The 144,179-nt window shown below is 45.8% G+C and overlaps 1 non-coding gene across 1 annotated transcript; it reads right to left on the minus strand.

The window, feature by feature from the left end:
• Window positions 1-48,687: 48,687 nt before the first annotated feature.
• LOC122691063 lies at window positions 48,688-48,788 on the minus strand. Its single transcript, XR_006340308.1, has one exon. It is a non-coding gene; the product is annotated as a U6 spliceosomal RNA (small nuclear RNA).
• Window positions 48,789-144,179: the final 95,391 nt, after the last annotated feature.

Raw genomic sequence — 144,179 nt, forward strand, 5'->3', positions numbered from 1 at the left:
AAATTTCCCATCATCACAGCCCCAAACCACGTCCTGGCCACTTTACAAGGAGCAAGAGGCAGCCAGTTGGCATCCTTAGCTGGAAGTGAATACCAGGCCTTTTCGTGAGACTGTAACCCCATTTTACTAATGTAACTTGGGGGTGGCCTGAAGCTTTGCTTTTTAGACCACGTCTGCGGGTTCCACTTCTCAGGGAACATCTTCATGTAGAGGCTTCTAAACTACGCTGGGGACTTCTCTGGTGGTCTCAGTGGTTAAGAATCCGCCGGCCCATGCAGGACACGTGGGCTCCCTCCCGGATCCAGGAAGATCCCACGTGCTGCAGGGCACCTAAGCCTGGTGTAGCAACTACTGAACCCGTACTCCGGAGCCCAAGTTCCACAACGAGAGAAGCCGCCACAGTGAGAAACCCACTCACCACCACGAGAGAAAGCTTACATGCACAGCCATAAATAAACATTATTTTTTTTTAATACTTGAAAAATAAAGTAAAATATGTTGCAAAAAAAAAAAAAAATCATGTATTTGAAGCCAGGTCTTACTCATCTCAATGGAAGTGAAACAGAAATACAGACAAGGATAGAACCTCAGTTCTATTTCCAACTCCAGGCAGGCGTTTCCGCTCTGCGTGCGTATTCACATCAACTATGGAGGCCTCAGGAAGTGGAGAGCCATCTCCCACAACCCTCCACCCCCCAGCACTGGGTGAGAATCTCTAAGCGTGTTGCCACACCAACATTTGTACAAACAACTCTAGCGGGCCATAACGTGCAACCAGGCTAAAGGAAAAATGACCGCAAGCAACTACGGTATTGAGACACTACACGTGGTGCGACATGCTGTCGAATGAATATGGAGATTTTCTGGCCATGTTTTATCACACCTGTAACTCTGCTGCTGCTGCTGCTAAGTCGCTTCAGTCGTGTCCGACTCCATGCGACGACCCCAGAGACGGCAGCCCACCAGGCTCCCCCATCTCTGGGATTCTCCAGGCACACTCGCAGTGACGAAAATGCCTCATTCTTCCTCTCTGCTGAAAGCTCTCCCTAACGCATAATTTCTTGTCTTTAACATGCCACATGCTCCATAAATGTTCTCACAGGTATTACTAAATCTGACTCTAAAATTACTCTTGAAATTGATTCACAATCATAAAATAGGTATCCTGGGCCTATTTATGAATTGTAAGACTGGACTTTCCTAAGATTCTGTTCAGTTCAGTCGCTCAGTCGTGTCCAACTCTGCGACCCCGTGGACTGCATCACGTGAGGCCTCCCTGTCCATCACCAGCTCCCAGAACGTGCTCAAATTCATGTCTATCGAGTGGATGATGCCACCCAACCATCTCATCCTCTGTCGTCCCCTTCTCCTCCCGCCTTCAGTCTTTCCCAGCATCAGGGTCTTTTCCGATGAGTCGGCTCTTGGCGTCAGGTGGCCAAAGGATTGGAGCTTCGTCTCCAAGAAGCTTCCTATTCTTCCTAAGAATAGCCAGGCAGAAATCAGGCACACAAATTAAAGCTGCTACAGCTGAACTGTGTTGCAATGGTTTCAAAATACTTTTCATTCCAGGCTTCCCTGGTGGCTCAGTGGTAAGGAATCCGCCGGCCAGTGTAGGCGACTCAGGTTCAATCCCTGATCCTGGAAGACCCCACACGCCATGGAGACAGCAAGTCCAAGCCTCAGAAGTACTGAGCCTGTGCTATAAGGTCCGGGGGCCACAACCTCCGAAGCCTGAGCTCCGTAGAGCCCCTCCCTACTCAGCAACAGGAGAAGCCACTGCAATGAGAAGCCCCAGCTCACCACATCTAGAGAAAGGCCCACACAGCCACAAAGACTCAACACCTCCAAAGACAAATAAATATTTAAAAAAAGAATTTCTCTCCTAAAAAAAACAAATATTTCATTCCATCTAAAGATTCATGAAACTGAATGGCTTTCTGGAAGCACTTTCCAAATCGACTGGCCTATCTTCTGCATAGACACAATCAAAAAGGTAACACAAGAAAGTATGGAGTTCCTTGGAACACCTTATGGAAAAAGCCAAATGAACTTTATGGCCAAGCCAACAAATTTCAAAATACACTGCTGTTGTTCAGTCACTAAGTCCTGTCCGACTCTGCGATCACATGGACGGCAGCACGCCAAAATACAGAACTGTGTAAAAATAGAGTTCATTCTCATTTTTATCCCAATTTTATTTTTTCCCTCTTTTTTTTTTTTTTTTTTTTAAACCGTATCTGTCCAAAAATCTAATTATTTTCTGAACTTTGGAACATTTTTCTTCATGGAAAATTCACCTTAAGTGCTGAATTATGTGGAAGTTCCAGCAGGCATTGCTTATTTAATTGGGTGACTTCCCCCAGCTCTCTCTCATCTTTCTCATCTTGGGAACAATTTCAAATTATCCATACTTTCAGACATCTGATGAGCTCCTGATCCTAGTCATACAGGTGCAATCGAATAAAGCGAGCACCCCACATCACCTGAAAAGATCAAAGGAGCCACTGCCGTTCCAGCGTATGTGTCTACTTTCTCCATTCCATCATCCACACTGGAAAGGATTCCTGAAAAGTTACTCTGCGAAATAATGCCATTTGCCGCAACACGGACGGACCTAGAGATTTTCATGCTGAGTGTAGTCAGTGAGACAGAGAAGGAGAAATATCAGATGACATTCGTTATATGTGGAATCTAAAGAGGAGAGATACAAATGAACGTATGTACAAATGAACATACACACTGCTGCATTTAACGTGGAGGACCAGCAAGGACCTGCTGGCCAGCACGGGGAACTCTGCTCAATACTCTGTAATAACCTTATGGTCACCAGGGGGAAGGATGGGGGAAGGGATAGTCAGGGAGTCTGGGATGGACATGGACACACTGCTGGATTTATCATGGAGAACCAGCAAGGACCTGCTGGACAGCACAGGGAACTCTGCTCAATACTCTGTAATAACCTGATGGTCACCAGGGGGGAAGGATGGGGGGAAGGGATAGTCAGGGAGTCTGGGATGGACATGGACACACTGCTGTATTTACCATGGAGAACCAACAAGGAGTTACTGTATAGCTAAAAAAAAAAACAGAAAAGTTATTCTGCAGTACATAGACATTTTTGAGTGAGTGACAGATGGAATGTCAGTGTGCCCCGTTCACATCCTCTTATCTAAGGATCGCTGGAGGAGATTCTTCTGAGGTTTACTAGCCAATCTTAATAGCATTCATGCTTCCATGCCTGAGATCGGGGTACTGACCAAGGATAGACTGGAGAGCGTTGAGAACATGGGGTTCGGCAACACTGTTCACGATATTCAAGTTACAAACCTTCCCTTGCAATTTCTGTGGCATCTTGTTTCTCTGCACGCAGCTTCCATTTCCATTTAACTCTTTCAACAGATGACACGAACGTGTATCCATCCAAAAGGGATTGTTAAAAAGGAAAAAAAAAAAAAAGAGCATTTTCTCAGCATCTTGAGGCAGACTATGTTTTCTCATTGGAAGTTAAGATCATAAATATTTTTGTACACATTTAGGTAGAAGGGGAAGATATATAATTATGCACTAGATTGCTGACCTGATTTTCTGCTTTCAGTTCAGTTCAGTCGCTCAGTCGTGTCTGACTTGATTTTCTGCTTTAGCTGACTACAAAGAACGAAAGTTTCTGTATTTTTGTAAAACAAAATGACTCCATGAAAAGGACACAGGGCGTTAACTATATTAGAATACAAAATATTCTCAGTTTGGGCCATGAAAAGGATTACAAGCTACACTTAATTATTCTAAGAGTAATTGCACATACTGTCTATGTGCAATGCTTTGTCTCTTATTCATGTCCAACTCTTTGCAACTTCATAGACTGTGGCCCGCCAGGCTCCTCTGTCCATGGGATTCTCCAGGCAAGAGTACTGGAGTGGGTTGTCATGTCCTAGTCCAGGGGATCTTCCCAACCCAGGGAGCGAACCCAGGTCTCCCACATTGCAGGCAGATTCTTTATCGTCTGAGCCACCAGGGAAACCTTATACTGTGTGTATACATTCTCCAGTTAAACGTATGAATTGCCTTATAGTCCCAGAAAAAAAAAATCTATCAAGTAACAACAACAATGGAAAACAATTACAACGCTTGTCCTTATGTTTATAAGACACTGATTCAACTAGCGGTTAATGTGGAAGTCATTTTTCTACTGCTCCCAGCAAGCACACACAACTATGACCACACAATTTAATAAACAAGTCCTTCGGTGAAAATTTACATGTACATAAAAGAGAGGACAGAACTTCATCTATGTATTAACAGACACAAATACTTGGACCACCTGATGGCGCAGAGCTGACTCACTGGAAAAGACCCTGATGCTGGGAAAGATTGAAGGCGGGAGGAGAAGGGGACGACAGAGGATGAGATGGTTGGACGGCATCACTGATATGACGGACATGAGTTTGAGCAAACTCTGGGAGTTGGTGATGGACAGGGAAGCCTGGCGTGCTGCGGTCCATGGGGTCACAAAGAGTCGGACACCACTGAGCGAGTGAACGGAACTGAAATGTAAAGAAGGCATGGATGATTTTCCAAGGATGAAGAGGCAGAGCACAGAGGATTTTCAGGGCAAACAACCCTTTGAGATTCTATAATGACAGATACATGATTATACATTTGTCCAGGCCCACTGAATGGACAACTTCAAGAATGAACCCCACGGTAAACAATGGAGTTTGAGTGATGATGATGATTTAATGAGTGATTATGAGTGATCTTTGATTTTTAAAAAATGCACCATTTTTTATTTAAAAAAAAAATAGTACCATTCCATGATGTCGATAATGGGAGAAGTCATACACATATCAAGGCAGGAAATAGATGGGAAACTTCTGTACCTCCCTCTCGATTTTGATGTAAACCTCACACTCCCAACACAAAATAGCGTCAAAAGAAAATAAACACCAGGTCACAATCCCACTCAAACTTCCACCACAGGGATTCTAAGGGCCAGTATTCGAGAGTCTGGAGATGACTGGAGATCTTCTCGTGGTGGGAGTGAGCTGGCCATGGCGACGCTGACTGTTCTAACAGTAACTGCTTCTAGCTGTAGTCCTCTATGTCATTGTTATTTCATTCCTGGAGCTTCCATGGACTTTGTTACTTTTTAAATCATTGTCTTAGCGCCTTGGAGAATTAAGGGAAATATGTGTGTCCCTGCTAGGAGAGAAACCACGGGGTCGCAAAGAGTCGGACACGACTGAGCGGCTGAACTGAACTGAGGACAGAAACTGGGGGCGCAGAGAGATGCTCTGGAGGAACCGGTTACAGAGGGCATGAGTGACCTGCTGGACGCCAACCGTGGTCGACATGATCAGGAGGACCGCTGTATACAATAGGGGAACGTGTGACAGGTCTGCGGGAGGGAAATCCAAAAGAAGAAGGGGTTTCTTGCAGCTTATGGAATGCAGCTTCATCGTGTTCATCATTTGGCTATTAAAGAAAATATGAAGTTAAGAAAACAAACAAACACACACCAGGGAGGCTATGACTCTGAGTTTAAGCAGCGTACAGTCACAGGTGGAAACGTCAGCATCGGCCACTGCGCTGAGAATCAGTGAAACTGGCTCCTTCACAAAACTGACCTGTGACTCATGAAATGGCCATGGCAAACAGCGGATCTCAGACTCTGGGGATGGATACAGCACAGTGTCTCCTCATCGTCACAGCGGCTCCAACTTTTTCCAAATACAGAGTGAGAATCTCTGAGCATCTCTTCAGAGTCTCTGGGTTGTTTTTTTTTCTTTTATTTACTGAATATTTATTAAACATTGATTCGGGGGTATTACTATGCCGGTAGTTGATTGGTTAGTTGGAAAAAGTCTACAAAAGTAATGGCTTACAAAACAGAAAATCAAAATAAAACTAAAAATGTATATAATATTCATTCTCCTGTATCTTGATGTATGTGTTTTTTTTTTAATGTATGTCTCTTCAATCCTAAAAGAAACCAATCCTGAATATTCATTGGAAGGGCTGATACTGAAGCTCTGATACTTTGGCCACCTGATGCAAAGAGCTGACTCACTGGAAAAGACCCTGATGCTGGGAAAGACTGAAGGCAGGAGGAGAAGGGGACGACAGAGGATGAATGGTCAGATGGCATTACCGACTCAATGGACTTGAATCGAGCAAACTCTGAGAGATAGGGAAGGACTGGGAAGCCTGGCATGCTGCAGTCCACCGGGTCACAAGGAGTCAGACATAAGTAAGCAACTAAACAATAGCTCTTAGCTTGAGCTTAGTAACTTTCTCTTTTCCATAAGCCACACCTCTAATTACTTGCTTCTTCTTCAAAGACACTGGTGAAGGAATTTAAACCCAGATTTCTGAGAGAGATTATAGTATTGTTAAATGTCCAAGCTTTTCTTTTTCCTAGATTGCAATATGTCTAGGATCAATATCATATGCTTACTTCTTATGTTTAGAGAAATGATATGTTACCTGGGGACTCTAATGGGCCTCTGAAGACTGAAAATTAGTCATTAAAATATTATCTAGTGTCAATCCATCAACAGGACAGACATGCTCCTTATGGATTACTTTTTTCTTTCCTTACATGATACCTACTGGATTAATTTAAGAAGGATAAAATCAGAGACAATTAGAGGCATCAAAATCAGAGCAAAGTTAATGTGTAGTTTGAGCTTCAATACATAAGCCAGGCGTTTTAGAAAGGAATGGACTAGAGGATTACAGGAATGGAAAATGCCACAACCCTTTAGGGAAGGAGTATTTCAAGACTCACAAAGAAATGTTCAACGTCATTAACAATGCACTTGCCGTATTATGCCACTTGACGGGGTGTTTTATTGATAAATTGCCTTAATAACAGTCGTGCTCAATTATGTGTGGCTACAGTCATTGGAACAAGGAGAAAGTGAACTCTGGAGGGCTATGTGAAATGCTGAGATCACACTACCAGAGGGATGGCGCAGACTCAGTGTGAGGCATTTCCTTACATATCCGCTCTTGGGTCTTGTATCACAAGATTTTACTCATGCTCCTGAAAGAGTCATCCCAGTAACCTCCCACCTAAACCTTTACTGAAAAGAAACTGCTAAGAGATCAAAAGTTGACTGCATGGAAATATTCATAACAGTCAAACCTGTGAAGCACCCACAGAAGGAAACAAGAAGTAAAGTTTGGTATATTGATCAAAAGACAAGAGTTAACTTACAATTTATAACTGCTAAATGCACTCGGAATTATAGAAAATGATGCTGATAAACTAGCAAATGAAAAAGCAGATCAAAACATTTTATGAAAACTACAATTTCTAATACCAGACCACCTTACCTGCTTCCTGAGAAATCTGTATGCAGGTTAAGAAGCAACAGTTACAACAAGACATGGGAACAACAGACTGGCTCCATATTGGAACAGGAGAACGTCAAGGCTGGATATTGTCACCCTGCTTATTGAACTTCTATGCAGAGTACATCGTGAGAAATGCTGGGCTGGAGGAAGCACAATCTGGAATCAAGGTTGCCTGGAGAAATATCAATCACCTCAGATATGCAGATGACACCACCCTTAAGGCAGAAAGTGAAGAAGAACAAAAAAGCCTCCTGATGAAAGTGAAAGAGGAGGGTGAAAAAGCTGGTTTAAAGCTCAACATTCAGAAAACAAAGATCATGGCATCTGATCCCGTCACTGCATGGCAAATAGATGGGGAGACAGTGGAAACAGGGACAGGCTATTTTTCTGGGTTCCAAAATCACTGCACATGGTGACTGCAGCCGTGAAATTAAAAGATGGTTTCTTCTTGGAAGAAAAGCTATTACAAACCTAGACAGCATATTAAGAAACAGAGACAATACTTTGATGACAAAGGTCCGTCTAGTCAAGGCTATGGTTTTTCCGGTGGTCATGTATGGATGTGAGAGTTGGACCATAAAGAAAGCTGAGTGCCGAAGAATTGATGCTTTTGAGCTGTGGTGTTGGAGAAGACTCCTGAGAGTCCCCTAGACTGCAAGGAGATCCAACCAGTCCATCCTAAAGGAAATCAGTCCTGAATATTCACTGAAAGGATTGATGGTGAAGCTCCAGTACTGTGGCCACCTGATGTGAAGAACTGACTCACTGGAAAAGACCCTGATGCTGGGAAAGATGGAAGGCGGGAGGAGAAGGGGACGACAGAGGATGAGATGGTTGGACGGCACCACCGACTTGATGGAAATGAGTCTGAGCAAGCTCCAGGAGTTGCTGATGGACAGGGAAGCCTGGCGTGCTGCAGTCTATGGGGTTGCAAAGAGTCAGACACAACTGAGCAACTGAACTGAATGATAATTTTTAATATCAGAAATATAACTTAAGCAACCTTTAAAAATCCTTAGACTGTGATTTTAGTATGTGAAAATTCTGATAATTTTCATTTTTGTTTTGGCAGGGATCAAACCATTTTATTGAGAGGCTTTGAGCTTTCGACACTGAAAATACTAGTTTTAGTTGTATGTAATTTGAATGTAATGAAAATCTCCAAAGAAACCCATTTAGATGTGATTAACAAAACAGAGACCCATTAAGTCTGGAGTCTTGTAGTAGAAAAAAAATAATAATGCCATTAATGTACCTTTTTGCCATTTAACAAGCCCCAGAGAAAGTGTGAAGTGTCTTTTTTGCTATAAGCGACCTTTACATTTTGGGAATTGTTGGTGTAACCTCTCTGAATAGGTTTCATTATCTGAAAAAGGGTAGGTTTGGAGTCAATCCTTAAATTGCCTTCATTGGTAATATTCTCTGAATTTTATAAATCCGAGGAAGAAAATATAAAAGAAGAAACAAATTTCACCAGCGTGGAAAAATATATAACAAAAGAACAGCTTTAGAGTAAGTGAGATAATCAAAAACATTGAACTGGGACCATTTCAGCTCAGGATAAATTACATAGGTCTGTATTGATGTATAGGAGGAAACATAATTCATTTTTCTATCGATGGATTCTTGGAAAGTTTCCAGTGTGGGGCTGGAAATCAAATATCCAAATGGAAAATCTACTTAACGTGGATTCAAATAGGTCCGTGTTGATGATGACCACTTAGGTCAAACTCCTGAGAAGCTGCAACTTTATCATCAAGCGTAGCCGTAGCTACAAGGCATTGTATTAGATGTCGCTTTCTATGTGAGTTGTGGCCTTCACAGCTGGGAAGAATATAAATAGAGTCAGTCATGTCTGACTCTATGCGACCCCATGGATGATACAGTCTGTGAAATTCTCCAGGCCAGAATGCTGGAGTGGGTAGCCTTTCCCTTCTCCTAGGGGATCTTCCCAACCCAGGGATCGAACCCAGACCTCTTAAGTTAACCCGAACAGACAATGGCCAAAAAAGCGGGGTAGGACGTGAAGGATGGAGTTACAGTCACGCGGAATGAATTTCTTAACACTCCCTTCGCTATCTTGAAACCTCTTTCTTGCCTGTATTTATACATTCAAACCCTTTGTAAGAGAGGTGGTCAAAAGCCAGTGCCACTCTGCTCAACAGTAACGAAGGACGCTCATTAATTCCAGGACGTTCAAACCAAGCGATGACACCACATGAAACGCTGAACTCACTGGTAAGCAGCCTTGTTGTCTTCCGAATACTTTTTTATATTCTTCCCAGCTGTGAAGGCCAGAACTCACATAGGAAGCGACATCTAATACAACGCCTTGTAGCCATAGACTACGCTTGATGATAAAGTCGCAGCTTCTCAGGAGTATGACTTCAGTGGTCATCGTCAACATGGACCTATTTGAATAATTACAGATACTCTTTCTGGTCTTGGATAAGAGTTAAGTCTTATTAGTTTACAAAGTGCCCAGGCCAGATGGCATCTACACTTCGCATCTAGTATTAGGAGGTTCTAAGTGAAAGTTCCTCAGTCGTGTCTGACTCTATGCGACCCCATGGACAATACAGTGCATGGAATTCTCCAGGCCAGAATATTGGAGTGGGTAGCCTCTTCCTTCTCCAAGGGGATCTTCCCAACCCAGGGATCAAACCCAGATCTCCCGCATTGCAGGCAGATTCTTTACCAGCTGGGCTACAAGAGAGGCCCAGGAGGTTCTAAGAAATGGTCCATAACAATCCTAGTATACTGACTGGATTTCTGGACTCTCATGAAAGAATGAACTTGACACATTCTTCCAGAGAAGCCAAGAAGGAAAGCAATTTCGAAATTCTGGGTTTGTGCAGTGGCCTAGACATGAATTTCTTTTAAAGCGATTGAATTTCATCTTGTCTCGAGAAACTAAAATAACAGGAAATCAGTAAGACCAAGAAATGAATTTAAAAGTGGGTGAGTTACAGAAATTTTACATAAACCGCTGGAACAGCACAGTATGATCTGTAAATGTCTCCAGTTTTATTGGAAAACCAAACAGGCATTGTATTTTTTCGTAGCTTCGACCCGAGACAAACAGGTCTGTGACAGCAAAGATCCTTAAGTCCAAACTCAGCCACCAGGGAAATTCTGAGCCAGCAGGGAAGTCCCTTGATTTTTCTTATTATCATCTTTAGAGTCTATTTTCTTAATGTGGTTCTCAACTGAGTAGCAGACAAAGGACTTCTTTTCCAAGTACTGGTCATTTTGTTGCTTGAATCTGAGAGGTCTCGAACTCTTTCAAATTTCAGAAAAATTTCACGACTGGGTGTTGGATTAATACTGACCCTCTTGCAACCATCATGAATTTTAAAAAACTTACATGAACTTACAACAAGCTCACGTACTTTATCGTCCAATGTATTTTGGCCTGAACACTGGAGCATCGAACCTGTGTCTCCTCAACTGACCGGCAGATGCGTTACCATCTGAGTGAACAGGGATCCGGAGGGCAAGACCCTCTTTCTCAGATGCCAGTATTCACATCTTAGAATCCAGTTTTATTTTTCAGGCACTTAGATGATGCCTCTTGAGGACCTGGAAGTTCTCCATTCCGGGAGGATTTACTTGGGTGCGGCTCCTTTTGACCTGAAGGCATGTGAACCAGAGATGAGTCACTTGCCTCTCCATTCCTGGAACTATTCACACACAGCTGGACGTACAAGCAGTGGAAATGGAACAGCAAGTTTCCAAACGGTGGCCAATTTTAGTCTACAAAATATTTGAAAAAGAAAAAAAAAAAATTCCATGGAATTCTCCAGGCCAGAATACTAGAGTGGGTAGCCGTTCCCTTCCCCAGGGGATCTTCCCGACCCAGGGGATCGAACCCAGGTCTCCCACATTGCAGGCGGATTCTTTATCAGCTGAGCTGCCAGGGAAGCCCAGAAAATATATCCAACGTCCCACCAAATGCTCGCCTAGTCAAAGGTTCTGTGAGTCTAAGGATCCGTGTTTTTGCCTGGTTTACATTTTAAATCCTCCTAGGGGAATAAAAGGTCTCACCTTTATTTTTAGGGAGCCAATACACACAGAACTGAGAGCTTAGGGGTTGACTCAATGTGCGGATGACATGTTACTGAGACGTCTCAGACCTTATGGACAAACCCGAGTGAACTTCTGTGGCCAACTCAATACAGGGTCTCGGGGCCTCCTCCTGGGAGTCCCCCTGCTTTCTCTCCAGCATGGAAGCTGGATTTCCTCCATGGGAGGCTCAGGGATTTTGCAGTGTCACAAACATGACATCTGTCACCCTCCCTGAGATGGAGGCATGGACAGGCCACTGGTGTGGCCACATTTCATGGGTGAAGTGAGGTCACAGGGAGCCCAGGTTCAGGAGGGAAGTGGCTACGTGAGGGCTTGCATACATGCTGTGGTTCATTGGAAGTCATCTCCGGGTGCGTACCCAATCAGTCACTCAGGTGTGTCCGACACTTTGCGACCCCATGGACTGTAGCCCCGCCAGGCTCCTCTGTCCATGGGATTTCCCAGGCAAGCATACTGGAGCGGGGTTGCCATCTCCTTCTCCAGGGGATCCTCCTGACCCAGGGATCAAACCCCCATCTCTTACACTGGCAGACAGATCCTCTATCACTGAACTACCAGGGAAGCCCATCTTTGGGACCAGCGACCTATATCAGGTTTCCAAATAACTCAGTTCTCTCCCAAGACCCCAAAGTCATGTCATTCCAGAGTCAAGGGTGGGGTGAAGTTACAAAAGTGCGTCTCCTAAGAACCTTCAGGTGCAGAAGGATTTACTTGGGTGCGGCTCCTTTTGATCTGAAGGCGTGTGAAGCAGAGATGAGGCACTTGCCTTTCAGGTGTAAACACACAACCATGAGACAGGCATAGAAGTAGGAGAATGGCCACAGACACATCAGTATGAACACTCAAGTTTCATACAGACTTTTCAGCTGTGTGAAAACTCTTGGGAACAACCGACGGTCCATGGTACCCTTCCGAGCATCCAGATTTTAGTTCTGATGCACCTTTTCCTCTTTCCAGAGGCCAGAGTTTCTTAGAGAAATGACTGGCTCTCATTCAGGGTCAAGGGATAAACAAGATGAGACCAGAACATCTGGACAAATCAAGAGAGATAACGATATGAAAGACAAGCAGGGTTAAGTCAGGAAGACTCAGTGGGCCAAGATGAAGGAGCTTGCATTTGCCGACGCTGAGCCAATTTGCGCTTCGGTAAGTAGCCAGAGATCTGTAACTGAGTGAGACCTCACAATTATATTTCAGTTCAGTCGCTCCGTTGTGTTCGACTCTTTGCGACCCCATGGACTGCAGCACGCCAGGCTTCCCTGTCCATCACCAACTCCCGGAGCTTGCTCAAACTCATGTCCATTGCGTCAGTGATGCCATCCAACCATCTCATCCTCTGTTGTCCCCTTCTCCTCCTGCCTTCAATCTTTCCCAGCATCAGGGTGCTTGCTAATGAGTCAGCTCTTTGTATCGAGTGGTCAAACTATTGGAGCTTCAACATCAGTCTTACCAATGAACACCCAGGACTGACTTCCTCTAGGACTGACTGGTTGGATCTCCTTGCAGTCCAAGGGACTCTCAAGAGTCTTCTCCAACACCACAGTTTAAAAGCATCAATTCTTCGGCGCTCAGCTTTCTTTATAATTCAACTCTCACATCCATATCTGACTACTGGGAAAACCATAGCCTTGACTAGACAGACCTTTGTTGGTAAAGTAACATCTCTGCTTTTTAATATGTTGTCTAGGTTGGCCATGACTTTTCTTCCAAGGAGCAAGGGTCTTTTAATTTCATGGCTGCAGTCACCATCTGCAGTGATTTTGGAGCCCCCCAAAATAAAGTCTCTCATTGTTTCCATTGTTTCCCCATCTATTTGCCATGAAGTGATGGGACCAGATGTGATGATCTTAGTTTTCTGAATGTTGAGTTTTAAGCCAACTTTTTCACTCTCCTCTTTCACTTTCAACAAGAGGCTCTTTAGTTCTTCTTCACTTTCTGTCATAAGGGTGGTGTCATCTGCATATCTGAGGTTATTGATATTTCTCCTGGAAATCTTGATTCCAGCTTGTGCTTCATCCAGTCTGCCATTTCTCATGATGTACTCTGCATATATGCTAAATAAGCAGGGTGACAATATACAGCCTTGACGTACTCCTTTCCCGATTTGGAACCAGTCTGTTGTTCCATGTCCAGTTCTAACTGTTGCTTCTTGACCTGCATACAGATTTCTATTTAGACCCATGAATGTATACATACATTTAAAAAATCTAACTAGTTGATCATACTGTGAAGATGAGAGATGTTGAGACGTGATACCATCACTATTTCACTTTCTGCGAGGGGGTGTGGAAACACGTCAGGTCAAACAGTCGGGTCTGGCCAGAAGGAGAACCAAGCTGATTGTGCAACGGAGGGAAAGGCTCCAAAGATTTCACATGAATTCAGAGAACAAACTCTAAGGGGCTTAGAGTAGCCCCTTCTGTGGGGGAGAAGTCATCCCTACAGAAAAGAGTAGAATTACGGCAGGCAAAGCATGATAAAATTATGCCAGGCAAAGCATGATAAAATTATGCCAGGCAAAGCACATCATGTCCCAGAAGACCACAGACACACCCTCCTCAAATTCAAGGTCTCAAGATAACTTAGTATTTATTAATAAAACCCATTCCATAGCAAAAAAAAAAAAAAAAAAAAAAAAACAGGGGAAGTGTGTTGACAAGCATTTGTTCACCTCCTATCAGTAAAAGTAGAACCTCTGGACAGGGCTACCCATGATAAACACGGTCAAAATGGAACGGTAAACCAAGAATCTCTGAGAATGTAGGAGGCTACACAGGTGTCGTGGAAACTGATCTAAGAGACTGAAAAAAATCGTGACCAGGTTTTGCAATCACCATGTATAGGTAGCAGTGTTGTCACTGGTAACTTTGGAAGACAGAAGATGTACCGAACCAATGGGTACTCTGAGACAGAGATCTAAACACAAATTAGTACAAGAGTCATCTGGTCCTTATTAACTGCATTTGAGAAGGTACTACAATAACGTGGAATAGATGCACAAAGAGCAGGCTAACGTGCAGACAGAATTTAGAGAAAAATCAAGATTCTGGGAACAGCAAAATAAGAAAACAAACATGTGTCTTAACACCACCCTGTTTAGTAAGAAAATGATTCCCCCTAAAAAAGTTAAAACCCTGTGATGGACAATCCAGCAAACGACCAGGAAGTTATAGCCTCGGGTTCACAGCAAAGCAAAGTGGGCTTCCCTGATAGCTCAGTTGGTAAAAAGTCCACCTGCAATGCAGGAGACCCCGCTTTGATCCCTGGGTGGGGAAGATCCCCTGGAGAAGGGATAGGCAACCCACTCCAGTATTCTGGCCTGGAGAATTCCATGGATTGTATAGTCCACGGGGTCGCAAAGAGTCGGACACAACTGAGCGACTTTCACTTTCATACACCAAAGCAGAAGTGCTGCAGTAAGACCTTGGTAAGACTTCAGAGGTGCTTAAGACAGGCCTAGAAGAACCTCCTGGCTGGGCAAAACAGCTACCAGGAACGTAAGGCGCTGTAATGTGTTTTAGCACTGCCTCACATGCTCGGGGCCGTGACTGAGTCCGAGAGAAAAGTGCCTCTCAAAAGGAAGTGCTAATGCCTTTTCAGCGCCAGCATAGAATCCAGTTCATAGGAGATCCTCCCAAATTTTGAGACAAGTGTATTGGTCAATGTGTTACCCATCTGGAATAGAAGAGAACGGCTTAGTTCGAAATGTAAATGTGTCCCTCAGCATTCACAGTGATGTACGGGCAGGAAGCGGGTTGAGAAATTTATTCACAGGCTGTGTTTTCTGGTTATTGAGCAGCTAAGGAACATGTGAGAAAGGAAAAGAACATTCCAGAAGATGGAGCCCAAAGTGCTGGAGAACAAGAGAATGCAGAGCAACTTCCAGAAAGCTGACTTGATCTAGGAATACTTCCCACTCCTGGAGACCGGCCCTTCAATAAATCCCAGCCACGGAAACAATGAGTTAAACTTGCATATGCCCATATGCACAACTTGCCAATTTATGTATTTCATCAACAGGAAAATAAAAAAGCTGTCACTTGTCATTTTCAATCTCTAGCGCTCTATGAATTTTTAAAGACGTGTCTCCTTTTTTAAGTCTAAGTGGCGTCATCTGGATGGTGATATTAGGAATCACTTTCTCTTTTCACTGTACTTCTATATGTTAAAAAATAAACTCATGTCACTGTTAAAAAAACATAACTCATGAAAGAGAAATTCTGAATCTAGGATCTTCTGTTCAAAGACTTCCAATATTGAAAGCTTATGAAAAATAGCTGCCATAACATGGCTAATTTTACAGGGGGAAAAATGAACAATTTTATGGCCCCAAAGTTGAAGACTGAATTTTTTTCAAAGAATATATACAAAAATTCTTCAGCCATTAAAATGATCTAGGTGTATTTTACTATCATCAACTCATGTTTCTAAATATCATACTAAGTGGTCAAAAAAGGATGATCTGTTAGGGAATGCAGCTACAATCCAGTTCTTCATTACATATTATATATATATTCAGTATTTGAATATACACATATATTCCAGTATTTGAATATATACACACACATATACATAAATACATACATATATATACATATAGACACCTTTCCACGCACGCAACAGTGTGAGTGTATTTCTAACTGAAATACATATACAAATAAATCAATGAGATAAAATGTCATAATATTAAAATATTTCACAAAGTTATAAACAAGTGATTAAATTTCAGTGCTGAGCTCTGCCCATTGTGAGCAGCCGACATGAATGTTAAACATTGAATCGATTAGAAACGGAAACAGCTCCCACATTAAATCTGCACAGAAGAAGCGAGCATCCCTCACTGAAGGTAAGGTGATGACTTCCAAATCTATGACCCGCCTCTCACTTCCCAGGCGAGCCCCACAACTGCTTTGCTGATGCTTCTGAGGCACCTCCACCAGGACATCCCGCAAACACCACGTGAAAAAAAATCCATTATTTTCGTCTCCCAAGCCTATCATTTGCATTCTCTAATATTTGTGCATTTTCCCAAGACTACTATCTGATAATCAGCATGGAGTGCTGTCATCATAGGCATATATATAATCATCAGTATATACGGTGAAGAACAGTTTTGGCCGGTACAATGAAAATGATATTTATCGCGGGAGTTGCGCAGAACATTTAAATGCAGTGCCTTTAACATGCCCCGAACAAGTCCTGAGGCAGCTGATCACTAAACGAACACTTTCCTTATTCTTCATGTCATATCTACGTATGTATAGCGGTTTTGCAACCGGCCACCTTATTTAACATACTTCCGTTATCATTAGTATTATGAATTTTTTTGCCTTTCCTATCTTTTTTTTTTTTTTTAAATGTGGACCGTTTTTAAAGTCTTTATTGAATTTCTGACAATATTGCTTCTGCTCCATGTTTTGCCTTTTGGCCATGATGCATGTGGGATCTTAACTCCCCCACACCCTCTTGCACTGGAAGGCAAAGTCTTAACCACCGGACCACCAGGGAAGCCCCTGGCTTTTCTGCCTTCCTAAAAGATGCTAATTTAGATTTCCAAAATTTTAAATCATTGAATTGGCTAGTACTCCCACACTGATGTTGTCAATAATAATAAAAATGACAGCAGGTGCCCTTGTTTCCTGTTCATTCTAGTGGAATGTTTCTTCCATCTTCAAGATATATTTAGGCATTTGGTTGTAGTCACTTTTATTTCTTTCATTTCTATTTCACCTAGACTTTTATCTGAAACACTGGCTGAATTTTTATCAAATTCTTCTTTGGCATTTATTGAAACAGCAACGTTTTTTTTTTTCATTTAACTTAATAACGTCATGAATTACATTAATACATCTCCTAATATTGAGTCATTTTGGTATTCCTAAAATAGCTATTATTTCATCATGGGGTATTACTTCTTAATATACTGCTGGATCAAATGTTCAGTTAAAGAGTTTCCATTAATATTTATATAATTCAGATGACACATATTATGCATGTAACTTTCTTACTCTCTGATCGCTGTCAGATTTTAATATCAGAGTTAAGCTACTTTTATGATATTTAATACAATGACTCCTTTTTATATGGCCTTGGTCAATTTTAGTGCCACAGGGATTAACTGATCCTTTAAAGTTCAATAGCATATTAATTTCACTTGCCTCGTATTATGGGGAAAAATACCTATGAAATAACCTTTATCTGTCACTTTATAAATGAGCAAAGAGAGTGGAGGAAGTCTTTGACCTTTTTCAGCTGGGACTGTGACTATTGGAATGTTTAAACTTTCCTAAATTTCAGCAAGAAGATGATGTACCTCCTAACTTACAAACATTCTATTGCTTTCCCTGTATATTCCAACTTTATATTCTCACTTATCATCTATATTTCTCTCTCCATCTCTCCCATGTCTATCTTTACCTCACTCAGACTAGCGTATGCAGGATTTTTTCCATAGGTTCTTCAGTGTGCACCATTCCTCAGGAAACTAGACTCTACAAGTAATGACCAAATTTGTCTCTAGAGTATAAACCAGCTCAAGGAGAGGACCACAAACATAAATCTGCAAGCTACTAATCCTTGTCTTATTGTGAGTTGCACAGAGAAAAGCCTGGTAACCAGCATGAAGCGACCACTTAAAGGGAACACGGTCACCTTGTCCTGCAATGAGACGATGAGAAGCCAGCTCCCCAGTGTAAGGACCAGAACCAAGAAAACAGCCAGGTTTTTTCCAGAACCACAGCTGCTGCAGTGGTCACTGCTGGTCTGTCGACTGGGGGATGATCTGAGCCTGGAATCTGCTCTGGAAATTCTCCGCGGCGTGGATCTGCAGTGGGTGCCCAGCTGCAGTCTGACCAAGACAGAAAGAGGCATTTGCATGTGTGGTCAGCCACCCCCCATCCCCACTAGAGCCCTAGACCATGACGGTGCCCAGGACGGACTAAGAACTACAGATATGGCCCTGGGTCCGTTGGCTTCTCCTGTCTACTGCACCTGATTAAGTAAGCCTGGGCAAGGAGTCTGCGTTTCTGAAAATACTCAGCAAGGTCAGCTCGGGTTGGAGAGCCAGACGAGCCACATTGGTACAAACTGGCCCTACGACTGCTGTAGTCAAGACTTTCTACATCCTTGGAACGGGACTCAGATTTGGTGAGAAGCCCCCCAGTATGGACCAGATGAAGCTATATTGAAAGTGAAAGTGAAGTCACTCAGTTGTGTTAGGCACAACTAATGCTGTAACCAGAGTGGATCCCGCCATTCCCAAGCTCTCAGAACCAGGCCAAATGCTTGCTAGGAGAAGTACCAACAACCTCAGACATGCAGATGACACCAGCCTTGTGGCAGAAAGTGAAAAGGAACTAAAGAGCCTCTGGATGAGCGTGAAAGAGGAGAGTGAAAAAGCTGCTTCAAACTCGACATTCAAAACACTAGAATCAACGCATCTGAGGGTCCCATCACTTCATGGCAAATAGATGGGGAAACAATGCAAGTAGTGACAGATTTTAATTTCCTGGGCTCCAAAATCACTGCAGAGGGTGACTGCAGCCGTGAAATTAAAAGATGCTTGCTCCTTGGAAGAAAAGCTATGACAAACCCAGACAGTGTATTAAAACGCACAGATATCACTTTGCTGACAAATGTTCATATAATCAGAGCTATAGTTTTTCCAGTAGTCACATATGGATGTGAGAGTTGGAAAATAAAGAAGGCTGAGCGCCAAAGAACTGATCTTTTGAACTGTGGTGCTGGAGCAGATTCTTAAGAGTCCCTTGGACCGCAAGGAGATCAAACCAGTCCATCCTAAAGGAAATCAACCCTGAATATTCATTGGAAGGACTGATGCTGAAGCTCCAATACTTTGGCCACCTGATGCAAAGAGCCGACTCATTGAGAAAGACCTTGATTGAGGGCAGCGGAGAAGGGGGCAGCAGAAGATGAGATGGTTAAACAGCATCAGTGACTCAGTGGACATGAACTTGAGCAATCTCCAGGACACAGTGGAGGACAGGGGAGCCTGGCACACTGTAGTCCCTAGGATCACAAAGAATCAGACACGAGTTAACAACTGACACAACTTATCACTTAAGCTGAGTCAAGTTCCACAACAGGTGGACAGCAGACAACCGCAGAGAATCATCTGAGTCCATCCCATAACCTCCCACAAAGACGCCCACACTTCCTTCTCTGCCCTTCTGTGATTTGTTTGCAACATCTGGAACCTTCTCTCTTAAAGAGGACTGGGGTCCACAGGAATAAGGATAGCACCGCCAGACGTAGACCGCATACACCTCACAATAGCTGAAAGAAACTGGTAGGGTATTCCTTTATAAATCCTACCTTCTTTTCCTAAGTCTTATTTTTTTTCTTATTAATTTCTCCCCAAAAAAAAAAAAAAATTTCTCCTTCCTCCTATTTTTCGGGCTATCCAGTCAAATTACTGTAAGGTTTATTTTATGGGATTACAAATGAAAACATTATATCCTTTGAATTTTCTTCAAAGGACATTTTGGACTGAACTGCCTGCCAACCACATGGGCAGCTGGCTCACTCTGATTTGTTTAAATGTTCGGGAATTTGGGGCGCAAGCGGGGGGGCCTGCTGTTCAACACTGTCATTATTAAAAATGAATGTATATAAACTTTCATTCAAGATTGTACTAAAGCCATACTAATAAATAGAAGCTGTCCTTCTCTCATCGTCTCCCTGCTTATTATGGCTAATTTGGGTATTCACATCTGTGGAGGAGGAAATGGCAAATCACCCCAGTATTCTTGCCTGGGAAACCCCATGGACAGAGGGATCCTGGTGAGCTAAGGTTCACCGGATCGCAAAGAGTCGGACACAAGTGAGCACACGGCACCCGTGGTGGGAAAGCTGCATGCTGGTGAACACCGTACATTTCTTCACATTTCCACGACAGATAACCCTCATCGGGAGCCTGAATGTCGGGGGTAGGGACATTTCCACCACAGAAACTGGCAAGGGCTATGAATCGGGACTTAGGTTAAACTTCTGTCGATTTCCTAGACTAAAGCATGTGAAAGTTGCTCAGTCACGTCTGACTCTTTGCGACCCCGTGGACTATATAACCCACCAGGCTCCTCTGTCCATGGGATTCTCCCGTCAATAATACTGGAGGGGGTTGCCATTTCCTCCTCCGGGGGATCTTTCCCGACCCAGGGATGCAACCCAGGTCTCCCGCATGGCAGGCGGATTTCTTTACCATCTGAGCCAGGAGGGAAGCTCAGACTAAAGGGAATGTTGGTTAAAATCATAACAGTTTAACACTGTTAATGGCAACAATAACCATTTTACAGCCAACACCCAGTGGACAGCCATTAAACTGTGATTAACCAACCCACAAAAAAAGCAGAAACTATCTCTAGGATCTGAAGCTCATTCACTACCCAACTCAGCAAAGAAAGTGCTCAGCTACTCACGTACCAGTCAAGTTGTGATGTACATGTTTCCTGTTTTATTTTTGTCTTACTCATGAATAACGAATGAATATGCCAACCCACTGATGCTTAAAACACGCCCACAAAAGCAGCTGCTAAATAGTTAAACAGATTCTTCATCATTGAAGCCACCAAGGAAGCCCTAAATAGTTACCAACCCACCACTAACCACGCCAGTGTGTTATTTCTCTGCCCAGAAGCGTTCGTTTTTAAATGGCTTGCAATTATATTTTAAACGTTCCCTTGTTTTATGTCCTTAATCTCTAAATGCCCTCTTAAATAACCCTCATTCCTTTGAGCGGTATGTCTAAAAGAACACACCCGCTTAGGGTTTCATTACACTGTTTTCTGATTAAGTTCTAATTTTATTCTTCCTCAGTCATAAAATGCGGCGTAGACTACTGCTCCCTTCATTGATTTATTAGGGGGTGTCCTCGCGGCCCAATATGAAGCCAAATGTGGAAATGTTCTGCGAGACCTGGAGAGGAAGGCTCAAGACTGCCTGGCTGGGCTTCGAGTAACACAGGTATTAAATAGACAGACATACACGCTACATCCCCCTCACTGCTGCATGTGCTTCTTTGGTTACAAGGCCCCTGGAGGTCTCAGCCTCGGCTTCTCCCTATATTTCTAACTGTTTTACCCATGATGACTAAGCGCATTCGTAGTTTATTTTCCCTAGGTCGGGAAGATTCCCCTGGAGAAGGGAGTGGCAACCCACTCCGGTATTCTTGCCTGGAGAATCCCATGAACAGAGGAGCCTGGCGGGCTACAGTCCATGGGGTCGCAAAGAGTCGGAAACGACCAAGCAGCTATCACTTTCACTTTCTTTCGTACTTGCAAAGCTCTTTTTCCCAAGTAACCAGTGAGAGCTATACCAGTAATAAAATAAGAGCCTTGATGAAGATGGGGCTTCCGTGGTAGATCAGATAGGAAACAATCTACCTGCAATGCAGGAGACCCGGGTTCAGTCCCTGAGTGGGGAAGATCCCCTGGAGAAGGGAATGGCAACCCACTCCAGTATTCTTGCCTGGAGAGTCCCATGAACAGAGGAGCCTGGAGGGCTACAGTCCACGGGGTCGCAAAGAGACGGACACGACTGAGCAACTAACAACTTCCATAGTTAATTTATACTTGTGGAAATTTTTCCTAAATATGTGGATGCATTTGATTTAGGTATGTCTCTGGTAGAGTCAGTCTATCACTTGACTTTAATTTGTAATGAGTACCTTTCTGTATTAACAGAGATTCTGTTTGCGTGCGTGCACGCTAAGTCATTCAGTCGTGTCCAACTCTTTGCGGCCCCGTGGACTGCAGCCTGCCAAGCTCCTCTGTCCACGGGATTCTCCAGGCAAGAATCCTGGAATGGGTTGCCACGCCCTTCTCCAGGCTTCAGACCAAGTTTCCACGCACGTGACGATATACTTTCAATTTGCCGTTCATCACTTTTGCGACATCTTTCACCGCGGACATCATCTCCTTAAAAAGTTCACAACTGGATCGAAAACATAGCTAAATTCATCAAAGCTATAAAAAACTAGAAATAAATCACTGACAAACTCAGAGGAAGGAAAAGCCAACAGATGAACAGGCAAACTCTCCACGAATTCCATTCTCTCTTTTTATTCCAAATATGGGTATATTTTATCATTTGTCAAGTGCAGATATACGGGTACACATGTACTTATGTCTGCTATATATACCATATGGGTATGAGGTGAGATAGACAGATCACAGTTTATATATATGATACATACTTCTATATCACACATGGAATCATTCTTATCACTTGAGGGTTATTCCTTAACTCACTGCTGAGACTTTAGTAACGAGAACATTAGAGGCTCCTGGGAACAGTAATCCAAAAGCTATGCTCCAGCTATTCAGAGCAGCAGAAAACCAAACATACCAAGAAAAAAACCCTGCAGATAACAGCAGTTACTATATGATTCTCAAGGACAGGGCGGACTCTGATACGGTACCAAGCGCGCACCCCTGTCTGTCTGACTCCGCACGGACGCAGATGTCTCTCTGGCCCACTTATCCTCAGGTGGACCCTGGTAGAGCTCAGTAGCGTCCTGGGTCCCTACGCGGTCTCCAAGCAGATGAGCGCCTACCCGGGGTCCCCAAGCAGGCAATTCCTGCTCACCAAGGGGCGCGGAGGGGAGAGCTTATGGCAGAGGACGAGCTGCAGAATTCAGTGAGCATGAGCCAGTTTCCTCGCCAGCCCCACGACGTTACCTGGAGGATGTGGGTCCAGCAGAGTCCTGGGGGGCAGCTTTCCCTTCCCTTCCTCCTCCGGGATCTGTCAGAACGCAGTCTCACGCTCGCCTCCAACTGCAGAGGGAGACGGGGACGACCTGTGCTGGCCTCAGGAGCAGCACGGTGGACGCTGGGCACAGCCCAGCTCCAGGACACAGGCGGCCTGGGTCCCCACAGAGGGAGGCACAGGCCTCCTCCCCACCACGGGGGGTGTGCGGGACCACGGGGAAGGGACCACGGGTCAGCAGGACACAGACCTCGCACTGGGCTTTTCAACATCAAGGATATGAGAAAAGGCGAATTCCTGCGATATATGATGTATGAAGCAGGCTTCCCAGGTGGCTCAGTGGTAAAAAAAAAAAAAGAAAAGAAAAAAATCCACCTTGCAATGCAGGACACATGGGTTCGTTCCCTGGGTCAGGAAGATGCCCTGGAGAAGGAAATGGCAACCCGCTCCAGTATTCCTGCCTGGGAAATGCCACGGACAGAGGAGCCTGGTGGGCTATACAGTCCACGGGGGTTGCAAAGAGTCGGACACGACTGAGCGGCCAAATGGCAACAACCACCACCCACACTAAAGCTGCTGCAACAGCGAACCCACACGCTCCTTTCCAAAGGAAAGACTCTTCTCGACACGTTCCCCTCTCTGCCTCCTAAACAGCTCTGGGGCATCTCCATGTCTGTCTGGCATCACACGGTATGACCCTATCCTTCAGCACTCTCGAGTAAGAAATGCTTTGGTGGCCGTTATCTCTTGATCCGGTGCTCTGACCACACTGGAATAATAAGGAAAGCCACATTTCAAGACACTGCCCCCCCCCCCTCCAGTCCTAACACTGGACAAGCACTGTAGGATCTCAGCGACATGAAAATGGGGGAAGATGAAGTTGAAGGAACCACAGCCAGTAAGACTTGAAGAAGTACGTGCAGCTGTCCCCTTAGCACAGAAGGAAACACAGGCTGAGACTGGGTTTCAAACGACGCGGGAGGGGCCGTGTCTGCTGGTCTGGCCAGCTGCTCAGATTCTGGGGAAAGCAAGATTGGGAGACTGTGATAAGGATGTCTGGAGGGGTGGTGTGAGGGTTGGGTCAGAACAGGCACAGAGTATATTCCTGCTCACCAAGGGGGAGGTTTATGGTAGAGGAGAAGCTCAAGAATTCAAGGAGTGTCAACCAGTCTCTTCCCCGGCCCCAGGAAGAAGACAAACATACACGGCCAACAAACACAGCAAAAGATGCTCAACATCACTGATTATTAGCGAAATGCAAATTAATGCTATAATGATGTATCACCTCACAGCTGGCGGAATCAGTTTAGTTCAGTCATTCATTCATGTCTGACTCTTTGCGACCCCATGGACTGCAGCACGCCAGGCCTCCCTGTCCATCACCAGCTCCCGGAGCTTGCTCAAACTCATGTCCATCGAGTCGGTGATGCCATCCAACCATCTCATCCTCTGTGGTCCCCTTCTCCTCCTGCCTTCAGTCTTTCCCCAGCATCAGGGTCTTTCCAAATGAGTCAGTTCTTTGCATCACGTGGCCAAAGGATTGGAGCTTCAGCTTCCGCATCAGTCCTTCCAATGAATATTCAGGACTAGAATGGCCATCACCAACCAGTCTACAAAGAATAAATGCTAGCGAGGGCGTGGAGAAGAGGGAGCCCTCCAGACCGCTGGAAGGAATGTAAATTCACGCAGCCACTACGGAGAACCACACGACCAGCAGCCCCACTCTGGGGGCATATATCCAGACGAAACTCCAACTCAAAGAGACACAGGCACTCCTATGTTCAGACCAGCACTAGTCACTACAGAGGAGGCGGGGAAAGTAGCTAAACGTCGGTCGGCAGAAGAATGGAGGAAGAGATGTGGGAGACGGAAACGATGGAATGCTACTCAGCCGTAAACACGGGTGGAATTACACCACAACACAAATGAACTCACGACAAGACAGAAACAGGCTCTCAGACACGGGGAACAGGCTTGTGGGCGTCAAGGGCAGTGAGGGTGGGGGATAGATGGACTGGGAGTTTGGGATTAGCGGATGCAAACTACTACATACAGAAGGGATTAAACAACAAGGACATGCTATACAGCACACGGAAGTATATGCAAGATCTTGTGATACACCATAAGGGAAAAGAATATGAAAAAGAAATGTACATATACATATATATATATATGCATAACTGAATCACTTTTCTGTAGAGCAGAAACTAACACAACACTGTAAATTAGCTATACTCCAATAAAATAAAAAAAATTTTTTTTAAATTATGAGTTTTTGTAAGCACAACACTTAGGTAATGGTTCATCACACATTTTTAAACCGTATTTTACCAAGCCCCTCAGAACACATTTTTCTTTAAAATCACAAATAAACCCCAAATTTTAATTTTCATTCCAGGACACATTTTGTACCATGTGGCCATTTTCCAGTCTAGAGAAACTGAATGATTTTCATTATTATTAAAGAAACAAATGAGTCCATTAACATGCAATGAAAGTGGATTTCTTTAGATGAAAAAAAAAAAAAAGAACTTGTTACACATAACAAATATATGAATATATGATCTGAAACTAAAACTGTTGTTGCAATCTGTCAGTGTTGGGTGAACTTCAGGAAAGCTGATAAAAGAAAAATATTCAGATGGCATTTAAATTCTACGTATTTAAAAACTTTTTGAAAAAAGTAGAGGTGGTAGAAAAATGAGTGGTTGCCGGGGGCTGGAAAGGAGGGAGGGGTGAACAGCGGGCTCTCGGGGCAGTGGAACGATTCTGGACGACACTGTCATCGTGCAGACGGGACGTGGTGTGGTGGGTAAAACCCACAGCACGCTCAGCACAGCAACTAAGCCCAAGAGTGAACTGGAGACTCCAGTTAACAATTATGTGTCAATAAGTGAAGTAAAGTGAGAGTCGCTCAGTCATGCCTGACGCTCTGCGACCCCATGGACTATACAGTCCCTGGAATTCTCCAGGCCAGAATACTGGAGTTGGGCAGGCTTTCCTTTCTCCAGGGGAATGTTCCCAACCCAGGGATGGAACCCAAGTCTCCCACCTTGCAGGCGGATTCTTTGCCAGCTGGGCCACCAGGGAAGCCCAAGAATCCTGGAGTGGGTAGCCTATCCCTTCTCCAGGGGATCTTCCCGACCCAGGAATCGAACCGTGTCTCCTGCATGACAGGCGGACTCTTTACCAACTGAGCCATCATCAATTCTAACAGAAGAGATGAAACTAAGGCAAGACATTAATGAAAGACTGACCAGAGTCAGAAACAAGGATATACTCAGGAAGTTTGTCCTTTCTGCTAATTTTTTCTGTAAACCTAAAAGTGCTCTGAGAAATAAAATATGCAACTTTTTAAGCAAAAAAAAAAAAAAAATAACCAAAAACAAAAAACCTCCGTCTGCAGAGCTCAGTAAATGAAATGTGTATGATGGTAGGACATTGACGTGACGTCTTCATCAGTAACTTGCAGAGGCATGGCATGACACGTCATAATATGTGAAATACAATTTGGAATTAAACAAACTTCCAAAAGGAAAAAGAAGCAAGTGATCCAAAGTCTAAAGACCAAATTTCCATATGGTTTGCTTCAAAGGCTACCTGAAGGGGTTACCCGAGGATTTCGAAGGGATTCCTGCACCCCACCCCCACCCCCGGCCCCTGCCCTGGCTGTCTAGACTCTTCCCCTTGCTTAGAGGCCCTTGTGTGACGAGGGCGTGGTGTTCACCAAGCCCTCCTGACTTGCAAAGGGGCACATGAATTGCAAATTACTGGGGACTTCATAAATTTGTTGGAGGGCTCTGTTCCCTGGCAGGCGGAAAATCGGGGCCAGGGTGACCTCGGCATGAAGGCAGCATGAAGCGCGGGGTGGGGGGCACAGTCCCCCGTTACCCACCTCGTGGCTGACCCCTGCATCTGATCAGGGGGTGGCGGGTGGTGGGGGGGAGCGGATTGCTTTATCACAGTCTATGAGGATGCGGCTTAGATCCTGGGCGGAGGCCCCTGAAAACACTGTCGACCTGTCTGCAGGCTGGTGAGCCGGCCCCGGGAATCTCAAACTGCGCCCTCGGCCACTGAAGACCGGGCGGCCAGGGGTGGGTGTGGGCCTCAGCTCCCAGGCCTTCCAACGGGCACCCACCCCACCACCACCACCCCCCGAAAGGCTCCTTCAAGCCCATTAACTTTGAATGCGGTCGCCACTGACAAGGCCGCCCATTGTTTTCACTGGCGGCCGAATTCCGTGAAATGCTGGGTTTTGAATGCGTTGAGTGAAAAAATTCCTTCCCGAGCTGTGAAACGCTGGCAAGGGCCTGATTCACGTGGCCGGAGCTGAAACAATGCTCTCCCCATGCAGCTCAGTCATCAGGGCAAAGCCTGCAAAACGAAGCAGAGGCTGAAACACAGCCGTCAGCCAGGGGCCCACGACGCCACAGCAAATTGGACAGGAGGCTGATCTCGTCTGGGGGAAGATGCCTACGGGTGCAGGGCGCGCCGGGACGCTCCGAAGATCAGACAGCCACGTCTTCGAAGGAGAAGGGAAGACAAACAGAACTCTGAATTTAGAGCCCCCGTTCCCTGAATCTCAGGGCTCATTATATCACTGGTTTTTACCACCATTAGAAAAAGGTGAGTCGACCCTACAGCTGAATTAAGACTACAGTTTCCCTGATGGCTCAGCAGTAGAGAATCTGCCTGCTAAGGGCTATAAGACGCGGGTTCAATCCCTGGGTGGGGAAGATCCCCTGGAGAAGGGAATGGCAACCCACTCCAGTATCCTTGCCTGGGAAATCCCACGGACAGAGGAGAAGCCTGGCGGGCTTTACAGTCCAGGGGGTCACAAAGAGTCTGAGCGACTAAGCGCACACACAGACTGCAGCAGCTACTTAGCGAATCTATGTTTGTGCTAAGCCGCTCAGTCGTGTCCGACTCTTTGCGACTGCATGGAGTGTAGCCCACCAGGCTCCTCTGTCCGTGGGATTCTCCAGGCAAGAATACCGGGGTGGGTTGCCTTCTCCAGGGCATCTTCCCAACCCAGGGGTCGAATTCACATCTCATGTCTCCTGCAGGACCTCTCAAAGAGCCATATTTCTTGACGAGATCATGCTGACATTTGGACATCAACTTTGACTTTTCAAAGTTGCCCCCGTCTGTTTTGCCCTCTATGCTGTGTCTCTCTCTCAAATGCTCTTGGAATCCCTTCGAACGGTCTGTCTTCAAAGCTCCCCCAAACCTATTCTCAACTGAAGACACCACCTTCTTACTTCCATGGCAAAACAGGAAGCCATCGGCCTCATCTACAGACCCATTTTAAGAATCTTATGGACACTTTCTGTAGCTGGACTCTATTCTGGATTCAAGAAGTTATTCCTTTTTTTTTTAATTAAAAAAAAATTATTTGCGTGGATTTTTTTTTTTTTTCAGAGATGTGAGTGAAGTTTTATTTGGGGGCAAAATGATGACTGCATCCTGGGAAACAGGACCTCAGATAGCTCTGAGAAACTGATGTAGACCTATTTTTTTTTTTTAAGTCTTTTATTTAATTTCTTACAATACTGCCTCTGTGTTTCTTGGGGTTTGTTATTTTTTTATATTTTGCCCAGGAGACATGTGGGATCTGAGGTCCCCAACCAGAGATCAAACCTACGCTCTATGGACTGGAAGGCAAAGTCTTCACCACTGGACCCCCCAGGGAAGTCCCAAGAAATATTTCTTGCTTACAGAATATAGGTACCAGGGCCAGCTTGCTCTCACGGTTTCTCTCCATCACTCACCTTCTCTGAGTTGGTTCGTTAGCCTTCCCAGGCCTCGGGAGTTACTAGTGGAACCTGCCTCCTAGGCTCGTTCTGACAAATGAACTCGACCCGCTGTGAGATGCCCTGCACGGTGGTATCTGACCTTAGCATCCCCTCACAAGCTCTCAGGAACAGCCAACTCTAAGAAGCTCCATGGATACGAACCATGTCACGTTAGCAACTCAGAGAAACCCAGTAACCCTTTTCTTACTTCCATTAGCATACACCGTTTCACACCCGGATGCTCGCTCAGTCATGTCTGACTCTCTGCGACCCTGCGGACTGTACCCCAACCAGGCTCCTCTGTCCATGGGATTCTCCAGGCCGGAATACTGGGGTGCGTTGCCATGCCCTCCTCCAGGGGAATCTTTCCAGCCCAGGGGTCAAACCCGGGTCTCCTGCATTGCAGACCAATTCTTTTACCGTCAGAGTCACCAGATAACATTTTAAATTGACCGCATGTAGAACAGTGTATTTTAGGTACATTGTGTTTAATACACTATAATGTTAAATTAATTTCAGCAGTTTCTCTTTTTTTATTTTTTAACTGAAGGATAACTGCCTTACAGAATTTTGTTGCTTTCTCCTCAAACCTCAACGTGGATCAGCCGTAGGTGTACATGCACCAGCTTCTTTTCTACCTTTTTAATGGGAGTACTAGAACTTTCAAAGTTACAGAGGCACTTCAGATTTTGGCTGATGTTTCTATTCCATGAGACAGAGATGATTAGGAAGAACCAGAGAAGACTTTCAAATACCATTTCAAGGATCATCTTAAATGTTGATAGAAAACTTCCAAGCATAATACACAAAATTTATCAGCATGCTAAGTATCTCTCTCTCTCTCTCTCTGTAATCAGTTCAGTTCAGTCCTACAGTCACGGCCATACAGAGAACAGAGCGGTGGTTACAAGAAGGCAAAGGGGCAGGGAGTGGGTGAAATCGGCGGCGTCAGGGGATTAAGTGCAGAGTGACGCGTGGAAACAATGTTGGTGGTGACCACACTGTAGTGTACGCAGAGAACAGATACAGCGCTGCACCCATGACACATATAATGTGATAGCCAGTTACCTCCATAAAAAATAAATTTAAAATGGAAACAAATTAAGTAAGATCTACATGGAAGTGAGAGTTGAGCCATGAAAAAAAGCTGAGCGCCTTAGAATTGATGCTTTGGAACTGTGGTGTTGGAGAAGACTCTTGAGAGTCCCTTGGACTGCAAGGAGATCCAACCAGTCCATCCTAAAGGAAATCAACCCTGAATATTCATTGGAAGGACTGATGCTGAGGCTGAAACTCCAATCCTTTGGCCAGCTGATGCGAAGAACTGACTCCTTGGAAAAGACCCTGATGCTGGGAGAGATTGAGGGCAGGAGGAGAAGGGGACAGCAGAGGATGAGATGGCTGGAGGGCATTACCGACTCGATGGACATGGGTTTGGGTGGACCCCGGGAGTTGTTGATGGACAGGGAGGCCTGGCACGCTGCAGTTCATGGGGTTGCAGAGAGTCAGACACGACTCAGCAACTAAACTGAAAATCTACAAGGTGAATAAAAATTAAAAAAAAAAAAAATGTGCATTCTCCTTCCAGGACAAACCCGGTCTTCATCTTGAAACGAGTATACCCTGCCTTGCAGACCACTGGACTGTCCCAACCAGTAACCCCCAAAGGCATGGCAAACCCCAAGGCTCCCCTAAATACCCAGCCTGGGTCCCCAAAGCTATGAGCGCCTGTGGACAAGAGGTCTGAGCCCGATAAGTACAGCGGCATTTTCTGCAGGCGCGTTCCAGGGAGGTCTGTCAGACACCCCGTGACCCTGTGCAGAACTGCCGTGCGGGTGCGGGTGGGGGGCTGCAGTGTCCCCCCCGACTCACCCCCACAGACAATCCCAGCATGCCCCTCAGCCTCTCACCCATCGATCTCAGCCGTCTGCCAGGGACAGAGAGGCCACGAGGCCCCCGGTCACAAAGACGTGGTCTCCACGTGAGAAACGGGGGCGCTCCAACCACTAGGAGACACTTAACAAAATTACTATTCATACTAGCTTTACCTGAGGGCAAACTTGAGCTTTCTACCATGATGTAGAGCTCTCAACCTCACTCCCCGTCGTGAGCCATTATTAGTTGGGGGGGAGTCGGCCATCTGACTAATTTTAAAGAAGTTCGTTATTCTTGGACTCAGCGTTTATTTACTCCAGCAAATAATGAGAAAAATGCTGCTCCTAATGAAACAATTGGCCTTTGCAGCAGTTATGACTTGCCTGTCCTCTGTATGTTTTTATAATATGTTCTCAGTTACATAATGGTTCACATTATCTGCTAAGTGCCAAGGTCACGCTAAGTTCAGGTTTTGAAAATACCTGTACAAATAGAGTGCTGTAAAATGAATTTCTTCCCCCCCTTGGGGTACATGGGGAGTTGCTTTCATTGTACCATTTTATCAGACAAACTGAAGCATTTGCTTCAACTGACTGAGCTCAAGCCATTCCTCAGCATCTTATAACTGCTGGGAGAAATGAATACCTGATAAAAGACGGTTATGAGATTAATTCTGAAGACACCCAAGAATTCAGAGCCCCAGAAACCTAATTCTGCACGTGGTACCGACCTCATGTAACCACAGCCTGCCGACAAAGGGTATATTCCATTGTTGGTAACATGCGTGCCTGCAACCAGTGGTTATTTCCAATTTTGCCATTTGAATCTGCAACGGGAACAGACTTCCTATTGCAGAAGGAAATGTGAAACTCAAAGTGTTAGCCACTCAGTCCTGTCTGACTCTTTGCGACCCCACGGGCTGTAGCCCGCCAGGCTCCTCTGTCCGTGGGACAGTATTCTGTCCAAGAATACTGGAGTGGGTTGCCATTCCCTTCTCCAGGGGAATCTTGCTGACCCAGGGATCAAACCTGGGTTCCTGCGTTGCAGGCAGATTCTTTACCGTCTGAGCCACCTAGAGTGGTGTAGTATAACAGGTGTATAATAATTTTCACACAAATAATACATTTAAAACAACAACAACACAGGGGCTTCTCCAGTGGTCAAGCGGCTAAGAATCTGCCTTGCAATGCCAGGGACATGGATTCAACCCCCTGGGTGGGGAAGATCCCACATGCCTCAGGGCAACCAAGCCCAAGAACCACAACTAGAGAAAGCCCGTGCAGAGCAATGAAGATCTTGTACAGCCAAAAATAAAATAAAATAAAATTTGGAAAAAGTTTTAGAAAAGCAAATACAAACCTGAGCAAACAAATATTAGTGTTACAATACAATGCCCTGAAAAATACAGGAAGACGGTACAACAGCTTCTTGTTTGACTTCTTCCGGACATCCTGGGCGTGAAATAAAGACGCTGTCTGCGGTACCCTACGCAGCAATGTACAGCAAGGTAGACAAAAAACGCAACCACTTGGAGAGGACAGAGGCACGTGACCACACACGTCGGGCCCGTGAACCAACTTAGGCGACCGGACGCGTGAATGCACGTTCGCATTTCTGAAAGTCTGCAGCTTGGAGGTGTGCGTGCAGGGGACTTGGAATGCCCAGCGCTTAGAACTCCACTGGTTGGGCGATATCACGAAACAGCCCATGCAGTCGCCTCTTTCGTCACGTGAATACTGTCTGCGTGTCCCCCCTTGCATTCTCCTTAAGATCATAAAATGTGTTCCATCGGTATTTTATCATCCTTGCCCAGAAACATGTCAAAAGGCAGATACCCAATTCAACTCAAAGGGAAAACTAATATGCAGCGATGTGTCAATCACAAAATGGAGTTTTATTAGAGGCTGGGGAGAAGACTTTTTTCTCAAACCCCCTTCGAAACAGATGACCTGGACTCTGTCCGGAAGGATCTCCCAGCAACCTCCATATCCTTGTCTTGTTAGCTACATTCACTGCTTTATTTTTATAAAGCGTTTTTAAACTGAAAGTGAAAGAAAGGGAAAGTCCCTCAGTCGTGTCCGACTCTTTGCGACCCTGTGGACTATATATAGTCCATGGAATTCTCCAGGCCAGAACACTGGAGTGGGTAGCCTTTCCCTTCTCCAGGGGATCTTCCCAACCCAGGGTTAGAACTGAGGTCTCCCGCATTTCAGGCAGATTCTTCACCAGCTGAGCCGCCGGGGAACCCCAAGAATACTGGAGTGGGTAGCCTATGCCTTCTCAAGCAGATTCCCGACCCAGTAATGAAACCGGGGTCTCCCGCATTGCAGGCGAATTCCTTTTTTTTTTTTTTTTGCAGGCGGATTCTTTACCAGCTGAGTCACCGAGGAAGCCCAAGAATACTGGAGTGGGTAGCCTATCCCTTCTTCAGTGGATCTTCCTGACCCAGGAATCAAAGTGGGGTCTCCTGCATTGCAGGTGGATTCTTTACCAACTGAGCTATCAGGGAAGCCCATTTTTTAAAATTAAATTAATTAAATAAAACAATAATTTGATCATGAATTATTTACTTGGCTGTGTCGGATCTTAGTTGTGGCAGGCATGATCTTTCGTTGCAGCTCTCCAGCTGGGGCACTCGGCCTTAGTAGCCACAAGGCGTGTGGGATTTTCCTTCCCCGACCAGGGATCGATCGAACCCAGGCCCTGTGCGCTGAAAGGCAGCTTCTTAACCACTCAACGGTCAGGAAAGCCCCGATCCGCTGGCTTAAATTACGCCGGTCGTGTTTCTGCAGTTACTTACTGATTGTGCCTGGTTTTTTTTGCACATTCATGGCTCTCCTGAGTCAAGCCTACCACACGCAGGGTGCTGCAGATCCCTGGAAGGTTTGCCGTGATAGTACATGACTGATTCATCACAAACTGATGTCCAAAGGAACAAGTGTCAGCCCCAACCTCAGCTCTCTGTCTGTCCAGCGCTAAACCTCCAGCTTCAATACAGAGATGCTCCTGCCTCCTCCCAGGATACTAATCTCAGAAAAAAAAAAAAAAATGTGCCAGGAGATTTCAGGGAACACAAGGCAAGCATTAAGACTTTATTCTCCAGATAACTAACCATAAACAGAGTTATCGAGCTTTGAGAAAGATCTGAAAATACATCTAGTGACATTTTACCTAGAAGTTCAATCTCTCCTGCCTAAATAGCTGTGAGATTAAATCTAAAACAAATAGCTCTTTGAACACATGAGCAGACATTTTTTACTTGAGTCTGAGAGTCTGAGGTACAGCAATTTTGGTCTCTGGCGATTAGCGCAGGGGCCCTGAAATTCATCTCTGCTCTTTTTGTGTGTGTGCGTGTGTGTTTATAGAAAATGATCTGTGTGTAACATGTGCTAATATAATCCTGTATCCAGGTAGAACAATTATGCTGTTATCCAACGAAGCTTAAGAAAACACTAGGGTTGTTTTCATACACATGTTAATAACTATGTGAGTTAAGAACGGTGGGGGTATTATGTTTCCTTATAAACTAAAAAAGATTTCTAGAAGACTTCAGGCAAACATAGGCATCAGGCTCCTTAAGCAGAAAAAAAATCTTAATTCCACGTTAATTGTGACCATCAAGCATTTTGTGGTATAAAAGTAAGATATTTTACCAAATAAAGTAGAAATTCTCAGTTTCACAGTAAGAAATGCCTCAGATGACTGAAAAAGTCCTACAAGATAGCAATTCGTCTGTATTAAAAATTATCCTTTCCAAAATATCCTTAAACAGCATGTGACATTTTAAGTCCAGTGTTAGTGAATGTTTATCAGCTAAATTATCAGCTAGGGAAGCTAATCCACCTGTAGTGCTGGAGGCCTGGGTTTGATCCCTGGGTTGGGAAGATTCCCCTGGAGAAGGGAGTGGCTACCTGCTCCGTTACTTTTGCCTGGAGAATCCCATGGACAGAGGAGCCTGGTGGGCTACAGTCCGTGGGGTCGCAAAGAGTCAGACACGACTGAGCGACTAACATGCTTCATCATCCCAAAGACGGCAGCGGTTTCTTCACTCACCTACTCCTTCCTCCTCACGAACATTTTCGTTCATGCCAGCGGCACGTAATTTGCGTACACAACCAGGCTGCTTTGGGGATGTCTGCATTCCAAGAGGACAGCTGGCTAATTGACGCTGCAAGAGGCGCTATCTAACCACAGCTATATTTTATGCAGAAATGAACATAGCACTGTGACCCAGATGGGCACCCGAGGAAGACTTCAGCCAGCATCTTGATCAGCCCATCCCTGACCTGCCCGCTGGTCTCCCCCCGAGTCCCGTTCCTCTTCCGTGTTCAACTGTCTCCCCGAGAGACACTTAACCCCGGACTCCACAGGGGAGTGGACAACCGCTGCCTCAAGCATGTTCAGTTCAGTTCAGTCGCTCAGTCGTGTCCGACCCTATGAGACCCCATGGACTGCAGCACGCCAGGCCTCCCTGTCCATCACCAGTTCCCGAGCTCACCCAAACCCATGTCCATCTAGTCGGTGATGCCATCCAACCACCTCATCCTCTGTCTGTGGGACATGCAAATGATTTTAACAAATGCAACATATGCAAATGATTTTAACAAGTGCAATATATTCCTTAATTCTCAAAGGTAAACATAAAACGCAAGTGACAGTGTGAGGCCCTCAGTCGTGTCTGAGTCTCTGGGACCCCGTGGACTTTCGCCCGCCAAGCTCCTCTGTCCATGGCATTCTCCAGGCAAGAAGACTGGAGTGGGTTGCGATGCCCTCCTCCAGGGGATCTTCCCGACCCAGGGATCGAACCCGAGTCTCTTGTGTCTCTAGCACTGGCAGTTGGGTTTTTTTTCCACTCAGTGCCCCCAGGGAAGTCCATATCAAACGCTAATCTGAACCATGAATATCTCAGACCGCACATGTCTATTAGATTCGCCTCCACAGGCTGAGCGTTGGGTTTTCAACCTCTGGACTTTTTGGTCTCAGCATCTTTCGCCGGCCCTTGTCTGTCCTTCACTGTTCTTGGTAACCCTGGTGAGGATATAGGAATCACTTCTTCCAGCACAGCACGGAGCTACTTTCTTCTCATTGAGATCACTATTTTCTCTAGTTCTGCTCTCTGTAGACTCCATGGAGGTGCCTGAAGGTCGACGCTGAGTGGGAGGGGGGCGTCAAATGTGTCTCTTCCTCTGTGTCACGTTCACGGGAAGAGGAGGTCTCATCTTAAGACATTGCTGCTGTTTGCGACCCCTTGGACTGTAGCCCGCCAGGCTCCTCTGTCCATGGGATTTCCCAGGCAAGACTACTGGAGTGGGTTGCCCTGTCCTCCTCCAGGGGATCTTCCCCAAACGGGCATCCAACATGCACCTCCTGCATTGGCAGGCCAGACCGCTGAGCCATCCCAGCGATGACGAGCAACCTACCAGTCCTCATTTCGCGCTCTGCGATCCCTGGGTTGGGTTGGGTTTTCCTTTCCCACCCACACCTTCCCGGGGCCACTGTTGCTCTGGCCAGCAGTCTCTCACTCACTGTTCTCCGCTCACAGGGGTGACCTTTCTCCATGCCTCTTATGCCTGTTTCACCCGCCTTGACTGTTTTGCCCAACACCGACATCTGCAACAGCAGGGATTCTCTGAGCGTGAAATGACTTTCTGGAGGGCGGGGCGTATCTCCCAGGCAGTGGAAGAAATCCACTCCCAGAAACGAGCTGCCGCCAAGCGACACATTTTAAAAGGTTGAGGTCATTGGATACACCCCATGCGAAAGTGTTCAATTAAAATTGGCCAAGTAACTGTAACAGAGAGAGGAAGAGAAAGCGTGAGTCAGCAAATTAGATCAGGCCCTAGACTCCTGGTTCATGACGCCCTCCAGAGTGTCCTTGGTGATGCTCTGAATAGCAAGCATCATAATAAGGCAGGAACCTACTAATAGTGACCTTGAGAAGAGTATCAGAAACAGAAATGGGAGGAATTCCTTAACCTGCGGCTGCTGCTGCTGCTAAGTCACGTCAGTCGTGTCCGACTCTGTGCGACCCCACAGACGGCAGCCCCACCAGGCTCCCCCATCTCTAGGATTCTCCAGGCAAGAACGCTGGAGTGGGTTGCCATTTCCTTCTCCAAGGCATGAAAGTGAAAAGTGAAAGTGAAGTCACTCAGTCATGTCTGACTCTTAGCGACCCCATGGACTGCAGCCTACCAGGCTCCCCCGTCGATGGGATTTTCCAGGCAAGAGTACTGGAGTGGGGTTCCACTGCCTTCTCCTTCACTTCAAACAGTCAAAATGTGTCTTGTATCATTCAGTATGTTGTACAAGCTTTCTTTTTCACTCTAACATCTTATACAGTTAGGCTAATACTATTACCCAGTAGCTATCTGGCTGCTACATTTATATTTAAGTGAAATTAAAGTTAAATGAGGGATTTTGCTGGTGGTCCAATGGTGATGGATCTGCCTGCCAACACAGGAAACATGGGTTCGATCCCTGGTCCGGGAAGATCCCAAATGCCACGGACCAACCAAGTCTGTGTGCTGGAACTAGCGGAGCCCACGCGCCCTAGAGCCTGTGGTCTGCAATTAAGATGAGCCACTGCAATGAGAAGCCTGCACATGGACACCAAGGATCAGCCCCCGCTCACCACCACAAAGGGCTTCCGTGGTGGCTCAGCTGGTAACGAATCCGCCTGCAAAGCAGGAGACCCTCGTTCAATCCCTGGGTTGGGAAGATCCCCTGGAGAAGGGAAAGGCTACCCACTCCAGTATTCTGGCCTGGAGAATCCCATGGACTGTGTAGTCCATGGGGTCGCAAAGAGTCAGATACGACTGAGTGACTTCCACTTCACAGCACAACAAAAGAAAGCATACACAGCAAGGAAGACCCAGCGCAGCCAAAAATAAAATAAAATAGAAAATACAGCTTCTCAGTCATCTTGGGCACATGTCAAGGGGTCAAAGTCACACGTGGCCAGTGGTCAGCATATTGGACAGCAGAGGTCCAGGAACTCTGGGTCAGCATGGGAAATTCCACTGGACGGCTCTGCCACAAGGATATCCTGTGTGGGAGGATCAATCTCAGGGCTCGTGTGTCTGCTCAGGGGGATGAGCCTTGACTATGCCCCCTCCAGTTACTGTGCGATCAAGTCAGCTATGGTTTTTCCAGCAGTCCTGTGTGGATATGAGAGTTGGACTACAAAGAAAGCTGAGCGCCTAAGAGTGGATCCTTTGGAACTGTGGTGCTGGAGAAGACTCTTGAGAGTCCCTTGGACTGCATGGAGATCCAAACAATCCATCCTAAAGGAGATCAGTCCTCAGTATTCACTGGAAGGCCTGCGACTAAAGCTGAAGCTCCAATCCTTTGGCCACCTGATGAGAAGAGCTGACTCATTGGAAAAGACCCAGATGCTGGGAAAAGCTGAAGGCAGGAGGAGAAGGGGGTGACAGAGGATGAGATGGCTGGGTGGCATCATCAAGTCGATGGACGTGAGTTTGAGTACGCTCCGGGAGTTGGTGATGGACAGGGAGGCCTGGCGTGCTGCAGTCCATGGGGTCGCAAAGAGTCAGACACGACTGAGCGACTGAACAAAGTTACTGTAAGTCTTTGTCAGCAGTGTGCAAACGCCTGTTCTCCAGTGATGCCATTCAACCTGCTTCTTCACCTCTAAGCCACCAGCGGTCCCTGTAACCCACCAATACTCCCTCCCCGGCACTCCAAGGACTCCCAGAGGTTCCCCAGTCCCCTGCCCCCAACACCAGTCCTGCGTCTTCACCCTCCAGTCACGCTGGGCTCTATTTGGGGAGACTGCTAAGTCTTTTCTATGTGTGAGACCCACAGAAACTCTGCTCTTTAACCATCTGCCTCAGGGTTTTCCTTCCAGCGGAGTCCACTGACCTGTTTTCCTACCGTCAGCTAGAGTCACTTTCCCCTGATGGGGACCCCTGAGTGACGAAACGCTCTCACTGTGGAACATATGCCTTATTCTTCCTGGCATCGCGGTGATGGGTAGATGGGCCTTGCAGGTGACATTACTGAGGACTTCTGCACGTCCCTGGGTCCCCTGTGCCAGCCTGCCTGTGCCTGACACGCATTAGGCACGGCATTCCATCAGTGCATTTCACTGCAGGCTGACTTTATAAATTCAAGTGATAACAATCAAGGACCCAGCTGACCCTCACTGCTGACACACAATCAAATTCAATTTGATCTTGAGGTGATCCAGAGAGCTTTGCACCTCCATGCTACATGCCACTGAGCTTTTATGTCCATCCACTGTGAGACATGGCTTTAGAGGGACTCATGAATCAGCGAGTCACTGCAGTCATTTCCGGGCTGGTCGCTGCCTTTGCCCTGCTAACAGGGGACACACACCCTTAGCACATACACCACCACGGTGTACTTTCTGACACATGACAATTGCCCTTGGGAAGTCAGACCCCAAGAGGACCCAGAAGGTATCAGGGTCTTTCCTCCTGACCCATCTGTAGGACACGAGTCTAGAGAAACGAGCTGCTCTGCATATTTCTCAGCTAGACTCTCCAAACACGCCTGCAGGGCCCAGCGGGACGACCCCGTCTCGCTCTAGACAGCCCCACAGTGTTGGAATGGGCAGAGTTTTGAAAGGAGAAAATGACTGACATTTGTGCTTGCAATGGGCTTCCCTGGTGTCTCAGATGGTAAAGAATCTGCCTGCAGTGCAGGTGACCCGGGTTCCGTCCCTGGGTTGGGAAGATCTCCTGGAGAAGGGAATGGCTACCCACTACCCATTCCACTATTTTTACCTGCAGAAGTTTAGCCTATGGAAAGAAGGTTTTAGCAGACACATGAGATTTTATGTTAAAATTATATATTTTGAAGACAGATTTTATGTGACAAGTCATTTATTAAGGCCAAATAAATCAGGGTGTGGTCCTCGATGGTGGCTCAGTGGTAAAGAATCTGCATAGAATGGAGGACACAGAGGAGACACAAGCTTGATCCCCGGGTCGGGAAGATCCCCTGGAGTAGGGAACGGCAACCCACTCTGGTATTCTCGCCTGGAGAATCCCACGGACAGAGGAGCCTGGTGGGCTGCAGTCCATGGGGTGGCAAAGAGTCAGACACGACTGAAGTGACTGAGTGTGCACAAAATTGGGGTGTGTGAGCTCACAGCCAGCAGACTCGGCAAGTAAAGACAGTGACTTCTCCATCAGTGAGTGTTGACCTAGACCCCAGCACCACCCACGCATAAATTGGGGTGTGTGAGCTCACAGCCAGCAGACTCGGCAAGGAAAGACAGTGACTTCTCCATCAGTGAGTGTTGACCTAGACCCCAGCACCACCCACGCATAAATTGGGGTGTGTGAGCTCACAGCCAGCAGACTCGGCAAGTAAAGACAGTGACTTCTCCATCAGTGAGTGTTGACCTAGACCCCAGCACCACCCACGCATAAATTGGGGTGTGTGAGCTCACAGCCAGCAGACTCGGCAAGTAAAGACAGTGACTTCTCCATCAGTGAGTGTTGACCTAGACCCCAGCACCACCCACGCATAAATTGGGGTGTGTGAGCTCACAGCCAGCAGACTCGGCAAGTAAAGACAGTGACTTCTCCATCAGTGAGTGTTGACCTAGACCCCAGCACCACCCACGCATAAATTGGGGTGTGTGAGCTCACAGCCAGCAGACTCGGCAAGTAAAGACAGTGACTTCTCCATCAGTGAGTGTTGACCTAGACCCCAGCACCACCCACGCATAAATTGGGGTGTGTGAGCTCACAGCCAGCAGACTCGGCAAGTAAAGACAGTGACTTCTCCATCAGTGAGTGTTGACCTAGACCCCAGCACCACCCACGCATAAATTGGGGTGTGTGAGCTCACAGCCAGCAGACTCGGCAAGTAAAGACAGTGACTTCTCCATCAGTGAGTGTTGACCTAGACCCCAGCACCACCCACGCATAAATTGGGGTGTGTGAGCTCACAGCCAGCAGACTCGGCAAGTAAAGACAGTGACTTCTCCATCAGTGAGTGTTGACCTAGACCCCAGCACCACCCACGCATAAATTGGGGTGTGTGAGCTCACAGCCAGCAGACTCGGCAAGTAAAGACAGTGACTTCTCCATCAGTGAGTGTTGACCTAGACCCCAGCACCACCCACGCATAAATTGGGGTGTGTGAGCTCACAGCCAGCAGACTCGGCAAGTAAAGACAGTGACTTCTCCATCAGTGAGTGTTGACCTAGACCCCAGCACCACCCACGCATAAATTGGGGTGTGTGAGCTCACAGCCAGCAGACTCGGCAAGTAAAGACAGTGACTTCTCCATCAGTGAGTGTTGACCTAGACCCCAGCACCACCCACGCATAAATTGGGGTGTGTGAGCTCACAGCCAGCAGACTCGGCAAGTAAAGACAGTGACTTCTCCATCAGTGAGTGTTGACCTAGACCCCAGCACCACCCACGCATAAATTGGGGTGTGTGAGCTCACAGCCAGCAGACTCGGCAAGTAAAGACAGTGACTTCTCCATCAGTGAGTGTTGACCTAGACCCCAGCACCACCCACGCATAAATTGGGGTGTGTGAGCTCACAGCCAGCAGACTCGGCAAGTAAAGACAGTGACTTCTCCATCAGTGAGTGTTGACCTAGACCCCAGCACCACCCACGCATAAATTGGGGTGTGTGAGCTCACAGCCAGCAGACTCGGCAAGTAAAGACAGTGACTTCTCCATCAGTGAGTGTTGACCTAGACCCCAGCACCACCCACGCATAAATTGGGGTGTGTGAGCTCACAGCCAGCAGACTCGGCAAGTAAAGACAGTGACTTCTCCATCAGTGAGTGTTGACCTAGACCCCAGCACCACCCACGCATAAATTGGGGTGTGTGAGCTCACAGCCAGCAGACTCGGCAAGTAAAGACAGTGACTTCTCCATCAGTGAGTGTTGACCTAGACCCCAGCACCACCCACGCATAAATTGGGGTGTGTGAGCTCACAGCCAGCAGACTCGGCAAGTAAAGACAGTGACTTCTCCATCAGTGAGTGTTGACCTAGACCCCAGCACCACCCACGCATAAATTGGGGTGTGTGAGCTCACAGCCAGCAGACTCGGCAAGTAAAGACAGTGACTTCTCCATCAGTGAGTGTTGACCTAGACCCCAGCACCACCCACGCATAAATTGGGGTGTGTGAGCTCACAGCCAGCAGACTCGGCAAGTAAAGACAGTGACTTCTCCATCAGTGAGTGTTGACCTAGACCCCAGCACCACCCACGCATAAATTGGGGTGTGTGAGCTCACAGCCAGCAGACTCGGCAAGTAAAGACAGTGACTTCTCCATCAGTGAGTGTTGACCTAGACCCCAGCACCACCCACGCATAAATTGGGGTGTGTGAGCTCACAGCCAGCAGACTCGGCAAGTAAAGACAGTGACTTCTCCATCAGTGAGTGTTGACCTAGACCCCAGCACCACCCACGCATAAATTGGGGTGTGTGAGCTCACAGCCAGCAGACTCGGCAAGTAAAGACAGTGACTTCTCCATCAGTGAGTGTTGACCTAGACCCCAGCACCACCCACGCATAAATTGGGGTGTGTGAGCTCACAGCCAGCAGACTCGGCAAGTAAAGACAGTGACTTCTCCATCAGTGAGTGTTGACCTAGACCCCAGCACCACCCACGCATAAATTGGGGTGTGTGAGCTCACAGCCAGCAGACTCGGCAAGTAAAGACAGTGACTTCTCCATCAGTGAGTGTTGACCTAGACCCCAGCACCACCCACGCATAAATTGGGGTGTGTGAGCTCACAGCCAGCAGACTCGGCAAGTAAAGACAGTGACTTCTCCATCAGTGAGTGTTGACCTAGACCCCAGCACCACCCACGCATAAATTGGGGTGTGTGAGCTCACAGCCAGCAGACTCGGCAAGTAAAGACAGTGACTTCTCCATCAGTGAGTGTTGACCTAGACCCCAGCACCACCCACGCATAAATTGGGGTGTGTGAGCTCACAGCCAGCAGACTCGGCAAGTAAAGACAGTGACTTCTCCATCAGTGAGTGTTGACCTAGACCCCAGCACCACCCACGCATAAATTGGGGTGTGTGAGCTCACAGCCAGCAGACTCGGCAAGTAAAGACAGTGACTTCTCCATCAGTGAGTGTTGACCTAGACCCCAGCACCACCCACGCATAAATTGGGGTGTGTGAGCTCACAGCCAGCAGACTCGGCAAGGAAAGACAGTGACTTCTCCATCAGTGAGTGTTGACCTAGACCCCAGCACCACCCACGCATAAATTGGGGTGTGTGAGCTCACAGCCAGCAGACTCGGCAAGTAAAGACAGTGACTTCTCCATCAGGGAGTGTTGACCTAGACCTCACCACCACCCACGCGTAAATTGGGGTGTGTGAGCTCACAGCCAGCAGACTCGGTAAGTAAAGACAGTGACTTCTCCATCAGTGAGTGTTGACCTAGACCCCACCACCATCCATGCTCTGTAGGTGACCACAGCTGAGACGTCACATGAGAAGTGGGCAAGCCACCATCACAATGGCAACCAGTGACTCATCTCTCCATGACTGTCCACCCTCTACGACATCTGCAGACCTGTTCACAGTCTACACTAAGAACGACTTTTCCTCCATTAGACAGAGGGTGATTCCAAATCAGGATTCAATGGGATGCCTGTGCTGAGCTCAAATAATTCACAAGACCTTTCACTGCCTCCAAGTGCCCACCCTTACCTCACCAGTTCAAATAATTTATCAGGGCTTTCACTGATTCTAAGCGCCCACGCTCACGGCCAGGTTGTATATAACGGCGTTGGGCTTTTCATTTTGCCTAAATAGATGTTAGAGGGAAAAAAAAAAAACAAATAGCAAAGAAAAAGATGTGCCGTGATAAATCACGCACCAGAGCCAAGCTGTGCAACTGCGGCTTCGGGCATCAACCCCGCCTCTCCAACCGCCATCCTGGCAAGCAAAGACACCACGTTCAGGTTTTTGGCCTAGTTCAAGGTGTGAGTCCCCAAGCATGAAGCCATCAACCCACAGCGAAAGAGCCCACTGCCAGCTTGCCAAAACTGAGCTCCTCTGGCATGTCATTTTTTTTTTTAAATTTTTAATTGGAGGATAATTCCTTTACTGATGTCATTTTTTTTTTTTTCTGGTTCATCTGTAGGTAGGTCCTAAGCAACGGACTCAGATGATGGCAGGTATTTGTGGGAACAGAACATGTACCCAGACACCCTGGGCCAGGAAAGCTGACAAGTAAAATTCATCATTGCTCGTCCCTAACCCGTCTTTCTCTTTGGAGATTCACAGCAGTGACCAAACGTCTCTCGATACTCATCCCCACCAAGGTTTCAAGGACACACCAAGTTCACCCACTCCAGACAGAACTCACATGCAGCATGAGCAGGACCGTGGTGACCGTAGCTGCCCGCCAGGTAAGATTCCTCACCTTCTTCCTGAGGCTGGGATCCGTCCAACATCCACTGATCCAACCACAGACCTGAGGTATGCTCTTCAGGAACCCCCTTGCCAACCTCCTCCCATGACTCAGCTACAGATCCAGACCTACGAAATTTCCAGATGTGTTCAGTCTCTACTTAGTATAAGCTTTCCTCCATTAGACAGATCCGTTCAGTTCAGTTCAGTCACTCATTCATGTCTGACTCTGCAACCTCATGGACTGCAGCACGCCAGGCTTCCCTGTCCATCACCAACTCCCGGAGCTTGCTCAAACTCATGTCCATCGAGTCAGTGAGGCCATCCAACCATCTCATCCTCTGTCGTCCCCTTCTCCTCCCACCTTCAATATTTCCCAGCATCAGGGTCTTTTCCCATGAGTCAGTTCTCCGCATTGGGTGGCCAAAGCATTGGAGCTTCAGCTTCAGTCCGTGATTCTGGTTCAGGATTCAACAGAACGCCCTTGCTGACCTCAAATAATTCACAAGTCTTGTCCCCACTGGTCTGATGAACCAACACGTCAGTTCATCAGAGAAACCTTCTCTGCACACCCAAAACCACACAGGGCTACCAACAGAACTTCTCATGTTTCTAATGATGTATCTCTGTGAATATTTGTTTAGTTTCTGACTCCTCGCCGGTTTGACAGTTCCCTGAGGGCATGGCTTTTGTTGAAGTGGAACTTCAGGTTCATTTAAGTAGTAAGTGCCTGAAAATGTTTAATGAGTGCTTTTGAATTTTTCTTCATTTTCACCTTGTTAAATTTTTTCTTTCCTATTGAATTTTTCTTTGTTTTTATCTCATTAAAAAAAATTTTTCCCCTATTGACAGTTGTAACCGAGAACAGCACCTCCCCATTTGCTCATTGATTTTTGATTCCCCCTCTGGCACCATCCATAAACCATTTTCAACATGAACTTGAAAGAACTGGGCATTGGCTGTGTTCTTCCTCATTTGAATGGGGGAAAAAAAAGATCCTTTCATTCAAACAAAAGCAGACCTTCCATGAACCCATCCATTTTGCAAACTGTTAACTGTTCTCTCTCTGCCAGTAACTTTTAAGTGAGAATCACGACGTCACCATCAGACTCTTTGGGTGGAAACTAAAGATGTCAACCCGACTCACAAGAGGCCATTTAAACAAACAAAAAAATATATCCACAAGAACCAGAATATGCAAACACTGTCATTTAAAGACTCTTCCAAGATTCATTGCTATGCCACTGAAGCACAACTTGCACATTTTCGAGATTTAAACAGAAACAAGAAAAATAAAACAGACCCTGTTGACAAGGGTCTGGTGACAAGACAAGCTCCTTGTCACCTTTCCAACAATCTCCCCACACATATCCCATCATACTGGGGCTTCTAAACTAGGCGGCCTCTTCATCAGATTCACCTTAGCAATTCTGGCGACAACTAGCCTTCAGAGTGAGAAAAATACAAGAATTGGAAAAAACACAAGAACACCTTCCACGGTGTCCTCGGAGCACGTGGCCAAATCTTCCCATCTGGCACACTCTACCCTGACAGTGGTTTTATTTTTTTAAACAAACTCAGTAGCATTTCTGTGATGGGACGAGCACAACTGCTTTTAATTGTCACAACCACTCAACTGCCATCGGACCTGGCAGGGTGAATCACTTCCACAAGGAAGAAATACGGCTGCCTGGTTCGAATTAATGGTGCACTCACGCTGGTGATATGTCAGCCAACACACGTGCATCGGGCCACGACACCCCGGTAACAGCAAGCAGACGCTCAAATGAGATCACCAGGTCTAATAATTATCGGCAGAACTGATGGTGAAGCCAAAGCTCCGATACTCTGACCACCTGATGCAAAGAGCTGAGTCATCGGAAAAGACCCCGATGCTGGGAAAGATTGAGGGCAGGAGGAGAAGGGGACGACAGAGGATGAGATGGTTGGATGGCATCATCAATTCAATGGACATGAGTTTGAGCAAACTCTGGGAGATGGTGAAGGACAGGGAAACTTGGCGTGCTGCAGTCCATGGGGTCGCAAAGAGTCAGACATGACTGAGCAACTGAACAACAATATCTAATAATTGCTTCCTTTCTGTACTATAGAAATTCCGTAGAGCAAAGAGTTCATTACAAACATTTCCAAGCACATGCATAACTGCCCCACACAAAATCTTCAGATTTGACTTGGATACAATAAAACCTAGCTATGACCAACACAATTATGCAATTTCCGGACATTTAAATATTCAGACATTAAAAAATAGTTATTTGTCGATTTAATCCTCATCAGCCAGTTTTAGGCAGAAAAATAACACTGACGATGTGTTTTAAAGACAGCACAGCAGTCTGAAAAAGGACGGTGGTGTGGTTTAATAAAAGTTGCCACGTACACTGCCAACTCTTGCACCAGGAATACAGGGACCCCTCAAATACTTGTGGTGGGCCAACCATTACGGGGAAAACCATGACACCCAGTGGCCAAAGACTTTCAATGCTGCATGAATGCTTGTGTCTCCTCTTCACTAGTTCTTCATCCACCCACCCATCATCCATCAATCAACTCATCTACACATTCATACAAAGAATGAAACTCACAATATGGAAATAGGCAATGCATTCGCAAACAATTTTGTATTTTCACACGCATGCCTAAAACTTATCCTTTTCATCTGAAAAAGCGTGAATGCTAATGTATACTTATATGGTATCTTCACCAACAAAACTCTATAAGTGTATGTCTCAAGAACATATACACCCCTTGCAAAGAACCCCCTAATCTTCATTCACGATCAGAATTCAGTCTGTGCCCACTTTCTTTTTTTTTTTCCTTTTGGGAGAAAACATTCTTCAGAGGAAAGTGAAATGAATTACTGCACTTGGTGAACCCATAAAAGCAGCAGACCTTACGTGTATGTGGAACAGAGCGTTACATGATAAAAAGGGGGCCTTAGGATGGGCAGATTTATTTTTACATTTGTTGCTATTCTTTTCTTGGCCAGTTTCATTTATTAACTATTTTCCCTCCTGATTGTCACTACCTATGTAAGCCTAAGAAGCTCTATTAGTAGTTCTTTAGGAAAACCTCCAGAGTCCAAGCTTATCATAAAACTGATCCAGGACTTTGGCCGTGTTCCTGAAGCCCCTGAAATTGTGTGTGTGTGTTGGGGGGGCGGGGAGGTGGGCTCAGTTGTGTCCGACTCTTTGTGACCCACCATGGGACTGTAGCCCACCACAGAATTCTTCAGGCAAGAATACTGGAGTGAGTTGCCATTCCCTTCTCCAGGGGAATCTTCCCGACCCAGGGATGGAACTCGGGTCTCCTGCAGGGCAGGCAGATTCTTTACCATCTCAGCCACCAGGGAAGCACCTGAAATTATAGTGTCTTTAATTGAAATAAGGGATATTTATGGAATGGGGATATTATCATATTATTGGCTATATTCCCTCCACTACACATTCTCACCCTTATTTATAACTGCATTTGGTGCCTCTCCCTCCCCTTCAACTAGTTTCCCCATCCTCCCGACCCCTCGCTTCTGGCAACGATTAGATTGCTTTCTGTATCTGGGAGCCTATTCCTGTTTTGTTGTGCTTGTCCACTTGTTCTATCGTTTACATTCCACATGTAAGTAAAAAAAACAAAAAATACACTAGTAATGTTTCTCTCCTTTATCTTGCTAAGCGTAACACCTTCCAAGTCCAACCATGGTTGTTTCAAATGTGAAATTTTCCTTCTTTTTTATGGCGGAGTAGTATTCCATTGAATATATCTACCACATCTTCTGCATCCACGCATCTGGGGATGGGCACTTAGGTTCCCTCCGTGTCCAGGCTACTGTTAACTAGCGCTGCCAAGAACACTGGGGTGCACCTATCTTCTGAAATTAGTGCTTTCCCTTTCTCTAGGTTAAAAACCCATGAGTGAAAATCAAGATCACACAGTAGTAGTTCTTTTAACGTTCCTGAGGAACTTCCAAACTGCTTTCCACACCGGCTCTGCCAATTAACATTTCTACCAGCAGTGCTGGAGGGTTCTCTTTTCTCCGCATCCTCACCAACACTTTTTTATTTTGAAGTGCCCTTCTGAGTGGTGTGAGGGGATGCCTCATTGGGATTTTCACTTCCATTTCCCTGATAATTAGTAATGTCCAGCCCCTTTACATGTGCCTACTGACCATTGGCATGCGGTATTCATACCTTCGGCCCATTTTTTCACCTGACTGTTTTATTTCTTTAATACTGAGTTGTATGGGTTTCCCCCCCTCCCTCGTCTCTTTCTCTCTACACACACACACACACACACACACACACACGCACACATCTTAACCCTTTCAGGTGTAACACTTGCAAATATCTTCCCCCATTCAGTAGGTTGCCTTTTTGTTTTGTTGATGGCTTGCTTAACTGTGCAAAAATGTTTCTTAATTTTTTTTTTTTTTAAATATGGAATGCTTCACAAATGTGCATGTCATCTTGCCCGGGGCCATGCTAATCTTTTCTGTATCACGCCAATTTTAGTATACTTGAGGCCAAAGCAAGCACTGAAAAAGCATTTTAGCCTGAGCTAGTCTCTTTTGTTTATTTTTGCTTTTGTTTCCCTTGCCTGAAGAGACAGATCCAAAAAACTACTGCTGAGATTGATGTCAAAGAGAATACCGCCTATGTTTTCTACAAGGAGTTTCACAGCTTCAGGTTTTACATTTAAGTCTTTAAATCACTTTGAGTTAATCTTTGTGTATGGTATCAGATAGTGGTCTTTGTTGTCGTTTAGTCACTCAGTCGTCTCTGACTCTTTGCAACCTCATGGACTGTAGTCCACCAGTCTCCGTCCAAGGGGTTCTCCAGGCCATAATACTGGAGTGGGTAGCCATTCCCTTCTCCAGGGGATCTTCCCAACCCAGGGACCAAACCCATGTCTCCTGTATTGAAGGCAGATTCTTTACTGTCTTAGCCACTAGGGGTGTTGATTCACTGGGATATGACTCGGCCATCAAAAACAAGGAATTAATGCCATCTACAGCACCACAGATGATCCTACAGATTGTCACACCATGTGTGATTTCTTTACCATCTGAGCCAGTAGGGAAGCCCAAGAATCCTGGAGTGGGTAGCCTCTCCCTTCTCCAGGCAATCTTCCCGAGCCAGGAATCAAACCAGCGTCTCCTGCATTGCTGGCGGATTCTCTACCAGCTGAGCTGCCGGGGAAGCCCTTTGGAAGCCCCTAGTGAGGTCCAATAACAAGTGAACAGATAAAACATACAGTCTTACATCCACACAACAGTAATACTACACAGTAATAAACAGGAATTTACAATAGTAATAGATAGCAATAAACAGTAACAAACAGCAATTAATAGCAATAAACAGTAACAAACATTGATCGATAGTAATAAACAGTAACAAACAGTAACAAACAGTAATAAATAGCAATTAACATTAACCAATAGCAATAAATAGTAACAAACAGTAACACAGAGTAATAAACAGCATAAAGAGTAATGGAGAATAATAAACAGTAATAAAAAGTAATAAACAGTAACAAACATTGATCAATAGTTGTTAAGGAACAGTGGTGAATAGTAACAAAAAGTAACGAACAGTAATGAACAGCAATAAATAGCAATAAACAGTAATAAACGTTAACCAATAGCAATAAATAGTAACAAACAGTAACACAGAGTAATAAACAGTATAAAGAGTAATGGAGAATAATAAACAGTAATAATTTGATCAATAGTTGTTACAAACATTGATCAATAACAGTAACAACATTGATCAATAGTTGTTAAGGAACAGTGGTGAACAGTAACAAAAAGTAACAAACAGTAATGAATAGCAATAAATAGCAATAAACAGTAATAAACATTAACCAGTAGCAATAAATAGTAACAAACAGTAACACAGAGTAATAAATAGCATAAAGAGTAATGGAGAATAATAAACAGTAACAATTTGATCAATAGTTGTTACAAACATTGATCAATAACAGTAACAACATTGATCAATAGTTGTTAAGGAACAGTGGTGAACAGTAACAAAAAGTAACAAAGAGTAATGAATGGCAATAAATAGCAATAAACAGGAATAAACATTAACCAATAGCAATAAATAGTAACAAACAGTAACACAGTAACAAACAGTATAAAGAGTGATGAAGAGTAACAAACAGCTATTAAAAGTAATAAACAGAAACAAACATTGATCAATAGTAAAAAAGAAACCGTAGTAAATAGTAACAAATAGTAACAAACATTAATAAATAGCAATATACAGCAATAAACATTAACCAATAGCAATACATAGTAACAAACAGTAACACAGAGTCATAAACAGTATAAAGAGTGATAAACAGTAATAAATGAGGACTGAACTGTTCATACACACAGTCAAATGGATGAATCTCAAAAAAAATCTTGCTGAAGGGGAGAAACTAGACAAAAGATTACGCACTGCATGATCTTATGTAAAACCCGAGGAAATACTAACGACTAAATAGCAAGGGATCAAAATACAAACTACGATGCATCAGTCATCTGTGGAGGGGGGAGCAGGAGAGATGACTTACTGTATAAGGGCCTTAAAGAAAACTTTGAAAGTTATAGGAATGTTCATTGCTTGGACTGAGGTGAAGGTTCGAAGGGCATACCCTGTGTCAAAATGGTTCATGTTCCATACTCTTAACACGTGAACTTTAGGGTTTCCCTGATGGCTCAGCTGGTAAAGAATCTGCCTGCAACGCAGGAGACCTGGGTTTGATCCCTGGGTTGGGAAAATCCCTTGGAGAAGGGAAAGGCTACCTGCTCCAGTGTTCTGGCCTGGAGAATTCCATGGACTGTATAGCCCATTGGGTCGCAGAGAGTCAGACAGGACTGAGAGACTTTCACTTTCACGTGCAGTTTATTTTCTGCTAATTATATCTCAATCAAGTTCTTACAGATAAAAGGATCCAGTGCCACCTTAAAAAAAAAAAAAGGATCCCCTAGTGAAGACAGAACAGTATTCACCGTAGCATCTGCTGCAATGATGACACCGTTAAAGGGCTATGACGATACGCCGCTTGAAGCAGTCACCTTCACACTGCACCTTCCATCTAAGCATCGTCCACCATGAATTATTCTCATCGGTAGCTCAGAAGCGTGTGTGTACTCACCGCCCAGCCTCCCTCACTGGACTGATGAGGGGCTCAGGTCATCACAGGGGTTACATGGCTGGTCCTGGAACAGACCCAAAGTCAACAGGAGTAGGAGGTGACGGAAAGCCCGCATTTCTTGAGCAATTTTACCGAGCTCTCCAGGTCACATGGTGTTTGTATTGAAATTCCAGGCTCGCATGACAGAAAAAAGAACTAGAGGTCAATTGTCAGTTGCCTTGCCTCTAAGCCCCGGGCAGACACAGGATTTCCCAGCTCCTCGGGGTCTTCAGTCCCATTCTCCAACCACAGAGATACAAAAGACAGCAATTTGCTGTGCATGTTCGAGGTCAGAGCTCCCAGCAAAATCTAGGTGCCATTTGCTCACGGTTTCAACAGAGTTCAACAAGGGTAAAGTGACCTTGAGAAAAAGAAAAAAAAAAAAAAAACTCTCTGGCAGTTGAGCGGTAATTGTGTTTTCTGTAACTATACTCCATTGTATGGAAAAGAATTTTCAATGCCAGTGTGATCAAGAAAATTACATTAGCAGTAAGGAGCAAGCTTTTTAAAGACACGATCTTGAATCAATCCTATTGTGTACTAGTTTCGCAATCTGGGATAATAATGTAAGAGGTCTCTTCATGAAGGTCCTGTCCAGTCAAAAATCCAAGCTCAATTCGAATTCCAGAACCACTCGAATTAGTAACCTTCAAAATTCTTGACACAGATAGCCCTTAAAATAAAGTCACATTCGGTTAGTCATTTTAAAAAAGATGAAAAGGAAAACACTGGTAGTTCTGAGGTCAAGTTCCCAATTAACTAGAGGAAACAAATGAGGATACAACAAAAGGTTAAACATGTCATGGGACATGTGATCCTCGAAGCCAGCCAGCACCCGGGGAAGGTTTCAGATTTTATCTTCTGTGTGCAGAAAGGCACTGCTCAGGTTACGAGAGAAAGAACCACAATTCGATTACAAGCGTCTTGCTTTGACAACTACCTCTGGCCCTATAAAACATGACTTTTTCCCTGATGGTTTGGTGCTATAAAACATGACTTTTTTCCTGACGGTTTGGTGTCTTTCACAACGGAGAAGCCAGCACAGATGAGACAGACTACAAAGACCCCTCCGAATCATGACGCGGTTCGAGGGTGTAATCCAGCACCCAACCGATGATGAGAACAGTGACCTTCAATGTGCAGTCCACTGACCTTCAAAAACACACAGGTGACTGTCCACAGGACCTGTCAGCAGAAACAAACCTAATACCGTGTCTGCGCCACCAGGGAAGCCCGTTCAAAGCCCGGACGTTATCCCTTAAGAGGAATACATACATTTATATTTTACTGTGATGGGCAACCTGGAGCCAAACCAGGTCAGAAAAAGGAATGTCCTTAGTACCGAGTGAGTGACTGGCAGTCACTGAGCCGTGTCTTGACTCTCTGTGACCCCATGGACTATAGCCCAGCAGGTTTCTCTGTCCATGGGATTCTCCAGGCAAGAATACTGGAGTGGGCTGCCATTTCTTTCTCCAGTACTTACTATGGGGGTCACATTAAGTAAATTTCATTTCTCTTTAACTCCTGTGAAAACTTGTGAATGCCGTGCCGATTACAGCATCAGTTCCTCGATGGTATTATGTGCCCTCTCTGGGTACTGGCCACTGTCCGCTGACCCTCCGCCTTCTGCCCTGGTTAATCTATCTGTCTGTGGTCCTGTCTGTGATGCCCAGGGCTTTGCTCCTTTTTCCATCTTCCTGCTTTTATGAACATCTTCCTTTATGGAACCGAGAAGACACTGGGACTCTGCTGTCTGGATGTCCCCAAACTGCCCACTCCAAAGAGCCCCTTGTCTTTGCTTCAGTCTTTGCTGGGAAAAGATGGAAGGCGGGAGGAGAAGGGGGCAACAGAGGATGAGATGGTTGGATGGCATCACCAACGCGACAGACATAAGCCTGAGCAAGCTCCGAGGGTGGGTGATGGACGGGGAGGCCTGGCGTGCTGCAGTCCATGGGGTCACAGATCACCGACTTGACGGACTTGACTTTGAGTAAGCTCCGGGAGTGGGTGATGGACAGGCAGGCCTGGCGTGCTGCAGTCCATGGGGTCACAGATCACCGACTTGACGGACTTGACTTTGAGTAAGCTCCGGGAGTGGGTGATGGACAGGCAGGCCTGGCGTGCTGCGGTCCATGGGCTCGCAGAGAGTCAGACTCGAATGAGCGACTGAGCTGAACTGAACTGTCATCATTTGGGATGTCTTCATCTCAAGCATCTTTGATCAAACATCCCTCTCTCTGGCCACGGGCGGGCGGTTCTATTCCTCTAGCCCATGTCCTCCTGCAAACGTCTTCCATCTCCAGCCCTCTAGCCTCTTTATCCTCTCATCTACATCGTCCAGTCGTCTCCTCTTTCTGCAGGTTCCCGGCCCACGCCTTCAATTCCTGTGGCCCACTGTTTTACACACATCCTCCTATCAGGGGTCCAGCGCTAAGCTGATCTATGTTCCCCCGATATCGGCTTGTGCTCTGTATTTTTTCCTTAGCTATCACGCCTCTCTCTTGGGGGATATGTATTACCTTCATGCGACAGATGAGAAGCCTGAGTAAGGTAACCTGCCTGGAATTACACCAGAGACTGCAACTGTGTACCCTGGCCAGTATCCTCATTTTCACACTGAGGGCTCCCATTACTGTCAAGTGAAGAAAAACCAGCAGATCTACGCTGCTAAACGGGTGAATGGGGTTTCGGGGGTCCGGCTAGCCATGTGTCCCAAGCAGCGGCCGTGGCCAGTGTGGCTCATGAAACCAACAAGCGGGGAGAAAGATACAAAATACGGAGCATCCAGCCTGGGGAGAGTAACCCCTCGTGGTACTTGCCCTTGCTTCTGGTTTCTTGGACGCTTACTCCATCCTGACACCTCGTGCATTTTTTTCCTGAGTCTTTGAATAAGATCCTGCTTTAAAAAAAAAAAAAGTTCCTAGATGTCCATCAGCAGACGAATGGATAAGAAAGCTGTGGTACATATACGCAATGGAATATTACTCAGCCGTTAAAAAAGAATACATTTGAACCAGTTCTAATGAGGTGGACAAAACTGGAGCCTATTATACAGAGTGAAGTAAGCCAGAAACAAAAACACCAATACAGTATATAAATGCATATATATGGAATTTAGAGAGATGGTAACGGTGACCCCAGATGCGAGACAGCCAAAGAGACACAGATGTATAGAACAGACTTTTGGACTCTGTGGGAGAAGGAGAGGGTAGGAAGATCTGAGAGAATAGCATTGAAATAGGTATATTAACATATGTGAAGCACATCGCCAGTCCAGGTTGGATGCATCAGACAGGGTGCTCGGGGCTGGTGCACTGGGATGACCCAGAGGGATGGGATGGGGAGGGAGGTGGGAGGGGGGATCGGGATGGGGGACACATGTACACCCATGGCTGACTCATGTCAATGTATGGGAAAACCACCACAATACTGTAAAGTAATTAGCCTCCAATTAAAATAGATAAATCTGAAAAAAAAAAAAAAACGTCTAAAAAAGAGCAGCAACAAAGACCCACTTTGGCCCAAAAAAGAAAAAGTAAACTTGTTATAGCGTAGCTTTAGATTTACAGGAAAGCTGCAAGAATGTTAGAAAGTTCCCTCCTATTTTAAGGTCTTCCATTTACCTGGTACTTTATCATAACTAATGAACTCATACGGACACACTATTATTCACCGACATCTGTACTTTATTTGCCTTTCCTTAGCTTTCCCCTAAATGTCCGTGCATCGTACCAGGATCCTAACCAGGGTATGACATAAACTTTTTAGGGGTCATAGCTTCTTGGTCTCCTGGAGGCTCTGATGGTTTCTCAGACTTTCCCTGGTTTTCATGACCTTGACAGCGTTGAAGGATGCTAGGCAGGTATTCTGCAGACTATCTTCCAATTTTGCTTGCTCCAGTGTTTTTCTCACGATTTTACTGGGGTTACGGGCATTTCGGAGAAAGACCACAGAGGTAAAGTGCCCTTCTCACCCACATCATATCAAGGTCACATGCTGTCAATAAGATACTGACCCCAGTTGATACTGACCTCGATCACTGGGCTAAGCAAGCGTTTCAGGTTTCCCCACTGCAAAATTACTCATCATCTTTTACTTCTGAGCAATACTTTTAAGCATAAAAGATTCAAGTATTTAACTTCAGAGTATCTACATCACCATCAGATGTGGCCACACCTACAGGCGTGTGTGACTGGTCCTTTGCAGAAGATCACCTTGATTCTGTACAGAGATAGGCATGTGGCAGGGTTGGGGTGGCGGGGGGGCGGCGTGGAACACAGAGAGGACCCAGTGCTCCAAAGAACAGGGGCTTTCGAGGGACCCAGAGAACACAAGCCTCTGAGGTTGTACAAGTATCCTACACTGAACACGGAGGCGTGAACCTGAGTGGACAGACAGGACAGTATTTGGGAAGCATTATTATTTGGGAAGCAAGTTCAGCTACTGCCACACAAAGACTCAAAAAGACACCTTGATAAGGCTAGATGTTGGCGTGCCTCTCCTGGAACACGCCAGAGATACGGCTGGGTGGTTAAGGGCTGGAAGGCGAACTTTGCAACCCTCCACACGTGACTCCATTCCTGTGAGTTACGGTCACCTGGTGCATTTGTCTTAATATCTGTGAGTTAAGGTCACCTGGACCACCATCTGTCAATGGGAAGGAAAGAATGCAAGGGATCTGTCCTCCTTTCTCAAGAACCAGAGGCACAAAGTGTTCACGTGGTTACCATTATATTCCACTGGCCTGAGCTTAGTTAACATGGGGTCACGTACCAAGCTACACGGTAGGCGGGCAGTGTATGAATCGGATCTAACTGGATGCCTGTCTGCTAAGACTAGCTGAGGTTTATGTGGATAAACAATCTAGAAGAGAATGGATTAGGGGGGAGTAAACTGGTTTAAAAGGAGCAGGTCTTCCTGGAGAAGGGAATGGCAACCCACTCCAGCATTCTTGCCTGGAGGATCCCATGGACAGAGGAATCTGGCGGGCTATAGTCTATGGGATCACAAAGAGTCGGACACAACTGAGTGATTCACACTGAGATATTTGTATTCTTCATTTATGTAACATGTACTAAAATTATATGGCAGAAAAATAGTTAATAATATGGGAAAACATTCATGCTATTTTGTTGAGTAAATAGAACATATTAAAGCATATTAGAAAAGAATATCAACTGTGTTAATCTAATTTGATTTCAAAGAAAAACACATACATGCACAGAAAAAAAGTGAAAAGCTATCTATCAAAACTTTGACAATTTCTCTGTGCCTCAGTTTCCTTAAAAGTGAGGATAATGACAGGACTTATTTCATGGGGTTGTGATAAAGATTAAACAAAATAATAGTTATTTAATTTAAAAAAGGGAGCAGGTCTTTAACTCCATATGGGGAGTCAGGTGGCTTGCCATTTGTTCAAAGAGAAAGACGGCATCTGCAGCAAAACTGCAAATACCACGGGCGTCCTGCTTGTTCTTCAACGTGCTTCTCCAAGTCCGCTCAAACAAGTCAGTCCAATGGAGCTGAGACAGAAAGCAAAGCGCCTGAAATTCTCCAGCTTGGATGGTGGCCCTAGTCCCTGTTACTCTCCCCAGAATCACAACATCAGCTTTGGGTTCCGGTGTTTCAGTAAGGAAACCAGTTCTCCAGGCTCCCATTCTTTCTCCCAGATGAATCTTCACTCCGAGGGTCATGGAGACACAGGTGGAGCTTCGCACACTTGCCTCTTGTTTTTCTTCCAACCGTGCACTTAGGTCTCGGGGAAATAAGCTCACTGCCTCTCATTGCCCCCAGTTCTACATTCACCCGACTCTCAGAATCTCCCACTCCGACTGGGGGGGAATCATTTGGAATTCTGGGACCCAGCGGTGTCAGAATCAGCTCCGATCTTAGGCACAGCCTAAGATGCAAGACATGCGATACTTGGGCCGTTTTCGGCACCCAGGGAAGGGCCACCGGCCCCCCCGGAGGAAGGGCGGAGGGACCGCAGTTCACCCCTGAGCTTGAGTGTAGCAGTCCTCTCCCCGCGCGGAGGTCTCGGGGTTCAGTGAGACACCAAGGGGACTGCTAACACTCAAGCTAGCTTCTGGTTACCAGTCCCACTGGGGCCTCCTGGGCACAAGTCAGGTAGGACCGCAGCAAGATTGCTAAACTCTCCCACATGGAGAAAGCAAAGAGAAGATGCGATGGAGGGTAAGTAGTGAGCGGACCCGATAGGGCGCCTGACAACAGCTAGGAACGCGGAACATCCACAGACCTTGCCGGGACGCCCTTTATACCTACCAGCGTCGACGATCCACAGCGAGCTCAGCAAAAGCAGCTCTCTGCGATCCAGCTCAAGGGTCTGAATTCAAGAACCCGTCGCTGACAGTAGGCTGGTAACATATTCCAGTGGTAAGATATAGTCATGCCTGAGTCTGCTGCGTTAAGGATGGATACAGAATATCTCTGCAGGAGCAATCATACATACCAGCACTAATTCTGCATTCTCTGAGCATTTTGGAGTGGTTTTTTTTTATAGGCATTCACAGTCAAACTACATAAATTCAGTGTTTCATCACTGACTCATCTAAACGAGAAACGGGGAAAACATATAGGAAAACACGATAATTTTCTGACTTACAGACAAGATGAAATTACCGACAACCGTTTCAAGAGCCACAAATGAACGTCTTCATTTCAAAACTAAGATTACAACTGAAATAAATCTTATAGGATAAGTTCAGACAGCCTTAAATTTCAAAGGCGTCCAGAACGAACTCACGTGGCTTGATAATTTGCTGAATTTACTGAAATAGTGTTCTGGATATCTTGAAAACGTTTCACCTTATTCTGAGCCTAATTAGGAAATAAACAACCTGACCGACTCCCTTTTTCGGTGATGAGAAATGAGGAGGGCTTTCTTTCCTCTGTCATACAGGAAACACCGTTTTTATTAAATAAACGTCACACCTATGGGTCCTCTGCACACACAGGGCAAAATCATCAAACACCACCTCTGCCTTTCCCGACGCGAGCTGTACGCAGACGTTCAGTTTAGCTTTAAGATCTACTCCAACACGGGCAGAATGTTAAGCATTTCATTACTGTACATGCGCACCAATCTAATTTTTAAATTTGTTTCTTTCTAATAATAAAGTTGCAGCACAACAGCTAGCCAAGTAGATGCCGTGTCAGTGTTCAAGGTGGACGAATTACATGCACCGTCTGCTTAATGAGGCACAAGAATGATGAGCAGAGAGACCTAGCAACTGGTGATGGTTCGCGTGGAACCACCTCCCCCGTGAGGGGAGGTGCCGGGGGATTAGCAGACTGCACACTCAGATAAAAAAAGCGGGGTGGGGAGGAGCAAGAGCGCATCAGGTAAACAGGCGCACATCCAGAGCAGAGAGGAATGCTTACCTTAGGGGTATCCTTGGATCTTCTGATGGACCGGCGCCTCTCAAAGGGAGAGAAGTCAAAGCCGCCTCTTTCTGCAGGTCGCTGGGGCTGGGTTTCACTCACCTGAAGGCAGAGGTTTCCTGATCAGAATACCGCTCCCTCAGCCTGCTGAATCAACCCCTTTGCTGTGGATCGGTCTGATACAATTTCCAGCCCACTCGTACGTGGCGACGAGAGAGTTGTGTTTACGCGTATAGCTGTTTCCACGGACAAGTGAGACTGTGGTCGGGACGTCGTCATGCACTCCCGCAGTTAAGGCAGAGGAACGTGTGAGGCACCAGCAGGACCGGCAGGGGCGCTTGAGACGGCACACTCACACCCGGGGGTTGAGAGGACTGTCCCAGAGTGTTCCGTCTGGGCAAGGTGCCTCTATGCTCATCTAAATGGCCTCTGCAAACCCTGGGGCGTTACCTCCAGACTGGGCAAGGCGCCTCTTTGCCAGCAGTGGGTGGAAAACCACGCTTCCCAGGTGGAGTTACTGCTAAAGAACCCGCCTGTCGATGCAGGAGACGTAAGAGACGCAGGGTCGATCCCCGGGTCGGGAAGATAACCCTGGAGGAAGAATTGGCTACCCACTCCAGTGTTCCTGCCTGGAGAACCCCATGGACAGAGGAGCCTGGTGGGCTACAGTCAACAGGCTCTCAGAGTCAGACACGACTGAAGCGACTTAGCACACACAGACTCAGGAAGGAGATGACGTCCCCCACGAACACTGACACCTTCACTCCCTGGGGAAGGGTTTCCAGCAACAAGCTATTGTCAATGCGTCCCCATCACTGGCGCCAATATGTGGCTTTTGGTTCACCAAGCCAACTCTTCAGAGAATCAACTCGTAGACAGCCTCAACCATTCCTTTCATCACCTCCTGGCCTGGAACGATCATCTAGTATCAGAGCGTGTTATCTCTTTATTGGCTTATGGAGAGACGCTGTCCTGTACTGTTAATGCCTTGTGAGATGATTATTGTAATTTCCAAGCAGTGAACCTGTGCTAAATGATTGGTCAAGATGACCTCAGTGTCTAAGCATCATTGGCAGCCCCAAAGAAACACGCTTGTGAAGAGAGCATGGTTTCCATTTATGATGCATGAATGTTTGCTGTCCATAAAAAAGGACTTGGGGGGAAATCTTTTTCTGTTTTTTTTTTTTCCCCCAATCTAGGAAGAAAATTCCTAGATAGGGGCAACGAGAACAAGAAATGATGGGAATGTTTTGCACGAATTTCATGGTGCATAAGCCCACGAAAATGATGACACTGATCCTTACTGAGATAAAACTCACCAAGGGTTTTAAGGAGAGCTCTTCAGGTTTTGACCTCTTTCAGAAATAAAACATAAAAGTTACAAGTCCACACATCTCCTTCTGTTTAAATAGGGAAAACGTCCTTGGATATTAGTTGAGAGACACGAGGAACCACTGGCTTCTTTCAACTTGTCCTGCCTTACATTATGACATCAAATTGCATGTAATTGTCCCTGCATGTGCCTGCACGGGACTCCTATAAAGAAAGCCGAATTTAGTAACTGCAAGATACTATCTGTTTAATTGAGTATATCAGTAACTTTCAATCTACAGTTCCCAGATAGCACTGGAAGTAGGAGGGGGAAAAAAAAAATCACTTACTTTGTTATTTCCTCAGGCAGCAAAGAGATCAGTGGTATCTGGCCTCTTTGAGCACTATTGATGAATGAGTGTCTGCATTTTGAACTGTTGCATTTTAAATGTCCGGTTGTAAGCTGGCACTGCAAAGCTTTTCTTTGTAAAGTTTTGCAGCGTTGTATCCACTACACTCACTCAGTTTCCATATGTAGAATCTGGCTTCTTGGAATAGCTCTCCTGTATCCACTTTGATGTAACACTGTTGCAGAACCCTGCACTAGAAAAGAGGGCAGAGGGATTTCCCCCATCCTCTACTGGTTAAGAATCAGCCTGCAGGGGGACACGGGTTCGATCCCTGCTTGGGGAACATCCCACGTGCCATGGAGCAACTGATCCTGTGTGCTACAAGCAGTGGATCCCGGGCTCTTGTGTCCATTCTCTGCAACAAGAGAAGCTACCCCATGAGAATCCCAAACCCTGCAACCAGAGAGTAGACCATGCACAGAAACGAAGACCCAGCACCGCCAAAGATTAAAGAAAGAAAAGAAAATGGAAAAGAAAAGGGGGTAGAATCTCCTGGAGAGAGAAGACCCCCCAGAGAGGCTGCCTGCCTTTGTGGTGATCACGGTCATCAGAGGTCCTCCGTCTGCAGGGGAGCAGGGAGCTGGCAGAGAAGGCCGAGGGGCACGTGGCCCAGGCCATCCCTTGAGGGGCCAGCACGCAGCCCTACCGCGAGTCCCACCACCATCTCCCGAGTGTGCTGACACTCCCCCAGACAAGCGAGGGTCTACTCCCTCGGGCGGAACACGTTCTTCGATACCCCAGGTTCACAGCACGGACCTCAGCACAGGGCAGATGCCTCATCTGCATCTCCTGAAGCAAGGCCAAGTGTTTCCATTCCTAACACCCACGATTAGGATACTTTGTTTTTATTTGTTTCCTTAAAACACAGAGTATCTCCAGTTCTTCTTACTCCCATTCCCTTTGTTCTGTTGGTTGAAAATGACAGCACTTCTTAATCCCTTAAAAGTTAATGTGTTAGTCACACAGTCCTGTCCGACTCTTTGCGACCCTCATGGACTGTAGCCCACCAGGCTCCTCTGTCCATGGGATTCTCCAGGCCAGAATGCTGGAGTGGGTTGCCATTTCCTTCTCCAGTGGATCTTCCTGACCTAGGGACCCAACCCAGGTCTCCCACATTGCAGGCAGATTCTTTACCCTCTGAGCCTCCAAGGAAGCCCCTCTAATAAAGCGAAGTGTTAGTTACTCAGTCGTGTCTGACTCTTTACGACCCCCATGGACTGTAGCCCACCAGGCTCCTCTGTCCACGGGATTCTCCGAGCCAGAATACTGGAGCGGGTTGCCATTCCCTCCTCCAGGGGACCTTCCCCATCCAGGCATCAAACCCACGTCTCTTAACGTCTCCTACACTGGCAGGTGGGTTCTTTACCACTAGCACCACCTGGGAAGACCCTTGATCCCTTAGACCTTTTTAAATAAACTACCTAGCTAATATTGGTAGCTTAGTAAAACAAAGGCCGTTTTGAATTTCACTGAGCTAACCAAAGCATTTTTCTTACGGAAATGTTTGTCTTAAGCTATGTTAATGTACTATGTATTTACTGTAGACTCTGTCTTCAGGTCGGTTCCACCTAAAGGCTCAGAACCAACTTGACAAACCAGTATGTTACATGCATACATTGTTCTCTTAATCTATGTTAATGAAACTATATATTTGTATGGAAACCTGCCTTTCTTCAAGATTCATGTCAATTGTTTTATGGCCCAGGATAACTCACCTGGTGCCATTGTCTGAGTTCTGAGACATCTCCTTCCTCTGATTAGCAGACTGCTAGTAGCTAAACAACATCCGGCTAAAGACTAGGAGGGAGGCCCTCTTTCTGCCCCCTTCTGATGTCCATGTCAGAAGTTTTTTCTCTCTCTTTTATGCTTTAATAAAGCTTTATGACACAAAGGCTCTGAGCAATCAAGCCTCGTCTCTGGCCCCAGATTGAATTCTTCTTCTCCGGAGGCCAAGAATCCCGGCGTCCTCCATGGTTCAGCAACAACTTTTCACACCCGTCCCCCCCATCAGGAAAGGGCAGAGTTGGGGTTCCGGCTGCTTGATTGGGGCCGTTCCGTCTGCCTGGACATCAATCAGCCACCAGCACGGCCACTGACAACCACAGTCCCAAAGCCACGCCACCTGTTTTCCCAATTCCTTTTAAGAAGGGTGTGGACAAGGCTGTCAGGCCAAATGAAGCAAGTTACTGTGACAGTTATTACTCTCCAAAAACTAGGCCATGTGCTCCAAAAACTGCATCAAGAACACCTTAAAAAAAAAAAAAAAAAAGATCCAGAGACGGAGGGATGAACCGAAACAGTAACAGTGAAACATACAGCCAATTCTTGAGCATCTGAGGCACCAGGGAACCCTACGTAAAATAGATAGCCAGTGAGAATTTGCTATACGAGGTAGCGAACTCAGCCTGGTGCTCTGCGGCAACCTAGGGGGGTGGGATGGGCTGGCAGGGGGGTTGAGGAGGGAGGGGACATATGTATACCTGTGACTGACTCATGTGGATGTGTGGCAGAAATCAACACAAAACTGTAAAGCAATTATCCTTCAATTAAAATAAAGAAAAACAAACAGATCATGTGATGCCCTCATCTGTTGCCTCACCTGTCTTCTCCTTGAGCAGGGCCACACGGACTCCTGGAAGTGAGCTGCATCTTGTTTCAGATGTACTCACAGACTCCTCCAAAGTCAGGTTTTCAGGGGGGGACAGAGGGAACGTCTTTGGAAATTATCAGGGTCAGCTGTCTGCCAACAGCACAGGCGTCAGAAGAAATGTGAGTGTTTTCTTTCACCATCTCGGATGCTAGGACCTCGGAGACCTCTCCTATGCGTGCGGATGCACCGAGACACGTGGTCCGCCCGGCATGTTCTATCTGAAGTTTCCTATGCACCGGCGAAGCACTAGAGACGTCAAAGGCCGCTTCGACACCGGCTGACGTGAGTCAGAAATCCTCTGCGTTCACATGGCATCAGTCACACACCAGCAAGAGCTTGCTGGGGTTTTTCTCAATTCCTATAACTCAGGGAAAGTGGGTGCAACAAGCTCTTTCTGAAGAGCCCTTCATAATGCTTTTGCTCAAGTTTCTAAAATGGTGTGTGCAGACGCGAAAGCCCGGCACAGCGAAAAATACTAAATGAACACAGTTTTTAGTAAAGAATCCCCTCCTTACTCAATGTTATGGATGGGAGGGGAGTTTGCAGGAGAATGGATACATGTGTATGTATGGCTGAGTCCCTTCACCGTTTACCTGAAGCTATGACAATATTGTTAATCAGTTATACCCCAATAGAAAAATAAAAAGTGTAAAGTAGGGGAAAAAAAATTAATTAAACATCTCTTGGAAAAAAAAAAAGAATCCCCTCCTTAATTTTAAGATCTATTATTTCCTTAACCTGTTCACAGTTGAACCAAACTTAGACTAATAAAAACAAAGGATTACGCTAAGTTCTATTTCATGCCCATTTTACTAAAACAAAGATAATAAATACAATTTTTTAAAAGTCTTAATTTTAAGACATCTTTTTCTTGACCTGTTCACAGTTGAACCAGACTTAGACTATTAACAACAAAGGATTACGCTAAGTTCTATTTCATGCCCATTCAACTGAAATAAAAATAATAAATAAAAATGTTTTTTAAAGTCTTAATTTTAAGACTTACTTTTTTCTTAACCTTTTCACAGTTGAACCAAACGTAGACTAATAATAACAAAGGATTACGCTGAAACAAAAGTCAAGGAAATTCTTCTGCATTTTGGAGACAATTATAATGAATGAAATCAAACAGTCTTTGGGATTCAGTCTTCCTGTTCTAAAATCAATAGGAAGTTTTAAGAATTTACATTTTGCTTGATGGTCAGGAATGCCGAACTTTCTATGAGATTCTAAGTGATTATGGACAAAAATGTGATTATAGCCTGGTAACCTGTAACATGGGCCGGATTCATTGAACTTTCCATTCTGCGGGTGCTCTTGTTTAATCAGTAACTCCTGGCCCGGGCTCATCTGTCTGCCAGGCTTAACTGGTTGAAGGGAATTGAAATGGATGAAGAATAAAGTATCATTCTGCTTGGAAAAAGCTAGATCCTTGATTTCCCTTTAAACTCATATTAAAATTAATTTTTTAAAAATAAGGTGCAGAGATGGCAATCACCTTTTTGCAACCTCTAGTCAACCATAAAGCCACACAATTAAAGTATATATGTTGTTTAAATGCAAACAAATCTCAATTTTTTTTCTTTTAAACAAGTTATTACCACGGAAAGGTTCCATTCCCTACAGCGCCAGGCCTGAGGCGCTCTATTTCGTCAGATGAGCAAAAAGCTATTTAGAGAATTCTACATGTTTAACCAAATTTAAGACAGAACTGGAAAATGTGGGAAAGTATTCTAACAAAATCTCTTTTCTTGGAGCCTGTAGTACCAGTCGATATTTACCACTGACGCTGTTCTTATTCTGTTATTTACTTTAGTTACAAGTTTACAGAAATCTATGAAATAACAACCAAAATGCTTTCCAAAACTTAACTCTGTAAACCTCCAGTGTGGCATGCCTATCCTTTGGAATACACACCACCTCCTAATTTTTTTTTTTTCCCTCCCTTTTGGCCAGAAATTATTTGAGAACATATCCACACAGTCTTTAGAACATTCTGAAAAGGAAGATGGCCCAGATATGTCTTCAGTTAAAAGACTTAAAAACGGCAACTGGGGACGCGGAGTTTTTTCCTGGGATGGATGGTCACTCGGTCATAAAATGAGGACCCTGTGTTGCCACAGAAGTGGGTGAGCTCAGAGGCTTTGAGGTCCCGATTTCCTGAGCTTAGGCTGCTGTAACAAGATACCACAGACAAGGGGAATTAATGGGAGTGTCCCCTGTGGCTCAGAGGTAAAGAATCTGCCAGCCAATGCAGGATTGAAGTCGCTCAGTCGTGTCCAACTCTTTGCAACCCCATGGACTGTAGCCTACCAGGCTCCTCCGTCCATGGGGTCTCCCAAGCCAGAATACTGGAGTGGGTATACCCTTTCCCTTCCCAACCCAGGGATCGAACCCGGGTCTCCCACACAGTAGGCAGACACTTTACCGTCTGAGTCACCAGGGAAAGCCAAAGCAGGAGGCTCAGGTTTGATCCCTGGGTCAGGAAGATCCCCTGGAGGAGGGCATGGCAATGTCACACGAGTGTATGTTCCTCGGTTCTTTGTCTTGTCAAAACAAAAATTTGGAGTGACGGACATTAAAGCCCCTTGGCGGGTCACAGCTCTCGGAGGACAGACCGTGTTATAGCTCTCAGGTCTCGAACGGACCGTGTTATAGCTCTTAAATGAATCAGTGTTACAGCTCAGTGTTACAGCTCTATTTATTTACATAATAGCAGGAAAATCCATCTTTGAGTCATGAGGGCATGTTGATCCAAAGACGTGAAGAGACAATCGCCCCATTGCGCGGGGGAGAGGGAGGGAGCAAAAAAGGGGAGAAGAGGGCTTTGGCTCCTCTTTTTATATGTTTCTCTGTCCCTGGGCCTGCCTTATGTAAATTGGGCTTAGGCAGGAGCGATGTTTGTTTTACCTGAGGTTCTCACTCTGGTCCTCGGACCGTCCTTTGTTCTATTTTCGCGGGCTTTCCCTTCCAGGTCTTTTAGCCACCACCATTTTGGACTCTTTTTCCCTATTCTAACTGCCTAACAGCAACCCACCCCAGTACTCTTGCCTGGAGAATCCCATGGACAGAGGAGCCTGGCGGGCAACAATCCACAGGGTTGCAAAGAGTCAGACACGACTGAATCAACTTAGCATGCACAGGGGCTTAAACAGCAGAAATTTCTCTCTCACAGGTCTGCAGGCTGACGAGGCCAAGGCTGACTCCCTCATCTCTGTCTTCCTCTTCTTATAACAAGGCTAACCCTACCATAAGGGTTATGCTATGACAGCGTCGAACTCTAGCCACCTCCAAATCCCAGCCCGCTGGAGGTTGGGGCCTCCGAATATAAACTTGGGGGACACAGCTCAGCCCCTGGCAGCACCGTAGCCCCCACCCCTCGTTCCCAATTAGAAAAAGGGTCCTGAGAGATGAGAGAAGGATGCCAAGCATACGGCGTGCTCAGCGGCTCTGAACCACACACCTCGGCAGCCATGGTCCTCCCTGCTCGTGGACAAGCATCGTGGCCACAGGGGTGGGGGAACGAAGCTGGCACCTTCAGGAGAGGGTCCTACTGCGGAGAAGGGCTGTAGCAAGAGGGTGGGACTGGCCCCCAAACGTGGAAGAAGGAGAACGTGGAAAGGAAGGAAATGACCGCCTGGCGGTGATAATACGCTTTCTGATGCAAACACTGAAGAAGAAAGGGCTCCAGTGGAGGGCACAGACAATGAGAGGCGGCTCAGTTCAGTTCAGTTCAGTTGCTCAGTCGTGTCTCACTCTTCGACCCCAGGGACTACACCACACCAGGCCTCCCTGTCCATCACCAACTTCCAGAGTTTGCTCAAACTCATGTCCATCAAGTCGGTGATGCCATCCAACCATCTCACGCTGTCGTCCCCTTCTCCTCCCGCCTTCCATCTTTCCCAGCATCCCGGTCTTTTCAAATGAGTCAGTTCTTTGCACCAGGTGGCCAAAGGATTGGAGGTTCAGCTTCAACATCAGTCTCTCCAATGAATAATACTCAGGATTGATTTCCTTTAGGATGGACTGATTGGATCTCCTTGCAGTCCAAGGGACTCTCAAGAGTCTTCTCCAACACCACAGTTCAAAAGCATCCATTCTTCGGCGCTCAGCTTTCTTTATAGTCCAACTCTCACCTCCATACATGACTGCTGGAAACACCATAGCTTTGACTAGATGGACATTTGTTGGTAAAGTAATGTCTCTGCTTTTTAATATGCTGTCTGGGTGGGTCATAGCTTTTCTTCCAAGGAGCAAGCGCCGTTTAATTTCACGGCTGCAGTCACCGCTCAGCAACACACATAAAGCAGGGGGAAGCATGTGGAAGCAGCAGCTAGCTGTTTTGGAGAACAAGTGTGATAGGGGAGAAGGCAGCCGCGGGAAAGTGCTGAGGGCAGGGCGTCGGGGAAGAAAGAGAATAGAAGGACCTCACACTGAGAGTGCGGGTGGGAGACACTGCAGGGGTCAGGACAGACCATCGACAGAGAGGCACGCCAGCGGAGAGCGTGGGTCACAAACTGGGTGTCAGCCTGCAGGCAAGGCCGGGGCCCTGGGTGGAAAAGTGAAATGAAAGGAATGGTTCATTGCACCGAAAATAACGGGGTACCTAGAGAGTTTACAACTGCCAAGAGTGAACACCAGGTTTTAATACTTGAGAAAAATGATGACATCATCAATGACACTGTCCTCACTTGGAGGCAGTGTGTCTCCTGAACTCCAAAAATAAAAAATTTTTTAAAAAGCCATAGAAACCTGGTATTCTCTGCCCGTCACCTTCTTGGACAAGCATCGTGGCCACAGGGGTGGGGGAACGAAGCTGGCACCCACCAGCTTGATTCATCTTGGTGTATGGCAGAAACCAACAGCATATTGTAAAGCAATTATCCTCCAATTAAAAGTAAATGAATTATTTAAATAAAATAAATGGCTATTTTAAAACAAAAAAGAAATAACTGTGCCAGGAAGAATAACCTCTGTCTCTGTTATTACCTTTTCTTTAAAAAAAAAAAGTATTTCTTCAATTGCTAGCACTGTAGTTATAAATCAGTTGAGTAGTTATGAGTCTGGAGGAGGAATAGGAAATTTGGGGCACATAAAGTTATTCCAGGGATAACATGCCTGTGTTTGGACAAGATACGATTTGTAATGATGTACACAATACCACTTTTTTCCAATGATGCTTAAGGTGTTCACGGAACTGACTTGCTCTGAAGACAGAACACATGTATAAGGGGTAGGGAGACAGCTTCGGGGTGGGCAGAACTCTGCTAGTGGAATCTCATTCACATACACTCAGGCTCACACTCAAACTGTCAGAGTGCCCAAGGCACTCACACACACTGCTACGAGTCTTCCTCGTGGCGTTGGGAAAGTTCTACTCATGGCCCTTGCTCTTTGTCACACTAAAACGTGAGATATTTGTGCAGCAAAAAAGCAAGCACAAGGCCACCAAAAGATTCGGTCAGGCTAATGGAAAACCTTCCCTATTTACACTTTTATATTAAGTTGCAATTTTCAGGAACCAAATGAGATGATTTTTTTCCCCCTTCTATATCAATGCTAATACTTTAATACAAGGTCTTCTTTAAAAAACAAAACAAAACTTTAAGATGAAGCTGAAGCTCCAATACTGAGTCACCTGATGTGAAGAGCCAGCATGATTGGAAAAGACCCTGATGCTGGGAAAGATCGAAGGCGAGAGGAGAAGGGGGCAACAGAAGATGAGATGGTTGGATGGCATCACTGACGTGATGGACATGAAGTTGGGTGAAACTTCAGGAGATGGTGATGGACAGGGAGGCCTGGCGTGCTGCAGTCTGTGGGGTCGCAAAGAGTCGGACACGACTGAGCGACTGAACTGAACTGATCCTTTTGTCCCCAAAGTACAACTGTTTTAACACAAACCACTTTTTTTTTTTTAATTCTATGAACTCAGAGGAAATCATAAAAGAAAAATCAAAGTCTCTAGGTCCAATGATGGAGAAGACAATGGCACCCCACTCCAGTACTCTTGCCTGGAAAATCCCATGGACGGAGGAGCCTGGTAGGCTGCAGTCCATGGGGTCGTGAAGAGTCGGATATGGCTATGCAACTTCACTTTCTCTTTTCACTTTCCTGCATTGGAGAAGGAAATGGCAACCCACTCCAGTGTTCTTGCCTGGAGAATCCCAGGGACGGGGGAGCCTGGTGGGCTGCCGTCTATGGGGTCGCACAGAGTCGGACACGACTGAAGCGACTTAGCAGCAGCAGGTCCAATGAAGGCTTGTGGCAGAGAAGGAACGGTTCCCTGGGGGCTCAGATGGCAAACAAGCGGCCTGCAGTTCGGCAGACTCAGTTTCAGTCCCTGTGATGGGACGACCCCCTGGAGAAGGGGAATGGCTACCCACTCCAGTACTGTTGCCTGGAGAATTCCCAGACATCCAGGGACAAGAAGCACACACATGCACAAACAACTGCTAATCAAAAAGCGATGCTGGGAAGCCTCAGGGGGTGCAGGTTAGACCCCTGGTTTCAGAGTTAAGATCACACATGCCCTCCCTCCCAAGCTAGAAAACCTGAAACTCAAAACAGAAACAATATTGTAACACATTCAATCAAGACTTTGAAAATGGCCCACATTTAAAAAAAAAAAAAAAAAAAGTTCTCATTTAAAAAACAAACAACAAAAAAAAAGAGAGATATCTTGGGAGTGAAATGAAGTTTGGCAAGTGGAGCAGAAGTCATTAGGTGCAGATGGAGTGAAACAGAAGTGGGTGGTTCCAAGCTGGATGGCACCCATGACCGGTGAAGGGCAAGCAGAACAGAAGTGGGTGGATCCCAGCTGGATGGCACCCATGACCGGGAGCTCTTGGCTTAGAGTGTCCCGCCGAAGCACGTTAAGTAATTCAGCCTCTTTACTCCCCGTAAGAGACTACAGAGCATTTGTACTGAGCATCTTTCTTACTCAGTATTTGGATGCTGCCTTGCGCAATGGATGTGGACTCTTTTCCACACTGCACAACAACCCACACTCCCCCCCCCCCACACACCCCAAGATCTCAGCTTCTAAAAGCAACACGTGCACATGGGATCATTCATCCTCTAAGGCACCAGTCCAGGCCAGGGTTAACCCTTTCTGCGCGCACCGTCTTGCCTGGGCTGAAATCAGGCTGTTGACCCGGCTGCCTTCTCATCTGAGGTCTGACCATCAAACAACACTCCATTTCCAGGTTTACTCAGCTTCCGGACGGACTTGAGTTCCCAGCATCGAGGCCCCATGACCTTGCTGACTCTCAGCTGCCCACAGTTGCCTGCAGCTCCTGCCACGAGCTCCCCCATCACCAGGAGCTGGTGACATGCTGTTCTGCTTCTTCAAGGTCAGCGGAGCAAAAGCCTATCTTTCTTGCAATACATTCCCTTCAGGAAAGTCCTGGACCCCCGTTTTTTTTTTTTTTTAAATTAATTAATTATTTATTTATTTTTTAATTTCAGGCTGCGATGGGTCTTCGATGCTGTGCTTGGGCTTTCTCCAGCTGTAGTGAGCAGGGGCTGCTCTGTGCCGTGGTCCCTGGGCTTCTCATCCCAGTGGTTTCTCTTGTACAGGCTCTAGGGCTTCAGGAGTTTCGGCATGTGGGCTCAACAGTTACCACTCCCAGACTCCAGGGTACAGCCTCCATAGTTGGGGCACATGGGCTGAGTTGCTCCCCAACATGTGGCATGTTCCTGGATCAGGGGTCTAATCTGTGTCTCCTGCATCAGCAGTCAGATTCTTTATCACTGAGCCACCAGGGAAGTGAGCCCTGGGACCCCCTTTAAAAGGTGGGAGGGGGGTTCAGGATGGGGAACACATGTACACCCATGGCTGATTCATGGCAATGTGTGGTGAAAACCACTACAAGACTGTAAAGTAATTAGCCTCCAACTAATAAAACTAAATGGAAAAAATAATGAAATAAAATATCAAGACATTTAGGCATAAGTTAAAACAAACAAGCAAAAAAAAGTAAAAAGAATACTGAAAGGAAAAAAAAAAAGTTCCAGCCCACCCAGCATTCCATCTCTCCCATGGACTCACAGTCCACTGTCTTCATTCACCTCTGCCTTCCCCACATCCTAGAGGGAAGCACAGGAGTGGGTCAGAAACAAGGGTGGGATTGTACAGGGTGTGGTTGCTGGGGGGAGGGCAGGGATCCTGGAGCCAGGTTAGAATTCTGCTGACCACAGCCTCCGCTTCTAACTCTGAGCTCCGTTTGCACAACAATGCTGCTGCTGCTGAGTCGCTTCAGTCTTGTCCGGCTCTGTGCGACCCTACGGACTGCACCCACCAGGCTCCTCTGTCCACAGGATTCCCCAGGCAAGAACACTGGAGCGGGTTGCCATTTCCTTCTCCGTGCACAAGAGTGCACGCACTCAAAATTCTTAGACCCCCTCGCAGACACAGAGAGAGGTCTCTTAACTGTGCCACCTCTAAAAATCAAGATCAACACGACACTTCTTCCAAACGCTCCAGCATCTCTGGTGAGGGCAGGGAGGCCTGATATGCTGCAGCCCATGGGGTCGCAAAGGTCCAGATATGACTGAGTGACTAAACAGCAACATAGGAGAAGAATAAACATTTTTTCCTCAGCACTTTCAAAATTTGAAAACCTACCAGATCCCTCTACAGCAGGCTTCTAGCTCTGTTGCACCATGAGAGGTAGGTACCATGCAAGATGGCTCCTGAGACAGCCTTCAGCTCCTTCCCTGAGAGGGGGCGTCATGACATTCAAGCCCCTCCCTCCATCTGTGTTTATTGGCCTGGGCTGTACCTTAAACTATACACTACACAACCGGAAGATGCCTAGTTGCTCAGTCGTGTCTGTTTGCTACCCCACGGACTGTGTAGCCCACCAGGCTCCTCTGTCCTCGGGATTCTCCAGGCAGGAATACTGGAGTGGGTAGCCATGCCCTCCTCCAAGGTATCTTTCTGACTCAGGGATCAAACCCAGGTCTCCCGCATTGCAGGCAGATTCTTTACCATCTGAGCCACTGGGAAAGCCCAAGAATACTGGACTGGGTAGCCTGTCCCTTCTCCAGGGGATCTTCCCAACCCAGGAATCGAACTAGGGTCTCCTGCATTGCAGGCGGATTCTTTACCAGCTGAACTACTTAGGGAAGCCCCAGCACATACATTAGCATAGATAGAATAGGTAGCCAGGGGGCCCTAGAGGGCTGGGATGGGGATGGAGGTGGGAGGGAAGCTCAAAAGAAAAGGGACACATGCGTCCCTATGGCTGACTCATGTTGCTGTTTGGCACAAACAAACACAATATTGTAAAGCAATTACCCTTCAATGAAAAAGAAATTGATTTAATTTCTAAAAAAAAGTAACCAAAAAAAGTTGGCCTAAAGCTCAACATTCAGAAAACTAAGATCATGGCATCACTTCATGGGAAATAGATGGGGAAACAGTGGAAACCGTGTCAGACTTTATTTTGGGGGGCTCCAAAACCACTGCAGATGGTGACTGCAGCCATGAAATTAAAAGACGCTTACTCCTTGGAAGGAAAGTTATGACCAACCTAGACAGCACATTAAAAAGCAGAGACATTACTTTGCCAACAAAGGTCTGTCTAGTCAAGGCTACGGTTTTACAAGTGGTCATGTATGGATGTGAGAGTTGGACTGTGAAGAAAGCTGAGCACAGAAGAATGGATGCTTTTGAACTGTGGTGTTGGAGAAGACTCTTGAGAGTCCCTTGGACTGCAAGGAGATCCAACCAGTCCATCCTAAAGGAAATCAGTCCTGAATAGTCATTGGAAGGACTGATGCTGAAGCTGAAACTCCAATACTTTGGTCACCTCATGCGAAGAGGTGACACACTGGAAAAGACCCTGATGCTGGGAAAGATTGAAAGCAGGAGGAGAAGGGGACGACAGAGGATGAGATGGTTGGATGGCATCACCGACTCAATGGACATGAGTTTGAGCAAGCTCCAGGAGATGGTGATGGACAGGGAGGCCTGGCATGCTGCAGTCCATGGGGTCGCAAAGAGTCAGACACGACTGAGCCACTGAACTGAACTGAACCAAAAGAGAAAAAAAAAGATGAAATGGAATGATATGAATAATGTGTGCTCTAAGCACTCCCTGGTGGACTAGCGGTTAGGACTCCAAGCTTCCACTGAAGGGAATGCAATGTTGATCCCTGGTCGAGGAACTAAGATCCCACATGCTGTGCAGCATAGCCAAAAAGTAAAAAGAAAAAAAAAGTCAGAATCTGCTCTGCTTTTCAGAGAAACTATCAACCAGAACCTAGAGCTAAAATCATCTAGCAAAATACATAATCCTATTACTGGCTTTTTAGTCATCCTCTTTGACTCTCAGGGTTTGATGTTGAATAAAGTCACGTAAAGAGGCTTCTCTGGTGGCTCAGTTGTACAGAATCTGCCTGAATTGCAGGAGACATGGGTTCCATCCCTGGGTCGGGAAGATCCCCTGCAGTAGAAAATGCCAACCCACTCCAGTACTCTTGCCTGGGAAATCCCATGGACAGAGGAGCCTGGCGGGCTACAGTCCTTGGGTTCACAAAGAGTTGGACATGACTGAGCATGTGCACACACACACACACACACACACACACACACAGTGTTGCTGAACAAGTCAAAACCCACAATTTTATCTACATCACAAGCAGTAGAGTTCCACAGCATGGTGGAAAAACAGCCCTGTGCAGTCAAGGTTGAATCTCATTTCGGCTTTCATAAATGAATCATGCCTGTCATTTCCATTAGACACGGTTCTTACTCTTAAATCATTACGAAACGTCTCTGAGAACCTTTGGGGCATTCCCTATGTTCCACCTCAGATGTAGATATAATTCACCGGGTTGTTAGAAGGTTCGATCAGTGAAGCTTAGAAAATGTTTCAGTACTTGGAAACATAAAAATGCCTTCACCCGAAAATTCTCAGGAAAACTAGAGTCACTTAGGTGAATATAATTCTTGCTATATTTGGTCCTGGGCTCAAGGAACTTCCTTAAAGGGAAAAAAATTATTTTGGGAATTGTTTAAGCCATAGTAAGGGGTCTTGGGGTTTCCTAAGTGGTTCAGTGGTACAGAATCCACCTGCAATGCAGAAGATGAGTGTTCTATCCCTGGTTGGGAAAGATCCCCAGGAGAAAGAAATGGCAACCCACTCCAGTATTCTTGCCTGGAAAATCCCATGGACAGAGGAGCCTGGCGGGCTGCAGTCCATGAGGTTGTGCTAAATGTTTGGACACGAGTGAGCGACTTTCACTTTCACTTTTTCCTTCTGGTGGCTCAGTGGTAAAGAACCCAGCTGCCAGTGTAGGAGATGTGGGTTCCATCCCTGGGTTGTGAAGGTTACCTGGAGTAGGAAATGGCAACCCACTCCAGTATTCTTGCCTGGAGAATCCCATGGACAGAAGGGCTACTGTCCATGGGGTTGTACTAAAGACTCGGACACGACTCGTAGACTAAACCCACAAAGGGTCTTAAAATCACTTGTGTGCCTAAAATTTCCCTTGGCAATTTGATTCTTTGTCCTGGGATGGGAAGAAAGTTAGATTTCACTTGCTGTGTCTGCCAGCATCTGAGGGCTACATGCTAGCAGTCTGAGGGAATTTATCGAAAAGGAATGCTTTACAAAGGGGTAGGAGGCTCGGGAGAAGCTCAGAGAAGAGGGGAGGTGGCTAACACCACCTGGCGGGTTACGGTCCGTGGGGTCGCAAGGAGTCGGACACGGCTGAGCAACTTCACTTTACTTTCTTTCAACAACGATGACAAGGCCCTTTGCCATCCACCTCTGCGGAGACTGAATCCCACGCTGCTGTAGCTGGTGACTTTTACACCCCCTGAGGAAGGTCAGGGTGGAGACTGAGGCACCCTGTCCTCCAGGGAACCTGGAACAGGTCTTTTAGACAGTTATCTTCAGGAGCTGATTTCATGATCCCAATCCTTCAGTTTGGTTCAGTTCAGTCTATCAGTCGTGTCCGACTCTTTGTGACCCCATGGACAGCGGCACGCCAAGCCTCCCTGTCCATCACCAACTCCCAGAGTTTGCTCAAACTCAAATCGATCGAGTCAATGGTGCCATCCAACCATCTCGTCAATGATGTCATCCACTCATCTCGTCCTCTGTCATCCCCTTCTCCTCCCGCCCAATCCTTGGCATCTCCTCATATCTAGCAAAGCACTAAATCCCCTCATGGTGACGTCAGCTCCTCGTGACTGGCAGAAAACCTTTTGCAAAGTAAGCGCTTCTTGGCATGATCCCCACCCCTCTTTCTCAAAATCATATATATCGATCTCCCCCTACTGCTTCTTGGAGCAGTCTCTCGGGGCTAGCTGAGGTGCTGTCTCCCGGGCTAGAGTCCTCAGTTTGCCCCAAATAAAACTGAACTTGCAACTCTGATGCTGTGCGTCTTTTTAGTCAACACAGGGAAACGTGACCCAGGGGGGCATCAAAAACACGCCGGGACATGATATAAACTGCCCGTGTCTCCGCATTCCCAACGGTGAGAGGACAAGAGTGAAAACGCGGCAGCAGGTTACACGTCCTCCTTCCGTCCGAAGAAGGTTACGGTTCTCACATTCTCTGGAGATCGTGTGCTTGACCCTTGGAAATGAGGCACACCACGCATACAGCACAGAGAAATAGGAAGACGTTACATGAGACTGCTGTGGGGATCCCATATTTGCTTTTCTCTTTCTGACTTAATTCACTCGGTATGATAATCTCTAGATCCACCCACGTCTCTGCAAATGACCCAGTTTGGTTCCTTTTTATGGCTGAGTCATATTCCATTGTATCTATGTGCCAGATCAGGTCAGTTCAGTCGCTCAGTCGTGTCCGACTCTTTGCGACCCCATGGACTTGCAGCACGCCAGGCTTCCCTGTCCTTCACCAATTCCCAGAACTTTCTCAAATTCACCTCCATCGAGTCGGTGATGCCATCCAGCCACCTCATCCTCTGTTGTCCCCTTCTCCTCCTGCCCTCAATCTTTCCCAGCCACAGGGACTATTCCAATGAGTCAGCTCTTCCCACAACTTCTTGATTCATTCTTCTGTTGACGGACATGAAGGTTGTTTCGCTGTCCTGGCTAATTCTAAACAGTGCTGCAGTGAAGACTGCGATGCACGTTATCTGTGAATTACGGCTTTCTCTGGGTATGTGCCCAGTATAGAGAACAAATGTATGGATGCTAAGGGGCGGGGGAGGAGGTGGGAAGAACTGGGACACTGGGATTGACATATATATGGTACTGATACGATGCAAAAAATAGATAACCAACGACAACCTCCTGTATAGCCCAGGGAACACGATGCTGTGTGGTAACCGCAATATCAAAAAGCAGGGGATAAAGTTATGTGTATAACTGACTCACTTTGCTGTATATCAGAAAGTTACACAACATTTTAAAGCAACTGTACTCCAATAAAACTTAAAAAAAAAAAAAAGACCTGGTGAGGGAAGACCTGGAAGGCAGCTGTAGCAACTCAAAAAAGTCGCCCTGCTCCTGAGTGTGGGCTGGAGCCAAGAAGCCACGCGTGCACCTGTGGGGACTCAGCAATCACCTGGCATCAGGTATGAACACATCAGATGCAAACACATCTCGAACACCATCCAGCAGCCCTCTCCGCTGGCTTTTATCAGGTGGCCCTAACGTTTTGGGTGTGTGGGCCTGGACATTCTAGTCTTACCTGTTTTCTGGAAGTTTTGATATGGACCAAAAGAGGCTGGCACTCGGATTCTGGAGGAGCATGGAGCTGGAGTATGGTGTGAATCCAGGCTGGTCAGAAGTCTGACTCCCACCTGGACACAGTGGGACACACACTGAAAACCTATATCCTCTCCTTGCTAAAAACTTCTGCACATCTCCCAGGCAATGGGGTAGAAAGAGGTGCTATACAAAAATTAAAATAGTACCACTTTTGAGTTTTCCTGGTGACTCAGATGCTAGGAAATCTGCCCACAATGCAGGAGACCTGGGTTCAATCCCTGGATCAGGATGATCCCCTGGAGAAGGGAATGGCTACCCACTCCAGTACTCTTGTCTGGAAAATCCCATGGACGGAGGAGCCTGGTGAGCTGCAGTCCATGGGGTCGCAAAGAGTCGGACACGACTGAGCGACTTCACTTTCACTTTTCACTTTCATGCATTGGAGAAGGAAATGGCAACCCACTCCAGTGTTCTTGCCTGGAGAATCCCAGGGATGGGGGACCCTGGTGGGCTGCCGTCTATGGGGTCGCACAGGGTCGGACACGACTGAAGTGACTTAGCAGCAGCAGCAACAAACACAAATTTTACAGTGGTGTTCAATATTGTCTAATTGCACCTTTTCAAAGGAATGATGATGCTATTTAGATGGTTTTATTGTTGTTGTTCAGTCGTTAAGTCATGTCCAACTCTTTGCAACCCCATGGACAGCAGGCCTCCCCGACCTCCACTATCTCCCAGAGTTTGCTCAAATTCATGCCCATTGAGTCGATCATGCCATCCAACCATCTCATCCTCTTTCACCCCTTTTCCTCCTGCCCTTAATCTTTTCCAGCATCAGGGTCTTTTCCAGTGAGGCAGGTCTTCGCATCAGGTGCCCAAAGTACTGGAGCTTCAGCTTCAGCATCAGTCCTTCCGATGAATATTCAGGATTGATTTCCTTTCGGATGGACTGGTTTGATTTCCTCGCAGTCCGAGGGACTCTCAAGAGTCTTCTCCAGCACCACAGTTCAAAAGCATCAATTCTTTGGCACTCAGCCTTCCTTATGATCAAACTGTCATATCCACACATGACTACTGGAAAAACCACAGCTTTGACTATATGCACCTTTGTTGGCAAAGTGATGTCTCTGCTTTTTAATGTGTTGTCCAGTTTTGTCATAGACGGTGCACAACCCATTTCAAGTTTCTGAATGTTCTAAAGGGAAGACTCCTTCTTTAGGACTCTGAATTGAGAGTGACAAATGGATGCCATATAGGATCTTTACATAATAGTTTGGGAAAGGGCTCTGAGTGGCTGGAGGCACTGCAGTGGACTGCCTCAAAAAAGACAATGTTCAAGATACAAAGTAGGAATGCATTCCTGAGAAACACTTGGGTCTTGGGCTCCAATTTTAGCCACAGAGGCTAGGTTAAAACTATTGACCTGAATGTGTGGAAGACAGGTGTGTTACACGGATTGAACCAGGCAGTGTGAAAAGATTTCTGGCTTTGGATATCTGATATCCTGATATCCTGACCAATTAGCATACAGGCCATCTGACAAACAAAGGACTCCAAGTCTGGGAGATCTGGTGGAATCTAAAACTAGACCAACCAACGGAGACCTGTCTGCTTGAATCACTGTTGGGCGTGAGTTTGTGTCCACATGACCGATGTGTTTGAAACCAGATAATCTTCATGATGTCTTTGGTTTTGTCAAAGTTGGATTTTATTTTTCACCCTGAACTGAAAACAGATCAAATCAAACCAAATAAAGAGCATGCTAAAAGCCTTAATTACATACACATACACACAACCCAGCTTCTGCCTCCACCAACACATACATACACATGTACACACTCCTACAAACCACCATAGGATGGATTAAAAAGTTACTATATTTCTTAAGAGAAGGGATAACATATATAAATCATTTCACTGTATTCACCCAAAATAAAGTTAATCAAATTTGGATGCAAAACATAGTTGAGACTAGCAATATACACAGAGACTATCTTTTCTCCCCTGCGGTAATCTTGGCTAAATGATTCACATTTTCCTGAAATTCTGCAAACACATAAACTTGAGACCAATCATAAAACTGAGGATGCTTACTCATTCGGCAAAGATTTACTGATTATCTACTATGTGGGGATTAAGAGGACCTGCTAAATTAACACCAGCTTTTTCTTAAGCTGAATTTGGAAACAAGTGAGCTAGGAGAAATCAAGACGACTGGAATTAAAAAGTACCATTTGCGGGACTTCTCCGGTGGTCCAGCGGTTAACACCCCACCTTCCAACGCAGGGGACGTGGGTTCCACCCCTGGTCAGGGAATATAAGATCCACACAGTTCAGGGCAACGGAGCCCTCAAGCTGCCTCAAGAAACTTGTGGGCCCACGGGCCACAACTAAGACCCAGCGCAGTCAAATATCAATCAATCAATAAAAAGCAGCATCTGTGCTTGATGAAAGCTGAGGAGGAGGCTGCAGGTTAGAACCACGGGAGATCCTCCGGGTCTGGGTCAGCCTCTGCAGGTAGCCTTCCATCCCCACCTCCCTGGGCAGGTGTGACCCTGTGACCCCACGGCTGGGCTGGGTAGACCAGATGCCCACCCGCTCTCCCAGAGAGTCTGTTCCAATCAGGAGGGAAGTGGGGTGCGGGGCAAAGGCCAGGCATACCCACTTCACTCCAGGCCCACCAAGGGCACAGCCGCCCTCTCCCCTGTGCTGGGGAGACGGGGCCAGGCCGCTCAGCGGGCCAGAGACTGTGCTACTATCTGAGCAGAGATCACTGGGCACGGGACGGAGGCTGGCGATGGAACCAATGAGTCCGGGGCCTGCCTCGCCGGAACCCAGACAGCGGTCCCCTGGGCAGGAGGGATCGCCCCCCGCGCGCAGTTCAGAGCCAGGGCGGACGCTGCTGGGGACTGGGGCAACCACGCACAGAGGAGGTGCAGAAACACCGCCACTAGCCTGGTCTCTTTCCTAGACTGCCCGATGCCCCACCCCCACCCACAAATCTTCACATCAAGTGCCTAACTTTGAGAGAGTGGTCTCGCCTTTTCTCTAGGCACCTCTTGTAAAATCTTGTAAAAGAAACGGAAGCGCCAAGCCTGAAGCTAACCCTTCCCAGTCAACACCCTCCCCAACTCTCTGATTCCTCCAAGCCCCGTGCTTCTGGAGCCAAGGCTGCCTTCGGCGGAGTCCACCCCGTGCGGCCTTTGGTCCCAGTGACTGCGGTCATGGCCTCTGAAAGCGGAACTGCTGGGGTCTGCGAATCCGCCCCGGAGGCCTGCGGGTACCGCCAGGGTGCGGCTTTCTGCTAGGTGAGTCTGGAAGTCCGCCTTCGTGCCTAAAACACGTTCAACAAGGCACTCCTGGGCCCACAATCGAAGGGAGGGCCAAATAAAACTAATCAGCTTAAAATATTTTAATACATTATTTTAAAAAATCTAAATCAGTATTGATGTATGGGAAAAAAAATCACAAGATTGTAATTAACCTCCAAATAAAATAAAATTTATAAAAGTATTTTTTTAATCTAAAGGGGAAAAAAAAATCCCACAAGGAACAAAATGTTGAGATACTCAGGACAGATTGGACCTTGGACTTGAGTGGCTCACGGGGATCCTGGCTCTGATAACAAATACAGTTCACAGGACGGTTTGTAACTATGACATCTGTGAAAGGACCCACTTTTTCTGCCATCAGTTATGGTCTCTATGGGCTTCCCTGGTGACGCTAGTGCTCTGTAAAGACTCTGCCTGCCAATGCAGGAGACTCGAGAGAGAGAGACATGAGCTCAATCCTTGGGTGGGGAAAACCCCCTGGAGTAGGAAATAGCAACCCACTCCAGTATTCCTCCCTGAAGAGTCCCATGGACAGAGGAGCCTGGCGGGCTACAGTCCACGGGGGTCACAAAGAGTCAAACATGACTAAGCAACTCACACTTCTACACTTTCAGGAATTTAAATCCAATCCCACTGAGTTCTGACACCTAGGGCCATTTGATGACATTAAACAACGTTCCAAGTCAAAGCCAACCTAGTCCACTTGATGCTAAGGGACTTAATAACCTGAAGATGTGAATCCAAGAGACCTGCTTCCACACTTTACTCAGGTCACTGGGCTTAAGAACAACTTTAAATGCAACAGAATTGGCTGCAGCCAATTTTTCCCCTGTGCCAATATCAGTGTGGTGTGAAGTGGCTCAGACGTGTCCCGCCGGGCTCCTCTGTTTATGGAATTCTCCAGTCAAGAATACTGGAGTGGGTTGCCATTCCCTTCTCCAGGGGATCTTCCCAATCCAGGGATCAAACCCTCCAGCGTTGCAAGCATATTCTTTACTGTCTAAGCCACTAGCAGTGAGGATTGGGGAGTCAATCTATGGCTTTTTAAAATCTCCAACTTCACATTCGAATGCTCCCTTACAAGCAGGGAGCTCAGGTACAACTTAAAATCCTGGCACTCAGAACCTCACTGAGCAAGCGCCAGGAATTGGTGATGGACAGCTAAGCCTGGCGTGCTGCAGTCCATGGGCTTGCAAAGAGCTGGACACGACTGAGCGACTGAACTGAACTGAGGACTTCGCTGGTGGTTAAGACTCCACGCTTCAAATGCAGGGGGTGCCAGTTCGATCCCTGGTTGGGGAACTAAAATCCCACATGCCTCTCTACCAAAAAATATTAATAAAGAAATAAAATAAAATCCTGACATGAATCCATGAAATTCTGGCTATGAAATTACCTTACACGCTTCTACTTTTCTCCCAACTGTTTTGGTATTTTTCAATCTTGGTGAATTTCAAGGTTCATGTAAGTACATTTAAAAATAATACTTGTTAATACATTGTCATAGACTATTAAAAAAAAAAAAGCAGATGACTGCTAATTCGTGCCTCCATAATATCGACAAACCATAAATATGACAATGAAAATAACACATTTTCCTTCCGTCCCTTCCTCTCTTGTGATGCCTTAGAAGTCTGTAAGCTGCGCAGTAGCTGTGAGGGTCTTCACATGTCCAAGGCCTCTGTGATTCAAGGTCAAGTCACATCACCCTGTACCTTCAGGCCCACATTTTCTTCAGTCCCACACAAGCATGCTCTGCCAGCATGCTTCCTGGGGCTGCTTTTGACCTAGGATAACCTATCCCCCTGAAAACATTTTTCGGTCTGTTGTCAATATAGCCCAAGCTGGAAAGACTCACTAAAGGGAAAATTCCAACTTGAGCAGAGCCAGTTGGTTAGGCCAAGGCCAGAAGCTTTGAGCCCAAGCCCTATCTGAAGCTTCAGTCAACTTACTACTCGAGTGGTTCCCGAATTGTAAATCGATGTCTAGTTCTCAAGGTTCCCAACCAAGACCCTGGGCTTAGTACTTAGGTATTGTCAGATCATTTCACTTTTTCTTCTGCAAAGTTGTCTGCCAGGTGGATGGCTGAAAAGTGAAAAGTGTTAGTCACTCAGCTGTGTTCGACTCTCTGCGACCCCATGGACTAGAGCCCACCAGGCTCCTCTGGTCCGTGGAATTCTCCAGGCAAGAATACTGGAGTGGGTTGCCATTCCCTTCTCCAGGGGACCTTCCTGACCCAGGGATCGAACCCCCGTCTCTTGCATTGCAGGCAGAGTCTTTATTATCTGAGCCACCAAGGAAGCTGACTTTCCCAGTAGGTAGCTAACTTCCACCTTTATTACTGAGAAGAGCTAGATTAGAAGATATGTATCTTATGCTTATCAACAACGGGCTAAAATCGAATCCCTTGGGGAGGGAGGTGGGAGGGGGGTTCAGGATGGGGAACACATGTACACCCACGGCTGATTCATGTCAATGTATGGCAAAAAACCGCTACAATATTGTAAAGTCATTAGCCTCCAATTAAAATAAATTAATTTTTAAAAAATAAATCAAATAAAATCAAATCCCAGAAGATTCCATTTTCCCACTTAAGGAAGGATGGTGCCAAGTGATCGTAGCCAGACCGCAGCCATGTATGAGCATATGGGGACCGAGATCACAGAGGCTGAGACCGGAACACGTGATCTCACCCACCAGGCAGGCTGCCTCTCAGAAGAGAAGCACAGACGGAAGAAGCAGAGCTATTTACACCGATCCTCGTCCCGAAGTCACAACGGGTACCTGGTCCCCTTCCCCCATGGGGAAAGACAGTGAGGTGCAGAGAGACCGAGACTCTTTGGAAATGCAAAGAGAGAGACGAGAGGGACAATAGAAAGGAACTGGATTCTCCCTTCAACACCGCCTTTGTGACTGCAGTTATTCTACAGTATTGTCGCGGTTCAGTCGCCAAGTCCCGGCCGACGCTCTGCCACCCCGTGGGCCGCAGCACGCCAGGCTTCCCTGTCCCCCACCATCTCCCACAGTTTGCCCACACTCATGTCCCACGAGTCGGTGATGCCATCCAACCATCTCACCCTCTGTTGCCCGCTTCTCCTCCCGCCTTCAATCTTTCCCAGCATCAGGGGCTTTTTCAATCAGTCGACTCTTAGTATCAACTGGCCAGAGTATCGGAACTTCAGCTTCAGTATCAGTCCTTCCAACGAATATTCAGGGTTGATTTCCTTTAGGACTGAGGAATATATATTCATATGTTATATATATATATATATAAAATATATATAGCATGTTAATTGCTCAGTCGTGTCCACCTCTTTGCAAGCCCATTGACTATAGCCCACCAGGCTTCTCTGTACATGAAATTCTCCAGGCAAGAATACTGGAGTGGGTTGCCATTTGCTTCTCGAGGGGATCCTCCAGACCCAGGAATCAAACCCAGATCTCCTGCATTGTAGGCTGTTTCTTTACCATCTGAGCCACGAGGGAAGCCATATATATATATATATATATATATATATATACACATACATATACTTACTGTTTACTCATGTAAGTAATTAACATCCATCTCTAAATGTCACGAGTGAATGGAAAATCCCCAAATCAAAAATCATACTTAAAGATAAGCTTGTGTTTCTGTTGTTATAAAACTGTGTCCAAAACAAACTAACCCATAAATTCGCGTCACAGAGTCCACTGGGAACATCCAAGAAAGAAGACCAATGAGACAGCCTGGACAGCTGCCTCAGCGACCTTTGAAATAAATATTATGGTCAATTCTTCCCACCTCACAGAGTAATGGAACTAAAAGCAAAAATAAACAAATGGGACTCAATTAAACTTAAAAAGCTTTTGCACACTGAAGGAAACTATAAGCAAGGTGAAAAGACAGCCTTCAGAATGGGGGGAAATAATAGCAAATGAAGCAACTGACAAAGAATTAATCTCAAAAATATACAAACAGCTCATGCAGCTGAATTCGAGAAAAATAAACGACCCAATGAAAAAACGGACCAAAGAACTAAACAGACATTTCTGCAGATGGCTAACAAACAGAACCAGTCCAGGTTGGATGCATGAGGCAGGGTGCTCAAGGCTGGTGCCCTGGGATGACCCTGAGGGATGGGATGGGGAGGGAGGTGGGAGGGGGGGGGTTCAAGATGGGGACACGTGTACACCCATGGCTGATTCACGTCAATGTATGTTGTAAAGTAATTAGCCTCCAACTATAATAAATAAAGAAAAGTTTAAAAAATACATTATGGTCAATTCTTAAGAACTTTCAACATGAAAAATATATATATATATATAAGCTCAATATTACAAGTAAAAAAGAAGGAAAGCAGTACCCTTTCTTAAAGTATAAATAAATTACTGCCTTTGGAAAAACTGTAAAGAGATGCATTTTTCATTTAGAAAATATTTGCCTGTTTTCTGGATAACGGGCCAGTTACCGCAAACTAATATAATGATGATAAATTCCTCTTGTGACTCATCTTGAGAATTAGTTTAAATTCACATTGCAAACCATTTGCCTGCTATTACTTTCTCCGTCAACAGCCAGAAGTGAAAAATCTTCCACGGCCTCTCAACAGGAAAGATTTCAGAGAACTGACATTCACAAAGGGTGGGTCTTCCCACAGTCGTGTATGGAGGAATTATCCACTTTTCCCCAAGTATTCCCAGAATCTCAGTACATGGGAACGGGGAATTTGTAAAAAGACACTGTATAGATATGTTCCCCAACACCAAATAAGTGGTCCCCATGCCTTGCCACACCAACTAAACTACTCGTCAGATCAAGACGGTGACTGTCTGGCCAACTTTGCATGACTTCTACAATTTGGGTAGCACCGATGCTGACCATTTGGAACTAACTCTTAGACCCTGCATTCCATTTCTGATTTACTAGTGGCCTCTGATTCCTTGGCCACAAGTACTGGCTTGTTTCAACAGAAAGCAGCCTCGGCAGGATGGTTCAAACATAAAGGGATTCAGTTACTTGCTAAAGGTCAATAGCATTTGATGGGACTGGAAAGAGTTTCCCAACTTTCCTCAGCAACTATTCCCATATCATCATTTTTGCAAGCTCAGTTGCTCAGCTGTGCCTGACTCTTTGCAACCCCATGGGCAGCAGCCCACCAGGCTCCTTGGTCCATGGGATTCTCCAGGCAAGAATTCAGGAGCGGGTTACCATTGCCTACTATTCCAGGGGATTTTCCCAACCCAGGGATCGAACCCAAGTCTCCACCGTCTCCTGAACTGGCAGGCAGATTCTTCACCAACTGAACTACCTGGGAACTTTCTTTAAAATGCTTCGATTCCATAGTATCTACTGAGCATGCGAGACCAAGACAAGTTAATAAAACTATGCCATGTGGAAACTGATCCAGCAAGTATAGCACTAAAGAACAAAAATTATTGCCACAAAATGGCATTGCATTATTGTTTCGGTAGCAAGGAAACTCATACTTTAGAAGAGAAAGCTGAGACCCTGAACAAACCTTTAAAATATTTGGTAAATGTGTAACAAGTGATAAATTAAAAAGGTGCAATATGTGATTTTTGCATGACATGAATGGAAAAAGACAGAAAGGTCTTTTGTTTGCTATCCCTTATTGCTTTTACTAAGGCATTACAAAAAAAGGGAAATTATTTGAGGCAGTAATTGGCTAATTTGTAGTGTAGGCAGAGATGTAAGGAAAACAGGAGGTCAGAAATTCGGAATATTAAGGAAAAGAAAACTGCTTCCGTCCGTCACAGAAGTTTCAAATGTTGAGCAAAAGCTTTATGAAATGCCATATTTAGTCATTTCAGGCAAAAAAAAAAAAAAAAAATTCAAGCCCTGAGATGATGATCTAATTCACAATGTCATCTAATAAATCAGATGACCTCATGGTAGAAAGAGTTAAGACAAGAGAGAAAGACTTGGGTTCAACTAAGAAGTCAAATATGTAAGGCAGACTCGAGACCTTTTTTTTTTTTTAATAAATAAAGCTTTTTAAAATTTATTTTAAATTGGAATATAATTGCTTCATAATGCTATGCTGGTCTCTGCTGTACACAGCCTGAGTCAGCCCCATGTAAACACAGACCCCCACCTCCGTCTGGAGCTTGCCTCCCCATCCCATCCCAGCCCTCGAGGGCATCACAGGGCACCAGGCTGAGCTCCCCACTCGATGTCTGCTTCACACACTGTCGTCTACATACATCAGTGCTACTCTCCCAATTCACCCTCCCCTCCCCTTACCCACCCTGTGCCCACAGGTCCGTCCACTACGGAGACCATTTTCCAGAAAAGAACTCTGGGGAAGAGAACAGACACATGAACCTCCTGGGGATTAACTAAACCGAAAACTGCAAGCCTGGCCTGGAAAGCAATACCTTCAGAAGCTCCCGTACAGATATGAAAAAAAAGGAAGTTTCTAAAGGTCTCCAGTATAAGCCAGGCAGGGTGTGTTGCCCAACATTCAACTTACACGAAGCCAAAAAGAGTTTAATGAACAAGGATATGCCCCCCGGAGACCCAAGCAACAAAGCCGGAACCAGAAGCACTGGTGTCTGGTAAGACTTCACGGTTGTCATCTGTTCATTATACTTGCTTCTCAGCCTCTCATTTTCTGATGAAAGATATGCACACGCACACTGTTACCGTGTCAACATTTTACATGCAAGAGGGCAGGCGACTTTTTTTTTTAATGTTCATTTTTCTTTATTTGCCTGTCCCAGGTCTTAGCTGTGGCACACAGGATATTCAATCTCTGCAGCATGTCAACTTAGTTCTAGAGCATGTGGGATCCAATTTCCCAACTAGGGATGGAACCGGGGTCTCCTGCTTTGGGAGTTCAAGAGTTTTAGCCACTGGACCAACCAGGGAAGTCCCGGGTTTTACTCTCTTTAAATCAAAAAAGTGGGTGATGGTGAGTCAGCTGAAGAAGCAGCAGAAAACTACACCTCTCTCAAGACCATACTTGGAGGTGGATGTTCTTTCACTGCATGGGGCTTGGGGTTCTTTTCTTGGGATTCCCCTGAAAATGGAGTCCAGGAAACTGCTTTCTGTGGATACAGAGCAAGCAGCTTGCATATATGTGCACACGTGTTCAGTCGTGTCAGACTCTTTGTGACCCCCATGGACTGCAGCCCGCCAGGCTCCTCAGTCCATGGGATTCTCCAGGCGAGAGTACTGGAGTGGGTTGCCATTTCCTCCTCCAGGGGATCTTCCCCACCCAGGGATTGAGCCCCGGTCTCCTGCGTCTCTTCCATCGCAGGCAGATTCGTTGCTGCTTGCACCAATGGGGAAGTATGTATGCACATGTTTTAGGTGCCTAAAAGACTGGACTCCGGCTGACTTCTGGATGTGTCCCTAACCTTCCCCCTGTGGTCTGGTGTTCTGTCCTGACGGGCACAGCATACTTTATTCCTGCTCTCCAAGCACAGATGTGGTCTGTAGCTAGTCCTCTGAAGTGGGATGTGAACAGAACCATCACATAAAACGTCTGGGTCCTCGTGAGTGCTTCTGCGGGCCTCTCTCCCTGTCCCTTGTTGGAGCTAAAATTTATGGCACTGGGAGCCATGTGACAATGGGGAGGGTCTCCTGCTCTCCTGGGACCTCGAATGCCCATTGGGAGCTGGATCTGCCTGCACACTCTGGCTGGGAGAGAAATGCGTCTCTGTCCTTTTTGATCCAGTGACATATCCTGTCTCTCTGTTATAGCTACTTAGCTTTTACCCTCATACGGTAATAGTCAGGAAGGATGCTAAACAGTCCATAAACCAGAAACATTTATATGGAGGTATCTTAATTTCTATGAGTGTCCCTGGTGGCTCAGATGGTAGAGAATCTGCCTGCAATGCAGGGGACCTGAGTTTGATCCCTGGATCAGGAAGATCCCCTGGAGAAGGGAATGACAACCCACTCCAGTATTCTTGCCTGGAGAATCCCGAGGACAGAGGAGCCTGGTGGGCTACAGTCCATGGGGTCGCAGAGTCAGACACGACTGAGCAACTAATTCTTTCCCATTCCTAACGATTTGGTTTCAATTAGGCTTCCCAGGTGGCTCATTGGTAAAGAACCCGCCTGCTAATTCAGGAGACATGGGAAGATCCCCTGGAGAAGGACATGGCAACCCGCCCCAGTACTCCTGCCTGGAGAATCCCATGGACAGAGGAGCCTGGAGGGCTGCAGTCGGACACGACTGAGCGACTCACACCCTCACTTTCACATCTTAATTTCTATGTGGCTTCTGTTGGCTCCGCTCACTGTTATCACCGGAGACGGCCCCGGATGGTTCCAGTCATCTTCGCCACCCCTTCAGAAGTATCACTGAGATAAGCCTTCTTGTGGTCTCAGGAGGAAAGCGTGCGTCTGTGGTCGGCGGGAATCCCTGCTTCTAGAAAACGGAAGCCGTCTTTGCCCCGTGGCCATCTCTGCGATCGTCTGTGATCAAGGGTCAGCGAACACGCGTGTCTGGAGCCAGCCAGAGAGGACGCCCTCTGGATGCAGTCACTGCCCTCTGTCAGCTCTCCAGTCCCTTTAGTGATACATTGCTGGCTGCTTCTGCTAAGTCGCCTCAGTCGTTTCTGACTCTTTGTGACCCCGTGGACTGTAGCCCACCAGGCTCCTCTGTCCCTGGGATTCTCCAGGCAAGAACCCTGGAGTGGGTTGCCATTTCCTTCTCCAAATACATTGCTGGAGGATTCTCCAACAAGCCTGCACTTGGGCTAAACAGAAGGGAGCCCCCCCCCCCAGCCTTGGCACCAGATGTAGACCATCTGCAGGCAACCAACAGTCAGGCACCAATCCCGGCCGTGGCTGAACAGTGCACCTCGGGGCATGCAATCTGACCTCGAGACAGCCCGCCCCGGCTGGCTGGCGGGTAGGTCTCGGGGGCCACGCCTCTCGGGCTAAATTAATAAAACAGCGGGGGACGCTGATCACCCACCGTCTCCTCACAAAATCACGGCGGCGTATAAAAAAGCATCTCTGTCTGCCGCAATGCGTTCCTCTGTCTCCAGCAATCCCGTCTGGCTGTGAGTGTCTAACAGAAGGTGGGGAGGGGCCACGTGAAAGTGCTTCACAGGTTTACAAACCTTGTCACACTCACGCTCAGCACAGTCTGCAAAGGGACAGTTAGGCTGAGTATGATAACAGAAAGAAAAAGGTTGCCATTTCCTTCTCCAGTGCATGAAAGTGAAAAGTGAAAGTGAAGTCACTCAGTCGTGTCCGACTCTTTGCAACCCCATGGACTGCAGTCTACCAGGCTCCTCCGTCCATGGGATTTTCAAGGCCAGAGTACTGGAGTGGGGTGCCATTGCCTTCTCCCTCAAAGCCGCTACAAGGTGTAAAATTGCTTCCATCCTTTTTCAAGGGCTTTTTCAAAAGTGTTGGTGTTCTGAGGACTACTTACATACCTCAAATGTAAATGTTTGCTATGTTTTAATTACCTAACTAACCCCTCCCCCTTGGACTGCAAGGAGATCCAATCAGTCCATCCTAAAGGAAATCAGTCCTGAATATTCTTTGGGAGTATTGATGCTAAAGCTGAAACTCCAATACTTTGGCCACCTGACGCAAAGAACTGACTCACTTGAAAAGACCCTGATGCCGGGAAAGACTGAAGGCAGGAGGAGAAGGGGGACGACAGAGGATGAGATGGTTGGACGGCATCAGCGACTCAGTGGACATGAGTCTGAGTAAACTCCGGGAGTTGGTGATGGACAGGGAGGCCTGGCGTGCTGCAGCCCACGAGGTTGCAAAGAGGCGGACATGACTAAGCGACTGGACTGAACTGAGGTCATAAACACCTGAAACTGGGCATTTCCCTGGTGGTCCAGTGGTTAGGAGTCCGCCTTGCAGTGCAGAGGCTACGGGTCCAATCCGTGCTCTGGGAACTAAGATCCCACACGCGGCCACATGTGCTGAAGCCTGGGCACCCTGGAGCTGGTGGTCCCAACAAGGGAGACCACTGCAGCGTGAAGCCTCTGCACCAAGGGGAGAGAGGAGCCCCCGCTCCCTGCAACTAGAGAAAGCCTCAAGGCAGGCTTAGCACGGCCACACAGAAATGAATTAAAATAAATTTTTTTTAAAAAAGAATGAATGACACTGTGCTCCATCTACCATAGTTAGATGACCCCCTCTCCAAGAGAATAGCACTGGGTGCTTGTACATTCCTTCATATCGAGCAGCCGCTATGCTCTGCTATCAAATCAACTTTGTTTTTACTGACCCAATAATTTCAGGTACCTGCAAACAGACACCACGCTTCAGGGGTTGTCAGTCACCAAAAAAAAAAAAGATATCACATTAAATTCAAGATTCAGATAAATAGCAGTCAACTGTTTAGCATGTGTATATCCCAGGCTCAAATAAAAACCTGTTTATCTGAAATTCAGATTTCACTGGGTCCTATGTTTCATCTGGCAGGGCTAAAACATGACAGAACACAAGGATGACGGAGCTCTGGCATTTTGTTAAGGATAATGCAAACAGCATAACCTGAGTTGGTGTCGGAAGACTCCCATGTGTTGACAATATTCTGAAACCACCTACTTGTCAGCCCCAAACTTTCATTCCATCATATCCCTCAGGTATGGGCTTTAGTCGTGTCCAACTCTTTCAGACGCCATGGACTGTAGACCCGCCAGGCTCCTCTGTCCACAGGATTCTCCAGGCAAGAATACTGGAGTGGGTTGCCATGCCCTCCTCCAGGGAACTTCCAGGAACTGAACCTACGTCTCTTGAGTCTCCTGCATTGGCAGGTGAATTCTCTTCCACAGCACCGCCTGGGAAGCCACCCCTCAGGTATACCCTGCACATCATTCTGAGGGACTTCCCTGGTTGTCCAGTGGTTAAGACTTCACCTTCCAGGGTAGAGGGTGTGGGTTCAACCCCTGATCCAGGAGTTAAGATCCCAGATGCCTCTCAGCCAAAAAACAAACCAGGAAACAGAAACAATATTGTAACAAAAAGCAAACAAGAAGACAGAAACAACATTGTAACAAAGAAAAAAAGAAAAACCAGAAGATAGAAATAATATTGTAACAAACTCAATAAAGACTGAAAAATGTTCCACATTAAAAAATAATAATAACTGCATCATTTTGCCAAGTTTTTTTTCTTTTTATTTACTCCCTCAATGAACTGTATCCTTACATGATACACAGTCAACCGTAAAGGAAAGTTACTGGCTAATAAAAACTTGGTAGGTTTAAAAAAAAAAAAAGTATTTTTCCCCACCGTAAAGTTGTATCTCAGAGGGAAGAGAAATAGCTGTGAAGGCCAAAAAAGTTAGTCATGGGATATTCTGACGTACATGATGGCGTTACCCTTCAGTCGTGATTAACATTTTCTCAGAGTTCTCTCTTTTCCACAGCAGCTAACACATTATTCCTTCTCTTAAATAATGAAAAGCTGGGAAGCTCGCCAAAAAGTCATCTTGACAGATGCTATCTGATCATTTCAGTGAATTCCATCATTTTTCACATCTTGGTAATTATACTTCAGAGGCAGAATTCATGCAGAGTCTGGTGGGCTGTTGCTACAAAACTAGACCCCAGAAATAAATTAAGCAGAGAACTGTAGCAAGCCTGGGGTGCCCTGAGGGTCTCACCTAAGGCTTGGTTTTTGGGAATCCACAGTTTCTTATTTTGTGCTTCATTTCAACTCACCTTTTCGCTTCTGCTCCACACACTGAATTACCTGCAGGGAGCCATTAAACTCTTGGTTTCCTCTCGAGAAGATTAATTCCTGGCAAATCTTCTGGAGTTTCAAGAAAAAAAAAAAAAAACCCTGCAGGTTCTATCTCATTAGTTACTTGTACATGAATTAAATCTTGATGACATTCTCAAAGAAAACCAAAGCCACAGAAAGGGCAGACTTATTTTTAAATGTTTGCTGACTATGACAATAGTTGACATTTGTCTAATCCGACTTCCAATGATTTGAGACATGAATCCACCTGGCCTGGGTATATAAGGATGTCTTGGGCTTCCCTTGTGGCTCAGCTGATAATTTGTCTGCAATGTGAGAGGTCTGGGTTCGATCCCTGGGGTTGGGAAGATCCCCCTGGAGAAGGGAAAGGCTGCCCACTCCAGTGTTCTGGCCTGGAGAATTCCATGGACTGTATAGTCCACAGGGTCACAAAGAGTCAGACACGACTGAGAGACTTTCACTTTCACTTTCACATTATATTAATCTGTGTCTCTGACATACCAGCAAAGTCACAAGAAGAAAATCTCAGCCTTCCAGAATTTGGTGCATATTCGGCCCAAAGGATTATTTTTCATGATAGCAGGGGATTCGTAGGACATGCAAACTCAATCCCAAATCAACCTAGACACTAAAAAAGATGCTACTTATACTGATACCTTTTTTGCCTTTTCATTGATGCTTTTATACTGATACTGTTAAAAAAAAGAAAAAGAAAACTGGCCACCAAAGAATTGACGCATTCAAATTGTGGTGCTGGAGGAGACTCTTGAGAGTCCCTTGGACAGCAAGGACATCAAACCAGTCCATCTTAAAGGAAATCAGTCCTGAATATTCACTGGAAGGACTGATGATGAAGCTGAAGCTCCAATCCCTTGGCTACCTGATGCGAAGAGCTGACTCACTGGAAAGACCCTGATGCTGGGAAAGATTGAGGGTAGGAGCAGGGGATGAGATGGTTGGATAGCATCACCAACTCAATGGGCTTGAATTTGAGCAAACTCTGGGAGATAGTTCAGGACAGAGGAGCCTGGCATGCTGCAGTCCATGGGGTCACAGAGAGTCTGCCACGACTTAGCGACTGAATAACAACAAGAATATTGACACTCGTGTGTGACTAGGGAGGACCAAAGAATCAGGCAAACGTTCAGAGCTGCTCATCGCTGCACTCAGGACCAGACCAAAAGGAACATCTATTCTCACACAAAATTCCCTCATTCGTGTGAACTCGGAGTGACAGCCAGTTTTCATCCTGAGATACACTCATAACCAAGGGCGGTCACTCCTGTTTTAAGGCATCAGAAGGTCACTGAGGGCAGCAGTTTCCAATGTTTTGGGCACCAGACACCAGTTTCATGGAAGATAGTTTTTCCGTGGACCGGGGTCTGTGGATGGGTTTGGGATGATTCAAGCATTTTACATTTATCAATCCCTGGGTCTTGAAGATCCCCTGGAGGAGGAAATGGCAACCCACACCAGTATTCTTGCCAGGAAAATCCCATGGACAGAGGAGCCTGGTGTGCTACAGTCCATGGGGTCGCAGAGTCGGACACGACTGAGCGACTTCACTTTATTGCTCTTATTATGACATGAGGTCCGCCTCAGGTCATCAGGCGTTAGATCCTGGAGGCTGGGGACCCCCGGGTGAAGTCACCCCGGTAGAGGTTTGCTTTTCCAACACTTTCCACATCAAGGATCCATACCATGGGGACACACGCCATGGCAGACAGCAAGAGATCCTTGTGCATGAAGGGAACTGACGCTCCTGAAGGAAAAAGGAACACGTGCCGCTGACAAGGTCGTATGGCCTAAAGACACAGGAACCGTCGGAACCATCCGATTACAAGGCTGGCCGGGTGGGTTCGTGCCCTTTATTTGCTCTGGAAACTACTAGGATGCTTTCACTAGCTGTTCTTTCCATTTGCTCCAAAGCTGATTTACGAGAATCTCCACCTGAAAAGACACTTAAGTGTGTGTGTGTACAAGAGACACAGGGCCTGAAGATCAAGTCTAGGACTCCTTTTCTCTACGGTAACGATCAAGGTGAGGTCTACAGGCGCGCTGACTGGCTGCTGAAAGCCAAGAGAAGGATTTCTTCCAGAACAGGCCGCTGTGGACACAGAGGGGGAAGGAGAGGGTGGAAGAAAGTGGAGACAATAGCACTGAAACACACAGATTACCATATGTAAAACAGATGCCTGCTTTGTTGCTCACTCAGGTCCGACTCTTTGCGACCCCATGGACGGTAGCTCACCAGGCTCCCCTGTCCATGGGATTGTCCAGGCAAGAACACTGGATTAGGTAGCCGTTCACTTCTCCAGGGGATCTCTCCGACCCAGCAACTGAACCCAGGTCTCCCACATTGCAGGCAGATTCTTTATCATCTGAGCCACCGGGGTAAGACAGCCAGTGGAAATCTGATGGATGGCATAGGGAACTCTCTGACAACCTACGGGGTGGGATGGGCTGGGAGGTGGAAGGGAGGTTCAAGACATGGGTGATTCATGTCAATGTATGGCAAAAACCACTACAATATTGTAAAGTAATTAGCCTCCAACTAAATAAATGAAAAAAAAAAAAAAATAGACGGAGGAGACACGTGTATTCCTGTGGCTGATTCGTGTCGATGTATGGCAGAAACCAACACAATATTGTAACGCGATGATCCTCCAATTAGAAATAAATAAATTAAAAAAAAAACCAACTACCATCATCTTTGAATTAGATAACGTCAACCGTGAGAATGGGGTGAGGGTCCTAAGAACCGCTGTTAACAAACTGGTTCATAAAACTGGAGAGGGAGGGAGGGATGTTTCTCCCCCTGGTCGCAAGACTGTGAAGCGGTTATCTTTGCAAAGCGGATGTTGTTTGATCCCGGAGAAGCAGCAAGAAGTTATTCACCCTAATAAACAGGCCATGTCTGAAGTGTTTTTCATGGTCCCTTCCTGTACATCTAGAGGTTGAAAGGTACAATACTGTAAACTAATTAGCCTCCAATTAAAATAAATAAATTTTTTAAAAAAAGGTTTTCTTTCCTCTCCCCTCCTGCCCTTTCATTTGTTTGTTTCTTCTAAGTCTGAAGTCGAAAGGTTTAGAGCCTGTTCTAAAAGAAAGATGGTTATTTTGCATTAGTATTAACTTGGCTCTGTTAAATAAATATTCATCTGCAAATTAAACGCTTTTAGTCGGTTCAGTTCAGTCACTCAGTCGTGTCTGACTCTTTGTGACCCCATGGACCGCAGCACGCCAGGCCTCTCTGTCCATCACCAACTCCCGGAGTTTACTCAAACTCATGTCCATCAAGTTGGTGATGCCATCCAACCATCTCATCCTCTGTTGTCCCCTTCTCCTCCCGCCTTCAATCTTTCTCAGCATCAGGGTCTTTTCAAATGGGTCAGTTCTTCACATCAGGTGGCCAGAGTATTGGATTTACAGCTTCAGCATCAGTCCTTCTAGTAGGTTTTAAATAAAATCCATACAAGTGACAGGAATATTGAAAACTAAAGCAAGCAAAGCTGTTTTGGCCTGAGCGTATTGTTTCCAAATTAGATTTTATGTGTATAAATGTAAAATTTAGTATCCATAAAATCTGTATGAACATACATTTCTGAGAGTTATGGCTGCGTGTATATATAGTTTATGTGTATAATATATATTGATTCCACCTATCTATTGTGACAGCTATAAGAATGAAAACAGTATATAACCAATAGTAATTTATGGTTCACTTACCCTCTGCAGGAATAAATATTTTATTTAAAAAAATATTTTAATGGGCCAATATTTGAGCTGTGTTTATTTTATTTCAAGCATTTAGTTCTTCCAAGATTTATAAATTTGGGTCATAAAAACAGTTAGAGTTCTGGCAAACAACTTTATGGAGATTTTTTGTATATAAACACATGGATGAGTGCATGAATGCTCAGTCACTCACTCATGCCCGACTCTTTGTGACCCCAGGGACTGCAGCCTGCCAGGCTCCTCTGTCCGTGGGATGTCCCAGGCAAGAATACTGGAGTGGGTTGTCATTTCCTCCTCCAGGGGATCTTCCCCACCCAGGGATTGAACCCATGCTTCCTGCATTGGCAGGCGGATTCTTTACCACTGAGCCCCCTGGGGACCCCTAAATACACAGATACTATTTTTAAATCCATGATTCCTGACACTGGGATAAAAGTATGCCAGTAGTTGAAACACAGCAATTTATTGTGGCAAAAAGCACTAACCTGGAAATAATCGCAGCACCAAAAAAAAAAAAACACTAAAAAACTGAACTACCTCACAACATTTTCCACGATCAAATAGAAAAACAAAGATTTTTGATGGACTCAGTCTAAACGGATTTTAGAATATTACTGACTTTCATTTATTTTAATGCAAAATAATAGTGAGATGAATAATAAAATGTATTCTAAGTTCTAAAAAAAAAAATAATGAAAAAATAAAAGGCTGACTCAATGGTAAAGAATCTGCCTCCGATACAGAAGATGCAGGTTCAGTCCCTGAGTCAGGGGAAGATCCTCTGGAAGGAAATGGCAACCCACTCCAGTATTCTTGCCTGGAGAATCCCATGGACAGAGGAGCCTAGCAGGCTATACAGTCCACAAGATCACAGAGTCAGACACAACTGGGCAAATAAGCCACCAATGACTACTCACAAGTAGAACATGTGAATAGCGAGGTCCAGAGTATATATTGGGCTTCCCTGACAGCTGAGTTGGTAAAGAATCCACCTGCAATGCAGGAGACCCTGGTTCGATTCCTAGGTCAGAAAGTTCCCCTGGAGAAGGGACAGGCTACCCACTCCAGTATGCTTGGGCTTCCCTGGTGGTTCAGCCGGTAAAGAATCCGCCTGCAATGTGGGAGACCTGGGTTCGATCCCTGGGGTGGAAAGATGCCCTGGAGAAGGGAAAGGCTACCCACTCCAGTATTCTGGCCTGGAGAATTCCATGGATGGTATAGTCCATGCGGTCACAGAGAGTCGGACACGACTGAGTGACTTTGGAAGAAGAAGAAGAAGAAAGTACATTTGGTGACACCAGTTACTACAGAAATAGCCTCATGCACATGAGAAATGACAAAGGCTTGAGGTAAAGCAGTGTTGGGAGGGAACTGAGCCAGATTCAGATCTGGAATAAACGACTGGATTTAGAGGGCAGAAAAAGGAGAACTGTCATTTCCTAATTAGGCACAGAAGGCATTGGGGTGCCTTTGATTCAGGGACCTGGAGAATTCAGCTGGAAGTCTGCAATGGATTCAAGTAAACGTGTGTTCATCAGAAAGCTCACCTACGCACTCATCTCCAGGGCTGTGGCAGGAACTCATCACAAACTCAGTGGCTTCACACAAGTCAAGTTTATTGTCTTACGGTTCTGAAGGCTACAAGTCCGAGATGGGTTTCACGAGGCCAACATGAGGATGTCTGCAAGAATCCAGTTCCTTCCGGAAGCTCAGGTAAGAATCCTCGAGGAGCCCACAGTCCTTGATTCCCAGCCCCTTCCACCATCTTCAAAGCCAGCCAGGGCTGGTCCAGTGCTTCTCACACCACGTCCCTGCCTGCCTCCTCCACCTGTCAGGACCCCTGGGATGATCCTGGATCCGTCTGAATAATCTACTTTGTGTCAGTAGATGGGGAGCCTTAATTCCATCTGCAACATTGCCACGGAAAGCCACAAGTTCAGAGAATCCAGGAATTACAATGGAAACATCTTTGAGGGGTAGGCTTCTTATTCTGCCTTCTATAGTGTGTGTGCGTGCTAAGTCTCTTTGGTCGGATCTGACTCTTTTGCAACCCTATGGACTGTACCCCTCCAGGCTCCTCTGTCCATGGGGATTCTCCAGGCGAGAATACTGGACTGGGCAGCCATGCCCTCCTCCTCCAGGGGATCTTCCCGACCCAGGGATCGAGCCTGTGTCTCTTACATCTCCTGCATTGGCAGGCAGGTTCTTTACCACTAGCGCCATCTGGGAAGCCCACCTTCTACAGCAGTGGTCCCCAACCTTTTTGGCACCTGGGACAGGTTTCATAAAAGATCATTTTTCCACAGACCGGGGGCAGTTGTCAGGGGGATGGTTTGAGGATGAATCAAGCACATTACATTTGTTTATTTCCATTATTATTACATCCTCTCTGGGTTTCCCTGGTGGCTCAGATGGTAAAGAATCCGCCTGCAATGTGGGAGACCTGGGTTCGATCCCTGGGTCGGGAAGATCCCCTGGAGGAGGGCATGGCAACCCACTCCAGTATTCTGACCTGGAGAATCCCATGGACAGAGGAGCCTGGTGGGCTACAGTCCACGGGGGTCGCAGAGTCGGACACGACTGAAAGGGGTAGCTGTGAGGGACTGGACATCAGATTGGACACTCGGAGCGCAGGGCCCAGAACACGAAGCTGGGGTTTTCCAGCACAATGAGGAGACTGAGAACTGTCTGGAGATAAATCTTCAGGGTGGAGAAGGAAGATGTGTCCGTGAAGAAAACAAAGAAAAAGTAGCTGGAGGAGAAAATGCAGTCGGGGGAGAGTCACAAAACTAAGACGTGGGTGAGGGGAAAGGTGTGAGCAACGGTTTTTGACTGGGTAAAAAATCTATGCCTCAGAAAGTCTTGACATGTTGAAATAGTGTACAAATAGCCCTGGAGGTAACGGGTTTAATTCTGAGACACAGCAAAGACACATAAAACATTGCTATTTCTGTTTGATAACGTATACACTGTATAAAACACGGCAAACATATACACATGATCTCACATTTCTGTCCACGTTTGAATCTCGTCTGAAATCCTCTACCCATAAATGGAGCGTCAGACTGAAGAGAGCTATTCTAAGTAAGAACTTTCCGTGGATTTGTTATGGCTGGATGCAGTGAACTTGAAATAAAAAAAAATCCCCTTCGTGGTTTCATTTACATTAATGCGGTGCATTCCTGTGAAATGTCTGTATCTAATGATGAATAATCAACCCTACTTAACTCTAACAAAAAAATTTATCATGGAAGGACCACGTTAGTGGTAGTTTGAGTTAGCATGACTTTGGAGAGGAATTTTTTGTCGTTCTGTAAGTTTGTTTCTATCTCCCTTTCGTTAAGTCTTAAAATATTCAGTTAATTTGATAGTACTCTTTTTGATGCAGTCTATACACACACACACACACACACACACACACACACGGCTTCCCTGATAGCTCAGCAGTAAAGAATCCTCCTGCTAATGCAGGAGACACGGGTTGGATCCCTGGTTTGGGAAGATCCCCCAGAGAAGGGAATGGCAACCCACTCCAGTATTCTTGCCGGGGAAATCCCATGGACAGAGGTGCCTGGTGGGCTACACAGTCCATGGGGTCGCAAAGAGTCAGACACGACGGAAGCGACTGAGCAGAACTACAAAGGCACATCTTCTGGCCCATTGGGGAAGGATCTCAGTAGGAGAGACTGGAGGCAGAGACGGCTGTCAGAAAGTCAGTGAGGCTCTACCGGAGACAGGTTCTAAGTCTGGGCTGGGACGCGGTGAACCAACTAGGAACGGATCATACGTGACCCTAACAAACGGGACAGGAGAGTGGACACGGTTCTGAGGTTCTGAGACGGGCCGGTGGCAAGGTAAGCCATTCAAACCGGAAAAAGAGGAAGCAGAGCTCTGGGGAGACGCTGCCCAGCCAGCCGGCCTTTGTAAGACTCACAGAGCTTAAGGGGAGGAGTGGAGACGAGGCAGATTTGAAAGAGAGGTTAGCTGCCCAGATGCAAGTGGTAATAGTAGAGACACGCCTTTTTCTTTCTTTCTTTCTTTCTTTATTGCTTCCCGAAATACTCCTCTATTTCCCCCCATGTTAAACTTTTTATTTTGTAGTGAGGCATAGCTGATTAACAGTCTTATGATAGTTTCAGGTGGTTGGCAAAGGGATTCAGTTATCCATATGCATGTATCCATTCTCCCGCAAACTCCCCTCCCATCCAGGCTGCCACGTGACATTGAGCAGAGTTCCCTGTGCTGTCCAGCAGGTCCTTGCTGGTTCTCCATGATAAATACAGCAGTGTGTCCACGTCCATCCCAAACTCCCTGACTATCCCTTCCCCCATCCTTCCCTCTGGGAACCATCGGGTTATTACAGAGTCTTGAGCAGAGTTCCCTGTGCTGTCCAGCAGGTCCTTGCAGGTTCTCCATGTTAAATACAGCCGTGTATCCATGTCCATCCCGGACTCCCTAACTACAGTATGACAACTCTTATAAGCAGAAGCTAAAAAGCAATGCAACAAATGAACTTATGTACAAGCAAATTCAGAAACAGATTCACAGACTTAAAAGGACAAACTTAAGGTTCCCACTTCAGGGGGGAAGGATGCAGGGCAGAGACACACCCCTTTAATTTATAGGAGACCGAGCTTTGATCTGGCCAAGCTCCCGACTCTTATTAAGAGTTGAGCTTGTCCAACTTGACAGTTAGATAAAGGGGCATGAACAGAACATCATATATCACTGCCACCTTGTTTAAATATCACACGTTAAGGATTTTACTAGCTCATAACCAAATGTGCCCTCAGACGGAGTTAATGATGCTTCAAAACCAGGGGGCAGGCACGACGGAGTGTTTATATTTTAATCTGAGGCAGGACACTGGCAAGAGAGGGTAAGGATGACGTAGCCACATAAATCACCCCGCAGTGGGCCAGGACATATAAATATGTCATCCAGGGGGACAGTAACTGAGGCTGACTCGGTTGAAATGGCAGCTTGGCGAACCTCTGTACACGCTCAGACCATGAGGTTCTAAATTAACTTCTGTTTGCTTCTCCTACACTTAAAATGTTTGTCATGGAGTATCAGTTGCACAGATGAAGTGATTTACTCCGTGTTTACCCAATACTTTCTCTTCCTTACACAATTATAAATGTGTCCCCTTAATGTTACGCTATTGTTTAGAACTTGCATTTGCAATTTTTTATGCTTATTCTTTCAATGCTACATTGCAAAAGATTAATATATTTTGACTCCATATGTAACTATAGATTTATTATCTAAAAGCAAAGAAATTTCAACAGTTGTGAAAAACATAGGACAAACTGGCAATCTGTTCTATTCCCTATGTGTGTATTGAGCTTCTCTAAAATAAATACACTTAAGAGATAATGCATACGTGTCCAGCACTGTGACTGGCCAATGTACAATCAATAAGGAGTTCTATTCTCCTGTTCAGGAGAGTGGAGATGCTGACTTGAAATTCAACATCAAAAAAACCAAGAGCATGGCATCTGGTCCTGTAACTTCATGGCAAACAGAAGGGGACAAAGTAGAAACAGTTACAGACTTTTATTTTTCTGGGCTCCAAAATCACTGCATAGGGTGACTTCAGCCATGAAATTATGAGACGCTTGCTCCTTGGGAGGAAAGCTATGACAAACCTAGACAGCATATTAAACAGCAGAGACATGGCTGATTCATGTCAACGTATGGCAAAAACCACTACAATATTGTAAAGTTATTAGCCTCCAACTAATAAAAATAAATGGAAAAAAATATATAAATAAAAAGCAGAGACATCACTTTGCTGACAAAGGTCTGTATAGTCAAAGCTATGGTTTTTCCAGTAGTCATGTATGGATGTGAGAGTTGGACCACAAACAAGGCTAAGACAAAAAACTTAAAGTGCACAATTCAATGATGTCTCAAAAAAAAAAATATATATATATATATAAGGTTCAAATCTGTACCTTTGTTTCATACAAGCATGGTGGTTACGGATTTTGAGCCTTTCTGGGTAGCATGACTTAGTTTATACCCAACATGAAATTGGTCCCTGGTGCCAAGAAGCTTAGGGACTAAGCTTAAAGGGCCTAATGCTGAAATGAAAAAAATAAAAATAAAAAACCAGTATAGGTGTACAGTAAGAGATTGCTGACTGATGAAACTCACTAACAGACCATATTCTCACCTGAACACAGGTAAGAATGAATGCTAGGAGCCAAAAACACTTTCAGAAAGTGCAATAAAGTCATGTCATGAAGACCAAGAGTAGCCAGATGAGATGAATAAATGGTGTGGAATGAGAGGAGGAAAAACCTGTGCATTGGTAAACCTTTTATTGCTTTAAACAATAATGTGAACAGAGCAAGTGGCAAGCACATGAGATCTATGTTTTCCACGGACCTCAAATCATTACCCTAAGGAGCAAGGACAGACATTTAAAGGGATATTACATGATGTACAACTGGATGAACCACACCATCTGTCTCGGTGACATGCAGGAGGAAGCCCACACTGAGGGCTACTATGCTCAAAATAATACTTTTTTTTTTCATGTATACTTTACATCTACTTGAATGTTTAAAATCAACGGGGAAAATTAAACAAACACTAGATGGCTATTCCTTTGGTTGTTTTAAAGTTTATCTGCTCACTGTTTATAATAGCCAGGACATGGAAGCAACCTAGATGCCCATCAGCAGACGAATGGATAAAGAAGCTGTGGTACATATACACCATGGAATATTACTCAGCCGTTAAAAAGAATCCATGTGAATAATTACTAATGAGGTGGATGAAACTGGAGCCTATTATACAGAGTGAAGTAAGCCAGAAAGAAAAACACCAATGCAGTATACTAACGCAAATATACGGAATTTAGAAAGATGGTAATGATAACCCTGTATGTGAGACAGCAAGAGAGATACAGATGTACTGAACAGTCTTTTGGACTCTGTGGGAGAGGGCGAGGGTGGGATGACATGGGAGAACGGCACTGAAGCATGTAAACCATCATATGTGAAACGAATCGCCAGTCCAGGTTTGATGCATGATACAGGATGCTCGGGGCTGGTGCACTGGGATGACCCCGAGGGATGGGATGGGGAGGGAGTTGGAAGGGGGTTCAGGATGGGGAACACGTGTACACCCGTGGTGGATTCAAGTCAATGTATGGCAAAACCACTACAATGTTGTAAAGTAAAATAAATAAATAATTTAAATAAAAAATACATAAAGTTTAGCTGCTGTGGTCAGTCGCTCAGTTGTGTCCGATTCTTGGTGACCCCACAGACTGCAGCACCCTGTCCATCACCAGCTCCCAGAACTTGCTCAGACTCATGTCAATCACGTGGGTGATGCCACCCAACTAACTCATCCTCTGTCGTCCCCTTCTCCTCCCGCCTTCAATCTTTCCCAGCATCAGGGTCTTTTCCAATGAGTCAGTTCTTCACATCAGGTGGCCAAAGGATTGGCGCTTCAGCTTCGGCAACAGTCCTTCCAGTGAATATTCAGGACTGATTTCCTTCAGGAAGGACTGGTTGGATGTCCCTGCAGTCCAAAGGACTCTCAAGCACCACAATGTGAAAGCTTCAGGTTTTTGGCGCTCAGCCTTCTTTATAGTCCAGCTCTCACATGCGTACATGACTACTGGAAAAACCCTAGCTTTGACTAGACAGACTTTCGTCAGCAAAGGGATGTCTCTGCATTTTAATATGCTGTCTAGGCTTGTCACCCTCACTCCAGTACTCTTGCCTGGAAAATCCCACGGACGGAGGAGCCTGGTAGGCTGCAGTCCATGGGGTCGCTAAGAGTCAGACACGACTGAGCGACTTCACTTTCACTTTTCCTTTCATGCACTGGAGAAGGAAATGACAACCCACTCCAGTGTTCTTGCCTGGAGAATCCCAGGGACGGGGGAGCCTGGTGGGCTGCCGTCTATGGGGTCGCACAGAGTCGGACTCGACTGAAGCGACTTAGCAGCAGCAGCAGCAGGCTTGTCACAGCTTTCCTTAACAATTATTCAATTATTTTTAAAAAGAAAATCAAGAGGTAATGTGGTATATAGAATATTCACTGGAATCTTTGGGGGGGGGCGCAGTATTTCTAGTCCTTGTTTTCTTATGAACTGTCAAACGTGACCTTGGACGTGCATGATACTCTCCCTAAAGCATTACCTGCTGTACTTAAAATAACAAATGTTTCTTCTCAACATCTTGGATCACCTTCACCTTAGAGCGTGTATCATAATGAAATACTGCAGACACATTCCCTGGTTTTCACTATGGATTTTTTTATTTTGGGTATCGCCCAGCCTCACTTGATGGATGTCAACAATCTGCCTGATCCCATCACCCCCTGGTTTCACAGACTCACACTCCTGGTTGACGAAGATTCACTGCTCCTGTCTGACCACAATCAGCCCCTCCGCCTTTCACCCGGACGGCCCCACACAGAGAGCTAGCTGAAGTATTCTATGGCCTTGATTTCTGCCATTTTATATGGCCACAGTTGATGTGATCCGGCAACTTAGCATGATCTCAGAGTGTTTTCTTATCTTAAATCTTTGCACACCCCATCTGCCCTGCTGTATCACTGCAGACAAAGCTAGGAGGAAGAATATTCGAATTGCATGACTTTCTGATCCAGTGGTGAATACTAACAGTTTTCCAGATCTCACTGACTCCTTCTGGTGAATTCAAATATATTCCAATCACCTGTTGTTTTATGAAGCAGAAAATTCATCAAAAAACCCCCATTCTACCAGTCACTGTCTTCCCAGACCTAACTCAACAAGAATACAAAGCAAGTTCTTAGAATGTGCACAGCACAAAAGAACAGAAATACAGCCTCACAGAGTTACGGACGATCTTCACCCTATTATCCCTATAAGCAGAACTTTGTTTACAATTATTTTATTGTTTTCAATGAGTGTTGTGTCAATTACAAACTGGCGCTAGCCAAGAGCATTTGCCAGGGCTTTCCTGATGGTTCAGACAGTAAAGAGTCTGCCTGCAATGCGGGAGACCCGGTTTGATCCCTGGGTCGGGGAGATGGCCTGGAGAAGGGAAAGGCAAACCACTCCAGTGTTCTTGCCTGGAGAATCCCATGGACGGAGGAGCCTGGCGGGCTGCAGTCTTATGGGGTCGCAGAGTCAGACATGACTGAGCAACTTCACGTTCACTTCAAGAGCATTTGCCAGTGAATGAACCACCACCACAAGGGCATCTGCCATCTGCCTCTGGGGAGACTGGGCTTTCCTGGTGGCTCAGATGATGAGTCTACCTGCAATGTGGGAGACCCGGGTTCAATCCCTGGGTCAGGAAGATCCGCTGGAGAAGGAAATGGCAACCCACTTCAGTATTCTTGCCTGGAGAATCCCATGGACCCAGGAGCCTGGTGGGCTACGGTCCATGGGGCTGCAAAGAGTCGGACACGATTGAGCCAGTTCATTTTCCTTGACTTTTTCTGAACGCTGTGCTGCTGGAGCTATTGAGCTTCAACGCCCCCTGAGGGAAGCTCTGAGGCACTCTGTGCTCCAGGGAATCTGGTGGGACAGGTCTCTAGACAGTTAGATATTTTCAGGAGGTGATTTCAGGATCTTTTCACACCTAGAGAAGCACTAAATCCCTTCCTGGTAACATCAGCTCCTCTGACTGGCAGGAAACCTTTTGTAAAATGAATGCTTAATTGCATGAACTCCCCCTCCACCAAAATCTTATATATGGACCTTCCCCCACTGCAGCTCTGGAGCAGGCTCTCAGAGCTACTGAGGCGCTGTCTGCCAGGCTGCAGTCCTCATATCGCCCCAAATAAAACTTAACTCACAACTCTTACATGGAGCATCTTTTTTTAGTTAACAGTTGGTAGAGGGATACTGGCAGAAAATATGTGGCTCGTGGTTAAAAAATTCACATGACAAAATTCTACATTAAAACAATCTGCCATTTCCTGCAACAGAACTGAAGTGGCTGATCCTTTTTCTTTTCTGTGTTCCTGGAATGCACATTTTGGATCCTTTGCATGTGTGTGTATCTACAACTGATAGCTTATGATAGTGAACAATGTCAGATTCCTGACCTCTGAAGAAGAAGATTTAGCTTCGGGAGCAGGGACCAGTCTTGATCCCTCAAGAGCTTTTGCATGGCAGAGTTTTATTAAAGTAAGAAAAGGGACAGAGAAAGCTTCTGATACAAACATCAGAAGGGGGACGGAGAGTGCCCCCTTTGCTAGTGTTAGCAAGGGAGTCACATACTTTTTTAATTAGTTATTACAATCAATCAAAAGAATGTCTCACACTTGTGAAAATTTTACCAGACCCACTCCCACAATTTACGTTTTCGGATAACAGGATTAGAACTCATCAGCAGAAAGATCCTACCAGACCCACTCCCATAATAAAACATTTTAAGATATCAGGGTTAGTCAGAAGGTTTTCAGGAAGGAGAAACCATCCTCAAGCAGGATACATTGTTGTTCTATAATCGTTAGTACAGAGTTTAAACTGAGTTGTTTACTGTGTACTCATCAGTTCAAGCTTAAAGAAAAAAAAAAAAGTTTTATGTGACCAAGACTCAGGAATGCAGAGGAAAAAAAAGAGAAAAAGATGTTTGTCCTTTCCTCCTCCTTGAGAATCTTAGACTCCTATTTCCTACTCGGGGGTCCTAGACGTCTTATCAATCTGCCTAGGAACTGACTCTCTCACAACTACGTATATACATATATGACTATAAATACCTGAGGTACATACATGAAGTACACATATATGATTGTACTTAGACGTATATACACACACACAATATAGGTCAGAATATATATGCAGATGACACCACCCCTATGGCAGAAAGTGAAGAAGAACTAAAGAGTCTCTTGATGAAAGTGAAAGAGGAGAGTGAAAAAGTTGGCTTAAAACTCAACATTCAGAAAACTAAGATCATGGCACCTGGTCCCATCACTTCATGGGAAACAGTGGAAACAGTGGCTGACTTTACTTTGGGGGGCTCCAAAATCACTGTGGATGGTGACTGCAGCCATGAAATTAAAAGACGCTTGCTCCTTGGAAGAAAAATTATGACCAACCTAGACAGCATATTAAAAAGCAGAGACATTCCTCTGCCAGCAAATGTCTGTCTAGTCAAAGCTACGGTTTTTCCTGTAGTCATGTATGGATGTGAGAGTTGGACCATAAAGAAGGCTGAACACCAAAGAATTGATGCTTTTGAACTGTGGTGCTGGAGAAGACTCTTGAGAGTCCCTTGGACTGCAAGGAGATCCAAGCAGTCTATCCTAAAGGAGATCAGTCCTGAATAATCATTGGAAGGACTGATGCTAAAGCTGAGACTCCAATACCTTGGCCACCTGATGCGAAGAACAGACTCATTGGGAAAGACCCTGATGCTGGTAAAGATTGAGGGCAGGAGAAGAAGGGGACGACAGAGGATGAGATGGTTAGATGGCATCACCGGCTCAATGGACATGAGTCTGAGTAAACTCCGGGAGTTGGTGATGGACAGGGAGGCCTGGCGTGCTGCTGTCCATGGGGTCGCAAAGAGTCAGACATGACTGAGCGGCTGAACAAGAACAACAAAGAGGCCACGGCTGGTGTCGTTGAGAAAGGTGTCTCTTGGGGACTTCCCCTGAGAGTCCAAGGTTAAGATTTCGAGCTTCCATTGTGGGGTCATGGGTTCATTGCCTGGTTGGGGAACTAGTATCTCACATACTGCACGAAGCAGCCAAATAAATAAAAATTAAAAAAAAAAAAAGGTGTCTCTTGGAGGCAATGAACTTTCAAAGAACATGCAGAGTAAGCAATGCTCTGTGCTCCCCTAATCCCTGCAAGGCACCGCTTCTGTCTGATGGGTGTTCTCACCCAAGGCAGGTACGTCTGCACCGTGGATGATGTCTGCGGATCCTGACAAGCCATGCCGCTCACAAAACAGGCTCCAGGGTTCACGTGTGCACTCCAAATTCACACGCTCACCTCCACTCATAACCAAGGAGTCCCACGTGCTGGAGGCGAACACATGAAATGTTTACTGAAGAGACGACGTGAGTCTAGACTTGGCTTCAAGATCATCCAAACTGGAGGGGAGGGTATCATGACATGTGAGGGGCTGGGAGTGCGGGTGTTGCAGCTGAGGGATGGGAAGTTTATTACACTATTTGATTTTTTTAAAATATTTATGTATCTGGCTGTGTCTGGTCGTGGTTGCGTCACGTGGGATCTTTCATTGCAGAGCACCAACTCTCTACTGATGTGGGCTCAGCAGCTGTGGCACATGGGCTCCGCTGCTCCGTGGCATATGCCATCTCAGTTCCCCTGCCGGGAATCGAACCCACATCCCCTGCACTGGAAGGCGGGTTATGGACCACTGGACCACCAGGGATGTCCCCACAAATGGCTATCTCTGTGTGCGTGTAGCTTGAAGCTGTGTCCTGGCCTGGATGCATAAGGGTGGCTGGACAACAACGCTATGATACTATTTTCTTAACTTTTGCTATTTATCTAAAATGTTTCATGATACAATCTAACAAATAAAAAATGGTAAACATGCTTCACCCTAGGCCTTTACGGCTCTTATACCCAAAATCAATCACGTCTTCCTGTCTTGAGTCAGCCGTGTGTATATCTTAGTTGCTCAGTCGTGTCCAACTCTTTGTGACCCCATGGACTGTAGCCCACCAGGCTCCTCTGTCCATGGGATTCTCCTGGCAAGAATACTGGAGTGGGTTGCCATTCCATGCTCCAGGGGATCTTCCCCACCCAGGGATGGAACCTGGGTCTCCTGCATCGCAGGTAGACGCTTTACGGTCTAAGCCACCAGGGAAGCCTTTTACAGCTCTTACACCCAAATTCAATCATATGTTCCTGCCTGAGTCAGCTGGCTTGAGCCTGGCTTATTGGTGATTTCCGTTTCTGCTTTCCAGCTCTTTATAAAACACTGATGTGTTGTTTAATCGTTGCACTTTTGCACAATGATTACCTGTTATGGGATAGTTACTTTCGTAAGGACTGTGTCTAGAATAACCAATAGGACACAACCTATGCCCACAAACAGCTCACGGTTGTGCAAGTTCACACAGGTAGGCAGGTGTGCACACAAGTGGACAGGTGTGATCAGGAGTCAAGTGTGCTTGGCTGGCAATCCATGTTACGGTCACGGTGCTTCGTAACCGGGGGTGGAGTGGGGTATGAGAACTCAGTAGAGGGGACGTGACATCTGAGTAAGTAGATATCTGGTGACATCATTCTAGGCGGGTGGAGATTCAAGACCAAGGATCAAGAGATGTCACCTCCATCTTTAAGTAGATGTAGACCAAAAAGTCAATGAAAGTGAAAAGTGAAAGTGAAATCGCTCAGTCGTGTCCGACCCTTTGTCGGACTGCAGCCTACCAGGCTCCTCCGTGCATGGGATTTTCTAGGCAAGAGCACTGGAGCGGGTTGCCATTTCCTTTTCCAGGGGATCTTCCCGACCCAGGGATCAAACCTGGGTCTCCTGCATTGCAGATAGACGCTTTACTGCCTGAGTAACCAGGGAAGCCTATAAGTCTACAGGGAACAACTATAAGTGACCAAGGAAATGTTATTTATTTTGTACACTATGTACTGGCATTCATCATTCTACCCATAAAAAAAAAAGGATCAAGAAAACTGAAGAATTATCGTAGGCAAAAGGCCATCATCATATGATAATCTGCAGTATCTCAAAACAGGGTTAATGGCAAACATTTATTCTTCTCCTTAAATTTTTCATTTTCCTAATTTTGTTAAAGTCCTGCCCCTCCTTTCTTGATAGTCAAGGCTTACTGCTCTGAATAACTTGGAACCTTTGATACAAGACTTTTTTTAAAAATAAATTGTTTATTTTAATTGGAGGCTAAATATTGTAGTGGTTTTGGCATACACTGACATGAATCAGGCACAGATGTACATGTGTCCCCCATCCTGAACCCCCCTCCCACCTCCCTCCCCAGCCCATCCCTCCGGGTCATCCCAGGGCACCAGCCCCGAGCATGCATCCAACCTGGACTGGTGATCCATTTCACAGATGGTAATATACATGTTTCAATGCTATTCTCTCAGACCATCTCACCCTCGCCTTCTCCCACAGAGTCCAAAAGTCTGTTCTTTACATCTGTATCTCTTTTTCTGTCTCGCATATAGGGTCACCGTTACCATCTTTCTAAATGCCATATATATGCATCAGTATACTGTGTTGGTGTTTTTCTTTCTGACTTACTTCACTCTGTATAATACGCTCCAGTTTCATCTACCTCATTAGAACAGATTCAAATGCATTATTTTTGACGGCTGAGTAATATTCCATTGTGTATATGTACCACAGCTTTCTCATCCATTCATCCGCCAGTGGGCATCTAGGTTGCTTCCATGTCCTGGCTATTAATACAAGATATTTTGTATCGAAAGAACAGTGCAGACTTCTCCCTGAAAGTCCCAAGTAGAGGTTAATTATGCAGTCAAATGCTCTACCACTGAGCTATACCCCCTCAAGTTGAGGTTAATTATGAACAGCGATGGCAAGTGATATTCCCAGATGCTCCATTATTTTCTGACTGCACCCAAATTGTGATGCATCGCAGTGCATAAAGGACAGTAAACAGACGTGGACAGCCTGCCGCACCGTCTGGTATCAGCATTCTGTCCTCCTCACGGGCAGTTGCCACATCTTCTAATGACAACAGCAATAATCACCGACATAAGAATTTGGCACTTCCCTGGTGTCTCAGTGGTAAAGAATCCCCCTGCTGATGCAGGAGACACGGGTTCCATCCCTGATCCAGGAGGATCCCACAGGCCGCAGAGCAACCAAGTCCCAGAGCCACCACCACTGAAGCCCACACACCCTAGAGCCTGTGCCCTGCAACAAGAGAAGCCACCGCAATGAGAAGCCCCGAGCACGGCAACTAGAGAGTGGCCCCTCACTCCCTGCAACTAGACAAAAGCCCAGGCAGCAATGAAGACGCAGCACAGCCAAAAATAAACAAAATTATTAACAAAAAAATTGACACTACTCACAATAACACTAGGAGATGGTCTCATTTCTTGAATACTTAATGCCCTGAAAGCAATTTATGTAAATCATCTGCCTTTAGGATCAACCCATTACGATCAGAGGAACTATTTAGCCTATTTCACAGTAACGGAAAATGAGACTCCCGGAGTTTATACAGGTTGCCCCAAGGTACCCGTCCAGACGGCGTACTAAAAAGCAGAAAGATGTCTTTGCCAACCAAGGTCTGTATAGTCACAGCTATGGTTTCTCAAGCAGTCATGTACGGACGTGAGAGTTGGGCCATAAAGAAGACTGAACACCAAAGAACTGATGCTTTCAGATTGTGGTGCTGGAGAAGACGCTGGAGAATCCCTTGAACATCAAGGAGATAAAGCAGTCAATCTGAAAGGAAATCAACCCTGAACATTGATTGGAAGGACTGATGGTGAAGCCGAAGCTCCAATACCTCTGGTCACCTGATGCAAAGAGCCAGCTCACCAGAAAAGACCCTGATGCCGGGAGAGATTGAGGGCAGGAGGAGAAGGCGGCAACAGAGGAGGAGATGGTTGGATGGCATCACCGACTTGATGGACATGACTTTGAGCAAGCTCCTCGAGATAGTGGAGGACAGAGAGGAGCCTGGTGTGCTGCGATCCATGGGGTCACAGAGAGTCGCACACGATTGAGGGAGTGAACAACAAACAACCCACCCAGCAGGGGACACGGGTGACGAGAAGCTGATGAATCTACAGCTTGGAAGCTGAGCGATCTATCCTTCCCATCGTGTGCCCACAGTGTCCATGTCGGGAACACAACAGGTACACAATGATCTTTAAGCCAGTAGATGACATGCATTGCAAGATAATAACGTTTCAAGATAACAGTTCTCATCGGTAAGGTGCTTTCCTGCTCCCACGCGCCTGAGAACTTAAGAACAGTGATGGAGGGCTTCGCTTGTGGTCCAGTGGTTAAGAATCTACCTCAAAGGGCAACCAGACACCGATACCTGGGGTTCTCTACCTGGTCCAGGAAGATGCCATGTACCGTGGAGCAACTGAACCCATGCGCCTCAACTACTGAGCCCGGAGGCTGCGATTACTGAACCACATGCGCCCTAGGGCCTGTGCTCCCCAACGAGACAGAGGCCGCCACAATGAGGAGCCCACACGAGGTAAGCAGAGAGTAGGCCCCTTGTGCCGCAACTAGAGAAAGCCCACACATAGCAATGGAGACCCACCACAAGCCAGAAAAATAAAGAAGAGTGATTGAGAATCAGAAGAAGACAGGAGGTTCAACATGATATGCACAAATGAGGGTATTCATGAATTCACAGTCTATGAGAATTTTGCAAATTTCTGACGGCGAAATGTATTGGTCTGACAGAGTCAGTTCCCAGGCGGGTTGATAAGACGTGCTGGGGTCCCCGAGGAGAGAGGGGTCTGGGGGTCTCGAGGAGGAGACAGGGGTCTGGAATTCTCAAAGAGGAGGAAAGGGGAAGGACAAACTTGGGTTTTTTTTTGGCCTCTACATTCCTTAGTCTTAGGCACATAAAACCATTTTTTTCTTTAAGCCGGGAACTGATGAGTATAGAACAATCAACTCCATTTAAACTCTTTACTAGGGATTACATAACAACAATGTATCCTGCTTGAGGACAGTTTCTCCTTCCTGAGAACCTTCTGACTAATCCTGATATCTTAGAATGTGTATCATGGGAGTGGGTCTGGTAAAATTTTTACAACCTTGAGACTTTCGTTTGACTTAACTGTCATAGCCAGTTAAAAATGTACATAATTCCCTTGCTAAAGAGGGGGGCACTCTCCACCCCCTTCTGATGTCTATGTTAGAAGCTTTCTCTGCCCCTTTTCACTGTAATAAAACTTCTGCCACCCAAGAGCCCTGAGTGGTCAAGCCTGGTCTCTGGTCCTGAAGCTAAATCTTCTCTGGAGATCACGAATCCGACACCATTCACCGTAAGCTATCAGATCTTGTATCCTGACGTGAGTACTTAACAGGGAAAAAAAATCATCTCACAAGCACTTGGGTCATTTTGTAAATTGAGTGTGCGGTTAATGGAGAGTGAACTCCCTAAATTAGTGCTTCCCTGACTTGTCTGATGATAAGAAGCACTCTGGGAAACTTGTAAAAAGTACTGATCCTTGGATAACAAGTGTGGGAACAGCAAAGCTAAGTGTCTTTCAGAATTACTTTCCCGCTTTGCTTAGTGTGTCAGTTGACTAATCCCCGTTGATTCAGGACAAGCAGAGAAAGGCAGACACATAAACAAAGACAAACAAAAAAAACACTGTCATATTCGTCTATGGTCCCTCAATTGCTTTCACCAAAAATATTTTAAAGAGAGGGAGAGAGAGAGAAACAGACATCTGTCCATCGATACGTTGGATCTGCAATTTAGCAAACTTTCCAAAGACCAGATATATTAATTTTGTAACTTGACTGATTAACAGGACAGGGAAAATTCCCCCAGGCATATAGATGATTTTGTAAAGCTTTCCATCCAGATCTTGACCTGAACTATGTAAGCGAAAAGATAACTCTGTGAAACCTTCCTAAGTGTGAAGATGATAAGAAGTTTCCACTGGAGGGAGGGGATCTATTTATACTTAGGGCTGATTCACCTTGCTGTACAGCAGAAGCCAATACAACATCCTAAAGCAATTATCCTTCAAATAAAAAAAATTTTTTTTAAAGTTTCCACTGCCCAAGAATTACCTTTCAGAAAACTTGCTTTTGTCAGAAAAGCAAAGTCACCTTCTTTATTCTAAGAAGACAATGTCATTCGATTAGACAAACACTGTCAGGGTAGAAGGGGCTGAACGTGCTCCAGACTAATATTATCAACATTTAAACTACTCTGGATACTAGGCTACGCTCAAAAGCGGTCAAGAGCACAAGCTTTTCTTGTAGTCTCCACCTCTGACCCCTCACACCAACCATCTGTATAGTTTATAGATTTCACGGTTTGAAGGTTCAGAGACACCTTCATAAAGTGTCTCTACCTCTAGAGACAGATCCAAAACATAACAAAAAAAAAAAAAATCACAAAATATATGATGTCCCCCCTACCAAGAGTGATAGTCATAAGCATAAAACAGTAGGCCATCACTGCCAAAGACATCAGGCATCAAAACTGTCTATGCAGGATGTAAAATAAATATGTATTAAATATCTTAAAAAAAAAAATAGAATTAACAACACAAGAAGCAAAATATCATAAAAATGGCCAGGAAGATTTTTGAGAGATTAGCAAGCAAAATTTTTAAGTGGAAAAAAAAAAAAAAGAGTTCAAGCTTAAAAGAAAAAAACAACTAAAACTAAATGGAAGAATTACAGACTAAGATATCTGAGGTTTATTTTGGGTCGTCGTTCAGTCATGTCCAACTCTCTGTGACCCCACAGACTGTAGCCTATGAGGCTCCTCCGTCCATGGGATTTTCCAGGCAAGAGTACTGGAGTGGGTTGCCATATCCTTCTCCAGGGGATCTTCCCGACCCAGGGATCAAACCCGGGTCTCCTGCATTGCAGGCAGACGCTTTTCCCTCTAAGCCACCAGGGAAGACCCTGCTAATAGATTATAATATAAATGTATACAAACAATGCAGAGTGAGCTACAAAAAAGTGAAGTTGAAAAAATTAAGCGGAAGTTTTAGATTCAACTGACTAAATAGATAAAAAGAGCCAAAATACATTTAAGTGGATTTTTTTTTTTTTAATGCAGAAGAGGCAATATTAAAAGAAAATAGTGGAGAACTCTGCAGCTTTGGTGAAAGACAAAAATCTTTCGAATCCAAGACCAACCAGTTTCAAGCTGCAAGATTAAAAAGAAAGTTGAATCATATGTTAGCCAAATTGGTAACATCAAACCCAAGGAGACAGAAATTTTGACCACAAAATGCATGTAATAGAAAAAAAAAAAAAAAAGTTCATGATTCCTGTGCTAGGAACTCAAAGCAGTTGAAGACATAAAATCAACTCAAGAAAATTATTCAAAGAAAGCAAAAAGATGGTAATAATAAAGATAGCACCAACTGACACAGAAAAAGACGTGAAACAGAGTTAAAACAGAGCTGAGTGTCCAATTTTTTAACAGAAGGTAAAACTAAAAATCAACTGAAAAACTGTCCCAGAAAAAAAGGAAAAAAAAATGAAGCACACATAATTGATGATGGAAATGAACTGGGAAGACAACTACATTATACTCCATATTTCAAAATTTAAATCATACACATTCCTTTAAAAACATTAAGACAAAGTAAAAAAGAAACTGAAATCCTACATGATCAGATACACATGAAATAAAAATGGTATAACTACATTTCTGTATAAAGTGTGCATGCGTTATATTTCACAAGAAAAAAACAGAAAATAAACATTGCAACAAGGTAGAAGGATACAAGATTGATACACAGAAGTCAACTAATTTCTTTAATAATGAAATGTAAGGAAGGGAATGCAGAAAAAGTGATACAGTTTAGAATTGCACCAAAAAATAAAATATGCAGAAAAGAAATGTCACAATGTGACCAGAGCTTGCTATGTTCCTTCCTTCCCTGGTTTGTGATGCACTCACTGAAGCCTTCCATGCACCCAACAGAGGAGACAGCAGCCAGATATAGGCACTTTCTCTTCTTGATGTTCAGTTGCTCAGTCGTGTCTGACTCTGTGATGCCGTGGACTGCAGCACACCAGGCTTTGCTGTCCTCCACCAGCTCCTGGAGCTTGCTCAAACTCACCCACTGAGTCGGTGATGCCATCCAACCATCTCATCCTCTGCCATCCCCTTCTCCTCCTGCCTTCAATCTTTCTCAGCTGTGTTCACCTCTTTGTGACCCCATGGACAGTAGCCCACCAGGGCCCCTCTGTCCCTGGGATTCTCCAGGCAAGAACACTGCAGTGGGTCACCATTTCCTCCTCCAGGGGATCTTCCTGACTCAGGGCTCAAACCTGGGTCTCCGGTATCACGGGCAGATTGTTTATCAGAGTCTGAGCCACAGCCCATCCCATATAGGCACTTACACTAATTAAAATTGGACTTCCCTGATGGTCCAGCGGTTAGGAATTCACCTTCCAATGCAGGGGACGTGAGTTCCATCCCTGCTCCGGGAAGATCCCACATGCCAAGGGGCAGCAAAGTCAGTGCTTGGCAATGACTGAAGCCCGTGAGTCACAACAAGAGAAGCCACCACAGTGAGCGGCCCACACACGACAACTGGACAGTAGATAGCCCCCCACTCACAGCAAAGCTAAAGAAAGACCCAGCTCGCGGCAAAGAAGACCCAGCACGGCCAAAAAAATAAACAAACAATTTTTTAATAAAAGATTCTTAATTCATTACTCACCACTAAATAAAACTGAAAGCTCAGTTCTTGAGTCACGGCAGGCACAGTTCAAATATTCTCTTTTCCACACGCAGCTGGTAAAAGGTATTTTGGGAAAGAGATGCTGGACTAGAATCCATCACGGAGAAACTCACAGGTGAGACAGTCAAACGGAGACCCTGAGTAGCGTCAGGGTCTTTCAGGAGGTCAGCAAACTTTTCTGTAAAGAGTTGGAGAGTCAATGTGGTAGGCTCTGTAGGCCAAAGAATCTTTTTTCGCAGCTCCACACTGCTGTCTGACAAACATCCTTCTGTAAGTCTTTTGTCTTACAAAAGTCGCCATGGACCGCTCGCCCAGGAGTGTCCATGACTGTCTTCCAATAAAACTTTATTGACAACACGTGCAGGGGGCCAGGCGTATCCCAGAGGCTGTAGTGTGCCAACGCCCACAATAGCGGGATGGGCATTCAACGAGCGCCGTGGTTTCTCATTTCCTCGGACTGCTCTTCTGCTAATAGGAGAAAACGACTGCATCACGGTAAATTAATATTTTATCCCCCATCCCCCCCAGTACTTCCCTGGTAAAGCGTCTGCCTACAACGCAGGAGACCCGGGTTTGATCCCTGGGTCGAGAAGATCCCCTGGAGAAGGAAATCGCAACCCCACTCCAGGACTCTTGGCTGGAAAAATCCCCATGGATGGAGGATCCTGGCAGGCTACAGTCCATGGGGTCGCAAAGTGGAAGGTGTCCAGTCTGATGATTTGATACGTTATATATTATAGACATCCCCGGTGGCTCAAACGGTGAAGCATCTACCTACAACACGGGAGACTCAGATTTGATCTCTGGGTCGGGAAGATCCCATGGAGAAGGAAATGGCAACCCACTCCAGTATCCTTGCCTCGAAAATCCCATGGATGGAGGAACCCAGTAGGCTACAGCCCATGGGGTCACAAAGACTCAGACACGACTGAGCAACTTCACTTTCACTTTCCCCATAGTACTTGCGGAAACACAATATATTCAAGAAAAAAGAAAAAAAAAATCATACCAGGACATTGTTTTTTTTTTCTCTCTCTCTCTCCCACAAACGGTGTCCTGCCCTCTAAATGTGAGTGAGGCCAGCTCTGATGTCTACCATCTCTTTCCCCAGCGCCACGCTTCACAGACTCCACTAAAGAACGCACAGCAATCGCATGGACCGGGCTGGCTTGAATTAGAAGCTTCCTGGGGAAGGTCACGTCCCTTAAACACACGAACGTTTTTCAAACGGAGGAGGCGCTTCTGAGAGGCGAGCAGCCGTGATCCAAGGCTGGCGCTGGGGAGCCCTGTTGGAAACGGTGAGCAGCTTGTTAGGCAGAAACCCTTGACGTCTGCCTTCCGCGCCTCCTGCCGTCTTTGATGCTGCGTTCTCCACATGTGCCTCACTCCAACGAGAAATAAAAGCTGTCTTCCCTCTCGACTGGCACAAAGACGCTGTCTGGAAGGGCTTTAACTCGGAGCTCAGGGCGTACATCTTTCACAAGCCTCCCCCGATCTCCCCAGGAGGCCACCCTGGAAGAGATTAATTCAGCAGAACCCTTGGGGCTGCCCCCACCCGCACCCAGAGATAGAAACACTTGAGGCTCTGGACCCTTTACCAACAGCAGGGCTTTTTGCAGGTGCGTGAACGGAAAAGTGCTCACCGCTCAGCAAACGTGAACACAACCCCGACACGACACAGACAAAGCTCATGTTCACCGAGAAAAAAATTCTGAACCACGGGGATTTCGTTCACGTGTAGGGCCGGGTGTCAGCCATGGGTTTCCTTATAAAAACAGCGTGAAACTGTGTTGCTGGTTTTTGTGTTTTTTTAAATTTTATTTATTTTTGACTGCCCTGCGTCTGTTGCTGCACACAGATGTTTCTTGACCTGCCGAAGGCTGGTGCTATTCCTCCGTGTGGTGTGTGGGCTTCTCCTTGAGGGGCTTCCCTTGCTGTGGGTAAGGGTTCGCAAGCTTCACTATTTGCAGCTCGGGGGGTTCAGTAACTGCAGCTCCCAGGCTCGAGACCACACACTTCGTTGCTCCGCAGCGTGTGGGATCTTCCCAAATCAGGGATCGAACAGCTGTCTCCTGCATTGGCAGGTGGATTTTTTTTTTTTTTTTAATCACTGAGCCACCAGGAAAGCCTGTGACACTGTCTTCAGCATAAGTGCTACACCCACCACCACATACATCAGTTTTCCCAACTGCTCCTTAATGAAGAAAAGAATCTATGCGTGCAGAGAAAAGCCAAGGGCAAGAATGACAACATCTGGACTGCTTTCTGGATGCAGAAATTTAGGAGATGTGCACTGAAATCCCTCAAAAATTGGGGGTAGCATTTAGTAACCTCTGCTGCGAGCTCTGTGCAAAGTTGATCCTCGTTAAGTAAGTGCTGAAGCCATAAATCACCTTGCAGCTGACACGACTATCTGACCGCGCCTCTGTTACTGGGTGTTTCTTAACCTCAGACTGAATCCTCAGAAATGCCTTAAATACATACATATATACATTATCCATAACTATGTGAAAGTCGCTTAGTCGTGTCCAACTCTTTGCGACCCCATGGACTATACAGTCCATGGCATTCTCCAGGCCAGAATACTGGAGAGGGTAGCCTACCCCTTCTCCAGGGGATCTTCCCAACCCAGGGATTGAACCCAGGTCTCCTGCATTGCAGACAGATTTTTTACCAGCTGAGCCACAAGGGCAGCCCAAGAATACTATCTATACATATAAATACACACAGAGAGACACAGACAGATGATAAATACACATGTAAATAGGCATGATAGAGACATACACACATACATAAATGATAGATAGGGATAAAGTAAATGAGCATTTATTGAACATTGTTGTTGTTTAGTCACTGAGTCCTGTCTGACTCTTTGTGACCCCGTGGACTATAGCCCACCAGGCTCCTCTGTCCATGGGATTCTCCAGGCAAGAATACTGGAGTGGCTTACCATGCCCTCCTCCAGGGGATCTTCCTGATCCAGGAGTCAAACCCACGTCTCCTGCACTGGCAGGCGGGTTCTTTACTACTGAGCCACCAGGGAAGCCCTTACTGAACGCTGCAACGTCTCCAAGTCCCCGTATATAATCTATTTTTCAGTTGTCCAGATAGAGATTGAAGCTCACAGAAGTTAAAATGGAATTGCATCACGTAGCTAGAAAGGAAATGGGTTGTACACCTAACCCTTGACTTGCTTGGAACTTATGTACAATTATCAATTCTTACAGGATATATTATATTTAGATGAGATAGCTTAGGGCTATGAATTGCTTCTACATAAAAACTGCTATCATGATGAGACGGTCCCTGAGGGTCTAGCGGCCAAGACTCTGAGCTCCCAATGCAGGGGGCCTGGGTTCGATCCTTGGTCAGTGAGCTAGATCCCACATGCTGCAACTAAGATCTGGCACAGACAAATAAATAGATATTTTTTTAAAAGCTGCTACCATGCTACCATACATGGGACTTCACAGGTGCCTCAGTGATAAAGAATCTGCCTGCAATGCCTGAGACGCAGGAGACGCTGGTTCGATCCCTGGGTCGGGAAAATCCTCTGGAGAAGAGAATGGCAACCCACTCCAGTATTCTTGCCTGGAGAATCCCCACGGACAGAGGAGCCTGGCGGGGCTACAGCTGATTGAATCGCAGAGTCGGACACGACCGAAGTGACTGCGTATGCACGCGCAGACCATAATACATATATGTGTGTGCATATATACACACATTCATGTGTATGTGTGAATATACGCACATGTACAGACACATATTCATTTTTTGGCAAAGACTTCCTTCGTTTCACACAAAGTCGATGTCAGATGCTCTCACAATTCGAGATGAATCAGGAACGGAAAAGACCTTTACGAGATCCAGCAAGGAAAGAACTGTCTTTCAAAAGTTTCATCGATTGATTTAGAGTAGGTATAGGTCGATCTTGTCTTTACATCTTCAGGAGAGGCTCAGGAGAAGTCCTACGTGCAAACGTGTCGGAGAAAAGGCATACAGAGAGCCAGGGGTGGGCTACGCGTTGCTGCAACGCTTGGTCTTCTCACTGCAGCGGACTCTCTTGTTTCAGAGCATGGGGCTCTAGGGTGTGAGGGCTTCCGTAGTGGAAGGTCGCGGGCTCCACATGGTGCACGGGCTGAGTTGCCTTGAGGCAAGTGGGGATCTTCCGGGTCCAGGGAGGCAGCCCATGTGTCCTGCGCCAGGGAAGTCCTGAAGAATTTAAATGAGGTGGTTCCCAGGATGGGCGGAGCCGTAAGACACTGCCCACAGCCCCATCCTCGCCTGCCTCTGTTGCTTCAACGTGCCTCTGCGCCTCTAAGCCTGGCGCCTACCCACGTTTGGTGCAGGTGACTTTTTCTGCTGTTTCCTCTCTCAATCCAACACCTTTTTAAATGTCAAGATAAGAATGTTCCTGGCCACTCTCCCAGTCTTTTCAATGAGTCAGCAGTGCCTCTGGATCTGCAGATGGCCGACAAGCACAGTCAGACAGATACAACACACTCTCCTCTGAATTTATCTACACGTATCACTCTTGATCTGCTAGCTTTAGCTGCTACATTAGAAGGTAACCTAATCTGTCCTTTCAATCAGCCTTGCAATTGAGGAGATGTGTGTGTTGCAAGCATTTACAATCAGCTCTAAGCCACTGGCTGGCCAACAAGCAACTCTCCTAAGACTTTCTAAGCTTTATCTTGCTGTTGTTGTTCAGTTGCTAAGTCACGTCTGACTCTGGTCAACCCCATGGACTTTGCTCAAATTCATGTCCATTGAGTCGGTGATGCCATCCAACCATCTCATCCTCTGCTGTCCCCTTCTCCTTTTCTCTTCAACCTAATGAGTCAGCTCTTTGCATCAAGTGGCCAAAGTATTGGAGCTTCAGCTTCAGCATCCAATGAATATTCAAGGTTGATCTCATTTTAGAATTGACTGGTTTGATCTCCTTGCAGTCCAAGCGTCTCTCAGGAGTCTTCTCCACCACCACAATTTAAAAGCATCAATCAGTAAGTCAAAAGCTTTATTATTGTTGTTATTTTTCTCCAGGTTCCGCAGAAACTTACATTCTTCATGAAGGTGCAGAGGTCAACCTTCAGAGACAAATGTCAGGGTCCCATTAAACTAGAACTTCCAGCAAGCAAATTGTCCAGCATTACAGAGGGTCTGAGAAGCTGAGGCAGAAACTAACCACATGGCACTTCTGTTGCTTAAGAAATGAATCTATCTTTCCTCTCCATGGTAACCAACTATGTTCAAAAAACACGTGTATTTTGCGACATTTTCTTCCCTTGGTTCTTCAGTATGTTTTGGTATTAAAAGCCCTAATATCCATCAAGGATGCAAACCATGGGCTTCGCTGGTGATCCAGTGGTTAAGAACCCGCCTGCCAGTGCAGGAGACGCAGGTGCGATCCCTGGTCAGGTAAGGTCCCACGTGCCCTGGAGCAACTAAGCCTGCGCCCCACGACCACTGAAGCCCGCGTGCCTTAAAGCCTGTGCTCTGCAATGAGAGAAACCACCCCAATGAGAAGCCCCTGCCCCTCAAGTAGACAGCAGTTGCCACTCGCCACCACACTGTGCGGCAACAAAGATCCACTCAGCCAAATAAAAAAATACATATACACACATTTGGGAAAAAATAAATAAACAACGACTAACGTTTGGTCTTGCCACCGCTGCTGCTAAATCTCATCGGATCGTCCCAGATCCCAGCTCTCACCTCTCACCTCTGATCTTGGTGCCTACCGCCTGCGTGATTATGTATCAACGTGAGCATATTGATCATCTTTGTCAAATCGATCACGATCAGCTGGCCCCAAACGTGTTTCCCTGTTCCTCCTCCACCCTGGGCTTCTTCTTCCCAACTTTCTTGCTGGTCACACCGCAGTTCTGCCGGTTCCTAGGACACTTGGAACGTACGGATATCTTCGATGGTTCTGTTTCCTTTTACTTCTGTCGGCACAAGTCTGCTGCATACCTATTGATATAAAGTGTCGGGCAAGATTTTTTTTTTTTTTTGGAATATTCCCTTGATTTATTCCTTCCTCTGTTTATCTCAACAGCCAATTCTTTTCTCCTTAGTCAACATGAAAGACTCCTTATTTCAGAGTAGGAAAATTCCCAGAGTTCCCAAGTCACTCGTCTGCAAAGCAGTCCCGAACTACTTATGTGCTTGTTCTTAGGGGAAAAAATTTAATGTTTTTACTTAAATATTATTAAATATTAAATAATGTTTAATATTTCCTACTTCATGACATTTCTTTGACCTCATTTGCTGTGACAGCTGGCATATTCTGGCATGAAAAACAATCGTGTATATCACCGCCAACATCATATATTTTATATAGTGCATTCCCAACTATGTTATAACAAGTGAAGTGAGGTGAAAGTCGCTCAGTTGTGTCTGACTCTTTGCGACCACATGGACCAAAGGAATTCTCTAGGCCAGGATACTGGAGTGGGTAGCCTTTCCCTTCTCCACGGGACCTTCCCAACCCAGAGATTGAACCCAGGTCTCCAGAATTGCAGGCAGATTCTTAACCAGCTGAGCCACAAGGGAAGCCCAATATTGTAAGAACTTAGCAAGTAAGAAGCTAAAAATGTATACTCTTCCTAAACCCAAATGGCTAGCCAGTTTCTTTTAGCCCGATTTCACCCATTAACTGTTGAACTTGCCTTTCAAATTCTGTGAATTCCCCAACATCTGAGAGTTCAGAGACTAGGAACGACTTCTACACATAGCAGGAGTCATTAAATTAAGCATCTCCCTTTGTCTGACTTTAGAAACTGCAAACTTTTGCTGGGTTATGCGGGAAAACGTCCAAGTTAACCCCGTGGGTCATTATCGGACGGTGAGGGATAAAATACTCTCGGTACTTTGGGCCATCGAGCGAAGCTTCTCCATTTCAGCCCATTTTGCTGAAAGCATGTGGTTCCACGTGGTTCCTCTCTGACTCGGTCGCTGGACAAGAAACCCTGCCGACCAGGTACCAGGTTAGAGCGGGTGTCGTATTATGTGCCAATTATAGCAGCTGGTTGCTTGCAGGTGACTCTGCTGTTCTGTGGGCTTCCTAGGTGGCACGGTCATAGCACCCACCTGCCAATGCAGGAGACGCAGGTTTGACCCCTGGGTCGGGAAGTTCCCCTGGAGAAGGAAATGCCAACCCACTCCAGTATCCTTGCCTGGGAAATCTCACGGACAGTCGAGCCTGGCGGGCAAAGAGTCGGACACGACCTAGCGACTGAACAACAACAATCGCTACAATAGTTGTTCTTCACGGGGCTGTGACGTAACGTCCAGGCAGCTCCTCCAGGAGAAAGCCACCATGAATGAGATCCAGGCGGGGAGCTTTTGGATGGCCCCATGGGCAAGGCAGGATGGAACAGGAGGGCCTTGGGCTCTTGGCTCTGATCACGTCCAACTGTTTCCTCTCCGCAGTCCAGAAGGGCCGAGTGTCACAGAGGGGACCCCTCCCTGGGAGACATGAAAGGCAGCCCTAGGGGGTCCCGACCTCTGGAACATAATCCCTGTGTTGTCTTTCAAAGGAGGCTCTTTGAGGGCCAGTGTCACTGGTCACCTTCAAAGAGAACCTTTAATCTGTCCGGCTCAGCCCGTGGAATCCGCCCTGTTACTGATGGCTCGGCGGTAAGGGCCATCAAGAAAGGAGCCCTGTTCATGGGGGGCCTGCTGAGGAAGCCGGGGTCTTGGCCACACACCCGTCAGCAGGAGTCCCTGCCAGAGTGGGACCTGCCCAGGAAGCACGACCCACTCAGTGGGCGCAGCGGCCCGTGTCTGCCTCAGTCTGCGGCTTCCAGCCGTCCAGGGCACTTCCGGGCAAGCTGGCATGCCAGAGAACCACAGCAGGCCCCGAGGAGCCAGCAAGACAAACTCAGATGTGCACGCCCACCCCGCAGTGGGGAACACCTGCTCTCTGCACCCCCACCCCCAGATACCATCAGCCTGCTCTGAAAATTACAGAATTATCACAAAAAACGGGGCCCGTCCAATGTAAAAAATGCCCGTGTGTGTTAGCTGCTCAGTCATGTCCGACTCTTTGTGACCCCACGGACTGTAGCCCACCATGGTCCTCTGTCCTTGGGATTCTCCGGGCAAGAATACTGGAGTGGGTACCATTTCCTCCTCCAGGGGATCTTCCCGATCGAGGGATCAAAGCCAGGTCTCCCACATTGCAGGCAGGCTCTTGACAGCCTGAGCCCATCAGGGAAGCCCTTTGTGGAGATGGAAATCTGCAGTTCATGTAGCCACGAAGGGAATAACGCTAACTGCATCATATATATTTATCCTTTTCAAATTATGTTAAACTTCATTCAAACTGCCCAGAATAATAATGCAAAAAAGAAAAAGAAAAACAGAAAGATGTTTGTATTCAAATGATCTGGCTCTATTTGCAAAAAGAGGGGTGAGACGGTAAAATGCAAGTTGTTATTTACAACTATAAATGTAAAAAATAATACAAATGGGAGCGCAAAGTCACTTTAGTCGTGTTCGACTCTTTGGAAACTCATGGACTGTAGCCCACCAGGCTCCTCTGTCCATGGGAGTCTCCAGCAAGAATACTGGAGTGGGTTGCCATGACCTCCACCAAGGGATCTTCCCGACCCAGGGATCAAACCCATATCTCTTATGTCTCCTACATGGGCAGGCAGGCTCTTTACCACTAGCACCACCTGGGAAGCCCAAATACAAATATAGAGTGCCTACTTAACCTTGGATTAATTAACTGGGTGGGCTTCCCTGCTGGCTCAGTGGTAAAGAACCCGCCTGCCAAAAAGGAGATGCAGGCCCAGGGGAAGATCCCCTGGAGGAAGAAAGGACAACCCACTCCAGGATTCTTGCCTGGAGAATCCCATGGACAGAGAGGAGCCTGGCGGGCTACAGTCCACAGGGTCACAGAAGAGTTGGACACGACTTAGCAAGTAAACATCAACAACAATTAACCAGGTAGTGATGAATTATCTTTCATGCATTATTCATCCAAATACTGCACAATTAGCCATAATTCCTCAGAGCTCCAAGGGGATTTTGTAAATCTTACGGCGCACAGATGTGTTATGCACTGCAAGGTAAGTTCCAAACAGAAGCAGAGAAACTACCTTTTCCTGGACAATTCCCACGTGGGAACATCTGAGCCATAGTTTTGGTTTGTCCTTAAACCATGAGGTCCTGGGACTTGCCTGGTTGTCCAGAGGTTAAGGAACCACCTTGCACTGCAAGGGGAGGCACGTTTGACCCCCGGTCAGAGAATGAAGATCCCACATGCCTCGGGGCAACTAAGCCCTCCAGCGCCACAAGCAGACAGCCCATATTCTGCACCTACTGAGCCCACACACCACAAGTAGACAGCCCAAGTGCCGGAAAGAAAGATTCTGCCTGACACGAAGAAGGTCCTGCCGGCCACACCTAAGACCCGAGGCAGCCAAGTAAATAAATGTTTATAAATATAAACCTAGACAGCATATTGAAAAGCAGAGACATTACTTTGCCAACAAGGATCCATCTAGTCAAAGCTATGGTTTTTCCAGTAGTCATGCCTGGATGTGAGAGTTGGACCATAAAGAAAGCTGAGCGCCAAAGAACTGGTACTTTTGAACTATGGTGTTGGAGAAGATTCTTAAGAATCCCTTGGAGTGCAAGGAGATCCAACCAGTCTATCCTAAAGGAAATCATTCCTGAATATTCATTGGAAGGATTGATTTTGAAGCTGAAACTCCAATCCTTTGGCCACCTGATGTGAAGAACTGACTCATTGGAAAAGACCCTGATGCTGGGAGGGATTGGGGGCAGGAGGAGAAGGGGGCGACAGAGGATGAGATGGCTGGATGGCATCACCGACTCGATGGACATGAGTTTGAGCAAGCTCCGGGAGTTGGTGAGGGACAGGGAAGGTTGCGTGCTGCAGTCCATGGGGTGGCCAAAAGTCGGACACGACTGAGCGACTGAACTGAAGTGATCAGAACCCGTGGATTTATGTTTAAAAAAAAAGTAAGGCAGTGAAACTGATTATTAGACGTCTTTTCCTGCTGTCGCGATGCATCCTGGTTGGTGTTTGGCCCAGTCTAAACCTGTCTGGGGCTCAAATTTTTACTTTAGCAAGGGTCTTCCAGGGTGCTTAGCGGGCTGGTGTTGAAAAGCCATTTTCATAGTAGATGTTGTTGTTCAGTTGCCAAGTCGCGTCTGACTCTCCGTGACCCCGTGGACAGCAGCACGCCAGGCTTCCCTGTTCTTCACCGTCTCCCAGAGTTGGCCCAAGTTCCCGTCCATTGAGTCGGTGACACCATCCAACCATCTCATCCTCTGTCGTCCCCTTCTCCTCCTGCCTGCAATCTTTCCCAGCAGCGGGGTCTTTTCCAGAGTCGGCTGTTCACAGCAGGTATCCGAATATTAAATCATAAATGCCGTCTACTATGCACACAGTGCGCATAGACCTCAGCTCATCTTTTAAAAGTGGGTACATTTAAAAATTTACAAATAAATTTGGGGCCCGTACTTTTTGTTTGTTTGGTTTTGGCTGTGCTGGGATTTGGTTGCCGTATGCCAGCGTTCTCTAGTTGCAATGAGAGGGGGCTACTCTCCAGCTGTGGTGTGTGGGCTTCTCCCCGGGGTGACGTCTCTGGTTTCGGAGCACAGGCTCCATAGCTGTGGCTCACAGGCTCAGCTGCCCTGTGGGATGTGGGATCTTTCCAAACCCACGTGCCCTCTGCATTGGCAGGTGGATTCTTAACCGCTACACCACCACGGAAGTCCTGGGGCCTGTACTTTAAAGCGGGAGATGAAACCCTGGATTTTGAAAGACTCCATTCGCTACATTAGTTCACCTTCTTCCATTCAAATTTGGTACCCCGAGATTCTGTTATTCTTCTCCACGTATTTCCTGGCAACTGCCCTACTTTCAGTAAGCAACTTCTCTGTCTAATGGACGTCCTTTAGCAAGCGATAGCTGCTGTCTCTTGTTACTGACGGAACACAGGAAAAAGCTGGAGAGTTGGATACCAGGCATCCTAGTCTGGGCCTCCCTGGTGGCTTAGGAGCAGCCTGGAGGGCTACGCATGGTACATGGGGTCGCAAAGAAGAAGAGACGATGAAGCAGCTAAACAACGACATCCTAGTCTAGCATTTGGACTGTTGAGTTCTCTACAGAAAAAAATAAAAGTACAACCCCCAAACTTCAAAAGTCAAAGCCCTGGGCTTCCTAAGTTATCTCTGCTCCCAGACTTCGTAAGTATCTCTGCTCCCAGCCTTCCTTAAGTATTTCTGCACTTGATCAGCCTTTCTCTTCAAGGATGTAACACAAGTTAAGAGAAGAAGGAAGAGGGTGAAAGAGACGGGGAGGGAGAAAGGAAATTTGCATGCGTGCTTAGCTACTCAGTCATCTTCAACTCTTGGCCAAAAAATAAGACTTGTAGCCCTCTGCCTCAAAAAAAAAAAAAAAAGAATTGTATTAAAAGAAGAAGAGGAAGAAAATCACAGGACCCGTATGTGTTTGTTCTCTGTGCTGGGTATGGGACTCTTCCGTGGGAGTCCCAGCGATCCTATGCTGCCTGCTATTTCCCTTGGGATCTATCGAGGAAGCAGGCTTCCTATGTTTAGGGTTTCCTGGAAAAGGGTTCGATAAAGGTGCCAGGTAAACTATAAGGCTCACAGTTAAACGCGCATTTCAGATAAGCAGTGGAAAAAAAAATACGTTGAGACATCACACGGGCTTGCAGTTTCCATCAGCTGCAAAAACATAGCAGATGTTGGAGTGAAAGAGAAGAAGGAAGCAGGAGAACTATAAACTGAGAGCCGTAACTAGACACACGAGGCGTCTGGGGGCCACGGAACACGGAGGCCAACAGTCTGCGGCAGCCACGTCTGCCGGGAGGACGCCCTCTGAACCACAGGCTCAAACAGGACCAAAGGCTCACGGCCCGGAGGCTGGAGCTCTGGACACCTCAATATCCAGGCTGTCCTCTAGAACAGAAACATTTTATAAGTATTTTTTCTTCTGCAAAAATGGATAACATGCTTTTACAAACACACCTGTTTTAAAAGGCTTCTGTTCTCGATGAAATTCACGCATATCGGAAGCCTCCATCAAAGACGCTTGCTTTTTTTTTTTTTCTTGCTTTTGGTCTATTTTTAATTGCAGCGTAAAAAAAGAGTTTCATAATCACATAAAGTCTTATATGCTTTCCCAGGTGCCTACTTTAATTACAAGAAAAAGAAAAATACAGTTTAACATGCATTTACATGCCTCCATTGGAACGCTGCAGGGGTGATTTCTGACACGTCATTTCAAAAATCTGAACCATTTGTATCTGGGGGGAAAAAAAAGATCTAGCCATTTACCTCTGAGATGAAACCAAAATGCTCAGTGGGTTCTGACTCATCTTGTGCTCATCATGGATCTACATACGATGAAACACTCTCCGTTTGCTTTCCCCAGGAGCAGGATCAGTTTAATGTTTCTAGAGGCTTCTTACGTTACCTGTAAGAGAAGGATATGTCAACCCACTCTGGTATCCTTGCCTGGGAAAGCCCATGGACAGAGGAGCCTGGCGGGCTACGCCTATGGGGACGCAAAGAGTCGGACACGACTGAATCGACTGAACAACAATACGTTACTCGCGTTATCTCGACAGCAACAGACCTCAAAGGCACAAGCTACACCGTAGGAGTCCAAAGTCACACAGGCGGTATCAATATTCTGTTTTCACTTCAAGAGCCCCGGTACACTGGTCCTGATAACGAACTTCTTTTAGAAAATCAAATTCCCATAATTTCATGGGATTAACAGGATTGCCTAGCTACTGCATTCTTCACTGAGTAAAACCTTCCCAGAAATGCTTCTGCTATCCTAGTTGCTGGTAGTAAAACCAAAACCGCAGAGAGCGTACCAACAGCGCCGTCAGGAATAACAAGAGATGCGGGCGGGAAGATGAATGAAATCTTTGCCCAGTGGATGCTTTCAAGGTACAGGACCTCTCGACGATGACTGTTAAAACCTCATCAATTCAATCCTTTGTTACTTACCCAAACCAAAGACAGACTTGAAAACGAAGAAGGGGAAAATGCCCAAAAAAAGACACTTTTGATGACGTACCAAAGCTTGTGCCAAAACCGACATCGATCATATGCTGAAATCTCTTCTTGAAACACTGTCTGGCAGAATCTCTCCTGCGAGCGTGCGTGAAAATCAAGAGTAACACGTCTTCAGATCCTTAAATCTCAGAAACGCCTTTTATGGAGTGTGACTATACTGTCCTATTCTGCCAACCAACAGGGGTTGGTTTATTTCACAGACACGAGGGGCCTTTGGTGCTAAAGTTAGGTTTACCGAACTAGACTCTGCTGGCGTGCAGTGCAGACCCGTCCACGTGAAGAACCTGCAGGCTAACATTTTACAGCTAATCCTTCGGCTCACCTCAGTATTATGTAGTAAAGCTGATGATTTTGATAAATTCTGACAGCTTTATTTTTTAACGTTTATTTATTTTTAATTGAAGGATGACTGCTTTACGTTATAGTGTTGATTTCTACCAAACACCGACCTGAATCAGCCACAGAAATTCTGACATTTTAAAAAGCTATATTCTGAAATGACTGCTTTTGTCCAAGGTACATTTCTCCCCGCCGCCTTTTTTTTTTGTATTTGAGGTCCTCTTTTATTTGATACACTCCTGTCTTGCAAGGCTTAACTGTTCACTGGTCCTGGAAAAAATGTTAAAAACCCACAAGACTCCATTTCTGAGGGACAGAAAGAGAGGGTCTTTCTGTCTTCCAAAGCAGCTCTGAATCCACTCTGTTCATCAATCTGGAGGGCGAGCATTTGGGTAACAAGAATTTGGGTAGTGAAGGAGAATTCATATAACATGTTTAGCTCATGTATACCTATGTGTTTAATTTTATTCATTTTTAAGATTAATTTATTTCTGGCTTCTCTAGGTCTCTGTGGCTGCACCTGGGTTTTCTCTAGTTGCACCGAGCAGGGGTTACTCTCTGGTTGCGTTTCCCAGGCTGCTCATTGCGGAGGCTTCTCTTGTTGCCAACAGTGGGCATGAGGGCTCAGTAGTTCTGGCGAATGGCTTAGCTGCTCCTCGTCATATGGAATCTTCCCAAAGCGGGAATCAAACCTGCATCCCCTGCACTGACAGGCAGACTCTTAACCACTGAGCCACCGGGGAAGTCTCTATTTGTTTATCTGTTTGTTTGGCTGTGCCGGGTCTTAGCTGCGACACACGGAATCTCTGCGTTTCCGCAAGCAAACTCTTGGCTGCAGCGTGTGTGATCTGGTTACGTGAGCAGGGATTGAATCCAGGCCTACAGGGATGCAGCGATCGCTCTGAAATCCTGATTTCAATGCCTGTGGATCCATAACCAGAAGTGGAATTGCTAGATCCCACAGTATTGTTTTTTTTTTTTTTTTTGGTGGATCCTCTGTATCGTTTTTTTGTAGTGACTGCACCTATTTCCATTCCCACTGACAGTGCATGAAAGAGAAAGTCGCTCAGCCGTGTCTGACTCTTTGTTACCCGCTGGACTACACAGTCCTTGGAATTCTCCAGGCCAGAATACTGGAGTGGGTAGCCTTTCCCTTCTCCAGGGCATCTTCCCAACCCAGGGATCCAACCCTGGTTTCCCTCATTGCAGGCAGATTTTTTTTTTTACCAGCTGAGGCACCAGGGAAGCCCAAGAATCCTGGAGTGGGTAGGCTATCCCTTCTCCAGGGATCTTCCCGACCCAGGAAACGAACCGGGGTCTCCTGCATTGCAGGCAGATTCTTTACCAGCTGAGCCATCAGGGAAGCCCTTGGTGGATATGTAACTGACTCCAAAAACGGACGGCTGATTAACAGGCCAGTGTTGTAGCCGATGCTGAACTTGTAGAGATAAGGGCCTTGGAGGCCATGAACACATTCCTCAACTCCAACTTGTGTGACAGCATCTTTGGTTACCTGGCTGATGATATGTGTGTTCCAGAGGATGTTATTTGGAAAGAACAGATAATGAGTTAGCAAAGAGGATCCAGGGATTTCCCTGGGGCTCTGGTGGTTAAGAATCCACCTTCCAGTGCAAGGCATGCGGGTTTGATCCCTGGTCGGGGAATGAAGACCCCACATTCTGTGAGGCAGCTAAGTCCTCACACCTCAGCTACTGAGCCTGCCCTCTGGAGCCCATGAGCTGCAGCTCCTGAGCCTGAGAGCCACAATAAAGATCCCGAGTGCCACGACCAAGACGGGACACTGCTATAAACAAATGAACTTAAAAAAAAAAAGAGGACCCGTATCTCAATCCTTCGGAACAAGGCCCTAAGAGGAACAAGATGTTTACCTTTTTTGAGAGGGCACAAATATTACAGAGACATTAACAGACTCAAAAATAACAAATAGCATGAAGCAATACACGTCGCCACACGGAAAAGAGAGCGCCAGGGGGAGTTTGCCGTATGACGCAGGGAACCCAAAGCTGCTGGTCTGTGCCAACCTGGAGGGGTGGGGTGGGGAGGGAGGTTTGCGGGGGTGGTGTTCAGGATGGGGAGGCACACATGTATGTCTGTGGCCGATTCATATCGTCAGCCAGTTCAGTCGCTCAGTCGTGTCCGACTCTTTGCAACCCCGTGGACTGCGGCAGGCCAGGCCCCCCTGTCCATCACCAACTCCCAGAGCTTGCTCAAACTCATGTCCCTCGAGTCGGCGATGCCGTCTAACCATCTCATCTTCTGTCGTCCCCTCCTCCTCCCGCCTTTCCCAGCATCAGGGTTTTTTCTCATGAGTCAGTTCTTCGCATCAGGTGGCCAAAGGATTGGAGCTTCAGCTTCAGTATCAGTCTTGCCAATGAATATTCTTATTGATGTATGGAAAAAACCATCACAATACTGTAAAGTAATAATCTCCCAATTAAAATAAATTAATTAATTTTAAAAGTAACAATAAAAAAGGATGGGGGTGACACATATATACCTATGGCCGATTTACATTGCTGTATAGCCAAAAAAAAAAAATCACAATACTGTAATTATTCTGCAATTAAAATTAGTTTAAAAAATAACAACAAAGATAAAAAAAAACTCTTCCGTCAATCTTGCACCTTTGTATGTATTTTTGACTCGATTTTCCTAAACATTATTTTACTCACGGATATTACTTTTAACATAACGATGAAATATATAAAGCCTCAAATTTATGATTAAAAAAGAAAAACAAATCCATAAATATTACATGTGTGAGAGTCGTATATAAAAATTATTTTAAAAAGTTACTTCACTATGAGTTCAGTATAAATCAACAGTGTAAATATATCAAACGCTAGTGCCATTCTGACTTCATTAACGAATCCATGAACACCAGGACAATAAATAAGGAATAGCTCCATTTCTCACGTTTCGACTACCCCGAGGGCGCCGTTCTGGGTTCTGAGCCATCTGACGCATTCAACATGGTTATGAAGAATGTGGACAGATGTTCGAAAGGGTGACCTTCACAGCTGGAATACAGAAAGTCCTCCGTTGGAAAAGAGAGCTAGAAACTCCAGCCCAGACCTGGAGTGGAGAGACACACTATTGGAGGATTGTTATCCTCCAATCACAGCGTTATAGAGTTGTGTTAGTTGCCCAGCCATGTCCAACTCTTTGCCACCCCATGGACTATATATCCCGCCAGGCTCCTCTGTCCATGAGATTCTCCAGGCAAGAATACTGCAGTGGGTGGCCATGCCCTCTTCCAGGGGATCTCCCCAACCCAGGGATTGAACGCGAGTCTCCTGCATTGCAGGCAGATTCTTTACCATCTGAGCCACCAGGGAAGACCCCGAATCACACAAGTTGCCTCATTAAAAGCTGTTCGGTGTTGCTGGTGAACACTTCCTGAGAAATCAGGCAGAGACACTTCAGAGAGATCTGTCGTCTCAGAACAAGTAGGAACTTTCCATCTGTGCAAAACTAGAAGTGACTCAGAAGGCAATGAGTTCCTTAATCTTTAATGAAGGCGTCTCGCAGATTTTTTGACGAGAGGATCTATGAATTGCGTAGACAGCTCGATTGGAAAAATTAAATTCCTTCCAAATACAACATTCTGTAATCTCTACTCCGATGAGATTCAGATTTCCATAAATTTAAAGTTACATCTACGTGCTATTCTCTTTCCCTCTTCTGCCCGCTCTCCCACTGAAGTCCGTGAAAATGAGGACCATGGCTTCATGAGCCTGGGGAATCTATGATTTTCCTCCTTATATAATTCCAGAATTTGCTGCTTTGGTGCTGGTGGCGGTAGTGATTTAGCTGCTAAGACATGCCCGACTCTTTGCAACCTCATGGACTGTAGCCCGCCGGGCTCCCTTGTCCAGAGGACTTCCCAGGCAAGAATCCTGGAGTGGGTTGCCATGCCCTTTCTCCAGAATTTGTCGCTACAGCGCTCTGAAAATGTGGAAACTGGGGCATGGATCCCTGTTTTTCTCACGTAAACACTTCCCTCTCTTCTAATGCACAGGAAGAACGTATAACATTTAATCAAGTGACCAAAAAGAGATGTATTAAAGGACAACGGAATTTTGTTTCAACTTTTGGCAAAACATAAGAGTATTTCTCAGCTAAACGAAGGAGAAACCATTTGGCTAATTGAGTATTTTCTGATTTTTCTTTGAGACTCCTTTTTCTATGCTACTTGGCTTTGGTGTAAGCGGTGGAAGCCAAGAACAATTAGAACACAAAGAGGGTTTTGAAAATATTTGAACTTAATTCAGAGAGTTAAACGTTAGGTGGACATTACAGGCTTAGCAGCCAAGCTGTAAGAAGTGAAATACATATCGTAAAACGATTCCCTTGAGATTTCCTACTGTAACGACGATCGTAAAAAGTCCAAACTTCATGAAGCCAAATGCAGTTCTAAACACCCGACTGAAAGGCACCATATGAAACACACTGTAATTTTTATGTCTGTAATGCTGAGGTAGGGAATCTCTACACCGCACAGTCGGAACGTTTCAAAGTTAACTTACGTGAAAATTATTTCAATAGATACTTCTCCAAGCTAACAAATGTTTGTGTGTTTCCTTCACGCACTCATTGAAGGGTCTTCCTGCCTGGTGACGACATAGGATAGCGTGGAGCCAGATGGGTGCTCCTCCAGAGAGCTGGGTTGGCACCCAAGAACGGGATGGGGAAGATTGCAATCTAGGAAAATGGCCAACATCACTTCTGCCTTTAAATGAGGAGACTGAGGCCCCCAGAACTGCATGGGGAAGATCCAAGATATTAAACCACTTACAGGGTGTGCCTCCAAGCCAGCGTGTTTTTGGCAAACACACCGAATTGACACCAAATTCACCCACACCCTTGGGAGCAGTCCTCTTTAACAGTTCACTTAGCTAAACACACTTCCCCTCCCTCAATCATTTTTGGATTCTCTCCTCTTTTATAGTGTCCTTATATAGAAGATTTTAGAATATTATGAGTGGCATAATCTTTTATGATGGATTTTATTTTATGATATGCAGCCAAAAATCATTCTGGGCACAGAAAGTCTGGCAGATGTGGTGAAGTAATGACTGTTAATTCAATTTATATATATATAATTATATATATAAACATGAAATTTAAGTTATATATATATTACACTATATATTATAATATATAATTATATATGTATTACACCAATATATAATTATCTGTATTACATTGCATAATGTAATATTATGCATATTATCTATATTACACAATGTAATATAGATAATGATATATTATTATATACATCATATATATATAAATATATAGAAACATGAAATATTTTATTGAAGTAACACTTGAAAGCAATCACAATAGTTTCCCAAAATCATGGTTTGAATAAGTTTATAACTCACCCGAGGCATCTTCACAAATACTTATGAAAAATAGGAAATGACATTTCCTAAATGCCAGTCTGAGAACTGACACTACTCTATAAGACATTTTCGCAAACCCCTGAAAGCTTGACTCGGAAAACCAAATTTTCAATCACGTGTTAAATAACTGAATCACTCTACTCCTAGGATTTATCTGCTATTGTGCTTGGGAGACATAGGGAGTCCCCCCATAGCTCTACTGGTGGCTTGAAAAGGAACAGAAATATATTCAGTTCAGTTCAGTTCAGTCACTCAGTCGTGTCTGACTCTTTGCAACCCCATGAACCACAGCACAACAGGCCTCCCTGTCCAAGAAATGTATTGCAGGCCTATATATTTTTAATCTTAAAAGGAGACTTGACCATGAAGACTGGGATTCCCAGGTAGAGCTAGTGGTAAAGAACGCGCCTGCCAATGCAGGAGACGTAAGAGACACGGTTTTGATCCCTTGGTTGGGAAGATCCCCTGGAGGAGGGCATGGCAACCCACTCCAGTATCCTTGCCTGGAGAATTCCACGGACAGAGGAGCCTGGCAGAATACAGTCCACGTGGTCGCAAAGTCAGACATGACTGAGCAACTCTGCATGCACACACACCATGAAGACTCCAACCTGTCGAACGAACGCAGCAGCCACGTAAGGGGTTTCGGTCTTTTTCCTGGAGCCGTGTCTTGAGGCTGGCGGGGCGGCGGTGTGAGGCCTCGGTTTTTGCCACGACTGCTCTGGAGCTCAGCCCTCTCCCCCTCCACGCCTGCAGCTCCCCACTGTCCAGGGGGCCCCTTCCCACGTGCCCCTTTGCCAGCTCAACTTTACAATAAAACCAGCCTCTCTCCCCTTCCATCCCTGGAGAGGGCTCTCCACGGGTCCCTTTCAAAAGCAAAACACTTCATTACTGCTGGCAGAGCTGGGTCTGCACTGCAGCCTCCAGCCTGGGCTGATCGTGGGTCTCTCCAGACAGCTGCGGACTGGTAACACGTCATGTCCTTCTAAGAGTTACTCAGGGGCCTCCATCTTCACCGTGTCAGACGTCTATCTCTCACTGCCCTGCCCAGCAAGGAAAGTGGCCACAGTGTCACGTAAAACAGCCAGTTCCCCATCCAAGCTAGTGAGTGCATTAGCCCTTGCAGCAAGCCTCGTGTTTTAGGAAGATGCAGTAAATGCACAAAGGTGTAATTATTGCCGTTGTTTAGTCGCTCAGTCGTGTCTGACACTTTGCGACCCCATGGACTGCAGCATGCCACGCTTCTCTGTCCTTCACCCATCTCCTGAAGTTTGCTCAAACTCAAGTTCATTGAGTCAGTGATGCCATCCAACCACCCCATCCTCCGTCACCCCCTTCTCCTCCTGCCTTCAATCTTTCCCAGCATCAGGGTCTTTTCCAATAAGTCAGCTCTTTGCATCAGGTGGCCAAAGTATTGGAGCTTCAGCTTTAGCATCAGTCCTTCCAACGAATATTCAGGACTGATTTCCTTTAGGATGGACTGGTTGGATCTCCTTACAGTCCAAGGGACTCTCAAGTTTTCTCCAACACCACAGTTCAAAAGCTTCAATTCTTCAGCCCTCAGCCTTCTTTAGGGTCCAACTCACATCCACACATGTCTACTAGAAAAACCATAGCTTTGACTAGACAGGCCTTTGTCAGCAAAGTAATGTCTCTGCTTTTTAATAAGCTGTCTAGATTTGTCATAGCTTTTCTTTCAAGGAAAACTATCTTTTAATTTCATGGCTGCAGTCACCATCTGCAGTGATATTGGAGCCCAAGAAAACAAAGCTTTTCACTTTTTCCACTGTTTCCCCATCTATTTGCCATGAAGTGATGGGATTACATGGGGAATCAAAAGAAATCTTTATGATGTATAGACACTCCCAAGGGATCACCTTCAGAATAACTGATCTAAAAAGAGTGTCTTACTTTTCTTTCTTTTTTCAAAACCTAAGACAATCCCTGACACTCAACTGTAATCAATATATGCTGTCATTGATATATGCCATCATTGATAAATGATGTAATGACTGAAAATATTTTAATTTATCAAAGAAAGAATGGAGGGGTGGGTGGATGGATGGATGGATGGATTAATAGATGGATGGATGATGATCACTCACTCATGCAATCAATCAATGAAAACTTGTACTTCTCGATTTGCCACTGGTCAGAAAATGCCTTTTTTGTATCATTTCCCTCATTTGTTACTAATGCTGAAGCTGAAGCTCCAAGACTTTGGCCACCTCATGTGAAGAGCTGACTCACTAGAAAAGACCCTGATGCAGGGAAAGATTGAGGGCAGGAGGAGAAGGGGGTGACAGAGGATGAGATGGTTGGATGGCACCATTGACTCAATGGACATGAGCTTGAGCAAACTTCAAGAGATGGTGAAGGAATGGGGAAGCCTGGCGTGCTGTAGTCCATGGGGTCAAAATGAGCCAGACACAACTTTGTGAGTGAACAAAAACATGTGTTACTGGGACTTAACATGAAAAACTGAGATCCTGCATTTGATTACATGTGCAAGTTGCCTTATAAACTTTCAATAAAACTATATTGAAAACATATTTTTACCAAGAAAAAAAAAACTGGTTATCTTAAGTTTAAGTACATCAGTGAGGTCATCGAGATAGACCGTCTCCAAGCTAGTGGCCAACCTCTTTTACTAAACATGTTTTAAAAACTTAGGCAAACAAAAAATTTTTCTGAAGCCAATAGTCTGATAAGTGTCTGTCAATAAGAAACATATTCTAGACTACAGGCTATAGGTCACTGATCTTTGGAGCTATGAAAAAAGGTTTTTTTGTTGTTCAGTGATACAGAGAAGCTCTCTGCTCTTCCAGTCAGACTCTCGACTTTGTGAAAAAGAAAATCCGGAATAAAGATAGATTTCTCTTTAATTTTTAACAGCACTTGTACAGCTATCTATTCTAAACGTTTATTTCTTTATTTGGGTGCACTGGGTCTCACTCACAGCACGCAGGACCTGTGATCTTGGTGGCAGCCTCTGGGATCTTTAGTTACGGCATGCAGGGTCTTAGCTGTGGCATGTGGGGTCTAGTTCCCTGACTGGAGATTGAACTCGGGTGCCCTGCGTTGGGAGCGCAGCGTCTTAGCCACTGGGCCACCAAGGAGGCCTCGTAACTCCTTACTGATCTTCACTATGTCAGTCTCAAAAGATTAAGTTACCATCTCAACACAAACGTGTGCACTTATTCCCTTTCATCTTCAGGGTGTTCCAATAACTGCTGCTTGAAGCCCATTGTTACTGCTTTGCTTACAGATTTAAACCAATGATGACTTTAAAGTGGTTTTTTAATTTAAAAATAAAAAGGGAACTATGCAGGGCCGTATAATGGTCTAAGATCACTCCTAACCGTAACAGTGAGTGGGGTTCTGACCCATAACTTTCTTTAAAGTGGGGCTTATCTGTGATCGAGTTTTAAAACAACAAGCAAATTCATTTACATACGTCTCAATAAGTAGAATTTTTAAAAAATATATTAGTTTTTCCCATTTTCAGGCAACCTCAGCTCTTTTTCCTTGATCCAAACTGAAGTATCATGCTTAAATGGCAACCCACTCCAGCATTCTTGCCTGGAGAGTCCCATGGACAGAGGAGCCTTGGCGGGCTACAGTACATGGGGTCACAAGAGTCGGACACGATTAAGTGACGAAACCACCACCACCCCTTGATTTCTACCTTAAATGCGTATGAAATAACAGGTTTTTAACCCATCACTGCTAATAAAATTCATTTTTCTCGTATACAACCATTCTTGCATTACATATTAGCATCTATATATCAAAAGTCACGGTCTCTACCTTGGAAACATTGCTCCCCTGAAACACATCAGATCTCAGATGTTTCAGGGCAAACGAACACTGTGTTTCAGGTCACGGAGAACCACGGGGGTTGAACCCAAGTCAAGAACCTCAGGGGAAAAGCGGATTGAGAATACAGACACAGGCCTGCAAAAATTCGACATCTGAAGACTCAACTTGGGTGCAAAGAAGACAGGAAATGTGGAGGCCGGAGGGTCAAGATGTGGTGGAGAAAAGTTCCGAGGAAGACCACTGGTGGTGAAGAGGAACCACCCAGACTAAGTGGCTTCTGGAAGCCTGCACATTTGAAGTTCATCTTTATGGGTAAGAAGCTGCAAGACCCATAGGAGAGGTGAGTGATGGCCGGGCGGAAGTCGGGGGTTGTAATCCAGCCACATCTATGCCTCACCACTCTCTACTGGGTCTCCCTGGTAACGAGACCCCTCAGCATCCACCTATCGCTCTTCCACAGTTTACTAAACCGCTCTTGCGCAAGCAGTCAGCTGCCTTGTCGTCTCTGAAACGCCTTTCTCTTCTCGGCAAATGCCAATGGCGCTTACTAGTCACCAAACGCTCACAAGCGCCGGAGCCAGGGCTAATGACCGCATGAGGCAGACACTGGGACTTCCTAGACCCGCTCACGGAAACAAGGTTAAGAAACGACCGAGCCCCAGATCACAGAGCTCTTAAGAGATCGCAGCCGGGCCTGCAAACATGACTCCTGGAATTTCTAACTTCTGGCTGAAATACCTTTGAGCAAAAAGAAAAAAAAAAAAAAAAAGTCTCACGACTGCTGAAAGCTCTCTCACCAAACTGTTCTCAGAACAGGCAAGAAAAATCTCCAGAGGTAAGCAAGACAAAACAGTTAAGTAGCTACCTAAAGTCAAATGAAGTTATATGGCCACCATGCATAATCTAATAATAGGGTGTATCTATAACATATTTAGGACTTCCCAGTTGGCACCAGTGGTGAAGAACCTGCCTGTCAGTGCAGGAGACATAATGAGATGCAGGTTCGATGCCTGGGTCCGGAAGATCCCCTGGAGAAGGGCGTGGCAACCCACTCTAGTACTCTTGCCTGGAGAATCCCAGGGACAGAAGAGCCTGGCGGGCTGCAGCCCATGGGGTCGCAGAGTTGGGACTCAAGTGAAGCGACTTAGCACACACACATATTTATGCCCTAACTATGTCTGTGCACTCTCTATTAACTGGAAGAGAAATACATATATCTATAGATATCACTTTAAAAAATAGACCTTATCACATTTAAAAGAAACCATACAGAGGATGAGACGGTTAGATAGCATCTCCGACTCAATGGACATGAATTTGAGCAAACTCCGTGAGATGCTGAAGGACTCAGGAGCCTGGTGAACTACAGTTCATGGGGTGAAAAAGAGTCAGACACAACCCTGCCACTCAACAACAGCAATACAGTAAAGACTGCCCATTAAGGGACTTCTCTGTGGGTCCAGTGGTTAAGATTCCACCTCCCAATGCAGGGGGCCTGGGTTTGATCCCTGGTTGGGGAACTGGATCCTGAATGTTACAACTAAGACTGGATGCAGCCAAATGAACAAATAAAAAGATATCTCATTAATCCTACTTCTAGGAATCTACCCTGAAGATTCTTCCAAGGAAACAAAAACACAGATCAAACAAAGTTATTCATTGCATCATCATTTGTAACTCCAAAATACCTGAAACTTGAATGCCCATACGTAGCAAAGTGGCTGCATAAACTACATTACAAATACACAAAAAAACCTTATACCTCTGTTATCAATTAAAAACAAAGAGGAAGCTCTCTCTAATCAGGCTTAGAATCAGTACCAGGGCATATTATTGATTAAACGATATTAAAATACAATGGAGAAGTTACCTATGTTATATTTTCTAATTTTTTCTTTCTGACATGAGGGTAAAATATGTTAGTACAAACAGCCATGTGCATGTTCTTCTGTGTTTGATGTAAGAAATGTATTCCCCGCATGCAACATAATATTCTAGCTGATTGGGTAGTCGTACTAGGTTAAGTAACCACTCATCCTTGGTGAGGGCAGAGTTTTAGCCTTGAGGATAGAATTACAAAGTCTGTCTCGAGTTTGCCGAGCTGTCCCATGCATTATGACTCTGCAGGATTTCACATGACTGAAACAGAATATTTCAGCTGACTGTCAACTGCAGCAGAGCTTGTGGGTCAGCCAGAAGTCTTTCTGTTTAACAGAAAGAGTGTTTTATTTTTCACTTATCTCTCCACTTGAGGACACTGCTTCTGCTTCGAGGGGGAGACCAATTATACTTCTTCGGTCACTTCAGAAGGTTGAGTAAAAAACGGGCATTAACTGACTGCCTTCCTCCAATCTAATTTCTTTGGCTCAGGAGCTGGCATTCTGGGGAGTTTGCTGGCTGCTCTTCGGCTTCATCCAATTCTCAGAATTCCTGGAGACAAGTCATAAATCAAAAAACCCTGCAGACTGGCTGTATTATGTGTAGTTCAGAGTCGACTGCCACTATTCCTCGAGGAAGAAATACGGTGAGGAAGCAGGCTGTGAGATACCAGTGTGCTGGTCCACTCCCCTCCCCCTGCCAAGTCCTTCTATATCCATCAGGGATCGTGACACCCAAATACAAAGCAGAATTATTAATAACTATGCCAAAAAACAGGATGAGAAAAATAAAAAAGACAGAAAAACAAAACGCACAAAGAAAAAACTATGCAAAGAAACAAGATACTGAGAGAGAGGACAAACCTCGGCACCCTCTAGGAAAGAGAGAGGGCTTCCCAGGTGGCCCCAGTGGTAAAGAACCTGTCTGCCAACGCAGGAGACGTAAGAGTTGCAGGTTTGATCCCTAGGTCTGGAATATCCCCTGGAGGTGTGCATGGCAACACCACTCCCATATTGTTGACTGGGAAATCCCATGGACAGAGGAACTGGTGGGCTACAGTCCATGGGATCGCAGAGTCGGACTGAAGCCACTTAGCACGCACTTTCATGCACGCAGGAAAGAGGGGATATGACAAGGATACAGAATGTCTCCGAAAAGAAGGAATACACAGAGGAGAGAAGAGGGCTGAGGTGGGAATGGGGGATTTTCCTGAGCTGGAATTCAGAATGGTGTAGAGATTGCTTCCTGCGGAACACAATGACTGTATGACCCAGACCCCAACCCAACCCGACAAAATGCATGTGTTTCAAAGGTGGCAGACCTCACCAACATTTTAAAAATTTAAAAATGGTAAAAAAAAAGAAAAAAAAATATATGTCAAAAGAACCAACTCAGACTGGCTCAAAACTCTACCCCTACATATTAAGTACCAAAGACTTTAGAGCCAAGTAACTAAGCTCTTGAGGAAACAGCTCACGATCCGAGAATTTTCTGCCCCACGATCCAAGAATTTTTTTACTTGTCATTCAGGGAAAGGAACAAGGAGAGATCATTTCAGGACACCAAGCAGATTGGGAGCACACCGTCCGTGGAAAGCAAATTACACTAACCACCCAACGTACCAATAAACCCGAACTCAAGAACAGAAAAGTGGAAATGAAAAGAATTGTGCCAAGGCGGAAACCTTGTAACAGAAGAAGCACTACACACGTGTGATTTATATGGTCATAAAACTTCACAGAGATATACAAATAATTGTGGAAAATCAACGTAACACGATCATTTAGTAAGAATTCAGATGCAAACCTGTACAGAACGCAAATGATCCCTAAAAACTAAGAAGACTGAGAAAATACAAGAACACTGAAAAGTAAAGCTTTATTAATGATGTTGACGACGGAAGTGTATTCTTTAAAATATGAAGGTAACATTCAGTAGAAAGACCACAAGAATCATAAGCAGTCTAGAAAATCTATGGAAAGAACACTAAAAAAAAAAACAACAGCATATGTGGGGGAATGGGAACATAAACCCACACACAAGAAACTGCAACAATGAAAGTCATACATGTGAAAATGTGGCAGAATTACAATTGTACATAGAGATAAACTATTATGTGTGTGTTAGCACCTCATTCGTGTCTGACTCTTTTGTGACCCCATGGACTGTAGCCCGCCAGGCTCCTCTGTCCACGGAATTCTCCAGGCAAGAATACTGGAGGGGGTTGCCATTCCCTTCTCCGGGGGGATCTTCCCAACCCAGGGATTGAACTCGGGTCTCCTGTATCTGTAGGCCGATTCGTCACCATCTGGGTCACCAGGGAACCCCACATAAGCTAATATATTAGGCTTAAAAACTCTGAAGTTCATCTATGTAAAAGTCACAGATAAGAAAATACATATATAATTTCCTATGTCACCTAACAGGCAAATAAACACAAAACTAATGATAACAATGAAATACACAGATTCATAGGAAGTTTCAATATTAACGGCACAAATTGCTAATCTCCTTACAAAGGGTCAGCTTTCAAGCATCCCACTAAAGGCAATGAGCTGAGAATAAAGTATAGTGTTCACTGACACCTTTTGGAACAATAAAATCTGAGCCAAGAGGAGTGCCCCCACCAAGAACCTGAACACGCTGGCACCCTGATCGAGAGCTTCCAGCCTCCAGAACTGTGAGAAATAAATTTGTTGTTAAGGCCGTCCAGCCTACCGTCGTTTCTTGCGGCAGCCCAAGCTAAGATAGATGTTCCAATACCTTTAAATAAGCTCAGAATATTCAAAAAGTCCCTAGGAATGTGCTGTCAAATTTTGTACAGCAAGATAAATAGATGTCTAGGCTTCCTTGGTGGCTCAGAGTTCTGGGAGACTCAGAATCTGCCTGCCAGAGCAGGAGACACGGGTTCCATCCCTGGTCCGGGAAGATCCCACATGCAACGAAGGCCGTGTGCCACAGCCACTGAGCCTGTGCTCTAGAATCCGCGCTCCGCGACATGAGAGGCCACCGCCGTGAGAAGCCCGAACACTGCAACTAGAGGGTAGCCACGACTCACCGAAACTAGAGAAGAAAAGCCCACGTGGGTCTTCCAAGACGCAGGGCAGCCAAAAATAAGAAAATAAAACATAATACATTGTTAAAAAAAATAGCTTTTAAAAAGGTTCCATAGCCAAATTTAAAACAATTTAATCTCAACATCATTAACCAAAATAAGGAGGTATTTCTCATCTATCAAATTCAAGAAGCATTAATAAAAGTGACTGACCAGGGAGTGAGAGAGACCACGCCAACAAGCCCATACGCATTCTATTGTTAGGACTTTAGACAGGCTTTCATCAGTATGTTCCTTAGTTGAAACTGGTAAAATGCATAAAACATAACTCCTTGGCGGGAGAGGGAGAGGAGGATTAATGACTCAGAACTACCTTATTAAGAGAGAAAGAACTGTGCAATAAATGTTATCAGGACAACTGGATAGCTATCTCAGCAAAATAAAAGATTCAGAGGTTGATAACATATCAAACACTA

Source organism: Cervus elaphus, chromosome X (assembly GCF_910594005.1).
Source record: "Cervus elaphus chromosome X, mCerEla1.1, whole genome shotgun sequence".
NCBI classification, from domain to species: Eukaryota; Metazoa; Chordata; class Mammalia; order Artiodactyla; family Cervidae; genus Cervus; species Cervus elaphus.